The 136099-nt window shown below is 42.0% G+C and overlaps 3 protein-coding genes across 9 annotated transcripts; 2 read left to right on the plus strand and 1 right to left on the minus strand.

Annotated features, from left to right (window-relative positions):
* Positions 1-28542: 28542 nt before the first annotated feature.
* PDIA6 (protein disulfide isomerase family A member 6) lies at positions 28543-41688 on the plus strand. Its single transcript, XM_048937600.1, has 13 exons — positions 28543-28639; positions 30753-30894; positions 32012-32069; positions 32764-32890; positions 33362-33468; positions 35310-35443; positions 35831-35945; positions 36784-36924; positions 38064-38148; positions 38237-38309; positions 39309-39467; positions 40315-40411; positions 41200-41688. The coding sequence occupies exons 1-13, from the start codon at positions 28606-28608 to the stop codon at positions 41269-41271; spliced, it is 1344 nt and encodes a 447-aa protein (XP_048793557.1). The 5' UTR covers positions 28543-28605; the 3' UTR covers positions 41272-41688.
* On the minus strand, positions 41520-64065 carry ATP6V1C2 (ATPase H+ transporting V1 subunit C2). Of its 6 annotated transcripts, none has more exons than XM_048937606.1 (13): positions 63976-64065; positions 56785-56943; positions 55196-55263; positions 51812-51897; positions 48741-48835; positions 47950-48041; positions 47084-47182; positions 46085-46153; positions 45051-45143; positions 44730-44823; positions 44324-44421; positions 43820-43949; positions 41520-43122 (listed from the first exon to the last, which is right to left on the minus strand). In XM_048937606.1, the coding sequence occupies exons 2-13, from the start codon at positions 56911-56913 to the stop codon at positions 43027-43029; spliced, it is 1149 nt and encodes a 382-aa protein (XP_048793563.1). In that variant the 5' UTR covers positions 56914-56943; positions 63976-64065; the 3' UTR covers positions 41520-43026. The 6 variants fall into 6 exon arrangements, with proteins under 6 accessions (XP_048793563.1, XP_048793564.1, XP_048793559.1 ...); XM_048937607.1 differs by lacking the exon at positions 63976-64065 and adding an exon at positions 63779-63951; XM_048937602.1 differs by lacking the exon at positions 63976-64065 and adding an exon at positions 57383-57724.
* A 29-nt stretch (positions 64066-64094) lies between these two features.
* On the plus strand, positions 64095-115946 carry NOL10 (nucleolar protein 10). Of its 2 annotated transcripts, XR_007375441.1 has the most exons (22): positions 64095-64225; positions 64536-64581; positions 65741-65839; positions 66440-66517; positions 68269-68306; positions 72048-72184; positions 72908-72973; positions 74440-74500; positions 75009-75094; positions 75359-75437; positions 76754-76903; positions 79203-79269; positions 82788-82840; positions 99851-99977; positions 100762-100841; positions 100961-101059; positions 101441-101530; positions 103300-103473; positions 103836-104083; positions 108074-108176; positions 110734-114144; positions 114244-115946. XR_007375441.1 is itself a non-coding variant. In XM_048937590.1 (21 exons), exons 1-21 carry the CDS (start codon positions 64160-64162, stop codon positions 110851-110853), a joined length of 2067 nt encoding a protein of 688 aa, XP_048793547.1. In that variant the 5' UTR covers positions 64095-64159; the 3' UTR covers positions 110854-115946. The 2 variants fall into 2 exon arrangements, 1 of the variants encoding a protein (XP_048793547.1); XM_048937590.1 differs by having other exon boundaries at positions 110734-115946.
* Positions 115947-136099: the final 20153 nt, after the last annotated feature.

Consider the following 136099-nt stretch of genomic DNA (forward strand, 5'->3'; position numbering starts at 1 on the left):
TGTCAGAGTGAAAAAGAGTCCCAGAGAGTGAAAACTAGGGCTGAAAATGTCAGGCTTAAAATAAATCTAGCCAGGCAAGTTGAATTTCAAATTGTTCCATAATGCTACAATGACATTCTGAGCAATAATTAAGTTCTCTATTGTTTGCATTCAGAGAAGAATCTTTTAATATCCTGCAATTTATCATTCTAAAACTGAATTGCAACATATTTCTCTCCATTTTAGATAGAGCTGTAATTGTTAAAGAAATGATAAAATGCATTAGTAATTCACTCCAAACTGCCAGCATCATTATTCTTGGGACAGGGTTTGGTGATTTGTTGATGGAATTATGAGATTACCACATTAGGAGGCAAAAACTGAAGGACTCCAAAACAAACTCTTCCTTGTGAGCAGAGCAGAGACTTTCAAGACTCTCGATGAGCAGGTTTGAGATGCAGGAAAGGAACAGAGCCTGCACACCTTTCTGAGATCACAAGCACAAGAAATCAAAAAGAGCAGGCAGGAAACCAGCATAGCAGGGCCTATGCAAGTCCTTTGACATTGTGCCACATCTTTATCTCTAAACAAGAGAAATGTGGATTTGAAGGCTGGACTATTTGGTGGATAAGGGATTGGTTGGACAGTTGCATCCAGAGCAATGTTGTTGATGGCTCTGTGTCCAGGTGAAGGCCGGCCACAAGCGGTGCTCCCCAGGGGTCAGTCTTAGGAGTAGTGCTCTTGAACATCTTTATCAATGACACAGACAGAGTGATCAAGTGATCTTCAGCAAGTTTGCTGATGACACCAAGCTGAATGGTGCAGTTGATAGGAAGGAAAGAAGGGATGCAAATCAGAGGGAACCAAACAGGCTTGAAAAGATCCATGAAAACTGAATGAAGTTCAACAAGGCTAAGAGCAAGTTGCTGCACTTGGATCAGGGCAATCCCAGGTGTGTGTACAGACTGGAAGAAGAACTCCTTGAGAGCAAAGAAGGGTCAAGTTGATGGGTGCAGACATTTTTGGTGGCATACAGCAATAGAACAAGGGGCAACAGGCAGAAACTGGAACACAGGAAGTTCCACACTAACACAAGGAAGGACTTCTTTTCTGTGAGAGCAACAGAGCACTGGAACAGAGTGCCCAGGGAGGTGATGGAATCTCCTTCACTGGATATATTCAAGACCCATCTGAAGGTGTGCCTGTGTAACCTGCTGTAGGGAAATCACACAGTGCTCTCTTGAGCATGAAAAAGGCTGTGAGCAGACAGACACAGCCTCCAGAAAGATCCTGTGGGTGGACAGGTGGTGGAAGAGAGAAACCATGGAGCAGTGCACAGTAAAAAACCAAATCAGGCTGCTGTCTGCTGAGATACACAAATACGTGGACTATGAAGAAATGGTTAAGACCAACCACAATTTTCAGCACAGCTCAGTGAGCTGGAGACAAGAACCTCTGCTTTCCTCAAGCGGGAAGAGGAGCATAAAAGAACTGAACTTCTAACAATAAAGCAACAAGGAATTATTTTGTCTTACCGCTCTGTCAGCCTTTATGGATCGTCACTCATCCCAGTTCCAGTGTCACAGATCTGCTATGGAAATCACATTTTGCTGTTAGGACAAGTACAGGGTGGTGGTCCTCAGTGGACTTAACAGAAATTCTAATTAATGATACCAGATACCAGAGACTGATCATTATTACTATCCTTTCTCATTATTGTGTCTTAAAATTTGAAATACATTCCTATTTTTCATAAATCTTCAGCTGCTTCTGATTAATCACAGTTTAAGGATGCAAGCAGTATAGGTGGATGAGGAAGCACTTCCCCCCTACAGGTTTCTGCATCCCACATCCCAGTGCTATCAGAAACATGGCTTCGAAAGCTGATTTACAACTTGCTGAGAAAGGAAAGCAGTCTCATTAATAATGCAGAGTAATTTTCTGCTCTTACGATCCATCAACCACAGCAGCACTGGCTGTTATATTGACAGGATAGTAACACAACACTGCCACCCTTCCAGACCCAGGGCTGCTTGCTGCAATCCCATCAGCTGGGACTTGGGCAGGAACATTGCCAGCTGACATCTCCATGTTGCTCCCAAGGAGCAAAGAGTACCTTTAACTCAAGCTGCAAACAAAGAAGTACTCAAAGCTATCTTAGAATCATCATAGAATCATAGAATGGCCTGGGTTGAAAAGGACTAGCACTCAATCTTTTTTCATAGGAGAGGCACTCCAGCCCTCTCTGATCGATTTAGTGGTCACAGCTGAGAGGTGATGGTGAGAAAGGAACTGCCTTTACAGGGACTAAAGGAAGGATTTTTTTTTAATGATTGACCTACAGAAATCCCTGGGAAGACTGCCTTTTGTAACGTTCCTCCATTCCAAGAGGACATCTGAAACAGATGCTATCATCACCTTTGTCATGGTTTCTGCACACTAAGAAACTGAGTTGTGATACCATGGACTATTATTTGGTATCTAACATAGATTGCAAGTGTGGTTATCCTTGTGGCAAGCTAAGTGAGATGCCCTTGGATGATTGGCTCAAACCACAAATATATTTTTAACCAGGACACTTTCTACCAGCTGACACACAATACTCAACACTGTTTCCTGGTCTTTCCTCTTAATCTTCATTCCAAGAGAAGTGTTGTAAAGATCCTTGCAAAATGGGATCTGATTTCTTAGACTTCGTCTATATTCTTCATATATATATATGATGAACTAAACAGTTCTAGAGCCATATTTACTATTTCAGAATGCTTCGAACAATTTCAAATATGGATTATGAAACTCCTTGTGCTTCGTGTTTTCAGTGTGAGTCTCATCAAATCTGTAGCAGTTCTCCTATCCCTCATTCTTAAATGAGCTTAGTGTGAAATAATGGTACTGGAGTCAACCTTCTGTGTGATGGGAAGCAGTTGAACACAGGGGTCACTTCTTTTCACAAAACCAGGTAATCAGGTGTCTCTGCAGAATGGGTGCAATAGTCAGATGGCAGCATGACTTCTCTTTCTCTTACCTTTGGATTTTAAATATTATCATGAATTCTAAGGTTGTTTTCTGTAGTTGTTTTCAATGGAAAAATCAGGGGAGATATCCTGTAGATTTTTCTTGTCTTAGTCTCTTGCTGGATTTATGATATCCACTGGTTAATGCGTAATATTCTCTGAATAGGTACGAAGGCACTACAGTGACAGCTTTGACATGGGACCCTAGATAAGGAAAATGAATTTGAGGCTATGACAGATTGAAAGCTCTGTTCATCCACAGGAAGACGATATCCTTGCAAAAATATTGCAAGTACAACAGCCCTGCTGCAACATCATCCATACGTGATCCTGCTGGATAGTTAAAAACCTTCAGAGCAGACATCCTTCTCAGTTCAGTTTTTAGATTATATGTGTATAATAATGCAATAGTAACAAGTGAATTCTTATTTTAATACCTTGGTATTATCTCTGAACAATCTCCCCAGACGCAGACATCCTCACTTACACATACAGAAGACCTTTCTCTGAGCTGCAGCAGATTGAATGCATCATTTCATTCATCCCTGTATTTCTGATGAATTAAGTCTAGACTATCATTCAGGGGGTGAGGAGGATCTTCCTCAAGCAATTAATGGTATTTAAAATGTGATTGTAGACACTGGGACTAAATGGCAGGGAAAGGCTCTTACTCAGACTAGGCAATAAAAAGCAATGACATTTCTGGAACATTTGAGTTTCTTGTCTCCAACTTCACAAATCAGCTTTTCATTGCTATTACCAGGCAGGCCAATAGAAAATTGCTATTTTGAGTACTTCATTTTTACACTTGGTGCTAAATTAGACCTCCACAAACGATGTTTGTGATTTGATTAGATGCTAGACGAGATTCCAGCTTTTGCCCACACAAACGGCATGAAAGCCAGCTGATTTTAACCAGAGTTTAAAAGGGGCTCATCTTTTAGCTCTGTCACATCAGTACCAGCTAGCAGTAGATGTGGTTTTGCTTGCAGCATCATTTCCACATGATCTTTGCTTCAGATACAGATGGGCTCATTTTACAGATTCTGTTTGTCCATATGAGGCCACTGAAGTGCTATGCAGCAAAGGTTGGATGCTGCTCTCAGCCTTATTTCAGAGCATTAGAGCGCTAAGACTTCCGTGGCTCACGTCTTGATTTCTGTGGTGATCTTCCCAACTTCATGCAGCAGCCCCAGTCCCTTAATAGACTTAACAGGAATGTTTCCACTAATGTTAATGGAGCCATTATAGAGAGCAATGTGATAAGCAAAAGTGAGGCTTCAAAGTCTGTATTTAATTTAGTGTCTTAATAACTTTGCTTTGCTGTGGAAACCAAAGACAAAGATTCCAATATATTACATGAAATCTTTCCTTAGCACTTCTACGTTAAATCAAAATCAATCAGGCCTAGACCTTAGAGCTAGAAGTTTTCTACTGCGAAAACGCAATCTAACTTCCACATCATCAATCAAGGAGCCTGGTGTTAGCTCATGGAGCGTTACAGGAGCTCGCTGCATGTTGGCTTAAATAAGGGATCTGAAATAAAACATAGTAGACTGGTGCCTGTGTCACCAAAACCAAAACATGCAGTCTTCCAAGATGAGAAAGTCATCTTTTGTCTTCCTTGGGATGGAGACATTTGATTCAAGTGACCAGAGGGACGTGTTCTGAATCACAGAACAGAATCACAGAATCGGGACACAGCTAATATTATGATATGCATTTTGGAAACACTCCATTCATGAAACAATGAGATAAAACTCAGCAATATGCTGTGAAACCTTTTGCAGAAATCTTCACTCAAGCTCCCATGTCTCAAAGGAGCATTTGTCCTTAGCCCTGCCTCAGCCTTCTTGCTGCAGTAATCAGCTGGGTGTGATTGTAAGGACAGCCACCAGGAGACCTTGCAACCATGGGTACTGCCATAAGGATTACACTCAGCTCTCACACAAAGATGGAGGAGAAGCATTTCCACTTCTCTGCTTTGCACAGCTGTTCAGGGATTTGCACATTTGGCCTCACATTTTTGGAGCCCTTGTATCTGCACGGAAACATTTGGCTCAAATCATAGGGTCACGGGATGGTTGCTTTGGAAGGGAACCCTCAGCCCACCCACCCAACCCCTGCCATGGGCTGTCTGCCCCCCACCAGCCCCCCACCAGGCTGCCCAGTGCCCACCCAACCGGGCCTTGAGCAGCAGTGGGGATGGAGCACCCACAGCTCTCTGGGCAGCTGTGCCAGGGCCTCACCACCATCTGTGAGATACAACAAAACACACATACCATACAGTTTATCCATTTCATATGTCTTTCTACCATGTGATTGGCTCAAAGACTTGATAGGAAATAGAAGTGGAAAAAACACAGGTACAAGACAAATCTAAATAAGTCGTGGTGAGGCAGAGAACAGCAACTAGATCATTGGCTAGAGAGAGACTATTTCAGCTGCCAGCTATAATTAAACAACTCACTTTCCTAAGGCAGAACACCCTCTACTGTGAAAGGTTTTTGTTTTTAATTAAGTTGCCAAGGAACTGCTCTCACAGACGAGTCTGAGAGATCTTCAGCTCATGGGATTGGTGTGAGGCAGTTAAATACACCCATGTTCTGTGAGAAAAGCTATTAACTATAACAAAGAATTTAATGGGAAGCCTTTCAGACATTTCATAGGGTCAAAGCATCTCTGAGGTGGACAGGTGTCTCTGGATCCATACAGCCCAAACCCTGCTCCAGCAGGGCAAGGTGTTACAGTGCTGTCATACCTTACACAAGGAACAGGAGTGTCTGGACACCCCTGGACAATGCATACCATAAAGCATGGCCAGTCATGGTCTCTGTTAGTGACAGGACAAGGGGGAATGGTTTTAAACTAAAAGAGCAAGATTTAGGTTAGACATTAGGAGGAAATTCTGTGCTCAGAGGACTGTGAGGCCCTGGCATACCCAGAGAGCTGAGGGTGCCCATCGCTGAGGGTTCTCAAAGCTGGGTTGGATAGGCTCTAGGCAGTCTGAGCTGCTGGGAGCAGCCAGCCCACGGCAGGGGTTGGGTGGGTGGACTGTGAGGTCCCTTCCAACCCAACTATTCTGTGATTCTGTTCTTTTATTCTACAGCCTCCAGTGTTGTATTTGAACATGATATCAGATGTAAATAGGGTAAAAAGGAAGATGCAGAGACAAATATGGCTACATAAATCCATTGTCACGGGTGGCTGCCAGTGTAATGTTATTTTTGCTCCCTCTCCCCACTCTCACCCTTCATTACTTACTCTGATTATATTGTTTAGATCTCTAATTGCGCTGTTCTCCAAAGCATTTTTCTAATAGTCATTAAGCCAAACAAAGCAGCGTTATCGCATTGTAGCACCGTTGCCTTGAGCAGAGCTCTGCAACAACTTTGGAGAAGATGGGTTCTTGTATGCCCCAGCAATTCTTCCTTATCCAGTAATGTTTAAAGTATATAATTATGTGCCAGATAACGAGTTACCTCAGCTGACATTTGAGAAATACCAGTGTTGTGCTCCTTTGTGCACTCCAAGTCAGGCAACATTTCTGAAACAGAAATAGGCTGAGGGGAGCTCAGTGCTGGGTACTGTGGATGCCTATGGGGGCTGCCCTTGGCCCTCCCACACTGTGGGCATGAGGGGAGCTGGAAATGTGACGTAGAGCTGTGCGTGGGCTTTGGTAAAAGAGGGATAGGTGGAGAGATATGCTGAGAGGAAAGGTGAGCATGAAGGGTGTAGAGAACACACCTCAATGAAACCAGGGCATTTCTGTTGGGAATTATCAACATTTCTTCTTTCTTTTTTATTTTCCCCTAAGGACAGACAACAAAGTGCAGTTCCTACAAGGACAGAAACACTTCCCCAAAGTACTTCTAAGAACTCCCTTGTTTTTTCAAGGAAGCATACAATGTTCCCTAAAAATATGCTGTCCTGTAAATGCCAAACAAGCCATTACCTTTCATTATAATTCCACTGGTCCTTCTGCTTCACTTTTCCCTCTCAACTCTTTCCATGTCTCTTCCATTTTCAACCATTTTATAGGTTTTTTTTTTTTCCCAACAGTGGTGGCAATTGAAGTTGCCAGAAGTGATGGCAGCAGTCACTGCAACCCACAGTCATAGATTTATAAAATCACAGAATCATAGGTGTTGGGAGGGACCTCTAGAGATCACTGAGTCCAACCCTCTGCTAAAGCAGGTTCTCTACAATAGATGGCAGGTCTTGAATATCACCAGAGAGGAAGTCTCCACCGCCTCTCTGGTAGCCTGTTCCAGTGCTCCATCACTCTTACAGTAAAGGAGTTCTTTCACATATCCTGTGTTCCAGTTTGTGATGCTGCTCCTTATTCTGTCACTGCACACTACGGAAAAAAGCCTGCCCACACTGACTTCACTGCCTGTAGATATTTATAAGCATTTACAAGATCCCAACACAATCTTTTCTTCCTCAGGCTGAACAGCTCATTTCTCTCTACCTTTCCTCATCCAGGAGGTGCTCCAGGCCATCATCTTTGTGTTCCTCTGTTGGGCTCTCTCTAGAAGTTTTCTGTCTGCCCAGAACTGGATGCAGCATTCCAGATGTGACCTCATCAGGGCAGAGGATGGGGAGGGGAGGGGTCACCTCTCTTGACCTGTTGGTCACACTCTTTTTAATTTGACCCAAGATACCGTTGGAAAGGGGAAAGAAGTGGGACAGTTGGAGTTATCTCATTGCCTGTGTGTTCCTTTCTGCTTGTGCATTTGTAATACTTTCTATCTCTAAATAAAACTCCAAAGAAACAAAGGGTGTAGCGTGCAAGCAGTCACCATGTGATGTTTAGTGCTCTATTTCTGCAGACTCTTCTGTGATTTTTAAACACACATTGCTATTGAGTGTCTGGAAAAAAAAAAAAAAAAACAGCTTCAGCCTACTGACTATAAAAAGTCAGAGAATTCTGAGACATTCTCTGATCTAGAGCTCATTTATTGAGAGGGAAAACCAGCCACATTTAAATCCCTAAAATTAGAAGTGGAGCTCTCCTTCATGAACCTGCATCACCTTCTAGAGTCCACCTGTTGCTGCTGCCACAACATCCCACAGCAAGGAGTTCCACAGCTGTGTTGCAGGGAGGGGTCTCTGGGCATGCTGCCTGCAGGGATGTCCTGCCAAGGGATCGCTGCAGGAGTTCTGAGAGCTGAGTGCAGCTCTGTGCCTTCCAGGGAGTGAAAGCAACAGAGAGGCAGCCGCACTGCTGTGCCACAGTAGGATGAATAACAGCCAGGTGATTTCTGGCCTGCACGTAACTTAAATTATTTTAAAAAATAAAATGGTACTGGGAGATATAATGCTATGGGTAGCAGAACAAGCAGGAAGAAAGAAAAACATTTCTGTGAGTGATATAAATTCTCAGAACCGCGGTGCTGGCAGCTGTAATGACAGTGAATTTTTCAGATGGCTTCAGGAGGTCGATTCTCTACGTGTGAAAGAAGGATTCTATTTAATTATTAAGTTCTCCATGGAATAATGAGAAAATGGAGAGATCAATGAGATACTTAACTGTGCATGGGCACTGGGACATAAAATACTTCCAGTAAAAGAAATGTAACTCTCTGTGTGCATATACATTTACATGCATGCTCACATGCATTAGGAGAGCTACAGGCAGTGTGAACTCATATCCTATAAACAAAGCATTTCACTTTGCAGCTTATGCTGGCAATGTGCTTTCCTTTTGTTATTGCTCAGCACCGAGGTCCTGCTGGGCAAGGAATTAATGGTGGAACAGACAGCAGACTGTGCCTGGACAGATGCCTGAGTAAACTTTATACCTTTCTTATGTAAGGAAACACATCACAGCAAAATGTACTCAGTACAAGAAACCAGAATTGATATTGATGACCGCAAGTAAATATTTTTTATATGTGTGTTGCATAAAAATATGAGGAATATTAATTCTGAATAATGTTTAGTAATTGATCATAGAATCATAGAACCATAGAATCATTCAGGTTGGAACGACTGATTCAATCATCTAATCCAACTATCAACCCATGCCTGTGGCCACTCGAGACCACAGCACTCAGTACCACATCTACCTTTCTCTTGAACACCCCCAGGGATGGTAAGACCACCATTCTGATCTATGTTACGCTCCAACTCTGGTCTATGTTACAGGATCAGAAGGCAGTTATGCGAATGTACGTGAATATAAAAAGACTAATGCCATAATTTACTTATTATATAGGGCTCCATTTACAAAAGCATTTGTACTATTTGAGTTTGTGTTTTAGTTCTGAGGTTGACACTGAGGCAGTAGGTTTCATTTCGGTTGTAAGTAAAATGCTGTAGTGCACTTCTTTATCTTTTTCACAGTAATGCTCTATTCCATGAAAGTAAGTGCTCTAACATTTTAATCTAATTATAACTGATCGCATTATTGAGATCCTCCACTAAATGCTTCACTAGACATATATGCTTTAGATGCAATTTGAATGCCCAAATTACACGGCGCACTCAAAGCCCACATTAACCAGTAGTTCCAGTCTTAATGACTGGAAAGTAATTGGGCAGTAGTCATTCCAGATACCTGTACAGAAATGCCTCAGAACATTCTGATAAATAATACTCACCAGTATTTCCTCTCGTTCATACCCAGAACTGGTTGCATAATGGCAGCAAGCCCTTGCTAATTACTTTTGTCTTCTCCTTGCTGTTATGCAAAAAGGATCACTGTGGTCTCTGAATTAATGGGTTTCAGCCATATCTTAGTATGGTGTGGGATTTAAACCCAGAATATGATTTAATTTGCCTTTAGTATAAGAGTTAATTTTCATATTTTAAGAGTATGAGCTGTGTACACCCAAAGGTATTTAGATGTTAATGGGAATTTTCAGAAGCATCTCAGTGTCTGAAACTGTTAGGAGTTCACTCTTAGTACACAATGGCTCCTACACAACCTTCAGAGCATCACAACCATCTGCCTTGTTAGGCACTTACACGCCTGTTAAAATCAGGCTGTAAAATTTTGCTAAAGACAAATTTGGCCCAGAACTTTTTCAGTCATCCAGTTTCACATGATTTGTGTTGAGCTGACTATAAAGCTTCTAACTACTACTGAAACAGACCCTTTCCCTTTGAGTACATGGGGAAGGTTTGGGTCAGCAGTCAGGATGGACAAACCAGGAGGCTGTGACTCATACCTGCAGGTGGACGTAGCAGGATAGCTGAAAAGTCACTGCTCTGCAGGTGATGGACGTGGTGGTGATGGATTGATGGTTGGACTAGATGATCTTAATGGTGTTTTCCAGTCTCAATGATTCTGCTATTCTGTGACAGATGACTGTGTCACACCATGTAGACCCATGCCATGGCTCGTTTTTGTTTTTTTTCTAATCTAATCTTACAGTTTTTCCTGAAGGGGAGCTTGTTCACAGGACAGCTGAGCTTCAGAATCAATTTTGCTCTTGGTATGGAAACAGCCACCACTGTTTTCAGTAGTCATGCTTCCCTGGATTTCCATGGAGTCATGCATAAATTTAAACACTGGGTGCTTAGTTGGCATCCTGAGCTTGACAGCTGGGTGAATAGATAGATAGATAGACAGATAGATAGACAGACAGATAGATAGATAGATAGGTAGATAGATAAAATAAAAACTCCGTGCATCAGATCCTGTTGTTACCATGCTAATCAAAGCCAGCACTGTCACAGGATCTGCTGAAAGAAGACCTGTGCATACATCAGGCTTGCGCCAATTAAAAAATTGCTCATTGCCCAATTCATCAAACAGTGGGAAGTAGAAATGAAGCTTTAAATTTAGCAGAGATATTACTGCTAATTATTAACCACAGTCTCTCATTAAGCGGTTGTCTGTCATTCTGATGAACGGTACGAACAAAGAGGATGAAACATAATCTACTAATCAAATTGTAATGTAACCATATCCAATCAAACAAGCATGTGGTCATTTTCTCAGAAGATCAACTGGTGGCTTTATCTCACAACTGCTAATTAAGTGGGGATTTATTGCTCAAAAATAACACGAATTATTTCCGTATCACATTCCTTACTGTCACAAACAAGGCAGGGTGTGCAGCACTTGAACAAAAAGCACAGCAGTGAGATGTAGCTCAGTTTCCTATCTTTGTGCTCTTTTCTACAATAAAGGGCCTTTATCTTCACCAAAGCAAATCTTACCACATGGCTCTTGCTGACTGGGAGTGACTCTGTGTAGATTTTAAGCAATTCACTGCTCCATGTGCTGGCTTCAAGAGCAAATTGGAACCACTTTATCTGCCATAGTCATCAAATATAAGAACAGATCAATACCCAATTGCCTGTAGGCGGCTAGCGAGTTGTTTCAAATCACCTATCACATTTACACTGAGATTTGTGGTCTCTGTGAATGATGAAATTGTAGAGGCAAGTGCTGCCCTTGTGAACTTCAGGACAGCAACTGAAAGGAAAGCCCGCAGCTGGCACTAAAACGAACTCTTGTCCAAGAAACTGTATAATGACTTCTTTTTTTCTCCGTAGGACTTGAATTGAAACTGGATTCAATGCATCAGTCCTCTCTGTGGCTATTTTAGGTTTTCTACTTGGCTTTGCAAATCCTGAGTGAGTACTGGGGAAAAGTTGCAGTTTTGAAGTCTGGAATTCTGCCTTGGCTCAGCTAAGATCAAGGGATTCCTAACAGAGGATATTTAAGTTTTGGCTTCTATCTGAAAATTTGTTGATGAGTGCTGCCTTCCCCTCAAATCCACAACCATTTTGGAAATGAAATACAGAGAGTCCCAGTGCAACAAAGCATGCAAAAGGAAAATAGTAAGATATACCTGTGGGTGTTTGAGCAAAAGGTGCCTATGCGTGAACTGCTCATCCACACTCACATCACAGTGAGAGAGGCAATTGCAGAGAGCAATTCATGGGACTCACATATGCAGATACCTTTCACTGAAAGAACTTGTTTTCTAGAAGAGCCTGTTTGTGTCCACTGGCTGTAAACAGGGTACCAGTTAATTAGTTTTCACTTGGGTAGCCATCTTTCAGACAGGTAAGTAAGCAAAGATTAATGCTGACCTGCTTCTATGATTCATGGCAGAAAGAAATTCTCAGCTATTCATATAATCTACAGGACATAAGAAATCACGGGTCTGGTTTTCAAGTCTGCAGGATTATTTTCCAGGATTTCTCTGATCAGGATCTCAGCATTCTACAGGAATGGGCTTCACTCAATTGTATGTTGTACTGCAGTACCAGAGGGGTGTAGCAGCACTGGAATCTGGGTTTCACAATATTATAGGATTTTAACAAAGTGTTCTAAAAGAAGAGAAAAGAAAAAAAAAAAAAACCAACAAACCACAAAACCTATCATGCGCTGCTTTATTTTGCAGTTCTGAGCATGTTACAGCCCAACATTTCCTGAAATTAATTAGAGGTTATCCTTTTTCTTTGCTCCAGAGGTTTTAAGACAGATTTAGAAAAAAAAAAAAAAAAGGCTAAAATAGTTGGGTTTTTTTTCTAAGTAGAATGTTAATTAATCTTCACTTTTTCTATACTGGTTTGAAACTGCACTGCTCTTTACAATAATTATACATTTATTAACCTGCGCCTTCAGCTAAACCTTCATCTTCCCTTGACCTCCAGATCAAAGTCTTTCAGCCCCCTATCCCCCTCCTAGACCTGGCTGCAAGGAGAATCCTAAAAGTTTCCAGGAGTTGTCAGCATTTTCCCTTATTACTGCCCTTCTCCTTTATTATTGAGGAACTTCAAAGATTTGTTATTAGTGCATCACCGTAATTTGTATTAGATTTTTGACTGTCTAACTGCCATAACAACTTAGTACAAAGCTACCCAAAAGGTATTCACCTTGTCAGGAAAGTATCATTCAGCTAAAGGACTTACAATGAATGGATTTTTCTTCAATTACCTGTTACAGAAAGATTAATCGTGGCTGTTGAATTCCCAAATTAAGATATTTCTGCTGTAAGTAGTTAGGAATCTGAAAGGCCTTCTGGTCTGTTTCAATAAAAAGGAAAAATCAATTCTAGAACACAAATAAACATGATTCTGATAAATCTCAAAGGGTATGGACAAACTCCAGTTTCTTGGAGCATGTTTCAAACAGCACAACACAGCACCCAGCACCTACAAGAGCCCTTCTGTAAAGGTAACCCTCCGTGTCCCCCTGTCAAGCACTCACAGTTGATCTCTTTGCTGCATGCTGTCTCCATCTGACATGGCTGAGTCACACCTTCAAACCGTCTGTTTCTCACCACAGAGATGAGAGAGGCAATGATTTAAATGTATATTGTAGGCATCTACACTTGGCCAAATGAATGCCTTGTAAAGTAACATCTACACTGATGACATAAGAAGTAGCAGGGCCCCTTCATGGAGTCTGCAGCCGACTGGCAGGAGTGGACTAAATAAATGCTCTCATAGCCTCCAGGAAAAGCTGGTGATATGCAAACTGCTTAGAGAAAAAAGTCCCCAGCTTGGGATGAGTGGTTTCAGGGATTGCTAGCTGGATGTGACCAAAATCCTGTTAGGGATATGCATGATGGGTGCACTTTACTTACAGGAGATGTCGGTTTGAAGTTCCTCAGGCAAAGCAAATCACAGAATCATAGATGCATAGAATCATTTGTGCTGGAAGGAACCCTTACAGATCATCTGGTCCAACTCCCCTGCAATGAACAGGGACACCCACAGCTCCATCAGATGCTTAGAGCCCTGTCCAGCCTGACCTTAAGTATCTCCAGGAATTGGACATCCACCATCCTGCTGGGCAACCTGTGCCAGTGCTTCGCTGCCCTTATGGTAAAATTTTTTTTCTTTATATCTGAGACAACAGTATGAATAAATTTCCCGTTTCCTATTTTGTTGCAGCTTGTGACCTACCCTGCTGGCTGGACTGAACTCTGTAGGGCATCTATTAAATCTGCCGAACTACTGGATCTTGACAGGCCATGAGTATGAGATGAACACTGCACTGCTCCTTAAAATCAAGGTTATTCTGTAGGGCACAGAAGGAGGAGGACTCCAGGCAGTTGGTTGCATCACTTAGACAGCTGAGCTACATGTGGAGCTCAGGCACCAGCATCTCTGGTAGCAACCGCATCAGAGTTTGAAGGATTTAGGTCATTGATTCTGATCCACTGTTTTTATACAGAAGGGTCTGAGTCATTTGCCCACTACAGAAAGTTTGATGTAGCTATGAACTGAACACTTTTCACTTAATTTTTTGAAGGAAACTGAGGCAGCCCGGAAGCACGAGGAAGGAATGGGAAAACAACACAGCCTGCTGGATATGCTGGATGTGATTTTTTTTTAATGTATGACTTTTACTATGATTGTTAGTAACTGCAAGTAGCATGCTACATGCTTATTGGTTAGACAAAAAGGCTGCATTTTAACAAAAAAAATTCTACCTGTCTTATATGTGTGCCATGTGCAAACTTACCGTCCCCTCACATGATGGCAAGTGCTGAGCTCAGAGATAGGCAATCACTGAACTTCTCTATCATCAGGAAAATTCACTCTTACACACGTGCTCCAGAGTGACACTGATGCAACCAAAACATTCCCTACAACCAATGATGTAACCATGTATAACTGGTGCTGCAGTTGAAAAAACTAAGAGCTATCTCTCATGCTTTAAAAAAAAAAAGATAGGTTCTTTTGACAGGAAGCCAGCTGTACTCTTATCTTAATGGGGATGCTCTGACCATGCAGTGAAATGTGGGAATGAAGCCAGGGACAGGACTTTGCATCCAATCCATTGCTATCTTTGCACACAGTTTTTACAGCTTTGCTCTGAGTTGAAGAGCAGAACCAATTGACCCAAAAGGCTTACCCTGCAGAACGGTCAGGATGTGAAGTAGGGCTGGAAGAAGCTATACTTCTGTTTGGCTTTACTGTCTTTCTTTGTCTGCAAATGAAGAACTTGATTAAATATTTTAAAAGACATTTATTTCCTACCTGGAGTGGGTAAATTCTACTTTTGTTAAAGAGCTGAGTTACTCAGCTTTTGTTCTGGTACAGTTAGGCCGTATCACAGCTGTTCCATCTTGCAGATAAAGTAGATAGAGTGTTATGAAACTGTGGCTTCAAAATAGCAAATGTCAAAGCCATCAGCCCTGCAACAGGCACTGACACTGATAGCAGGATGCTCAGTCCATCCATCCACACATCTGATCACTGGCCAGGAGAGCATCCCTCCCATCTCCCTCACACATGTGGAACACAGCCAGAAAATGGTGTATGATCCTGCACCTGAAGCAGTCAGTGATCAAGTACTGGGCTACCCAAAAAGCACCACCAGACAACTTTGCTCACAAGATCTGTGTACCTTGTCATTCCTTTTCCTGTATGTTAGCACACCTTTCCACCATTCTTGTACCTCACTCTCTCTACCTCAATTTTCTCCCAATAAACCCATCCCTAATTGTTTTTTTTTCTCACTGTACCTAAATTTGATATTTTGATGCCATTATCTAGGTCACTTTGGACTTCCATAGCACTACTAATGTGCTTCCCTTGGTACTGCCAATTTGTTCTCCACAGGGTCCCCAGTATTCCCCAATACATCCATCCAACCATCTGTGACGTTGGACTATTTCTTGCCCAACCACCTGTGAAATCCAGCTCTCCGCACAATGCAATCCATAACTTCTGGCAACTTCACACTGCTGACTGTGTTATCACACCATGTCTTGCTCAGGGAGCCTCAGTTCTGGTCCCATCTGGTCCTAGCAGGAACTCACAGAAAGGTGAGTTCCTCTTGGGACAGAAGCAACAGATAGTTATGTCTTGTGTTATTTGTTATTAATTGATGCTAATGTGAAATATCAAAGCCATCTCTTCTAGGAAATAGAAATAGACACCTTCAAATCATGTGAAGGCCTTTCCTAATTCATAGGTGTCCTTCATCCCTGGATGGACAAGCAGTGTAATGGCCAAGGACAAAGGAGCTGGTAGCAATGTCATAAAAGATGCTTCATTGAAATTCGTACTTGGAGCAGAATTAAAATCCCTTCAGTTCACACTTCTAAGATTACATTTTCTCTCCATATCTCTGTCAGTAACTCTTCAGGGGACTATTAAATTGTCTGTATCATATTTTTAGAAAAATATTCCCCCACTTATTGCTAGGGAACAATTAATTTCTCCAGCCTGGATTTTAGTCCCAGCTATAAGACTTCCATCTAATCACTTGCAACCCAGCCTCATGTGTCCTTAGGCCACTTCTTCAAAATGAGATTAGCTTAAAACTCACACATGGAAGTGGGGCTTCCTTATATTAACCTGATGTAAATCCTAAACAGTTTTTTCTCCAATGGGAAAAGTTCAGATCTGGGAATCTGGCAGAGCAGAGCAGCAGGTTCACAACCTCTCTTTGAAACATCTCCTTTTGCAGCAAGTTCTCCTGTGCTGCCTCCTGCCTGGCATCAGAGATATAAAGAGGGGATAGATGGGATTCATCCCCTGCCTCTCTAAATACAACTCATTTGCCCAGTTCTGTGGGTTACCGCAGGTGCAGCCCAACACTTGCATTTAGCAGGCATGAATAAGGAAAGGAAAATAGGGCAGAGGCAGGAGGATGGAGGCAATGGCTGCAGCCATGGTGCTGCTCCCAGGCTTATCTGTCCCCCTGCATAGCTCTTCCTGTCTCCTCACAGCATGAACAGGATGAAGTGGGACTGAGGGACAGCTCTTTATTTTCTCATATTTAGAGTATGCATTAACAAGATATGCAAAGTAAATAAAAGTTAATTATTATTTGACACAAACCATGGAAGATGAATCACTGTTGATTAAAGCAAGTTTAAAGTCTCTCTTTGCAGGGTTAAGTAAACCAAAGAGGAAAGTAGCAGTCCCACAGCTCTGGTGCCTGCGACACCTCTGGGGAAGAAGAGGGAGATGTTTCCATCAACAGGAACCCATTTGCTCAAGCTTCATCTATAGAAAGGCTAGATATTGCACTCATCCAGGTTTTGGTGTGGTCAATGACAGAAATATGTACCTCATCTGACCTACCTAGATACTGTTTTGACATGAAAGCAGCCATTTTCTCTCTTTCTTAGTGTCTTACTGTGACCAGCAGTCTGGACTTAACAGTCAGTGAAGCCAAGCAGCTGGGTTCTCTTTCTAGGGAGAATGGCATTGACAAAGCAATTAGAAAAGGGACACAGCCTTTCACCCTATGGCAGTGACTTTTGTCAGCTGTAAGGAAGAGATACCCCTCCAAGGAAGATCTGGTATTCCAATTTCTGCAACAAGTCCTGCAGTTGCTCTAATCCCTGCCACGGGTCCTGTGGCTCCTCCAAGTATTGCAACAAGAAGAAAAATATTCCTCTCAAGGCAGGTATCCAGAAGTACCTGTAATTGCTCCAGCTCCTGCAATCAGCCCTGTAGCTGCTCCAACTCCTGTGACAGTCCTGTAGTTACTCCAGCTCCTGTGATGAGCCCTGAGGTTGCTCCAGTTCCTGCAACCAAAGCTCAGCTGAAAAGGCAGCCTGCATTACGTATGTAACTTGGTTGTGGAAGTCAGGCAAGTGACTCCCATACTAAATGTTTATTTTTCTGCATTTGTCCCATGATTTTTTCTAATCAGAATGAAACACAAATAAATGGCTTAGAAAACAAACAAAACAAAACAAAAAACTGGATTTGGATGGCTTCTAGTAAATAAAGTTACAGGGTTCTGTGGAAGAGACAGTGTAACATGAAAATCTGGCTTTGCATCTCATCTTCTGGCTCTCAAAGTCATGCAAGAACTGTACCTACAGAGAGAACACAAGCTGTGTTATGCTGTAAGACTATGTTTACTTTAACAAGTTAGGCTAGGGGAACTGATTTTCTACTTTATTAGAAGAATCCACGATACAATTTTCTCTCAGGTCAAGTAGTAGTTTCCTAAACAATCCCTGGGTATGCTTTTGGAGTAAATGCGGGCCAGGCTTCAATCCACATGCAAACAACATTTTTCAGAATCTAAAGGGCTCTATAGTGTGGTAATGGCCAGAGCAGGCCAACTGGCCTGAAGGCCAAAAGTAGATCCAGATTCCGCTCAATCAACAGAAGTGTAACAGCAGCACACCAGCAGCCCAGTGCCTAGAATTTTATTCTTCCCTCGGCAGTTCTGCCATAGTTACATTGAACTCAGTCAGCTTGGTGGTGAAATGAGGAAGCATTGCCTTATATGTTTAAGAATAAAAATATAATATGAAATTGACTGTAAATTATTCCCTTCCTTTTCTGCCTTGTGAAATCTAATTTTCACATGCAGCAGTGTAAGGAAAACAACCTGATTTCTTTCTGAGAGATTTAACTGTAGTACCTCAGTTGGTTTACTGAGAGAGCAGAGCCAGGTGGTATCCCTAGAGCTGCCCAGAATCAAGGGTTCATGTATGAGTTTTAGCAACAGTGATACTTGTACAAGTTATACATTGCCTCCTAATCATGAACACTGGTATGTAGACCTTTTATCAGTCTCACTGATAGTGAGTTCACAAAGCTCTTTAAACCAAGGGGCTGCTGAGCTGTAATTAGTCAGGTTTTCTTCTCTGCTCTCTTGAAAGGCAATGTATTGGTGGCTGCCGACCTAAGAACTAGCTGTGAAGCTCTGCCAACTCAAAAGCAAACACAGGCCAATAAACACAAAATAATTTATTTTTATCAGCTGTGGCACTCAGGTCCCAAGCAGTGAGACGTTCTGTAAGTTTCTTTCAAGGTTGTGCTCCCATCAGTATCAGGAATCACACAAATATTCTCTCTACATCTCACTCAAGAAGCTCACATACACAATGAAGAATGCTGTGTTCCAAAAAACTTCACATTTCACAATAGGAATACATATCAGTTCTAGTAATTACGTGTCCATGGACCTTCCTACACGGGTAGTATTTCCTCTGAATAATGCAGAGGTGTTCTGATGCAGTAGCTCACAATTACACCCAATTTCATGAGCCTTCTTTCCAAATGTCTCAGCATCTATACTGGGCCCTGCTCATAAAACAAATGTTCTTCCATATTCAAGAAACCACTTGTTACCAGTTTCAGCAATGTTGCAAGGACGTGTTCTAACATTCATTTTCATCATCACATTGTCAACCTCTTAAATTAACACTCAAGATTTTACTGCTTTTTCCTAAGATTGAGCTGAGAGAACTTGTGGCTTTAAATTTGGAATATTACCCTTAACTCTGCAATTAAGTTAATTCTCTAAGTTAGGTGAAAAGGAATGTGTCAGCATTCACTCTTACTCTGCTACCTCCATTTCCCTGGTGATACAACGCTAACATTCGCCTGTTAGTCGAGAGTCTCTGTGTACTGCTGACTGTGTGTGACACTGATGACATTAAGACTTAAAACAGAAATGTTAGGATGGGTCCCAGGGGACAAAAAAAAAAAGGAAGTGTCTGGATACAGGTGCACTAGAACACATGGAAGAAGTGGGATGGCGTGTGTTGATGTCATCTCAATTAGAACATCGTCACTGCCATAGCATGTCTACCAACAGACATCTTCCACATACTTCACAGACAGTCCGAGGAAGAGAAAAAGGAGATTCTAAAACAAATTGCAGCCTACTTCAAGAACTAAAACAAGGACTTGAGCCATTAAAAGACAATAGTGAGAAGCTGAGGAATGGGAAATTTCATTTACACATAAGAAAAAAGTTTTTCACTGAAACATTGGTCAAACACAGTGGTTATGGAGTCTCCACTCAAAACCAAACTAGATAAGGTTTCAAGCAATACGTTTTGATTAACTCTGCTTTGAGCAGGAGTAAGGAACTGGACTGACTCCCCTTTTAACCCCAAGCATGCTGCAATTTTAATGGGGCTGGATCCTTAACATCCCCCCACAGGAAGACAAGGGATTGTTACTAAATTCTAATCACTGAAATGCAGCACAGATGTGTGGCAAAAATCAAAATCATTGTCAGATCCTTTGTGTGCAGAAAAGCTTATCCAAAGTCATCAAATGCTTATCAGCCTAAGGAGAACTCTACATTTTTTCACAAGAAGGAATCTTGTCCACCTGATGCATGAGATGTCCTTCCAGATGCATAAATGCTGGACAGGTTGCTTGAACACCTGTGTCCTGATACTTCAGATCACACAGGTGTGATGATCATAGAATCATAGAATGGCCTGGGTTGAAAAGGACCACAATGACCATCTAGTTTCAACCCCCTGCTATGTGCAGGGTCACCAATCACCAGACCAGGCTGCCCAGAGCCACATCCAGCCTGGCCTTGAATGCCTCCAGGGATGGGGCATCCATAACCTCCTTGGGCAACCTGTTCCAGTGCGTCACCGCCCTCTATGTGAAAAACTTCCTCCTAATATCTAACCTGAACCTCCTCCATCTCAGTTTAAAACCATTCCCCCTTGTCCTATCACTATCCACCCTCACAAACAGCTGTTCCCCCTCCTTTTTATACACTCCCTTCAAGTACTGGAAGGCCACAATGAGGTCTCCCCAGAGCCTTCTCTTCTCCAAGCTAAACAAGCCCAGTTCCCTCAACCTTTCCTCATAGCAGAGGTGCTCCAGCCCTCTGATCATCTTAGTGGCCCTCCTCTGGACCCACTCCAAGAGCTCCACATCCTTCCTGTACTTGGGGCCCCAGGCCTGGACGCAGTACTGCAGATGGGGCCTCACAAAAGCCAAGTAGAGGGGGACAATCACCTCCCTCTCCCTGCTGGCCACCCCTTTTTTAATGCAATCCAGAACACAGTTGGCCTTCTGGGCTGCAAGCGCACACTGCTGGCTCATGATGGGAAACACCGGTTTATTTTGTAAATGAATCCATATAACATCTGACCTTGAGCTTTACTGTAGTGTTTCTACAGTGCTGCAGGATTGTTTCCTATGTAACGTAGTATAAGAAAGTGTGATCTTTTTGTTCTAGAGCAATGCAAAATTCAGCACACAAAACATAAGGTTCCACTTACTCAGATATGATAAATTAGAACTATTCTAATATTTGGCCTTTATTCATTTTTAAATGGTGTTTGTCAGCTGGTCTAGCAGATACAGGCTAGTTCTGAATTGAACTAATTAGAATTCCTTGGTTTTAACCTAAGTCAATCTGGACCAACAGAATGAACCCTTCTTGCCCTAAAGTTGGTATCTACATCTACTTATGACTACTCAGTGAAAATAGAGCTTACAAGGCTTAATCTTGCATAATATGGCTTTCCAGTTTAACACTAGCAAACACCGTAACTTGTCACATTAGCACAGAAGTTCAACTATTCTTGCTTTTGTTTTCTGTAATCAAGATGATAAGGACTGTGAGGCTCATTCCTTTCTATCTTTCCCCATACCATTCCCCAGCATTACCTTCCCTGTACGAACAAACAAGCCCTGCTTTGCAGATCCCGCTGTCCCATGACAAGATGTGCTGCACTGCAAAGGCAGACAGTGCCATTGCAAAGGCAGCCAGCACCACCTCATGCTGCTCTGCGGCACTGCAAGGAGCTGCGATCCTGCGGCAGCAGTGGGTGAGAAATGGTCATTCCCCCCAGCACTCCTCACTTTCCTATAATGCCTGTACTAAATACACCTGCTTCTCCTTCCCTGTCACTGAATCATTTTGTGATTCAAAGCAATCAGGAAGTTTTGGATGAGATGCACCAAACTACAGTATATTTTTCAGATTGTTTTCATTTGTTGCAATAAAAAAGCATCCTAAATCATATGCTAGTTTAATGTAAAGACTTCTGGGGAAGTTTTCACAGATCCAAGCCAGATTTCTGGTAAAAGACTCAGCCCCCACTTAACCTCAGGCATTCATAGACAATTCATGTTCTGCTATGCACCAGTATCTTCTCATAGTACACAAGCAGGTTGGTTAGGAGAACAACCCAGGATTCCTCTGGACTCTGGGGTTTTGTTTCTAAAGGAGAAAAAGGGACAGCCCTCCAGACCTCTGCCAAAGAATATACACATACTATAGCTGTGATCTGCTAGCAATACCCTTCCGTCAGCCTGCTCCCCTGGATAGTTAGGATAATTAGATTTCTCATGGATGACATGCTTTAATAAGTGACAGTGGCTGGACAAGCCACTCAGGTAAAGAAAAACAGGTACAGAAAACAAGTGCCAGACTCCAGCAGGACCAAAACTGCAACACAAAGAAAACACATTCCTTATAAAGATGCTTAATATAGATTTCACATACTTCTCCATACCCTTAGTGCCATCAGTTAAGTCCAGACAGAACAGCAGCTGTTGTTGGGAGATAAGGCTTTTTGATTTCTTACACGTCATTCGTTTGTCACTCAAATGAGAAACTGCCGAATCTAAAACACAACTGAATAAATAGCTGAAAAAATAAAGGGCATTGCTCCATTGAAAGCATGGATGTCCACCTGTTGAACCAGCAGATAGAGGCAGAGGAGCGAGGACCCTAGGGCTCCTATCATATAAGATGTGTTCATGAATATGGAATAAAACAGTAGCAAAAGATGCCTACAGACATCAGGGATGGTTAGCTGATGGCTCATCAGACCCACAGCCTGGCCAGCTGCAAGGCCACAGGAACTGCTGCATTCAGGAGGGCTCTGCATTCTTTGCTCCTCCTCAGTCACCCCTCGCATGGCTCTTTTTGTACTGTAGGCATTCAAGTGAAACTGGTTGCCTTTTCATTTCAGCATCTTTCCTGCAAATTCTGTATCTGTATGCCTTGTCTTTGCTGCAGTGTAAAACACACGGCTGTTTTGCACCGTATTGCACTGATTCTTTGTACTGCTACGTTCACCTTATCAAGGATCTGCATTTATGTTTCCTTTTATTGTCATGACTGGTGTAATAAAGACAGATTGCAGAATGTGAGCTTTTCATTAAGGAAAATAGAGTCCCTGTGCTTGAAATGCTATTGCTTTATCTATTTTGAGGCCCAAGGAAATTGCCTTTGCTACACGCTGATCAGCATAGTTATTTATTGCCTGATTCTTGGACAGATTTCTGAATCTGTTCCATATGCAGACTGGCTGCTGGTGAGATACTGAAAAGATGTTTGATAGCACACAGCCATCCAATGCAATGGAAGCTAAATGCAACTTGCTTTTAAAAGCCTCCTGCTTAGTAAGGGCCCAAGCAGCCTGTCACTGTCAGTGCATATATATCACTGCTGCTGGATTGTTTTTCAGAGCAGCTGAATATTGAGCAAAGAGCAAGCCTGACTTGCAATAACTATAGCAAACTGACACTGGCAGGAGAAGTACAAACCAAGCCAGCCTTATAGTGACCACGTAATGCCAACCTGAGAGGAGGATGTCATTCAGAAAAAGCAACTGAAGTGTTGGGAAGTGGTCTTTTTGGAGTATCCTGCTGCTGTCCTTGTCTGTACAAGTAAGGACTGGAGGGACACTGGCCCCTTCTGAGGGGTGAAAAGATCCACTTTTTGGTGTCTCCTGAAACAGAAGGAATATTTTTTTGTGTCACAGGAAGGTAACAGTGCACTAAACCTCACTAAAATTTTTATCACTGACTAAATAATAACTAAAGATGTTTAGATCTTTAAAAGAGATCTTTTTCCATGCCATAATGGTCAGACGAAACAACCTATCCGTTAAACTGAAAATGACAAGAAACCTACTGAGCTATCAGAACATTACATCCCTGTTACACTTGTGTTTCTTGACAATCCCAAAGTGGCTTACAAAGCCACCCAGTCCCAGCTCCAACACAACTGTGTATGTTTTAGGCAGCCCTGAGCTTCATGAAGAGATTAAAACTGCCTGCTTGGAACTACAACGAGGATCACCTGCAGCAATGCCAATAACCTGGAAGTACTCCTAAAGAATCCGACGGCCTGGGACATGGTCCTCTCCTCAGCGTGGTACTTTCTGAAAAGTGTATTGATCTACTTGAATTGTTTCCCTCTGACTTTTGCTTTTGTTGATCCTTAATTTTGGATCCTTAATGTGCTTAATTTTGGATCCTTAATGTGCTTAATGCTTTTGTGGATCCTTAATTTTGGATTTGTGGCCCTGCTAGGCAGGGGGGTTGGAACTACATGATCCTTGGGGTCCCTTCCAACCCGGGTGATTCTGTGATTCTGTGATTCTGTGATTAATTTTCTGGTATATCCACCAGGAGGATACTAAGTATCTTCCCATGGTTGCTGAAAGTGCCACTTCTAGCTTCAAGCTAGAAAGCTTGAGACTTTATAAGAAGCTTTGTTTCTGTGAAGCTTTCTGGATAAATTTTGGAAAGTCTCTTACGTATTAGCTAACTGGATTTCAAAAGCTTTCATGTTTCTAATCCAAACTGGATGCTCATCTTCTACATCCACTGGCCTGAGAGGTCTCCTGCATTATCTGCTTCCTTGCTTCATCAAGCTTCCAGTGAGCACAGAGGCATTGTTGAGGATCTGAACCATTATTACCATTTTATTTTTCCTTTTGCTTCTGAAACCTGAAGGCTCATTCTACGGCAGTTTAAGTCAGTAGAACCCAGGATAATTGGGGCCTTGGCAGACTCTGCCTCTGAGCTTGCACATTCCCTTGCACACTGACCCAGGGATCTAAGATCAATGAAAGTGAACACTGCCAGAAACAAAGTCTCTACCTTTCAGCTGGGTGTCCCCACATGCTGCTGGCACTGCTTCCAGAGGAAACAGAAGGAAGCAGGACCAGACAAGTAACTGCTTCTAGCAGCACTGGTAAGAAATTAAACACCTGGTGCTGAAAAAGATGATCCCTTCTGCCGTTATACATAAGGAGTAAGCCTCATGTTTGTGTACCATGTGAGATGGGGACAGGAAGCTAGCACAAGCAGGTCAGGCCAGGTGCATTAAAACTATTAGGTTTTACAATGTCATTTTCAGAGTCCAGAAGTGGTTACAAAATGGCTGTGTACCAGGCTAATCCCAAATACATTACAATATAGAGAAGGGGAGTGATGGGTCCTGTTCAGGGAATATGGCTAAAATAATATTTATTTTGGGATAATGTTGAAGCCTGGTAACTAAACTCAGGAAAGTACCTGTGACATGCTGGCCCAACCCATACAGCTCACAGCACTGTTGTTGATGTGAAACTAGCCAGAGTTTGAGCTAGGAGTGAGGCCTGAGAGTAGGTTGTGTGGGGTCATTGCTTCCTTCAGGGATCTCAGGTCAAAAGCCTGGGCAGGTGGGGGAGCTGGGAGCAGCAGGATGTTCATGTTAGGCTTTTATTACCACATGTGCAGGGTTTGGTGCTTGTTCCAAAATTGGAAAGAGGACAGGAGTCCAGCAGTCATGCTGGCTTCATCTTGCTCCTGGTGAGGAGAACAGGCCTGCATTGGGCCAGCTTGCACAGTGAGCTGAGAGTCCTAAAGATCTAATCCCTGGAACTGAGAAAAGAAGACTGGGGATGAATCTCCTATGTAGTATCTTTCATAACATGATAGTGGAGTTTCAGTGAGTAGAGAAACATATTCTTAGATGTTAATTATGTTAGCTGACAGTAAAGCTGTTAGTAAAAGTTATTGAATGTGTCATTTTTGCCCTATGGCACCCCTGAACAGCAGGCACTTAAGCCTGCAAGATCTGTAGGGCTACACTTGCCAGTTAGTGAAGGCCTTTCAGCATGTTTCCTTCCTACACGTTTTCCTTTCCTGTAAGTATAGTTAGTCCTGGTCATGTATATCAAATTAGACAGCAAAAGGCTTTAAGCCTACAAACCTTCATCTCAGATTCATCCTAAAGAGGAAATAAACCTCAGTAAGTAGACAGCAGCTTGTTTTAATCTCCATCCGCTGTTCCTGCGGAGGCCAAATGGCACCTGTCCCACCTCTGCTGCAAGCAAAGCCAGTTGTTCCAGGGAGCAATCCTTACCCTTTTCCTTTTACTCTCTCTTTTCTGGCTTTAAAGTTTCCTTTAGATTAGAAGTTCTTAGGTTTGAAGTTAGGAGGCAGTCCCCTGTACACTATGCTCCTCTTGTGTACTTGTCAGTGTAGAAACCTGGCAAGATTCATGAAATACAAGAATACTGCTCATATTCTTATCATATTCTTCTTGCTATCTGTTTGTACAAGTGTTATGGGGACACTTCAAGGAGGAGAAACAAAATACCCACTCATGTAACTAGGGCATAGCTTATAAAGTTCTGTGGAAAGGATCTACACTAAACAATCTCTGTAGTACTGGCTTAGCTACAACAGGGCTAGGCAAAACAGGGAAATGACAAGTTAATGGAATGCAGGGATGCATAGCAGCCAGGCTTGTATGATGCAGGCTCTTGCTCCAATGATCTCTAGATAGAATTGTGCATAAGTCAAAGCAAGATAGAAAGGTAGAACTGCTAATAAAACCTGCCTTTCTGTGGCAGGTTCAGGTTCTCAGCATTGTTCAGGTTCTCTCCTATAATCAAGAGTGGTCAGATTGCAGCACAATAATATGTCATGGTTTTACACACAGACCTATAAAAGTTATTCACAGCTCAAAATCACAGGGCTTTTAGTTTCATTCCTCTTCTAGCATACTAATACCTGGGAGAAACAGAAATCATTTTAGAATCACAGAGACTGGAAGAGACCTCTGGAAATTGAGTCCAAAACCCTGCTAAAGCAAGCTTCGTAGGAAAATGAACAGGTGAATCTTGAACATCCCTAGAGAAGGTAACTTGTGGGAATACAAGAAAGACTATTCAGAGCTGTGGAGCTGTGGACTATTCTTGCTGTGAAGCAAGATAAACAGTATGAGAATGCAAGGCTGAGAACCAAGAACAACTCCAGAAGAGAAAAACAAAGTCAAGTAAGCTGCATGATGGCCGTGTTGATGATGATCCTAACTGGAGGAAGAGTGGACAGGTAGGAATGACTCACGATTCTGATTGAATAAGCACCTGCGTGCACAGTTAAGGAGTGTTTGTGGAATGTTTTGTTGACATGTAAAGGCAGGTGGGAAAGTTAAGAGAAAACTTGTGAATGTACATATGGGATGTTAGAACCTGTAAAACAATTTGGATCGTTCTCATCTGAGTCCATGCCTCAGGTACTGCAGCAACTCCACCACTTCTCCGGGCAGCCTGCCCCAGTGCTCTCTCACTCTGACAGTGAAATTCTTCCTCATGTTTGTGTGGAAATTCCTGTGTTCCTTTGCACATTGTTCTCTTGCTGCACACTGCTGAAAAGAGCCTGACCTCATCCATTGATTCCCACCCTTCAGATATTTGTAAACACTGATAAGATCCCCTCTGAGTCATCCCCAGGCTAAACATCCCCAGGTCTGTCAGCCTTTCCTCATCCAGGAGATGCTGCAGGCTCTCATCATTTTTTGTCCCTCTGCCCGGCTCACTCCAGCAGTTCCCTGTCTGCCCAGAACGGGACTCAGTATTCCAGATGTGGCCTCATCAGTGCAGAGGAAAGGAGGAGGATAACCTCCCTTGACCTTCATGTATTTTTAAATACAGGCCCCATAGCTTGTCTCATGAACTTCTGCATACAAAGTACCTTTCCATTATTCCCCTTTTCATGCACCCACCAATCACATGAGCATTCTTTCCAGTGGTATCACAGCAGATGGTCATGCCGCAATAGAGAGGAGACAGTTCCAAAATTTCTTTCAGAAACTTCCTTCAGGGGCTGGAGAGTGTTCTTGAACATCCCATCCTCATGCAAATCCTCATGCAAACCCACCAAAATCCTTAATGCATTGCGTTTGCATGCAGCTCATTCACCAAATAGCCTGCATCCTTGTAGTGTTTTCACTGTTACCTACAAAACTAGAACATTTTATTATTCTAGTGGTTGGCAACCCTGCGCACAATAGGGGGGTTGAAACGAGATGATCTTTGAGGACCTTTTCAACCCAGGCCTTTCTGTGACTCTGTGATTTATCGCTCTACTAATATTTGTGTTAGTGTAGGCCCTTTCAGTGCTATCTTATGTGCAATTCCAGATAAAAACACTTAATCGCTGGGTGTAGAAATGCTTCCCATAGAAACTCACCAGGAATTAACCAAATACATAAACGTGTTACAAGTTTCTTATTTTGAATATCTTGAGTAGCTCAAGATATTCCCCTTAATGCTATGGAAATGTTTGTCATTCAGCTGACTGCTGAAACACCAAGCACTGCCTTTCAAATTACTGCTGCAAAACATAGACGGAAAATAAAGCGTACCATCTCTATGCAGTTCCTTTCCTTATGCCAGATCAGAACGAGTCAGCAATTTTCTCTAGCAATAATTACGTGCTGTAAAGCCTGTCACTGAATAATTTCTCGCTGTGAGGATTTTGCCTCACTGCTCAACAGAGTCCCGATGTCATACATAGGGACAAGATAAGCGGGTGTGGTAGTGATGGGTTGAGGGCTGGACTAGATGACCTTGGTGGCTTTTTTCAACATTCACAATTCTGTGATTCCACGATTTTATACCTACTTTTCCAAACCGCACTGGTGGAACGCAACAGACGGCACAGAACAAACTCCCACCCCACCTCCTCCCGCCCGCCGCCCCACAGCGCCTCTCCCCTCCGCCTAGCGACCCTCACGCGGCCGCTTCCCATTGGTCCATTCCAATGCGCCTGCGCTTCATCCACCAATGGGCGGCGGACACGGCGGGGAACGTGGGGGCAGGGCCGGGCGGGCAGTGAGGAGCGGCGGTGGCGGCGGGCGGCTGTAGCCATGGGGGTGCGCGGAGCTGGCGGCGTGTGGTGGGGTAAGGGCGGCGCTGGGGCTCCTGAGGGCTTGGTGGTGGGGCCGGGGAGCGAGCCGCGGTGCGGTAGTCGGGAAGGGAGGAGTTCCGCGGGGTCTCAGAGTATGAGGGGGCGGCAGGCCGCGCCTAGAGATGAGCCGTGGCCGCTGTGCTGGCGGAGGAAGCGCGAAGGGCCCGGCGGGGAGCAGCAGGAGGAGGAGGGGTGAATTAACGGTAGACAAAGGGCTGGGAGCGGCGCTGCTCCGATACGGAGGGGCACGAAGTGACGTCCCGCGGCGGCAGCTTTCCTTGCCGGCCCTTCGGGCGTAACGTGGCTCTTTGAAGGCCAGGCTGGTGGCACTGCTGGCTGCCTGCTTTGCTTACGTGAGGAATCTGCTTCGGATGGCCGCTGATCTGACTGGTTCCGCCCGCTGTGGATTTCATACAGTTGCAGATGTGCGTTCTCCTGGCTTAAATGCCCGTAGAAAACGATCTTGTTATTTGCTGTGGATGGTTTAAGTCTTGCGTGTTTCGTGTGTGAGAGTTAGAATAAAACCCAAAGCACAGCGGTGCTGACCTTAGTAAACTGCACTGTATGCTTTCTTCTCTGGGTTCTCTTTGGCAGATCTTCTTCATGACCTTGAACTTTTCTATTTGAAGTTACTGAAGTAGTTGAGTGAGCTCTGTTCAGTTGCTGAATGTGTTTGCCACAAATCTCTTGAATGATTATAAAACATGCTGGTTTCAATTCAGTCATCTCATTCCGTTTTGGGAAGGGTTCTCAGTTGAGATTGAGCCCTGAAAGTGTACTGGTCTGCACTGAGGCAATAATGAAGGGGCAGACTCAACCTAACATGGAAGTCTGGTGGTGGAAACCAGTGACGATCACCCCGAGAGAAGGGGCTGGGAGATGCTGGTAAGGGTGTTACACAGTGGATAAGGTACTGGTTTGCAGTGGCAGTTCAGCCCTGACCTCTGAGCATCCAAAACATGTTACTTTTTGTTTCCCTCACCTGCAGAATATGTATAACGTAACTGGACTTGCTGAGCAGGGCTGCTAATGCATAGGTTGTGCTGCACAGTCTGTACCACATAGGTGCTGTAGAATTTTTGCATCTCTGAGCTGTATCTTTCTCTCATATTTGATCTTGAAGGAAGTAAATATGCAGTTTGCTATGCAAATTGTAGCCACTTGCAGAAGAGCCAACTATTTTTGCCTAGTTCTGACTTCAGTGTCTGAGCTTTTACTTCTGAGTCAGTGATTAAAAAAAAAAGTCTTCCATTGCATGAATTGCGTTACAAAGATGCTCGTTGTTATCATCATATCATCTCTTAATTCTGACAAGATAGAGGAAAGGGCTGTGAGATTGTATGTGGAAAGTCTCAAATAGTAATAAGATATAGAAGTGACCAGAAACATGAAATGCATTTGAACGGCTTGCTGCATCTTTGTGTCGTTTCACTGGGGAGTTCTGTTGTTACAGCTCTAAGGGTGCTCAAGTTGCTAACTAGAGATTTAGTAGCTGTTCTCCAGTCTGTTGCTAGATGAACAAATCAATGCTGGATTAGCATCCTCAGAAAGAATGAAGGTAGTTAAGCTACTGATGCATCAGATGCTGGTCCTAAAATTAGTATAGCTGTGCTAACACTGCTTGGGGCAGTTCTGCATTATGTGATGCTATGAAAGGTGTGTGTGCTAAGTGCAGTCAACTGAGAATATGTTGTGCTGGAGAGATGGTTGGATGGTTTTGGAGGTTCCATGAAAGTGAACTGAAGAAGAAAAATTGTAGCTGATCTTGGGGATCCACATGGAAGTCTGTGTGGTGCCAGCTGTAGTTAGAGTTGTAGCTTTGACAAAATGTTCTTTGGAGATCCTCAGCGTAGCAGAGGTCCAGCTAGCTGTAGGCACAGGAAATGTAGTATATGATCCAGTGGGATCATGGTGTAAGTGGTGAGTAGCATACATGTTGTCTTCTGTTTTACAAGCTGGAATCCTTTTCTTTTTTTTTTTTTTTTTTTTTTTTCCTTTCTGCTGATGTGAAGACTTGCTAGAGGAGGGGAGACAATTTAATCATGTGGGCAGGAGAGCTGAAAATGGTTTCTGGGAATGCTGATTGTTTTGATTCTTTCCTTCTAGGCACAGTGAGCTGCACGTTATTCCTGGCAGTGAACGGTTTATATTCAGCCAGTGATGATGTGATAGAGCTGACACCAACCAACTTCAACAAGGAGGTCATTCAGAGTGAGAGCCTGTGGCTCGTGGAGTTCTACGCCCCATGGTGAGCATTACAACTGTGTACTTGGTGCTTCTGCAAGAGCAAACATAGGAATCTGTTGCTGATAAGTCCAGAGTTCACTGATGGTACATGTGTCAGCTTGGTGGTGTCATAAACAGAAAATAGTTGTCGTTGAGATTTCTTTTTAAGTATCTTCATCAGAGAGAAAAGGGAAAAATGGGCAAATGCTGTAACAACAAAGCCTTATATGCTATTTTACTGCTGCAGTGTTTTAACTGAAATGAAAATTGAAAATGACTTATCAAGTGCAGTAGATAAGTTGGAAGGCACTTCAGCTCTGTCTTAACTTCAGTCAGATGTGAAGCACAGATCTGAATGGACGCTTACCATTTATAAATACTGGCTTTGTGGATCTTAATTTGCTGCCCTTTTCTCCCATGCAGCTTGTATTCAGAGCAGACTTCTGTAACAACCTGCCTGCAAAGTCTGATCATGCATATTCCATCTTTGCACAAATCTTCTGCCCACAGCTTCCACATCCTAATGAAGGGCCCTTCACTGCAACAGGCTGAAGGTGTTTGAACTGGGTGGTTCAGAAGACTTGACCTACTGTCTCTTCTAGTGCTGTTGCAGCTTTCCTGGCTAAACAGTGGGAATCAAGTGTAGTTTCAGTAAATGGCCAGCTTCTCTTTCCCTTCAGACTTATTGTGCCATGATTGTATGCTGGTTGCCAGTTAGTTGTGGGTCTTCTGGAGATGTCTGTGGGAGCTGGTGTGCCAAAAACTCCTGCTAATTAAGGAGTTACCTCTAGAATCAACTTTTCAGTCCTCATCACAGAGCCATTTTATCTTTCAGCATTTTAGAAACAGAAGGGGCTGTGTGCAAATCTGGATTTTGATGCTCACTTTTACCTACGTGAATATATATGTATGTATATGTATCTCTATAAAACACAGGGGCATTTCTCTTCAGGTGGCTGAGGGATGATCTGAGGTAGCATAGTCTGTTCCCCTCTTCTTGGGTAGAACTCCTGTGGTTTGCAGTGTGCAGGTGTTCTGTAATTTCAAACCCCGCCAGGCCCTGTACTTCATGAGCTACTGATGCAGATCGGAATGAATGTTACTGTTACTTTTTGCTGTTTCTTTTTTTCATTCAAAAGGTGTGGTCATTGTCAAAGGCTAACCCCTGAGTGGAAGAAAGCTGCAACAGCATTAAAAGTAAGTTTGACTTCTCACAAGTGTGCTTTTGTGGCAGTGGAGTAAAGCCTAGCTGTCATTTGGCTTAGAAACATGAAAGCAGAATGGAAATCCCCCAAATTGTACCAGTTTAATTATACTTCTCCTGCTGCAGAAGCAGCCTGTCCCAGGTGATTAAAAGACCATCTAAAAATATTAAATAATAATAAAAAAAAGTAAAAGAAGCAAGTCAGTGTTGTCCCAGTAAGTTTCCATTGCTGTTTTCCAAGACTGCTTTTAACAGGACCACAAGACTGTAGAATCCAGCTATCCCCAAAATAGCATGTTTCTCTTTTCTTCTTCTCACCCTCTTCTCCCCTCCTTTTGAGGTACAGGAACAGCATGAACTGAGTATTTGAGCACAGCTTTGTAAGCTGTTGGTGATGAGTGCTGCTTTTATTGTAGAAAACTTGATTGTGCAGTGATCTGCTGAGCTCTTTCCCAAAAAAGGAGAATGTAAAATATATATTCCTTTTTGGGGAGAAAAACTATGTAAAGCTTTCAGATTGAAGAAAGAAATGAGCATGTGAGGCGTTCCCTAGTTCAGTGCTTTTTGAGGAGCTGCACCTTTCATTTGGTGGCTGTTTTCTTACCTTACTAATAACTTCCCACCATGCACAGTCCGTGTTACATCACTGTAGAAGGTTTGTCTGAGTTTTAGTTCTTATTTCCACAGGGTGTAGTGAAAGTAGGTGCAGTAGATGCGGATAAGCATCAGTCCTTGGGTGGACAGTATGGAGTCAGAGGTTTTCCAACTATCAAGATATTTGGAGCCAACAAAAACAAAGCAGAAGATTATCAGGGTAAGTGTGATACTCTTTCATGTGCTGCATGCCTATTAGCATTCCTGAATATAGTAATGATGCTAGCTGTTAGTGCTGGCTCGTGTGGCATTTCTTCCATGTGTGGTGGTATGGTAATGGAGAGAGACGGGTGGGTGAGATTTGTTTGACCAGCTGTGAGTGTCCTGTCAGCGGTTTTTATTTGATGGAGGTTGGTAAGCAGTTCCTGAAGAATACTCATTTCCTGCTGTTTACTGGGAGCTTGCCACAGTCATCTCTCCATCAGATAAAGTGCATATATGAAAAGCAGAAAGTAAATCTTGTTGCTTTTGTTTTAAGTCAGCGTCCCACTGCTGTATCGCTCTCAGCCCAGCCCTGCTTTTCCTGAAGGATCCCAAGGGAGAGAATTTGTTCCTTACTCTTGTGATTAACTCAGTAGCCTGCCTGAGAAGCAATTTGGTGCTTTAGTGATTCGTTTTTGTTGCTTTGCAGGTGGCAGGACAAGTGAAGCCATTGTTGATGCTGCACTAAGCGCTCTTCGGTCCCTGGTGAAAGACCGTCTCAGTGGCAGAAGTGGAGGATACAGTTCTGGGAGACAGGTATTGGAGGAAATGTGGTGGTGGTTTGTTTTAGCTGGAGGGTGGCCTGTGCAGAAGGAGACAGGCTTGTGCTCCCTATTCTCTAAGTTGGAAGAGGCTTCCTAATTTTATCTAGTCCAGTCTCCTGCTCAGCAGAGTGTCAGTTAGAGCACTTTGCTTTGGGCTACGTCAGGGACATAGGGGCTACAGGGACTGAAGTCTCTGGGCAGCCTTTACTGGTGTTTGATCACCCTTACAGGAGGAACATTTTCTTAGATGCTTAAATTGAATTCTTGTGCTTCAACTTGGACCCTTATTTTTTGCTCGGTCCTTGGACATTAGAGAAGAGTCTGGCTTTTCTTTATTCCCTTACACCCAGGAATTTATATACACAAAAAGGATTCTCACTGGGCCTTCTTTCTTGCAGACTTAGCGATCTCAGCTCTCTCAACCTCTCCTACTATGTCAGATGCACAAAGCCCTTAATTAGCTTTTCCCCCGGCTAGACTTACTCCAGAGTGTGCATGCCTCTGTTACACTGGGAAGCCCAGAACTGGACCCAGCACTGCATATGTTTGTCACCAATGCTGAGCAGAAAAAAAGATTACCTACCTCAACCTTCTGGTAGCTCCTGCCTAATGCTACGCAGGAGGTTGCTGGCTTCTTTGCCACAGGAGTGCCTTAGTAGATCAAGTGCAACCTGTTCTCTACCAGGACCATGTGCATGGAGTTATTCATCTCCAGGTGCACTGCTTTACCTCTCACTGTGTTGAACTTGGAGATAGTCTGCTTCTCCACCTGACTGAGGTAGCTCTGGATGGCAGCACGTCCATCTGGTGCTTCACACATTTACTGAGAGAAGTTTGCTGAGGGTGTGCACTCGGTCCCACTGTCAAGGTGGGGAAGATGTAGAAGCAGTGTTGTGCTGGTGTTGGCCCTTGGCAAATACCAGTAGTGACTTAGTGGTACTTAGCATTGAAGATTGCAATCCTTTGAACACAGCAGTACAGCAGTCCAACTCCCTGCTTATCTAACCTATGCTTTTATCAGTTCCTGAATGAGGATTTTAGGGAAAACAGTGTCACAAATATCATGAAGTCAGGATAGGTAACATCCACTGCTGTCTCCTTACCCACCAAGCTGGTTATCCATCACAGAGAGCTATCAGGTCAGCATGTTTTCTCCTCAGTAAATCTTTGCTGACTACTCCGAATGACCTTTGTGTCCTTCATTTGGTTGGAAATGCCTTCTGGAAGGATTTGCTCTGTGACCTTTCCAGAGATTAAGGGTCTTGAAGCCTGCTTGGCATTGGGATGAGTTTCTTAGGTTTTCTTTAAATTTGGTGGTATTTGCTCTAGTTGGTTTACTGCATTTCTCCCTGAAGATAAATGGAAAAGCTTCTGACTCATACTACCATTTCAAAATCATTTTTCATGCATCCACGTTCTCAGGTTGGTAAGAATAGAAGCCCTTGTTAGACTGTGCCATGTGGTTTATATCCCACTGGCATGTTTTGTATCGAAAGCAGGGCACAGAGATGGGTGTGATGGGAAGTAGAAGCACTTCGTTCTCAGATTGATCTGAGCATGAAGAACTGGGGAAGTGTTCCTGCATCCTCCTGGTAGTTAGTTTGACCTGAATGCTGTTTATGAGAAAAGGTTCACTTGCTGTTTTTTGAAAGTGCTGTGGGAATAGGCTGCATGCATTTGTTGTCAGTTCTAAAATGGGAAAGCTGTATGACCTAACTCTCCCTGTTTTGTATATTCAAATAAAGACCATTTGGTGCAACACAACACTGAATACCTCGTGTGGGAAACCCATTTTGGTTGCCTGACACGTGAGGGTCTATTTGTTTCTTACAGAGCCGAGAGAGTGGAGGTGGAGATAAGAAGGACGTGGTTGAACTGACTGATGACAGCTTCGATAAGAATGTCATAAACAGTGACGATGTGTGGATGGTGGAGTTCTATGCCCCATGGTGTGGGCACTGCAAAAAGTGAGTTCCTTTGTTTTTGTTGCTTTGTTGTTGTTTGTGTGCAGTACCCTTCATCCCCTGAAAGGGGCTTTGGTTATATCAGAAGTTGTTCATTGGTTGGTTGGTTTTTTAATGTAATGTGCTTTTAGAGTACCTTGTTTTTGCTTTGGCTGCACTCCTCTCTGGCAGTAAAATTGCTGATTATCAGTAGAAATAAGATTCAGAGGTGGATTAACTTTCTCACCCCTTTAGATCCAGGATGTCATTGGAATAATCCAGCTAGCTGTTATATTCTGCAGATTCTTTTTCTTTTCCCCCTGAGTGGAGCATGCTGTGTGGTGTTGGAATGTGGTATGCTTCTGCTATAGATCTGGGGGAGCTCGGAACACCAATCATCTTGTTTTTCAGTCTGGAGCCAGAATGGGCAGCTGCTGCCACTGAGGTGAAGGAACAAACCAAGGGAAAAGTCAAGCTGGCTGCAGTAGATGCAACAGTCAATCAGATGCTGGCAAGCCGATATGGGGTGAGTGTGCTTTGCAGTGATGGCATTTTCTTTCCTGTCCCTGGTAAGCCAGATTTTCCTTCAATCTTACTGATCTTAACCTGGCACTACTTGTGTTGTATTAAGTGGCACATACAATTTGTATGCAGTTAATTCTTGAATGTCAGTAGCAACATGAAAGGAGTTAGAGGGAAGGGGTAAATTTGAATGTTGCTGATGAGTAAAGCAGTTTATCGTTGTAACGTCTTGAATGGCTCTGTCAACTGAAGTGAGAGATCATCCTTCAGATGTGTATGTTGGAGAATGCTTGGAGAACATACGCAGCTCTGAGCCGTGTGTCAGGAGTTGCAGTGCCAGCATTAACTGCCTTGAGCAGCTGTGCTGTGTGCTCAAAGCAAACTGCCTTTTTTTAAAATATATGGGAGGGTTTACGCTGTGCTGCTTGTTTTCCCTGTGAGTGCAGGTAGCTGGCAATCAGGAGCACTAAGAGTGTTGCATTTGAAGTGTAGCAGAGGAAGCCTGTGGCACATCTGTTGCCCTGTGGGCACTGCACTCTCTCTCCTGAGACAAATTAGGAAACCAGTGCCTAGGAAGTGGAAAGTGCACAATGCTCAGTCACTGTGATCTGAGGCTGAAGCCTTTGCTGCTTGTCTGTCCTAAAACTTGAAACATTGTTGCAGTGTGTTAGCGCTGTTTTGAATTGTTACAAGGGAACAATGTCATTGCTGCTGCAGTGTGTTTTAAGGTTCACCTAGATGTTAAATCTCTTCCTCTTAATGTAGGGTACAGCAGAGTAGTGGATGCCATCCACCATAAACGTTCAGCTTTATTTAGCTGGTTATTTTAACTTGTCTTGCAGATTCGTGGTTTTCCCACAATTAAAATATTCCAGAAAGGAGAAGACCCTGTTGATTATGATGGAGGAAGAACCAGGTCTGACATCATTGCTCGTGCTCTGGATCTGTTTTCTGATAACGCACCACCGCCTGAGCTCCTGGAGGTCTCTCTACTTCATTTATTACTTTCCAAATTTCTTCTCCATTATATCCTTTGTAGCTTTTACAGGACTGTATTGATTGTACATGAAACTACCAAGTTGTGCTGCTTGTGGCAGAAATAGGCAAGAATAGCAAGTAGTTTTCTGTTATTCTTACTGTGAATGTCCTGTTCGTTGGAGGGCTGAGAATCGGTACAGTGAAGGCACCAACAGCACTGGTGTCAGTACATCTGAATTCTCTGAGAGAGAAATGAGTGAAAGGTTGAGTGAAGAACAAGACAGTGGGACTTTATCTGTGCTGTCCAGTAGGAGTTGTATGAAGGCTGACACAACCTGTTGTCCAAAAATTTCTGCCTTTAGTATGGTGACTTCTGGTTCTGGCTTGATGAAAGTAGGATTGGAGTCTGAATCAGTTGTCTACAAAGTGGGGTATGTGCACCCTCAGTGCACAAGACAGCCCTACAACTGCGCTGTAGGAAGAAAAAACATCTTCACTGTTAATAAAATGATCATTTAATGAGATGATTATCTTCACCTGATGTTTTTAATGTCTTTGTATGTGCTTTATAAAATACTAACAGCAGATGGACACAGTTTGTTTAAATATATTTGAGGCTGCAAACTGTGTGGTGCACAAAGTTTGTTGATCACTGGTCTGAGTAAATGGATTGATTCCCTTTTTGAGGACGGGATGTAATTGGGGTTGCTTCATCAAATAGCAATTACATTTCCTTGTCTTCAGCAAATGCTGCACCCTGCTGGCTCCCCTTATGGTAGCAACAGCACTACAGGCACATGTGTAGGTCTGGGTGTGCTGTTTGCAGTGATCAGTAATTAGACCAGTGGTTTGTTTTGCACCAGCCCTGGTCCAGTTATCTTGAGCAGGAGCAACAGTTTGCTGTGTTCCCTGTAAGCCTTGGGTGGTACTGCTTGTTTTCCTGTTGCTGCAGCTCTTAACAGAAGGTTTTATGAATTTCTCGTAGTTAGGGATGCATGAAGCAGGCAGTGCCTTTAAGGTTTGTATTGCTTCAGATGCTTATTACCTTGTCAGATGGAGCTGATGAGCTGTTGGAGGGAAGTGCAGTCACAGCAGGATAACAGAAGTCTTATTTTTAACTTATTTTTCTTTGTCTTTCTTTTAGATTATTAGTGAAGATGTTCTGAAGACCACCTGCGATGCTCATCAGCTCTGCATCATTTCTGTCCTGCCTCATATTCTTGACACAGGTAGGCATACAAGCAAGCAGTCTCCTCTGGGAATTTGTCCCTTTAAGCCTGTGGTTGTGTTAAACTTGTTTAATTGTCTGACAAACAGGAGCCTCGGGGAGGAATTCTTACCTGGATGTCATGTTAAAAATGGCTGAGAAATACAAAAAGAAAATGTGGGGGTAAGTGGCACAGTGGCCTGGTGTTCTTGGATAAGATGTGCACATCTTTAGAGGTGATGGGAAGGAATCTTGTATGACAGTGATGTACCCGTAGACAGAGTTGTTCCTTGTTCTGGATTCTCTATCTTGGTTGTTCACTGTCTGGGCTGAGAGTTGCTTGCAGCTGTAGAATAAACTGTTGTTTTGTTTTTTTTTTTTCTCAAATCCTGCCTGTGCAAGCTGTCAAGGCATTAATGTGATCAAGTACTCTTGTAATGAATGCTACAGTATTTTAGGGTGATATTTTAGACTCTGAGTCTTTTACTGGTGAGTAATGCTGCCAGTGTGACTGTTGCATTTCCCCCCCCTCCAAAAAAAAAAAAATAGCAGTTTATTAACAAATCTCATGCTTCTAAAGGAGCAAACCAGCAAGTTTCCTCTCTTTCTCTAGAATGCATGTTGGTCTCTATGGAAAGTGAGACTTGTTCAGACGCTGACTGCTGAGAAAGAGCAGACCAGCATAAAAGTGTGAGGAAGAAATGTGGAAGTTGGCTGGTTCTAAAGGATCCTTGTGGACTTGCTAAGTATTAGAGAAACTGAGACCTGACCAGTGAGAAAACAGTACTGGGTGAAACGTTGGCCTTTTAGTGTTTGTCCAGAAAATCCTCTACAGTGGGATGTGGTCAGTACTTGGACATAAACCTTGCTTAATGTAGCTAGAGGTGCAGAAAAAATTTGTTCAGGCAGGTAGCATAGCTCTTTCCTTAGAATACTTTGCATGGTTGTGATTCAGCTGAAAAGCAGCTGTGGCAGTGGGGATGGCCTGAAGTGTTGCTCAGGAGCGACTTTCTTCTTCTACTTGGTAGAAGACCTTGCTGTTCCCTGCTGATGTGAATAGCTGGCTCTGTTGAGGGCAGCTCAGAGTGCGGTGCTGACTACGGGGCTGCAAGATGTGTGTGACTAAAATGACTGTAGCGCCTTTCCTGATTTCCATTTCCTATTTTTTTTTCTTACCCTAAGGTGGCTGTGGACTGAAGCTGGTGCTCAGTCAGATCTTGAGAGCTCTTTGGGAATAGGAGGCTTTGGGTATCCAGCAATGGCAGCTGTTAATGCCCGGAAGATGAAATTTGCCCTCCTGAAAGGATCCTTCAGTGAGCAAGGGATCAATGAGTTTCTAAGGTAAGGAATCCTTAAAACGGAAGCTGTGGCTCAAAATAAAGATGGAGAAAGGGATAGAACTACGATGGTTAAGCAGTACCTTTTTTGTAGTGAACAGTTACAGTCAGGAAGTCAGCCTGATTTGATTGTGGTGTTGCTAAGACTTTTGAAAATAGTTAGAAAACCAAGAAGTAAATTTTGATCTTGAAAAACTTCTGTTTCTGCAGTAACCAAAGGAGTTCTTAGAATTTGGTAATCAGTGCTGTTCTACTACAAGTCACCTTTCTGGTCGTGTTCTGTGTCTTATTTGCCCCTGAAAGTATTTAAAAGGATTAGCACTTCAGCTTGTAGTGTTAGCTTTCTTCAGCCAGCATAAGCAGCAGGTGCAGGATGGGATGCCTCCAAGCAGGAGCTGGTTATCCTGGACCCCTTGGAGACAGCAGGGCCTTAGGGTCTGCTTAAAAGAAACGTTTCCAGCTTTTCAAAGTCAGACTTGCATAAAATAGGTCACTCCCAGAACTGGAATTAGAGACTCTTCTTTGAGTTGTATTAACAGTATATTGTGCATCTCTTTAAGGTCCCGCTTTTGTCCATGAGTATTACAGAGGGCACTGCTGAAATATGAAACAGTGTAACTTAAAGTGTTTGTCTCTCTCCGTCTTTGGAATCTTAATTGTGAATTGTCAGTGCTGCTTTAAAGGCTGTTTATCACTTTCTGCTTTGCAAATTGAAAAGCTACTTCAAGATAATTTAGATCTGAGATCTTATTTCTGAAGAAAGGTAGTCAGGCATCTTCCTTTAATCTGAGGCAAGCCCTGTTCCAGGTGGATGGAAACTGAAGAAAATTGTTTAATTCCTTTCCTCTCAGGGAACTGTCTGTTGGTCGAGGTTCTACAGCACCAGTAGGAGGTGGAGCTTTCCCTAAAATTCATGCAGTTGAACCTTGGGATGGCAAAGATGGTGAGGTAAGAAGTGCTCTGTGTCTCCAAGTGCTGCTGTTCTGCGCAGTTCAGAAGCAAAGGGACAGCAACTAAGAACTGGCAGTGTGGCTAGTGGGGGAAACTGCAGCAAGTCATCCTGGTGGTCCAGTGGCAGGAATTAGTTAACAGCAAGGTAGGCACCAGGTTCATCGTCTCCCGTTATGGACAGGCACTCCTGCCTGTCAGAATGTCATAGGAAAGTTCAGTTCCTTGAGGCTGAAATAATGCTTTATTAACCACTGCTGAGTAAGGAAGATTGTAGCGTGTGCACCTAAGGCCCAAAAGTTGTGGAAACTTCTTGATGTACTGATTTTACTGAGTTCATAAGTTAAAGCCCACAGAGTGATCTCAGCATGTTCTTGCTTAAAGTTCAACACTGCTGTAAAAGGCAGTTATCACAGTCTTTGGTCTACTTCAGATGGAATGAAAATACAGCGACCCTGCACATAGCAGGGGGGTTGAGACTAGCTGATCACTGTGGTCCTTTTCAACTCAGGCCATTCTATGATTCTATAATTCTGTGAATATGGTACTAGTTCTGTTACCTTGTCTGATTGCAATTAACTCTATATGGGGTATATTTAATGAATAAGTAGCAAACATTCTTTGTCCAGTCTAAACTCCGATCAGTTGTCCCATGTTCCAAGTGCTGTCAGTTCTTATGAGCCAGAAATGATAGGAGGAAACTTTGCTTTTTCTATGAAGGATCCAACTCAGTGATGCTCCAGTGCTGCTTGCTGACAAACATTTGCTCAAAACTTGCTTTCTCACAGCTTCCAGTTGAAGATGATATCGATCTCAGCGATGTGGATCTGGATGATATCTGGGATAAAGATGAGCTGTGAGATCTTCAGGAATCTTCTTTTCTTGGGAGAGTTTGCGCAGCAGTTTGCAACCTGGTTCACGTTCAGATGGATTTTCCAGTGGCCTTTTTATGGAGAAATAGCACGAGACAGCTGTGCTGTTTGATGCACTGCAGCAGTGAACTGTACGCAACTCAAGAAAACATTGCAGAAATTCTATGAATTGTCATAACCAGTGAACTTGATTGTATTCTGTGTAACGAGTATTTTGAGGACAACATTGATTTTGGTTTTTTTTTTTCTTTGAAACATCTTGGGTTTTATTCTGTTGACAGTGTGCTGTTTGAGTGTTACAGAAGGCTGTTAGTGTAACCAATTTTAAATGTGTTTTTTTTCTTTTCTGTGGAGGTGGAACCTGGTCAGCTTCTGTTTCAATTAAATAAAACAGAATATTTTTGACACAGTGTTAGTCTTGTACAGAGAAATGGAGGTGCACGTGCTAAAAGTTATCCTGGTTTGGATGACTTTTCAGAAGCAAATGGCAGAAGAGAGAGGCTGGTGATGAGAGCTATCCTGAATGCTTTAACTGTGAAAGGTATTGATGGTTTGTGCTAAAGCTTGGTTAGAGAGGCAATCTTAGCTTAAATGTTCTTCAGGCTTCCCTTTCCTATTCTTTCTCAGGGGTTTTCTCTTTCTTTGTGCCAGCCTTGTATGATCATTAAAACAATGGGAGTTGAGTTGCTGCTGCAATGGGAGATGCCATCCAGTAGAAGACACTGCTGAGCTGGGAGCTGCTGGTTTTTTCCCCAGGAGTGGCAGTGAAACTAATCCCCATTTTTAGGGCACGAGTATTTCTAGGTGCTAATAGTAAAAAGCCAAAGTGCTGTCTCTGGCAGATTGGGTCTGGTATTTCTCTTCCTGTCTGACATTATTTTGATATGAAATTGCAGTTTCCTTTGAAGAGGAAGCAGAGTTGGGAGTGAAGACAGCGCTCCTTGTTTTTGTTGTTGTTCATAAGAAAACACCACAGCCTTTTGTTGCTCTCCATGTCTTGTCTACCAGTGTCTAGCAGACTGACCCTGATGGGATCAGTTTGTTTCTAAGTAAGGAATGAAGGAACTGGAAGTTCCCATCTTTTCAAGGAGATAACTTAAAATGGAAATGCATCATCTGGCGTTGTGTGTAAGAGCTTGCCTTGCATAGGGATGAGCTAGGAGCAGTATAATAACTGTTGGCAGCCTGACCACTGATGTGGGGCGGGAAACCTACTTCATTTGTGTTGTCCCAGCTCTTCTAATAAACGTGTTCTAGGATGTGTCTTGGCAAAAACTGAACTTGTGAGCACGTGGAACCACAAGTCATCCTCCAGTCAAGCTTTGAAACTCTTTCTTCTTAAACCAAAGCCTTGGGGCTTTGCTCTGATGCTCTGTCCTTTATTTTATTTTTTTTCCTGGTTGAAGTTCACTTTGTTCCAAAACCAGTACTGTACAATTAGTAGAAACATTAGCCACCACACCAAAAATCAGCCACAAAACTGTTTAATTTTAAATCCAATAGAGATTCCATCTTTGTAACTTACCAAAAAGTAATAAATACTACCATAGTACCACCTGCCTCGGAAATACGTTTTTTTATAATGCTATGAACTGAAGATGTTTGAAGTCACTTAAAAAATTACTGACAGTGTTAGGAATCTTATTCATCAGCATTTCAATTTGAATTTCAACAGCTGAGGATTCTTACAGGATAATATTTGGATCTTGAAAATTAATAGATGAAATAGTTGGTTTGTTCTTCTTAACTGCCATCAAGAAGACTGAGGTCAATCTTGAAATAGACGTAAGGATAGTATTCTTGATTACTCAGTTGTAAACCAGGGATGTCCATGCCAGGCTGCAAAAGGAAACAACATGACTTCAGTATCAATAAAAGCGTTGTGCTGTTCCAAGCTAAAGCAAATTGCTTGCTTCACTTAGGTGGAATGGAGTCTTGTACTTGCTATGCTTAACAAAGAATTTTCAGAGAATCTGGTGTTTGCTCGGTGGTTTTGGTAGGCTGTCTGACACAGTGTTGATATTTCCTTTTTTTCTCCTTGGCTTATGCACTGGGAACTTACTGCTTGCCTGATTTCAGGCAATTGTAAACTCCTTTCGGTTTATCTTCAAATGTGCCCTCGGGGTCTGGGGAAACAAGTATTGCTGCCTGGTGCAGTCCTAGGCTGAGATGTTCAGTGAGTGATGGCCTTCTACAGAGCAAGGAGATCTCAGAGTCCTAGCATTTGTTTTACAGCAGTTCTGTTGCTGGCACTGAGCTGAACGCTTGAAGCTTACCTGGAGGAACTGCCATAAGGGAGCAGACCTATTTCAGGCCAGCAGCTGTAAGCAGCAGATGCTTACAGAAACTGTAATTGCACGCTGCAGCTCTCCGTGATGACCTGACCCTACCTGCCACTAATCCTTTCCATAAGCACCAGGGATTAGAGCTGTTTGCAGGGATCCTCGCGCTGTGAGGTGCGATGAGGCGTTTGCTCCAACCCCTGGACTAAACTGGGACAAGCTCCAGTTCGTGCAGTTGTAGTCCAAATACATACATCCATTATACTTGCTGCTGCAACTTCATCTAGATGTTTGAAGGCCACATTTAGGACATCTCTCAAGCGTTTCACTGACTTCCTATTTGGTTGCAGCAACATCGCTTGGAAGTTCACTGGCAGGCCGTACCTGCGAACACAGCAAAATACCCCACTGTTTTCCATAGGTCACCCCATTCCATTCCTGCTCTTTTCCCTCCTCAACCTCCTGGTGTATTTCCTATTTATGTATTGCAAGGTCCCAGTTGTGCTGTGCTGCCTCCTTCTCTGAAAGCACTTCTATTTTGAAGCCATAGGGGAACTAAGCACCGTTCTTTTTCTGGTAAGTGACCCCAAAGAAGCATCTCATCAGCTTTACGTGTCACTTGTTCTGTAGTCATCTGTACCATCTCCTGTGAGCTCCCAGAACTCTCTGTAAGGGATATTCCCCCCCCATGAAGAAAGTGAGCTGGTACTTTTTATCTTTGATAGGAATCTGCCAGCACCGCATGTGTACCCACCTACCTCAGGACTGATTCAACAAAAACCCTCAAGGCTTTCACGTGAATCCAAGCCACAAACGCTTCACTGAAGTTCACTTTCAGCCAGCGCAGTAACGGTCCCTATGAGAACAGAAATAGCAGCACTGTGATTCCTCCTTTACTGCATGACACAGCTCCATTGCTAATACCATGGAAGGCATCAAGGGCTGCTGAGTTAATTCTCGGGCAGGCCATTATTGTCCCCTAGTAGATCAGAAAATTGTGTGACCTTGGGCAAATGGTGTTATCTATCCCACGCCTCGGTTTTTAGTGCTCGTTGGAGCTCACAGGCATCTATTGGGATCAGAAAGCCTCTTCTAAGTGAGATCCTTACACACAGGTACCAAAGGCTGTCAATACAGAGGCCAGCAACTTGCTGTACTACTTACATACTGCTGTTTCTTATCAGAAGCTAGCTTCATCAGCTCTTCCTTTTCACATTTCAGTTCCTTCTCATCAAAATAAAACTCCCGAACCATGAACCTGCAATTGAATGACATTTGCTCTCACAAGCCATAATCCAAGCAGTATGTACAATCATTTCTTTTGCTTCTGATGAAGCAAGATGGGGACGTTTTGAAGCTGCTGGTCCTTTAAAGGATTTGCAGGGTGGAAGTTGAAGTCACCTCCAGAAAGCAAACATCCTGTTGTCTATTGCATGAGAGCAGGAAGAACAGTTGCTGGATTCCTTGCAAAGCATGACTGCTTACCTGTTCTCTCTAGCTTTAGCCTTGAAGTCATCCATCACTTTTCTAAATAGGGTGACTGTAAAGAGTCCTCCCTCGGCATCCTCAGCGATCATTCTGTGAGAGGGAAAAATCCCTGCTGTGATTTGACACGGCCGATCTCACACTGGCTTCACCTTTCCCTTTTGCAGTTCTTTCTTTCGTTTATGAAACTGAACAGTACCTCACTTCTCAAGACAGATGTGATTGTAACAGGGAACAAAGGCTTTAATAGCACCAACCACAGTATCTCTGATGCAGACAGCTAGCTTACACACATACTTTTTTTTCTGTTTCCTAATATGTTCCTCTGCTTGTTCCATGCATGTGTTTTTAAGACAGGCAGTTGCACAAAGCTTTCCTCTCCCTGTGCTTTCTGCTTCCTCCATTTCAGATAATGTGACAGTCAGGCTCGGTCACCTCTCACACCCTGGGTTGGACAATTTGTCTGCCTTGAGTTGAGCAGAGGAATATTTAATTCCTAGTAAGGAATTTTTTTCACTCTAGGTGTTAATATGGAATATGCTAATGCAAATGGCAGGATAATTCAGTGATTATTACTAGATTAATTATTACATTATTAGAATTATCAGATAATTCTATTTTTCAAAACAAAGATGCAGAAGCAGTGATTTTTTAAAAGGAGCTTTCATAAAGTTGCACATGGTTATGTGTCTGAATTAGGCCTGGATTACTGTAACAAGCTTTTATCTTTCTAAAACAAGCAAAAGCCCTGTTTTGTTGTTCATATGATCACAGCAAGGGGAAAGAACTAGCTTACTGGAAAAGGGAGCAACAAGAAGCTAATTGTAGGGAAAAAAAAACAGAGACTGAGGCTTTCATCTGTACTTTCCTTCAACAGAATAATTTCCAGTTTCAAGTGAGAATGATACTAGGCAAATCCATATGTTAACATACAGAGCTTATGTATTAGTCAACTGATTCTTGAGCAACTTGAGTGACAGATATGGCAGAGGTATCTGCAGCCAGCAGGGACTGGAATTTGGGATGTCACTTACTTGGTGGAGCGAGGCACGACCATATCAGACAGGGATTCATAGGTCTTCTGCCACTGTACGTAGCTTGATCTTTGAGCAACACAAAGGAAAACAGAGTAAATAAATGCAATATACCAAAAAGAGAATGTGTTGATAAAAATAATGAAGCTAATTGCTTAGAGTAGGAGCTCTTTGTGCTGGGTTTTGTGACAGCAAAGCTTCTTCTTTCCTTTAAGTCACTAGCTACAGGGAGGTTTCCCATTATATCATCCTCAGTCCTCCCTCACTCTGGGTCTTGGGATGAGGAAGTAGGAAGCTGGGGGTTGAAAAATTGAGGCTTCCATGTGTAGGCTGCCATGTGTCCTGCATTCCAGGAGCCCCACATAACTGTCTCATGGTCCAGTGCTGACGTGGTGCAACACTGGGAGAATGGGGCCAAGGGAAGGGAAAGTTTGCAAAGTGAGTTGTGTTTATAGCAGGAACCCAAAGAAGATGCTGGTATTAAATTCAATAAACTTACCTCAAATAGCTTTTTGAAATGTGTTTTTCAGACAGAAAAGTGATGGTACCGTGTGTGCATGTTAGAATAGTGTTGTACTAAGAGGACAAGTTTTGTGTAGGCTTTCAGAAGGAAGGATACCTTGTACCTTCACAACTGATGACGATAGCAGTTATCCTATGTGCAGGCACTTACAAATACATGACCAGCAGAGCCCTTGTGAGTTTGACAGGTCTGATTCCTTTTATAAACTGTATCAGCTCCATTACAAATATGTTCTGCCACGTTGGTTTTTCTTAACTCCTACCAGGAAGCTGTTTGAGAACCCATTCTGTAACATTTACACACCTACATCCCACTTCTGTGCTGCTCTGAGCTGGGAGCAGTCTGTTCCTTTTGCTAATGGATCCACCTGCTCCCCAGACACAGCACAGATCAGCTGCCCAACTGCAGTGCCTGCATCCAACACTTAGGTCTGAAACTCAACATCACATCTGAGCGTGCGCACACCATCGCCTTACTTTGGCACCACGACCAGCAGTGTGATAAGGTACTCAGAATTCAGAACAAAGTCTTCCTTATGCACGATGTCTGCGAGGGTCCGAGTCAGCAAGTTTCCCCTAAAGAAAACGAGACAAAGAAAAAATGACATTAGCAGGAACCCAGCAGCAGCACACCGTAGATATGGTTGACAGTAGTGCATCCTAGAGTTGAAAAACACTAGAGAATGAGGTGGCTAAAGGACATGGCTACGCTTCTAGGAAGGCCATTTATGTTTATTGCAACTCCAGGTAGCAGCACATAGGTAAAGATCATAAGCAATTGAAGATGGTAGAGAAAATCTTTTGGAAACTCTGAGAAAGCATTGCCCTGACCAGCAGAACAGAACAAAAGTGAAATGAAAGTGGGATGCTGGTGAGATAGGCTCAGCAGAGAAGGAAAATAAATGCTTTTGCCTGGAATATTGTAAAACTGGCTTTCTGAAAAGAAAAGCATTTGCACTGCTTCCAAAGGAGACAGCACTGTGTTGCAAAGGAATCTACTGGCTGACGCAGCTGATCTAATTTTTTACTCCCTAAAATCCCATCAGAGCAATATATTGGCATTTGGTTTTGACTCTTTACCACTGCTTTGTCCTCCCACTGCTAATGGAGTCACATAAGGAACTGCAGTCTCCCCTGAGCTGATTTTAAGACATGCTGCTCACACCAGTTTCCACCTTGGCTTCCCCTTCATCTCTGGATGCTCAGTGTGCCCCAAAGTCAGGCACTACGTTTGCACCCATCACAGCACACACAGTTCACTGCACAGCAGTAGATATGGCACACACTGCTCTCACGTCATCCATGCAGCATTCCAGAGCTCAACAGGAACACGCTGTACTTACACAGTTTTTTTCTCCAAGCTTTGCAAATTTCCTTTAATGTTGTTGTATGCAGCTGATCGGGTCTTTAGATCTGCTTCTATCTGAGTGACTTGCTAAAACAAAAAAAAAGTGAAGTGAGAAATTGCTTGAGGCATCATCCTCACCTGCCTCCTCCTACCTCTGCACTGCAGAGAGATAACACAGCTGCCAGCCCCTCCTAAAACCATCTGAGCAGAGCCAGGAGGGAGCCCACTTCAGTTCTGGGTTCCACTGAACTGCTCAGTCATGGGTGATGGTCTCTGCAGCAAGAAGGACTTGGTTAGCTGTTACTGTGTATTTCATTTGCTATCTACACTGAACAACGGTTCATTCCTTCCTGAACAGGCTGCCAGTGTAAATAATTCATCCAAACTGCAATGTGTTGGATTTAATGTAGGCCAATGATTTCACAAGAAAACCCCAACATGGAGAATGATTATACAGTAAGTAAAAACAATAAAATATTACAGTGAAGGGAACTAAAATGTAGAATGTATCAGTGTAGTCTAATAAATCTGATAAAAGTCCATATATTTATGGAATGAATAGGTTTGTATATCTCTATATAGATACAGACATATAGATATTTATTGGTGTTATTATGGTAGAAATTAAAATAAATCAACTGCTGCAGTACAGCGAGATTCTGAACGTGCTCCTGCCCAAACCACAGGCAGAACTCTCATTGACTGCTGTAACAAAAGAGACCAAAAACTGCCAAAAGACATGATTCACCATTCTGAGGTCTTCTGACAACCTGGAGCACAGTTTACCTTTGCTAATGCTTCTGATATATTCTTCAGTGGCTGCTTTATGGGATATTTGGCCATGTCCCACTCAAACCGGGTCAAGTAGCTAATCAGGTCAACTGGAAATACAAAGAAATGCATTAAAGCAGACAGCTGACACGATGGAAACTCAAGGCTGGGGTGGCAGCCCCCAGCTGTATCCTGTGTAGAGCTTTGGTTGGCCCACCTCTGAATTCTCATAGAAATTTGATCTAGATCATATCTACACAAATCAAATGCTCAATCTAACCATCCCCAAAGTAAAAAATAGTTGAAACAGAGACACTAGTGTTTGCTGCACTGAGCTTCTTCCCAGACAGGTAGGATGGAGAACATTTGGGAAGTTGCCATGGGGAAACGGGGCAGAACAAGCTCAGGAAGCTAAGGAAAGGAGGGATGAGTGGGGCTGCTCAGTGCTCCTCACTGCCTGGTGCAGAGTTAACCATTCCCAAGGCAAGGGCTGAACGCAGCTCCTCGTGGGTTGCACACAGTGTGAGGAGCACTGTATGAACAGAGATGCATGAGGAGGAATGTGAAAAGTTGTTTAGTTGCTACAGCACCAAGCTAAGGGTACCACCCTGCCTCGTGTGACATCAAACACCCTGCCAGGGGAGCACTATCCTTTCCGTGGGCTTCTCTCACCCCACATCCGAGTCAGTTTACCCTATTAGATTTCCGAAGCACGGAAAGTCTTATGAAAGGACGAAGACAACTTCTTATCTAAGGATATATTGAACAGAAGGCAGAAAACACTGGCATGACCATGTTCTCCCTCTCTTTCAATACACAGATTCAGCCCTTCCTGCCAATGCATGACCAGGAAGCACAGGAAGCATGTGGAAAGGGGGCACAGCAGAGATACAGAAGTTCCCTGTGCCCCTTTTATTCTCATATTCCCCAGTCTCAGCAGAACTCAGCTGTTCAGCAGTTAAGCACAGGGTGAGCCTTCAGCCCATTCCACAGGTGTACTCCTTGGCCATGCTCCCAATTCCCTTCCCTTCTACACTGCTTCTCCTTACTGTTGCCCAAGAGAGATGCCTCCTCCTCAGCAGCCCAGGAATCCCACAGGCTGAACACTTCCTAGCTCTGCTGCACTCAGCCAGCTCTAAGCAGCAATGTAAACTACCTTCCCTACAAAATACTTAATTCTTCTTTGCTGATGCTTGCAGTTCCCCTTCAGTTCTAATCAGACAATTGCTAGACACAGCCAACAATTGAGTTGGCTGGTAGACCAAACTGCTGTCAGGAATTCATACATCTGAGCTAAAACCAGAACATTTGTAATCAAAAAGCTGAGTGTGCACGGTCCAATAGCCTGAAAATGGACTCTGCAGCAAGAAGCCATGTCTTACAATTTTGATTCTCACTTCATAACGTTCAGTTTTAGGGCCTTTTTTCCATCCAAAAAGGGACAGAGGAAGAATTCAGTGTTGCTGCTGCTTGTGAGGAATGATACTAGATTGTAACAGGGGAATCCTAAATTTATGTATCTATATATTAAAATCAATTAATTTTTTTTAAAGACGGCATCAATAATCTTAAAAAAGTCTTAGTTACATATGGCTCCTTTGGATGACAAAGGACTGAAATTAGTAGCATATACAAGAAACTTCCACATCCTTCTATTACAAGACATGCAGAGCTGACAGGAAGGGAAAAGAGTGTAAAAAGAGGAAACAAAAGAAATAAGTTCAACCTGTTGTTTCTCAAGTCATAGGGATATCGTGATCAAGCTACGAGGTCGTTACTTGAGAAATCCATCGTAACGTGATCACTGTATCTCTACAACCAGACCAAGACTTGTTTCTAGCACTACTACACCCAAATGCATGCTTGTAGCAACACTGCAATCAGCAATCCTCAACATACTTTTCAGACATTTCATTTTATCCTTTTGCCCTGTAACATAAATAAGTGAGATTATTGTACTTGGCCAGTAGTTGCACACATAAAAAGTCAGTCTTATTTCATGCACAAAGGACATTTCTAAAAGGACTTTTTCCCCAACTTATGAAGATGGGGAAAAGTCTGGAGGTTGAGGTGCACAAGGAGTGGCTGAGGTCCCTCAGTGCGCTCAGCCCAGAGCAGAGGAGCTGAGGGGAGGCCTCAGGGTGGCTGCAGCTCCTCACAGGGAGTGGAGGGCAGTGCTGAGCTCTGCTCTCAGTCATGGAGCTGTGTTAAGGTGGGGGGGGGTTAGGGACAGGGTCTGCACCTGAGGGCGGTGGGCGTGGGACAGGCTGCCCAGGGCTGTGGGCATGGCCCTGAGTGCCAGAGTTCAAGGAGCATTTGGACCCTCAGATACAGGGGTTGATTTTGGGTGGTCATGTGTGAAGCCAGGATTTGGACTTCATGACTTTTGTGAGTCTCTCCCAAATTGGAGAGCAGAGCAGGGCCTCACAAGGGAAACCAAAGAGAAGTTATTTGTAATGGAAACAACAGTTCATGTCCCAGCAGCTCTGGCATCACCCTGTGAGTGCAGCCTGGCTCCTCTAAGGAAGCAGCATAGGGGCAGGGCAGTGACAAGGCCCTCCTCTGGCAATGGAGATCTCACATCAGCGACTGCGCAGGCCTGCAAGACCTCACCACCTATCTGCTGTAGAACAGCACCACAGCTCCACTAACAAAGTACATACATAAGCCAAGCTAGCAGAGCAGGAAACTCCTCAGGCTTTCACTGTTACTGCAATACTGTTTATAACAGTATTTCTGGTCTTGCTGCTCCCAACCAACTCATAACTCCCTAGTAGTTGAATTGTTGCCCCCAGCATCCACCTGTGATGTTAGAAATCCACAGCTGACAGAGCACAGGCTCTGCAGCAAGTGCTCCTCCAGAAAACAGTGCCAGACACCGAATGTTGTCCTGGAAGCAAAGCTGGAACTGTATAGAGTTTCCATTACCTCTGGAAAAAAATGTAACGTGGCTAGATGTGCTCTTAGAAAATATTCCTGAGGGTTGTTTTGTCTAATGGGTGAGTGTTTCAATTCTGAATGCCCATATTCTGAAGCAAACACAGGCAGCATCAGTGCATTAACATACCCACGTTCACGGCACCTACCTCCATTGGCCAGAAGATTTTCCTGGACTTTATCTTTGGAGTCCTCCATAACTTCTCCTATATACTGGACTATTTTCTTAATTACGCTTGGGTGTAATTAACAAGAGAAGCTTCATTAGTAAAGAAACAACAGAAATATAAAACAGATACTACAATGATCTGACAAACAAGGAGATACCCACACAAAACACTTTTGAAGCAAGGCAGGTAAACTAAAATGGCAATAAACAACCTATGGCATACAGCAGAACTAAAATACACTGATTTCTGCAAACACATAGGTAATACCATCTCCCCAGTGCTCAAGACTCCCAAAAGATACAGATTCCATTTTCTGCACACTGTATTTCATGGCTCTCATTGCAGAAACTAGAAGACAAGAAACTTGTGTGCACATTCTGAAGGTGATGGAGGGACACGAGGCTACAGACAGAACAGTCCAGTCTCACCCTGGTTGAAGATTTGCTCCATGGGATGCTAAATAAACTTTTGCAGTTGTTCTTTATGACACCAGACAGGAACAGTTCAGAGCCTAGGCTTGATGCACAAAATACAGCTGTACCATACCCTGGGAGGAATCTACACCATTTCACCCCAATTCACAGCCCTCTAAGGGCTGTTCTTGTTTTCATTGTCAGGCTGCAGATGCTTAAGGACCTCAGGCCAGCTGAGTCCTGGTGGAGAACTGCATTTTCATAGACTAATACTGAGTTGGAAAGCTCCCTTAAAGGCTAGCTGGTCCAAACTCCCCTACAATGAATAGGGACACCTACAGCTCCATCAGGTTCTCAAAGCCCCATCCAGCCTGCCCTTGGGTGCCTCCAGGGATGGGTGATGGGGTATCCATCACCACTCTGGGCAGTGTGTGCCAGTGCCTCACTACCCTTGCTGTGAACAGCTTTCTCCATATATCCAGTCCAAATCCCCTGTTTCAGTTTGAAACCATTTCCCCTTTTCCTGCCACAACAAACCTTACTGAAAAGTCTTTCCACATTTTGCCCACACTCAAGCTGAGGAGAGAATGCAGGTGTAACCGGGATGTACTCTTGTGCTCTTTCAGATTTTGCTTGTGAAAGTGTTACAATGCCATTACTCTATTAAAAATTTAATAAAATATAGTAAAATAAAATAAAATAAAATAAAAGTCAAACACTCTTTAGGTCATACTGTATATTAACCATCACTCCCACTGAGTGCACAGAAAGCTGCAGGCAGCAGAACCTTGCAATCTCCAGCCTCTGCACAACGCCCTGCAGACATGGGATCCAGAGAATGCTCAAGTAGGAGTGACGGATGGGAACGTCAGCTTTAGAGAGCACCACATTACCCTACACTGACATGGAAAAACACTCCACCTCCCTGTGTAAATAAATAATAAAAGTACATGGAAACAATAGATCCTGCAAACTCCTGCCCCTTCTCTGCTGTCCTGGCAGGAGGCAGCGCTGACAGGTTTGCACTGCCTTTATTGGCAGTCCTGTCCTTATTTAGCAACAGGTTGCAGAGGAGCAGGAATGTAAATGTTCAGGTCATTTGAACAGGCTTGAACTCTCCAGATGCTGTTTTCTTTGGCTAAGTACAAGAGCTTGGTATTTTAACCCTTGAATCTCAATTACATACTCAAATCTTGGGCATTTATTTAACACAAAATGATATTGTAATTCCAATCCATTTATCCTGATAATTCTTTGCTATTACTCTCCTCTTGTCTATTTTTCTTATTTTTAAGCAGATTTTCCTTAGTTTTAAATCTCATTGATCCTTTTTGATCAGTTAGTTTTACAAACAAAGAAGACAAATAGGAGGAGTCCATACCCAACAGCTCACTGTGTAAAAGCCTCACTGACTCTTTTGCTCAGTGCATACATCATGTCACATGGTAAGCGCCACTGCAGTCACTGACAGGACAATTAATGAGTGAAGTGGCATTCAGCTTGAACAAGGAACTGTGTACCACTTTGGCGAGTTAAGACAAAGGTAACAGTGGGAATACGTCACCTAAAACTCCCCTCAGTGCTCTTACATGGATGCCACAGCAGGTTTTGAAGAAGTGGGAATTAGCCAAGCCCTCCCAAAAATCACTGCATGATTCCTGTATCCTTCAAACTCAGATCTCTCAGTTGCTTGGGTAGCTGCTGCCCTAAGCAGCTTTCTGACTCTGCATTGGAATAGATAGATGGCATTGGCACTATCTCATCCCAGATTGACTCCCATTTCCTTTTCACTCCAGCAGGAACAGTCCGCTGTATGAACACGTTTGCAAAGACTGTGGGGCAGGTTTCCCTACCAGATGGGGAGAGTCACGATAGAGACAATCTTACTGATTAAGTATTAAGCTGCTCTGTGCTGCTAAATATTCTGAAAAAGCAATTCTGAAAAGATCAACATTGTGTGCAACCCAGTGATCAAATGTTATCATCCTATTTCAGCCCCACTGTGGTACCAGTAAAGTCAGAAAACTATGCTAGGGAGAAACGTATTCTGGCAGACCTACTTTTATGCAAACTGCCTAACATAGGTTTGAACAGCTTATATCAGGATCTCTGTATGTGTTTGCACCCACTAAACAACCTATGAAAGCACAAAGCATGTTCAGACAGGCAGCTTCTCACTAGGCCTGGCTAGGGGAAAAAAGGCAAATAGCCCCAGAGCTGACGTGGCCACAGCTGTATGTGAGGTTTGCTTCCAAAGCAAAAAAAAAGAGTTTCATCAATAAAGACCACTTTGTGCCATAAAGTATCCTAAAACCTGGCATTTCCTTAGCATCCTGTACTCTATTACTCTTTGGCCACCCAGGTCATCTTGGCCTAAAAGGCAAACTTGGCAGAGATCAGCAGTCTCCCTGCATAAATGGGTTTGACAAAATGGCCAGTCAATATTGTGGCTTTCCAGGAGTAGGACAGAGGAAGAGTAGCCAATTTCATTCAGAAAAATTTATTCCTTGTATCTCCTTACAACTCCTATATCTGGTTAAAAAATCTCAAGAGAAATATTCTGGGAAAAAGAAAAGCGAAGAGAGCTTCATATTCTCTAAAAACTTCTTTATTAATTTGAGTTTCTGGATGGAGGGGGAGGCTGCTCTTCAAAAATACAAGAAGAATCACATCCCCTTTGAGAACAGCTTTCCTTGAAAACAGCCACTCAGGCATCACTGTTCAGACAGAACTGACACTGTCTCCATTCAGCCAGGTTTTAAGGAATGGCCTCTTCCTTGTGATGATTCTGTGGCAACTGACACAAGGATTAAACCACAACACAAACCCATCCACTTCAGTCCAGTTGTAGCCTTGGTTAAACTAACTCTGAGGTGAATACAAGGACACACCATCCCATAAAAACAATGTCTGTTCCTCATTTGTAGGTAGTAAATAAGACCTATTTTACCTTTCAGCAAAGGTATCAAGTTTTCCCAACTCATCTGACAGACCAACAAGAGCATCCAGTGTCCCCACCTGTACAAAAGATGAGAAGCAGGTGAGAGATGCACATGTCCAAGGCTTCTGTCAGCAGTCTTAGGGACTTTGATTTGTGAATTCAACAGTTCTGCAGAACATTATTCAGTCAGTGGATAATATAGCAACTCCTTTTCTCAAGACCCTGGCACAAAAAGCCTTTTCCAGTAAGGGAAAAAGTGTATATGATATCTCAAGATCAAGCATCAATGTCTTCCTTCCCGTTTTCATTCCTGAATCATTGAGTAGCACAGACTTTTACCTAACAAAATAATGAGTAGAAATGCATGCAGCATACATACAAAACAAATCTAATGTACTAAGAGAACCAAGGGAAGCAGAGTGTACTCAAAAGAGGGTCTCTGCATTCTTTCCTATTGCCAAGGACTAAGCCTCTCAGGACACCATTTTCCCAAGACCAACATCTGCTTTTTGCATGACTCTGTCACAGTCATAGTTCTATGTTTATGGTATTGCAATACATTACCAAACCTCTTCTTGTGACGTTGCCAGCTCAACATTACAAAGGGTCAGGCTGAAGGAGTACAGGAGAAGAAACAAGTCTTGCATAGAACAATTAGCAGAACGCAGAGAACTGCCGTATGGTCAGATGATGTCAATACTTTGTTTCCCCCAACGTTAATGGACTCACACCAGTGCTGGTGGCACACAGATGCTAAAATCACAGCAATCTCAGGTGCATGTGTAAAAAGCAGCATGTGCAGTCTGCAGCATCCATGTGCTACTTCAGCATGTTATCACTTCAGAAAAGGCCATGCTCCCCTTTCACTTGCATTCTTAAGTAACTGGAACAGCTCAAGCCATAACTTAACAAACTTCATGGACTGAAGCCAGACCCTGGCTGCACCATGTGTAGCTTTGAGATGGGTGATGGCAGCTCCCCAAGGAACCAAGTACTGCATCTGTTGCAGCTCCACTGACTTCAGTGAAGCATATTTAGACTTCTGACAGATGCAAATGAAATAAAAATTAAGTGCAGATCTTATGAAAGGATTGAAGAAGGCAAAGATATATTAAAAAAAAAAAAAGTCACGAATAAATGTTCTTACTGATATGAGGCTATACAGCCAGTAATACAGCTGAATATACGCATATCCATTTCCCACAGAGTAATGTGCATTATATAGAACTGTCTGCTCTGTCAGTGGTCTCACTGGAATACTTCTAGATACTGAGCTGCTCCCCATGCATTAGCAATTTGAGATGTACAATGCCATGTGACTTTTGTGACTGGAAGCAAACTGTACAGCAGATGCAATACATTGTATTTAACCGGTCACCTTCACTCCTTACACATGTATCCTTCCCACATGAAAGTCATCTTCAAGCAAAATGACTCTTGTCTCTCCCCAATCAGTTTTCAGTAGACTGAACACAGCTCACCCCCCGTCGCAATCTTTTTCAGCTCTCTGAAATGACAAATCTCATGTTTATCCCAGAAATCCTTAGTCCTGGCTGGGGATGTTTTGTCACCCATACCCAAACCCTCTCCTCACTTACCTTTAAGTCCGGAATATGGAATTTGCTGTTGCTGGACAGGTTGGATTTGGATGTCACCGTATTCATTCTCTCCCATGCCTGCAGGTTTGTTTTATCTCCTGGGGCAGAAATCAGCCAGAACTCCGACATGATCCAGTACTTTCCCTTCACTCCTGATCACTGTAGAAACACAGAGCAGGTAAGAGGCTAAAAAAAGTACTGTGTAGAATGTGTTCTTCCCTAAGAACCAAAAAAGTTGGAGTGGATTACTGATCTTTTGGTGGCATAATTACAGTGAGTCACTCCTGTCTCAGCCTGAAATGGAACATGACCTTCTCCACAATGTCACACACACAGCGCAGCAGTTCCTCCTTTCTCAGGGTTGTTCCATCCAGTTTCCGAATGAAGAACCAAAGTTCTCTCCTCCCCCTTTCCTCTCCTCCCTCCCCTCCCCGTCCTTTAGCACCCAGTTCCGTCCCCATCACCACGCTCCATCGTGATCCCCATTGCCAGGCAGACTCCAGTCACAAGGATGTAATTAAGGACTTCTGTTTGACCAATACCAACACTCAAATATTTGGGCAAAAGTGCAAGCAAGACGTAGGTCTTCTGAACTTACAGGCTGCAGGAGATGCCTGACGGAATATCACTTTCCCCGTGTTTTAATTTCCAGGTTGGGTAGCAAGGACCGGAGGAGAGATGCTCTCAGCAGGACAATATACACAAAGCAAACGATGGCGCAAATCCACGTGTGACAGCTGCGCTGGTGCTAAGCAAACAGATGAGGGCAGGACAGCAAGCAGCGGAACCACGCTCCAGCTCTTCCACCCAAAGGCTCTCCCGGACCCGTCCCGTCCCGCCTCGCACGCCTTACTCCCAGCCGCACGGAACGGGAAACCCGGGGAGCGAGCGCTCGCCCCGCAGCGGCCGCCGTCCCGCACAGCGGTGGCTCCCTGCGGCGGGGCGGGGACGGCCGGGCTCGGGGAGGCGCTCGGGGCGGGGCGGCGCTCGGGGCGGGGCGGGCGCGGAGCAGCGGAGTGTGGAGTGCGGCCCGGGACGGCGGGAGTATCGTGCTCTGTGGGAGAGGGCCGCGGAAAGCTGGTTCGGCTCGTGCAGCTGCTCGCTATGCTACCTGGTGGGCAATGCTCCAATCACCCCCCCCACACACACACACAGGTGTCCTAAACTGAGAGGATGGATGGTGTCTTTCCCTTCTGTACTCTCAACTGCACCGCTCAGCTTGGTGTTGTCTGCAAACTGGCTGAGGGTGCACTTGATCCCATCTACACAACTGACAGATATTGAAGAATACCAGTCCCAAGACAGATCCCTGAGTGACACTGCTTATGACCGGCCTCCAGCTGGACTTAGAGCCGTTGACAGCAACCCTTTGGCTATGACCCTCCAACCAATTCTTTATTCACTTAATGATCCAGCCTTCAAATCCATATCGCTTTAACTTAGAGACAAGGACGTGGTGCGGGACCACATCAAAAGCCTTGCACAAGTCTGGGCAGATGGTATCAGTTGCCCTTCCTTTGCCAACTACTGCCATCACTCTGTTTTAGAAGGCCACCAGGTTGGTCAGGTGTGGTCTGCCTTCAGTGAAGCCATGCTGGCTGTCTCAAGTCTCTTGCTCTCCCTCCTGTCCCTTAACATGTGAAGCCATGCTGGCAACCACATCAGCCAGTTCCTTCAGGATCCTGGGATGCATGTCATGAGACCCCAAAGGAGTAATGCTAGAGTGACTCCAGCATAAGGCTGAAGCAGCTGATGGAAGATGTCCTCAATCACAGCCTTGGACTTGGATAGACCTGTTCCTGCATCACATAACTAATAGAAAGGTTAATTCTTGCACTCTAAGTTCAGGCAAGATATATTGTACATCTATCTTCCTTTGCTTCTCTTTAACATTTTTACTGAGACTTAAAATACTTATATAGAGGAGGAAAGTCCCCTACTCAAAGCTTCCCATGAAGAGACACAAAGAAGACTTCTGGTTGAAATAATCACTGTTTCAGTTTATCCGCTTGCTTATTTTGGTTTATTATGACTGTGAAGAGGAAAGGGACCTGGGGGTGTTGGTTGATGCTCAGCTGAACATGAGCCGGCAGTGTGCCCTGGTAGCCAAGGGGGCCAACGGCATCCTGGCCTGCATTAGAAATGGTGTGGCCAGCAGGAGCAGGGAGGCGATCATCCCCTGTACTCAGCACTGGTGAGGCCGCACCTCGAGTGCTGTGTTCAGTTTTGGGCCCCTCACTGCAAGAAAGACATTGAGGCCCTGGAACGTGTCCAGAGAAGGGCAACGAAACTGGTGAGGGGTCTGGAGCACAGGGCTTATGAGGAGCGGCTGAAGGAGCTGGGATTGTTCAGTCTGGAGAAGAGGAGGCTCAGGGGAGACCTCATTGCACTCTACAACTTCCTGAAGGGAGACTGTGGTGAGGAGGGGTTTGGCCTCTTCTCCCAGGCAATGAACAGAACCCAGGGAAATGGCTGCAAGTTGTACCAGAGGAGGTTTAGGTTGGACATGAGGAAGAACTTTTTCTCTCAGAGTGAGAATGGCTCTGGAATGGCTCTCTCAGGCACTGGAATGGCTGCCCAGGGAGGTGGTGGAGTCGCCATCCCTGGCAGTGTTCAAGAGGCGTCTGGATGAGGAGCTGCGAGAGATGGTTTAGTGCTTGTGGTAGCAGTGGTAGTGGGAGGACGGTTGGACTAGATGATCTTGTAGGTCCTTTCCAACCTTGTGATTCTATGATTCTGTGATTCTATGATTCTATGATTCTATGATTACTGAGGTGGGTGTCAGCCTCTTCTCCCAGGTAACAGCTATAGGATGAGAGGTAATGGTCTTAAGTTGTATTAGGGGAGGTTTGGGTTGGGTTTAGGAAATATTTCTTGTCAGAAAGAGTGGTGAGGCACTACCCAGGTGTCTGGTGACATTCATAGTAATGGGGATCACTGTTTAATCTTCTTTCCCTCTTTCCCCCCACCCCACCCCACTTTTTTTTTTTTTTTTTAAGGCTACATTTTAATAATGAAAATAAAAGTTTATTTACATGATGTAATTCAAATTTACAGCCTTGTGATCTGAAAGGTGCAGTAAGCCTCATAGCCTCATCAGCAAGGTAAAGCAGAGCTTGCCCATCTCAGACCACATACAGAGCTGCCATGGATCCTTGCTGCAGTCTAAAGATGTGGAAATGCTTCACATGATTATTTCTACAAAAATTATGTTCCCAGAAGCTTCTTAAATTTAGAATTGTGTCATCTGATAGCACTTGTAGTGAAGAATGTAAAATCCAAGCTGAAGGGTTGTCAGATTGCTGGATTCTGCAATATACGCCATTTTCTTTCTAAACATTTTTGTTGTACCAACGTCACTTTTGATTCTCATTTTTTCAATAGGAGTAATTTGCCATGTTTACTTTTATTATAGTGACAACTATTATACTACTTAATTTGTTATTTTAATTGAAAATTATCGAGGAAGCATGATAATTTATATTATAAATATGATAAATGATAATAATAAAGTCCTATCATTTTCTATTATCAAGTTTTCTGGATTTATTCTGTCTTTTTAATCCTTTTTCCCCCACTACACATTTTTAGGCCTGGATGAAAAGAGGTTGGAGGAGGCCTGGATGAAGAGAGGTTGGCAGGATCATTGAGCCCCTTTGATAGAATATGTCTGTGTGCTGCTCACTGGTGGTAACTCAGCTGTGGCAGCTCCTGTGCCCCTGCTACTTCCTCAGCTGCACTGAGTGCTGTACCGTGTGATCACCAAGCTGCTTAATTCCCTTGTGATCACCACGTGCTTCCCTGCTCCCTTTGATGTGTCATCGCAAGGAAGCTTTCTGTGGCTTTGCCTCTCTCTGTGTTTATGAGTACTCCTTCCTCTGTCACAGTAATGTGCAAAGCACAGCCTCCAAGCAGCCATTAAAAGCATTAATACCCTATCTGAAGTATCTCTGGAGGCAAATTTCTCTAACAAATAATCAGACTTAATTACCCATACAATTATGACATTGACATTAATGGGAAAGCATATGTTAGCTTACAAAACAGCAACCTCAGAGCTGCAGTTCTCAATAAAACGATTTGTACAACTACTATGTTACAAGCATTATCCATTAATGCCTATTTTTTCCGCTGTGCTTCAGAAGAATCTTTTAAAATCCCATTTCCTATTCATGCAAGTGTATTACTGCAGTAACATATGCAGAAGTCTAAAACAGCTCAGTGAAGGAACTCCTAACATGACTTGATCATGGCTAATAATGATGATCTTTATGGTCCCTTCCAATCTGACCACTCTGTGGTTCTATAAAATATTGTTATTTCATTGAAAACAGTTTTGGTGTACTTTTAAGCATGTAAGTTTAGCATGCATAGAATCATAGAATCATAGAATCATAGAATCACTAAGGTTGGAAAAGACCTAAAAGATCACCCAGTCCAACCGTTCACCTATTCCCAGTAGCTCCCACTAAACCATGTCCCTCAACGCAACATCCAGTCTTTCCTTGAACACCCCCAGGCTCGGTGATTCCACCACCTCCCTGGGCAGTCCATTCCAGTGCCTGACCACCCTTTCTGAAAAGTAGTACTTCCTCATGTCCAGCCTGAATTTCCCCTGGCGTAGCTTGAAACCATTCCCCCTGGTCCTATCACTAATGACACAAGAGAAGAGGCCGACCCCCAGCTCACTACAACCTCCCTTCAGGAAGTTATAGAGAGCAATGAGGTCTCCCCTGAGCTCCTCTTCTCCAGGCTGAACATTCCCAGCTCCTTCAGCCTCTCCTCATATGGCCTGTGTTCCAGACCCCTCACCAGCTTTGTTGCCCTCCTTTGAAATGCAAATAATTTCTCTGTTAAGAATTCCTTAGCTGCATGCATGTGTGTATATGAATGGATGTTGTCTAGTTACCATTAAAGCCAGTAAAGATTTCTTCTACTTTGCTTACCATGATGTTGTTTCAAAACACTGTATCATGCATGTCACAAGGGAACATGCATAGCAAATCCTCATACTATAAAAAAAGGAAAAGCAGGCAAAACTATGTTCTGTATCACACTTATTTGAAGTCCATACACCTAGCTGCTCAACTCTATTTACTTGAATTGGAAATCTAAAGGTGTTATTTTTGCATGCAACAGATATTTTGGGCATGTTTGAAGCAAAAAGCTTCATCAAAGCTTCAATTGCATCATTCCGATCCAGATTTTTTTTAACTTACCTGTGTGAGTGTAACAAGGAAATCTGGCTGCTCTAAAGTTATCTGCACTAGAACTTCAATAGTCCAGGTCCTAGCTGATATTTTCCCTATAAATTTTCTTTAAAAAACAAAATGTTTTAAATGTATGCTGTGCCAGGCTTGGATTTATCCACTTTGCCTGAGAGCTAAATATGTCTAAATAAATAAATAAATAAATAAATAAAAAGAATCTTGAAATACAATTTTACTTTCTGCAGTGCAGAGGTATTTTATTCCTCTTTTTCTGTTCTATGGTCATTGAAATACACCTAGAGTACTGAAGAAGGGATCAGAATCTTTGGGCGTTCTCACCTAAAGTCACGTATCTCCTTAGCATGTCAGAACCTCATGGGTTTTAAACCTCTGGGAATTCTTCATCGTTTCAGTCCTCCTGATCTTGTCTTACATTTTTCGAGGCATCCTTGTGTCATACCAAACAACGTGGGGAGGATGTCTGGGATTCCTTGAGGTGTCCTGAACTGAAAGGGGCATCTATATGGGGGTAAACGAATTCAGCATTAAATATCTGTTAACAGTTAGTGACAGTCTAAGGAATGAGATGGTAGAACTTAGAAACAGATTGAATTCACCCTGAAGGAGACACTAGGTGCCACATTGCTCCTCAGGCTTCATTACTGGGATTAACTAGGTATGCAATTCAGCTGCCTCAGCTTCTAGTGCCATTTGAGATGTCCTCCAGCTCACGCCGCATAGCACATGGGTTTTCCACAGGTCTTGTGTCACCCCATCTAGGTGTCCTGGATACCATGGCAGCTCAAATGCCACCAGACAATCTACATTTAGGTGAGTGAAGCCTTAGCTCCCTGAAATGGGAGCTATGACATCTAGTACCCATGTAGACACCTACATTAGGTGTCTGGGTCTCAGCTATGGCACCCTTTAATGCAAAGCAGAAAGTGGCGATATTGGTATTATCACTGCTGAAATACATAATGAAAAACATCAAGAAAGACATGAAGGCCCTGGAGCGTGTTCAGAGAAGGGCAGCAAAGCTGTAAAGAGTCTGGAGCACAAGTCTTATGGGGAGCGGATGAGGGAACTGGGATTGTTTAGTCTGCACAAGAGGAGGCTCGGGGGAAACATTGCTCTCTACAGTCAACTGAAAGGAGGTTGCTGTGAGGTGGGGTTGGCCTCTTCTATCAAGTAACAGAAATAGGATGAGAGGCAATGGACTAAAGTTGTATCAGGGGAGGTTCAGGTTGGATATTAGGAAACATCTCAGAAAGAGCAGCGAGGCACTGGCACAGACTGCCCAGGGAGGTGGTGGAGTCACCAACCCTGGAGGTGCTCAGAATGGTAGACATGGCACAGAGGGATGTGGTCAGTGGGCATGGTGGGCCTGGGCTGACGATTGCACCAGACAATCTTAGCGATCTTTTCCAACCTTAATGATTCAATGATTCAGTGCAAGGAATTCTGTATTAAGACTTGATATGGTTTTGGTTAGCTCTTACACCAGCTGTGTACTATCATGGGGGAGAAGCTGTGACATTTAGTGGTATGCAAAAACATTCACAGAGTGGAAAAATATCGTATTTTATTTGTTGCTGCTCTTCTAAGTCAGAATAGGCATGGCCTGACGACCTTCTAACCCCAGGTGTCCCTGTCGCAGCCTGTGGTGGGGAACCTGCTTCAGCACGGCTGGGCTGGGTGATCGCCAGAGGTCCCCTCCAACCGCTATAATTCTGTGATCCGTGTTTAAAGAGATTCTACATAGGATTTAAACGGCGTCCCACCTTTTATGTTTGCGAAGGATGCCGCCCAACCCGATTCTGCAGTGATTCCCAGGATTTGCGTGAGGCAAGAAAACGAACCCCCTCAGCCACGTCTGTCCAAGCAGCTCCTTCCTACTCTGTGATTTCAGCCCGAGCCCCGCCTGAAATAGCATCATGCAGCCGCCTTTAAGCTTTAACGTTGCAGAACGCGATTTTACCTAACAGCTCCCTCCCAACCCCCGGCTCGCTGCCCGCCGACGCTCGGCGCCGTCCAGGAACGGGAAGCTGACGGAGCCGGAGCCGGAGCCGGAGCCCCGCCCGTACAGCGCACACTGCTGCCGGGTCGGAGCCGAGCCTGCCTTCCGCTTCCCGTGCGGCCCGGAAGAGGTGTGTGGGCTCGCCATGCAAGTCTCCAGCCTGAACGAAGTGAAGATCTACAGCCTGAGCGCCGGCAGGAGCCTCCCGGAGGTGAGGGGCAGCTCGGGTGGGACGGAGCCGTGAGGGGACGGCGGGACGCGTGGGCGCCCCCGCAGCTGGCGGGCGTTTGAGCCGAGCTGCTCTGCGGACTTCTTTTTCGTAGGGTCACAGGGTGGTTGGGTTGGAAGGGACCTCAGAGCGTACTACTGGAATTTTGAATGCAATTAAGAAGAGAGAAGTGATGTTTCAGGCAGAAAAAAAAAAAAACAAACACCTCTTTTTTTTCAGATTTGTTAGGTTGTAACAGTTCTGTGATAATGCAGATGTGCTGTAATGTGAATACTGATATGTTTCCTTACAGTGGCTCTCAGACAGGAAGAAAAGAGCATTACAGAAGAAAGATGTGGGTGAGTTTTCCCATCGCAGCCCTCAGCAGAATGAGGCTGTACACATCTGATCTGCCACTCCAGGAGTAGGCAGTTTGCTAACACGAGGAAATTGTGCACAACTTGTTTTCATAAATGCAAATTTAAAGCTATACGTAATGCTAGAAGGCCATACTTTAGTTTCCTATATAGTGCTGTGTGGATAGAACATTGTCAGCATCATTTTTAGGCATTAAATACTGGGAGATGGTAGATTGTACACAAGTGTGGTGGATGCATCCAACATATATTTATGATCAAATCTAGCTATAGACCCCTGTATATTTATTAAGCTTAGCTTAGAGTCCAGCTTTGTGATTTATCATATCATCATCATAGAACGGCCTAGGTTGAAAAGGACCACAATGATCATCCAGTTTCAACCCCTCTGCTGTGGGCAGGTCACCAGCCACCAGACCAGGCTGCCCAGAGCCACATCCAGCCTGGCCTTGAATGCCTCCAGGGATGGGGCATCCACAACCTCCTTGAGCAACCTGTTCCAGTGCATCACCACCCTCTGTGTGAAAAACTTCCTCCTAATATCTAATCTAAATCTCCTCTGTTTCAGTTTAAAACCATTCCCCCTTGTCCTATCAGTGTCAACCCATGTAAACAGTTGTTCCCCCCCCGTTTATATGTCTACTTCAAGTACAGGAAGGCCATGATGAGGTTTCCCCTGGAGCCTTCTCTTCTCCACCCTAAACAAGCCCAGTTCCCTCAACCTTTCAATTTTACTCTAAATTTGTAATATCAAAGGAAATATTTACATACCATCATGAGCATTGTGTAAAGCAGCCAACTGAAAAATAGGCATGGAGGTAACAGTGTGATGGAATGTGTTATGCATCTTTGCTGTGTAGAATATGTCACCTTTTTGTGAATGCCTGTTATAATGATCTCATGGTTAGCGCCTCGTGAGAGATCTATTTGGTGTGGTGATGATAGCTGGCTTCTCAGCGTTAGAGTACTGCATTGCTCTCCTGGCCTGTGTTAAAGACAAAGATATACCTTTAAAAATATTCAGTTTTATTCAGTGAACTTTACATACTTTCATAAGAAGTCATTACAGTATTGGACTGATAATAATAGTACTAGCTTTACAAATAATTTTTCTTTATGAGTATTTATTTTTTCTTTGTAGATATCCGTAGAAGAATTGAACTTATTCAAGACTTTGAAATGCCCACAGTTAGCACCAAGATTAAGGTATCAAGAGATGGACAGTATATTATGGCAGTTGGTGAGTTAACTAAGGATCCCTTGGTAGCAGAGGCCAAAAGTGCTAGTAACGTTTTATCACAGAATATGACAGGTAGAAGATAGAGGGTGTTTTTGTTTTATTTCTTTAATGCAGCATTGAACATTATCGTGGAAGCCTAGTTTTAAGATGTGATGCAATGATTGTCTTGGAACTTAAGTTGAGAAACATTTAATTTTCAGCTGTATTAGAAGAATACCTGTGTTATGAAAACAACAACTTATTTGTTTTTACAGTGTGTTCATAAATTAAACACACTATAGTGTGTTCATAAAGTTGTTTAAATAATTTCTGAGTATCACTGAGTGTTTTTTTAAAGCATAGAGGATAATGCTGCATTTCATAACTGCCAAAGTGAGATCCTAACATGAATACTTCAGTTAGCCTTAATGCCACAGGGAGGCTTGGTCTTTCACGCTCGCTGGAAGGTGTTGTTAAGTTCTGTTACTAAGAAGCCTCTTTCTCCATTCACAGAAATGTAGTAGTAAAGAATGTATACATAAAACATGGTATTTTTAAAAAAACGTGTTAGTGTTATCTTTTTGTTCAACTGTTTTGTTAAAAATCAAATTCTTCTTTCAGGAACTTACAAACCGAGGATCCGCTGCTATGATACTTACCAGTTATCCCAGAAGTTTGAAAGGTGCTTAGATTCTGAAGGTTAGTATAAGCTGTGGCTGTTAGTAGGAGAAATCTTTTGTCTACAGTTCAGGTTGGACTCAAACAGAAATTTATCTCCCTGTTCTAAGGAGACAGATTATATGTTGGGGGAACAGGGGAATCTAGAATAAAATTCACCAGTCTTCACCTCTGTATTTTTCCTTCTTTTTTCTGTAAAGTTGTTTCCTCTCTTGGAGCTGTATGAAGACAGTAAGATCTGCTCTGAGCCAGTAAGTGTGGAGCTCAGAGAGAGACATGGCTGAAGGCTGCTGCTCTCACGGGGGGAGTGCTGTGTGTGTGAGAGGGAGAGAGGGGAAAGGGGAGAGAGAGAGAAAAAGAGAGAGAGAGCTACAGCAGGCAATTCTCCCTTCTGTTGTCTTCCCACTCTGAAGCAGTAAGGTAGAAGAGTGCTCTGGGGTTGCTCCGTTCTTACTGAAATGAGTTCTTTTGTTTTCTCACTGCAGCCCAGTCAGTTAAAGAGAACTCCTTGATTTGTTTTGTATATTTCTTTATTATTGTTATTATTTTTAGACATAGGAAAGGCCCCAATTTCACATTGTTTGCTAGTATTTTGGAGGGAGAACTTTTGTGGTGATGAGAGCAAGGAGCCATCCAGGCTCTGAGAAAGAGAGAATGTGCTGGAAATTAGACTGAGGGAGGAGGTTTTGGGATCTATAGAGTTGGGGGTTTATTTCGGTTTTGTTCTTTGGAGACTAATGGCAGAAGACAGGTGAATGAAACTGAGGGGCTGAGCACAGAAAGCACAGAATAGTGCAAGATTGAATCATTAGTGAGAAATGGAACTGGTCTATTTTTGATATGCTGTGTAAAAAAAAGCAAAAAAGAATGAAGCTATTGAATTAGGTCAGGAAAAGAAAAATAGAGCTTAGTGGTGTTTTGTTATTTGATTCCTTAGTACTGCAAGGAATCTTGTATGGTGTAGAGACAGTGCTACCAAGTAGTATGAGGAGGGAGAGTCAGGAAGGCTGGGGAAAGAAAGGCGTGCCATGAGAGACCCACTTTGAAACAGAATATGAGTCATTGTAATGGTAAATGCTTGCTGTTAATTAGAGCTCAAAGTTAATTTTTTTGAACTGGCTTCTTGTTGCAAGGTTTTTAAATGTGTTTAACTTGCACTGTATCATAGAGTCACCTTAAATAACCTACCTTATTTAATTGGAAACAGTTCAGGCGAAGCAGCTTCTCCCTGATGTTCTGGACTCGCCTTATTTAGAGCTAATTGGAGTCTCTGTTGAACACCTCAGCATACTGATCAGTAGCCTTTGTGTTTGTGATTATGGGCCCCTCAAAGCTCAATCTCTGGAAGCTGAACCTTAGAAAGGCTGTGTCTGAAGATGTGTGTGTAGTACATTAGATCCCCTGGTATTCTTATCATCATTGATGGTTCACCGTGGACCACCCACTCACTGAGAAGCATTTGATCAGACCTTCCTAAATACACGTTTGAGCACTGCATTGAGGAGCATATCCAGTATACAAGAATGATAAAAAGATTATAAGATGCTTCATAAATTTCTAAGGTTCTCTTAAGTGACTTATTATTTTGCAAATAATGTTGTCTAATTAAAGATTTTATCACGATGTCTGCGTTATGCATTGACACCTGTGGGGAATACTTATATGGCTAAAGGTTAGCATCAGAGTAAATATTATTTTCAGGGTTTGTGCCAATGTTTGCAAATAAATTTGCTTACTTAGTTAACTTAAACTTCTCTTGTTCTCTCCTCTAGTGGTTACATTTGAGATTTTATCAGATGATTACTCAAAGGTATGTTTAATGTTTTCAATGTATAAATGAGAAAATTGTGTAATATGTATATTAAAATACATTTTCATATATAGTAAAGTTTTTTATTTAAAAACAAACAGGATAAATATTTTTTTGTACCTTTAAAGCATTGTTTTCTTTGCCTCTTTGTACTGTAATTTGCCTTACCACTTGTAAAGTCTTTTGTCTGCTGTAGAGAAAAGCTCTAATGCAAATGGGATCCTGGGCTCCATCAGGAGAGGGGTGGCCAGCAGGGACAGGGAGGTGATTGTCCCTCTCTACTCGGCTCTTGTGAGGCCCCATCTGGAGTACTGTGTCCAGGTGTGGAGCCCTCAGTACAAGAAAGACATAGAGATTTTGGAAAGGGTCCAGAGGAGGGCGACTAAGATGATCAGGGGGCTGGAGCACCTCCCCTATGAGGACAGGCTGAGGGAGTTGGGCTTGTTCAGCCTGGAGAAGAGAAGGCTGCGGGGTGACCTCATTGCAGCCTATCAGTACCTGAAGGGAACCTACACCCAGGAGGGGAGTAAACTCTTCAAAAGGGCTGACAACAGCAGGACTAGGGGAAATGGTTTTAAGTTGAAGGAGGGAAGATTTAGGTTAGATGTTAGGGGGAAGTTCTTTACTAGGAGAGTGGTTAGGCCCTGGAACGGGCTGCCCAGGGAGGTTGTGGATGCCCCGTCCTTGGACGTGTTTAAGGCCAGGTTGGACGGGGTCCTGGGCAACCTGATCTGAATGTGTATGTTTGGTGGCCCTGCTAGGCAGGGGGGTTGGAAATACATGATCCTTGGGGTCCCTTCCAACCCGGGTGATTCTGTGATTCTGTGATTCTGTGAAAGCTCCAAATAGTCAGCTATCCTGTGATCAAACTAACGTGAAAAACATAATTAGTTGTTCTTGCTAGTGTAACATTTGGTTATAATTGCTGACAGTAGCCAACATGCACCTTTTTTGAGAAATGGGGTACCTACAGCTGAATTAGGCTGATTTGCTACAGCAGTGACAACTAAGTGTATCAATGAGGCAGAAATTGTGGAGAGAAGGAACATGTTTTGTTTATGAGTTGCTGTATCTGGAGGAAACAGTTGAGTTATTATAACTGTGTGCCTTTTTCAGGCTCAGTACAATTATTACTCCTAATTCTGTTGAGGGCCCTCAGAAACAGGCTCAAAATCTTGTGCTGCAGCACTTGGTGTGATAAAAGACATTACCTGTTCCTATAAACTTTGCTGATTCATCAGAGTATTCAGTCTAAAATGAAATATGGAAATCTAAGCACATAATTTTGCTGGTTTCATTAGAACACAGCATGTTAATAGTTGAATTTTTATTGTATTTTTTTTTCCTCAGAGACTTTAGCATTACTGATACAGGTTCGTCTTATACTTTCAGACACATTATCTCACCTTCTGGCTCTAGGCTTTTCAAAGTTTTCCCTTGTAAGTTTTCCAGGAATGTGGAACTCAATAGAAGAAGGAAGTGACTGATATAGTAGGGTAGCCTCTTCTGGTTGTAAAGACCAAGCAATTATTTGCAAGGCTGAGGAGTGTATTCTCATTGTTCACCCATCTCTGACTGGTCAAGCAAACAGTAAGGCTTATGTGTGTTTTGAACTGGAATTGGTACTGCATTTCAAACTGAACCTTGACAACGTTATCTTCAATTGTATTTTCCAAAAACATCCTAAGTTGTTAGAAAGAAAACTGATTTTAGAAAGTTATAATATTTTAAATATGACACAGAGGGAACAGTATTTGAGAAATTGCACTTGAAATGATTAGAATCATAAAAATATTCCTTACAAGGAGACATCGAGGGTTCATTTCCTGCACGAAATAAGACCAATGCTCTGTGATCACCTCCTAAAGAATTCTTCCTTCTTATCCAGCCTGCCCAAACCTGAAATTTTTGCTACTGCAGTGAGTTTGACTGTCATTTTTGTAACTGCGTTTCAGTTGTAGGCTGCCTCTAGATTGTTGCATAGTGTTCTCTTTGCCTCACTAACAACCTCAGATTCATCCAGATTTTTCATCTGTCCCTTATCTGGCTTGGCTTTGTTGATGTTCTCAACATTCCTCTTGAATTGAGAGCCCCTGCTCTAGATACATTGCTTCATGGGCACTGTGCAGAAAAATGAAAATATGTCCTTCCTGGTCTGCTCCCACTAACCTTGTCAGGAATCATTTTGAGGCTCATTTGTGTTTCCACAGAACATACTGTTCACTTTTGCTCATGTCTGTAGCTGTGAAGTCAGTTATGTTTCTGCACTCTCTCAAGATTTAGACGTGGACTAAGTTTTAGACTTAGGGGAGAGTGGTGTGTCTTCTACTGTAGCCTTTTCCAAAATGGCAAGTGTTTCCTCAGCCTTTTTTTTACCACACACCAGTGGCTATGCTTTTGCTACCCCAAGCTTGTGGTTTTCAGAGTTACGTAGGAAAAACAAGCATGATTTCTAGTTGAGTTGTATCCTTTTCTAATAAAAGAGAACATAATTGTCTTCAAGTAGCTTAAGACATAAAATTACTAGAGGTAACATAGTTGTTAGCAGAATATCTGCTTTTGTTTGTCTTTAGTTGTTTTTGTCAACTACTAGAAAATAAAGTCTTTTTGGAGGTAGTAAAAGAGAACTCAGCAAACTGTATCTTCCTTACTCCAGGTAGAAAGTTTCTTGATAGCTTACTGATAGTGAACTAGCAAGGTGATACTCATAATTTCAGTTAAATGTGGTTTAATTTTGTGTTCTCATGATTTCTTCTAAACTACATGAAGACACAGAAATTTCAATATTGTCACTGCAAAATCACAAAATACTTGATGTTGTTATTGTTTGAAACAATGAAGTAAAAAGCTTTGCTTGTTGTAAACCTCCTGTTAAAAACATAAAGAAGTTAAGCACACAAAGGGCAGATTGGGCTGTGTATGAAAAACATCATTGTATAACATCAGCTGTGCAGCTGCATCTGTAATCTTGTATGAAATAGTAATTATTACTTGTGAAAAGTGATGCCTGACTTTCATCCTGGATCTCAAGAGAGTGAGCCCTTGAATAAAAGTTGAAACACTGGAGTTTCTGAAATTAGAAAAATGGGAAGTACAGAGAGGACTTGAATAGGCATAAAGTAGTCACCCAGGTCAGTGCTTTGTACTTACCTCATGGAAAGGGAGAAAGTGTAAATAAACATGACTTCAAAACAACCACTGTACTTTGTCTTTCCTGAGCTGCTCACTGTTCACGTAGATAGCAGCATAGTACAATAGGGGGAGATTTAGAATCTCAGTGATTTACTGTTGTGTAGCTACACACATTCTAAACTGGTGCCTCTCTAGTCTAAAGAGAGTTGAGCGTTAGAGTGAGTTATTGACCTGTAATTATCCATGTCATTGTTTACCTTCATCATAGAGTGATTTTGGGCCAGAGTGATGCTTAATGCATCCCATAGTATCTGGGCAAGGCTTAAGGTACTGTATGAATGTGATGGGAGTGGGAAGAATTCATTTATATGTATATGAGTTTTGCTATGTTATTTACTATGTCGATCTAGCTTTCTAGTGCCTTCAATTCATTTTATCTTTAATGAAGAGATTGCTGTGGCTAATGAGAATAAAGAATGAATTCTGTCATTTTAGTAGAAAGTATTTAAGTGGACTGTGATAGACTGATGCAAGCCTGGAAAAATCACTGCTTGTTTTCTGAGGCAAGTTCTATCTTCTGTATTTCAGTTCTATCTATTTTATTTTCAGATTGTCTTCTTGCAGTGTGACAGATATGTGGAGTTTCATTCACAACACGGACATTACTACAGGACAAGAATACCAAAATTTGGTAGAGACTTCTCTTATCACTACCCATCATGTGACCTGTATTTTGTTGGATCAAGGTAGTGTTTGAATGGATTATTTTGTTTTACTTCTGTCAGGAATTTTTTCCAAGAACTAAAGTCCAAAATTAATTCAGTTTCCTGCATTAAGACTTTTATTTTTTGATTGAGGCACTTGTAAATTTGTTGTCAGCAGTGCAATTCAGTGTACTGTGTTTTAAAAGTGATGAATAGTAAGGAAAATAAAATAGCTTTTTGTGGAGACTTTCAGGGTGAAGCTGGAGAAGGCCCTCCCTTGACAACCTGAGCTAGCTGTGGTGTCCCTCTTCGTTGCAAGGGAGTAGGACTAGATGGCCTTGGGTGGTCCCTTTCAACACTAAGGATTCTATGAAGCTATTCTGTGATGTTTGATGAACATACACATTATCACAGAATCACAAAACGGCCAGGGTTGGATGGGACCTCAAGCATCATGAAGCTCTAACTCCCCTTCCACATGCAGGGCCACCAGCCTTCCCATTTAATACCAGACCAGGCTGCCCAGGGCCCCATCCAACCTGGCCTTGAACACCTCCAGGGACGGGGCAGCCACAACCTCTCTGGGCAGCCTGTTCCAGCACCTCACCACTCTCTCTGTAAAGAACTTCCCCCTGACATCCAACCTGAATCTTCCCTCCCTCAACTTCAAACCATTTCCCCTTGTCCTGCTGCTATCTACCCTTTCAAAGAATTATCTTTTCTCCAGTATATAGGAAAGAAGTAATTGTGGTTTTTTCTTTGTAGTTCTGAAGTATACAGGCTAAATCTGGAACAAGGAAGGTTTCTGAACTCCCTGCCAACTGATGCTTCGTAAGTAACTGTAATGTATGATGTCTGTCTTCCATCCACCAGGTGGAACCAAACTACTAATATGCTCACCATCAGTACTGTATCTGAATACTGCCCAAATACACAGTGAAGTAGAATTGAAAAGTAACGTATGCCTAGTTTGAACCTCATTTTATTTAATTTTATGTCCTGTCATTCTTTATGACAATTTTTATGCTTTAAAATATCCACAAAGAAAACTCAATTACAACTGCTTAATATAGACTTATGTTACATATATAATAAATACAAACTTTGCCATTGCAACTCAATTTAGCCATCACATAGAAACCTGCCCACGGGGTATGTACTTTCCCTGACATGTCTTTGTCCTTCTACTCTTGGAGTAGCCCAAAGAGTGCTGGGTTTTTTCATTTGTTTGATTGATTTTTTTTTTTTAAATATCAGCAGCATGTGTTTGATTCTTTTGAAAACCATAGCAGTAGCAGGAGCTGGGCTTCTTTTGTGTGGGGAGAGGCAGAGGAGAAGAACAGGCTTCTTCTCATCAAAGTCACTGGTTGGTGAACCACAGGTGGGGCTCAGTGGGTCGGATAGCTTAAGGAGCATAGCAGTATTTAGGTGGGCACAACTATAGACACCTAGTAGCATTGGGGAGGGAAGGGAAGGAAAATCCTGGAGCAGCAGAGCTGAGTCATGAGTGAAAATCTGAATCAGAGAAATGAGAATTGAAGATTTGGAAAGCCTGTAAGGCAGGGGAATTGGATGAATTATAGAATTATAGGTAGCATTCTTAGAATAGAAGAAGTCGAGATAAGGGGTCTAAGGAGAAATATTTCTATTTTGGAAGAGTTGTTAGAGAAGTGCAGGGTTCTGGCTTGAGCAGTTGAGAATTAGGGTACTTGGAGCAGGAAAGAGTAGACAGGCTGTTCATCAGAATATGCTGGAGATGTAAGCTTCCAAAGGTGTAATCAGGAAGACCTTTTGATGTAACTGAGTTAAGAATACAGAGGAGCAGAGCAATATGGCAAGACTTGGTGGTAAGTGGTGGGCTTGGGAAGAAGACTGTAGGATCACTGAGGTTGGAGAGACCCTGAGCCCAGTCTGATGCTCAAAGCTTGGCCAGTCCTGAATTCAGATGAGTTTTCCCAGGGGTTTTTGTAGACTGAGGATAGAAATTCCAAAGCTTCTTTTGGCAACTGGTTCCAAAGATGAGGTGCCCTCAAGGCATAAAAATATCCTTACATCCAGTTGGAACCTCACCCATCTCAAGATATCAGCACTGTCTCTGATTTTCTCTGATAGCTCCAAATTCTTGGTAAGCTCCCCTTAAGTATGGGAAGCTGCTATTAATTTGCCATCCACTTATACACCCTCCCCCCACTCACCACTTTTGCTTTTCCAGACTGAACAACAGTATATGTGATTACAGAAACCTTTTTAGTTACATTATTCTGAAGTCGTTAAACTTGTTCTTTTTTCTGTTTTAGAGAGAATAATGTTTGTGACATCAATCCTGTACACTACTTATTTGCTACAGGGACAGCTGAGGTAAATGTTTGCATTCCTTCTATGAAAAGGGCAGCAGTGTTTGTATCTCTTTTGTATTAGTTTGCGTGAGGATAAGAAGGAATCATGACAGGAACTTAAGTAATTAATTTGATCTTGTTTGCTGTATTAAGTATAGATCTGTTAAACAGGAAGACTTAGAGTGGTGTGCAGGTATAATTTCTGAAATAGCTTGCTTGCTGAGATATGTGAGATTTTGCAGATGAGAGAAAACAGTGTTATCTTGCTTGAGAATGTAACTATCAGTTGAAATTAGCAGGCCTGTGTGCCCACTTGGGAAATCTAGTATTAACCATTTGGATTCAGAGAACATTTGTTTTAAATACACATGAAATGTGTGGAGTTTGTATGCCTTTATTAGTACAACTCTTGTTGTAGGAAATTTGATTTATTACTCGCAGATAAAAAGAATTCATAATTTTATTTAAAGACTTTCACTGTATCTTATATTTATTGCATAAACTTAAAATATATTTTCTAAACTCTTTAGGGTAAAGTGGAATGCTGGGATCCTAGAACTCGAAATCGAGTTGGGCTACTGGATTGTGCTTTAAGCAGTGTGACAGCAGATACAGAGTGAGTAAAGGCTCCCTTTGCGAAGGCCATTCTTCTGGTGGTTTTTGTTTGTTTGTCTTGAAAAGTTTTTCTAAAAACAGTTCCCACTTGGCCTTACAGTGCCCACTGCCATCTCATTTCTAGTGTAAGGTTTCCTTAGTTATCAAGTAACTCTTCATGTGTGGTATGTCTGAATAATTTACACTATTATTCTAGCTATTTTTAACATCATTTTTTGCATTGTTTAGAGAGAGAACATCTAACTTTAAGAATTGTGCTTTGCAGGGTGGATTGTCTGCCATCTATTTCAGCGCTGAAATTTGATGGAGCTTTGAATATGGCTGTTGGAACATCTACTGGGCAGGTAGTCTTAACTCCTTCTATAACACTTCTTAGAAGATCCTCTTGCAGTTGTCAGTCCAGGTCTATTGTACACTGAGTGCACTTAATGCAATACACAATAGTACAAGTATTTCTAAGACTGTAAGTGACATGTATGGAGCAGTAACAGTCATTCTTAAGCTGCAAATTGATTTGTTAAACGATCCTGTTCTTCAGAGTACTGAAGGGTTGACTTAATATCATCGCAACTTCCGATCTGCATACTATAAAATTTCAATCTTTGTGGTTTTCTTAAGACTTAAGAATCAGTTTTGTGAGGAAGTTACCTCTTTTTGAGACTCTCAGTACTGTCTCAGTGCAATACATATGCTCTTACCTTATTTTGATTGCAGCTAAACAAGCAGAATTATTGCTTTTCAAATAATGTGTTGGAATTTTTTTGTCCTATCCTATGAAGCATCACTTTGATTCATTTATTCGTTGTTTCCATGCTAGTTGTCAAGTAGAGTGTGAGGAAATTTTGGTCTGCCTTTAGTGATCCTTTAATGGGTTAGGAAAACTACTTTTTGGAGACAGTCATACATGTAAGAATTGTGCTTGTAATAATGCTATTATATGTGACATACAACCTTTACTGGAGATATATTTATAATCTGAGCTAAACAAATTGGTAACGTTTTTCCCTCAAATTATTAGTATTCATACATGTGAGAAATTGAAGGTTTTTTCAGAGATTCCATTGGAGATTTTTTAGATAAAAAAATGCATATTTCTGTAAGACAGCCTGTGCTCACCACTTCTCTAAAAAAATAATTGCGCTCCCTGTTGTTTTTCTGAGTGAAAGGGATACTGAATCTGAAGGTTTCTGGGAAGGAATCTGAAGATTTAAACCTTCTGAGTAAGAATTGAGAACTACTGGTGATTGGTGGATGGTTGGACTGGGTGATCCTGTGGGTCTTTTCCAACCTTGGTGATTCTTTGATTCTATGAATAGTACAAGAATGTGAAAGTGCAGTATTAATGATTTAAAACTACTGAGAGTGCCTTGAAAACATTTCATTTTTTTCAATTTTAATTTCAATAGAAATGAAAAAAGACTTTAGAAAGATAGTAAACTCTTGAATGCAAATTTAATTTTTCCAATTAAACTAAAAGATTTTGTGGTTAAAATACATTGTCAGAGTAAAATGGGCTTACTTAATCATTTTCAGAACTTGAGAGGATTTATTTATGGAAAACAAACAAAAAAGTCTCGAGTTAAATCATTAATGAAGACCTAGTTTGACTACCTCTTAACCTTAAAATATTGAAAAATTGATCTGTCTTTTATTCCTCAAGGTTTTATTGTATGACCTTCGGTCTAGTAACCCACTGATAGTCAAAGATCACCAGTATGGCCTGCCTATTAAGTCAATTCAGTTTCAGCATCAGTTGGATTTAATAATCTCTGCAGATTCTAGAATCATAAAGATGTGGAACAAAGATACCGTAAGTGCTTTTCTGTTGCTGCGTTTGTATCATTCCCTTTTTTTTTCTTTTTTCTTTTTATCTATTGTGCAATTTGAGTAATAAAGTAGGAAGTTGGGTTTCTAATGTGTCGTAATTTACATAACATTTTTCCTTGTGTGGCTAAGCAACCCTGCATCTGGGAAGGTATTCAATAGCCTGTCAGGTATAAAAGTACAGTCTTGGTGTTTTTTTGTTTGTTTGTTTAATCTGTTTGTGTATGTCTGCTGATGATGCTTTTTTCAGTAGAAGGATTTGAACACAAAAAGTGGAATCTCAGCCATTGCCTTGGTGTGTGTATTTCTCTAAGTGGACCGTGAACATCCACTACAGAGAAAAATTAGTCATTCCAGTTCTCTGCTCAAAGGAGAGCTAGCTTCAAATGTAGATCAGTTAGTTTATGAAGTATTAAAATCAAGTGCTTCTTACTTTTACAGGAACTTACAGGGATTTTGAGGCAGATATTATGCCAAGATCCAAGTAACAGTGTGCATTATGGTGTATTAATGGATTATGTTGTAAGAGACAGCATCTTTATCCCTGTCTTTTGCACCTATAGGCAAAGTTGCAATCTAATTACTGTAAGACTTTCTTTTCTTACATTATGCAGTTTTTTTTCTTGTCTTTCTGTCGACGCAGCTTGTACAAAATACATTATCCTGTAGATTGGCTCCAATTGTACTGCAACTTGATTTGGTCAAAGAGGCTATCTTTAGTCATTGTATTCCTTCTAAAAAACTTGCTCCGTTCTGTATCTATGATTTTTTTGGCTTCGTAATGAAACATATCAAGAGCAGTTACAGTAGTTTAGAGGCACTTATTTTCTAACTATTTCAGGCAGCCATTTTTCTATTGTATTTCTTCATGAACTTTCAACAGCCCTTTTTTTTTTTTTTCTGTGATTGCAAGCAATTTTTTTAAGCCCTTCAGTTAGTTTTTATTGCTTAAAAAGGCAAATAATTTATTGTCTATTATTTAAAACATCTGCAATGGCCCTTCTCCATTTTTCCTAGGTATAGAGATTTTCCTCACTGACAATTTAACAGTGCAAGGTTTGTCAGGTGGCCTCTGCAGTGGGAAAAGGGAGGGTTTCTTAGCGCTGGAAGGCAAAGATAGCTTTGGACTCTTTCCTAGAGTGTGTTCCAGCTGGCTCCACCTCTCCCAGATGTTGGTTCCTGACTATCTCTGGCTGGGAACCAACTGCAGAGGCAGACTGCGGGGTGGAGAGCATATGGCTTTGATACCAGAATAGCCCCATGCTGAGACGTGCCTTGGGGTGGGGAGCGTGAGGCTTTTGTCTGCTAAGACTGGGGTGGGGGAGGACTCTTATTAATCATCGGGGAGAGACCAGGGATGGGTGGGGTACCAGCATATAACTGGGTGGGAAAGGAAGGGCCCAGAAAGGTAGGTGGGATTGCTGCAGGGAAAGAGAAAAGAGGAATAGGATGAAAATTTGCTCTGTTCCTGTCGCTCATTTAGAACCGTGTAGGCATGTACTCTCATGCTTCGTATTCTGTGGCCCAGTTCTTAGACACACTTCTTCAACTGGCTGTCTTGTGTCTTGGCTTACAAGAGCACCTGTATTTTGTCTGGATTTTTCAGACTCTGTTCCAATTCTTTTTGAATTTTTGAAAATCTTGTTTCCTGCTTTTACCGTTTTCTTAAATAACTTCATTACTGTGCTGAACTGCATACCAGTGGATGCTTTTATTATTTTTATCTTGTGCTTAGACCTCTTTAATACTGAGTTTGTACGTTACAAATAAAGTGCCAAGCCATATTTCATTCTAAGTAGACGTGGGCAGGCTGGAGGTACCAAACTGCACAATCAAATTCCACTCCCAATCCATCATTTCGGATAATACACTTAGCAAAATGAGAAGGTTTAAGATTACCACGTTCAGACTTGAATGAAATGAGGCAATGTGCCAGGAACTTGTGGCCTTCATCCTCTTTTCGCTTTAAGTAAAATGAAGTGAAACTGATGTATCTTTTCAGCACAGAATTATGAACCAAGAAATAAGAAGTGCCACTGTACATTGCAGTGTCCTCAGTAACCTGTGGGCTACGCTTAAAAGGTCTGATCAGAGACAGAATGCAATACTGAGTTTCTATGTTATGTTCAGATACTTTTCTAACATTATACTATTCTGCAAACTCTGTGCTATCTTTACTCCATCATCCTTAGCTTCTATAATAGCTAGTAATGATCTTTAGATTTACTATATTTAACTGTACTGTTTGGAATTCTTTATAATGCATTATCTTCCTTCAATTACAGGGGAAGATATTTACTTCAATGGAGCCAGAATATGATATCAATGATGTCTGTCTTTATCCAAATTCTGGTATGTTAGCTGTATTTATGTCTTATGTAATTCAAAAAGGAAAGTGTGTTAGTCCATAACGTTGCCTTTTTTTAATTTAAGTGATACAAATTAGGTCTACTTTACTTCTTATTATGCAGCTAGGAAAAATAGTTACTTGCTAGTTAATGTCATTGTTTGCTCTGCATCTGCATTAAATCAAATTAAGGCTCTCAGCAGTTAGAATCTGCTGTGCTTTCGACTGAGTGACTGACTTCTTTTGCCTTTTCAAGTATCTTAAATATCTCATAAGAAAAAGAACTTTGTCCTTTTGTGTAAGATGAGCGTACTTTCTAGAGCTGGGAAAAAAAAAACCTCTTTCAACAAATTTACAAATTTTTACAAATGTTTACGACCATTTGATCTTTCCTGTTTTTAAGTACGGTACTCGCTGTGTCCTTCTTAAGAAAGAATACTTTTGTTTTTAAGCACAGGGGAGTCCACAGGTTTGCATGCTTTTTGTGACTTCTCAGATTTGGTGCGTCTCATAACATTGTGTTTCAAGGTCAAAAAAGGGCCACTTTTAACCTGTTTCCAGATCCTAATTCATGGGAGAAAAAAATATTTTACAGAATGGTGGTTGAATGTGCACGTGTGCTTTAGATAGGCTGCAGCTTACCTTAGTTTTTCCCATAGTTGCTTAGTTCTTAACTAGTGCATGATAAATGCTTTCTCTTCAGAAGCAGCACTGGAAAAGGTGAAAGAAACATCATGGCCTGTAGGATGGCAGAGGACAAAGTTCTTGATCGGAAAATGCCTGTGTTGCAAACTGTGCTATTATCTTAATTTTAGAGAGGTAGCAGTGAACACAGAGCAACTTGGATTTTGAATCATACTAACTGCTCGACTCAAGATTGTAGATAAGGGAGTTTGAGATTTCTAACGAGTTAAAACTTATCTTGTCTTTTCTGCCAACTTCAGTTAAGAATCTTTTTTTTTTTAAAGATGAACACTTGCATATTGAGCTCTGCTGAGACAGCAGGCATTTTTGACTGTATGTAGCAACAACATTATAAGATCTGCAGGATCCTGCTAATACAAATGTCAGCTCACTGTCTTAACGCACAGGATTCTGCCCCTCTGAAACAGAGTGGTCTTCCAGTACAAGCAATTGGGCTGGGTTTTCCTGAGCGCTGAAGAGGATAGCAAAATTTAAGATGCCTGACACTAATTCACTGATAGAGTTTAAAGTATGAACGTTTGAAGGAAGTACTTCCAGTCATACCAGTACTGCAGTTGTGGAAAGCCAGGAGAGGCAGTGACACGTAAATGCCAGTATGGCTGTAGCTCGGTGTTGTCATGGGGTCCCAGCACTCCCAGGGCACACCTGGACGTTTAGGAGCTGGCAAGGCACAGGAAATCCCACGACCTTTGCCCAATCTGTGCTCTTGTACTTAATTTGAAGTGAATGCTGAGAAAATCCATACTGTAATCTAACTCTTGTCCTCTCTTATTCACTTAAAAAAGCTTTACTGTTTGCTGTCATGTGAAACAAAACACTTTTTCCTTATTCTATCTCACTCACATGGGCAAAAACTCAGAATTTCTCTCATGAGAAACTTGCAGGTTTTGTTTCAAACTGGAAGAGAATAGTATCAGAAATGTCATGAATGAGAAATTATTGAACCTACATTTAGAAGGCTCTTCTTTCAAGAAAATTGATGCCTAGTATTTCTAGAGGTTTTACTTCTACCTTTTCTGTTTGTAATCTTATTGTACTACTGGCAGTATTCAGGCTGTGTTTTAGACCGTGGAAGGTAGCAACAATTTCAGTCATTCCAAATTATTATTTTTTTCTTCACAAGTAGAAACTGTAGGAACTTCAGTTTTTCTAAAACTGCTTCTCCCATTTACGACTGCTTCATATTCACATTTTCATTCCTTTAAATCAGTGATACCATATAGTTGATCACTAAGGACAGTCGGTGTCCTTTCTAAGGACAGTCTTAAAAAACTACTTCCATGAAAGAGCAATTCTCATTTACTTCCCTTTCAAAGTGATCAAAGCAGACTGCTGTGTAGCTCGATTGGGTGTGGTCCTTCTTGTAAAAATTGTTTAGAACTAACAGGCTGAAATGATGAAAGTGCACACAGACATCTTTCATGGAGTTGTTCCCTTTTTTTTTAATTTTATTTCTGTATTTCCCCCTTAGTACACGCCCTTGTACTCTTCTGAAGGCAGCTTCCCGCCTTTAATTAGTAGTGGAAGACTCTCAAAGAGGAGTCTTTCCCTTTGCTGTCATCTTTGAAGCACCTGCAGAATTAATTTCTGTCGTTTTATCTGTAGTGATTCATACTCAGGCAGTGGAGAAATGCTTTGCCTCCTGTAGTAGCAGCGAGCATGCTGATATACCAAGGGAGCACATCATCTGTGAAAAATACACCGGGAATTCTTGCTTTTTCCTTCAGTTGCCTGCAACTCCTTCCAGATTTGGTGTTAAGCCTCAGTTTGCTGACTGAGCTTTCACAAATGTCTTCCTCTGCCAGGAAAGCAAGCCCCCTTTTTTTCTGATATTAAGAGTCCAGCTGCATTGTGTGTTTTTAATAAAAGGATTAGGTAGGAAGGATTACTCCACCCATGTTAATTGTGTTCCTGTAGTTGGGTGTAAATTATATTTCTGCCCTCCAGGTGTGTGGTAACTGCCCCATTTATTCATAGTCTCAGTGGCATGTGTTACTTCAAGATCAGAATGTTATCTAACTTGATTGCTCTTTTGTTCTTCATGCTCTGTCTTCATGTATTACATAGTGATCAGCTACGTTGGAAAGTCAGAACTGAAATAAGTATACACCAGATGTCCTTACTAACTCCTATCTAGAGCAAACTTGGGGCTATTTCTCATTTTGAATGTATCCATATTCCTGTGACAGTTGCAAATTTTTCATGGATTTTACAGTAGTTTTTTTTTCTATTCAAAGTATTTGCAACCCTTATTCGCAGCATTCCTTAGGAAAATTCATTGAGATTTCAGATTTTGCTCTCCCTACCAGACTAACACCACTTTGATTTGAAACCACAGTATCCTGTCTCTCCTGCTGACAATCTCCTGTTGATTTCCCAAGATGAAATATGAGTAAAGCAGCAGACCTTATTATGATTTATGACTAGACTATAAATATGTGCTTGAAAATAGTAAAACAAAACCCATCCCCTCGCTTGTGTTAGTTTGTGCCCAAAGTAGATTTTAAATGTAAGGCAAACTGAATTTGTTCTGGACGGTGTCACAAGATGAACTATTTCAATTTGTTAAGAAAATTGATAGTCTGATAGCTGTTAGAACTTAGTGTTGCTTAGTGATGCCGAGCTAAGATAGAGGACAAAGGGCATGAATATATAGGAAATTACACTTGATTAATTGCACTGCTATCAGGCTTTTCTTTCCTTAGTCCTGTGTACAATCCACTTCTTGTGAATTAAATACTTCAAGTATATGTGTATTTAAAAGTAAGAGCTGTCCTCTTGTGACTGATATTTTTTTATTGTGGAAATCTCTTTTTAGGAATGCTAATGACTGCCAATGAAGCCCCCAGAATGAATATCTATTATATGCCAGTAAGTAACACAAGTTTTTACTGATACTACTCCTGTAAATCTGTCAGTAGTTTGGTGCCATTCATGTTGTCATGTCAGAAAATGATTTCTGCAAATTCATGTCTACATTCTCTGATTTCTCATGATAAAGTGCATTTAATCTAACCCTAATCTATTCATGTACTATGTTGAATTAATTAAAACCCACAACAAACAAACAAGCAAACAAAACAGCTTGTAATTTGTCTTTTCCTACTGATTCCAAACCTGGCAAGTGGTGGTAGTAAATGCAGGTAGAGCTTTGATGTGGAAAAAAGAAGCCAAATGTTTTTGATAGCCGGTCAGAAGAGAATTCCTAAGTAGGGACTGTATAGCTTACTTTTGAGGTGATGGTTTTGCTCTGTTGGGAAATATTTCATAAGTGTCTTCAGTTTGTAGTACATAGTGACGTAGTCATGGCAGTAAATATTATTCTCTTCTGACAAGGCTGTGTTACTGCGTGGTTTTGTGTATGGTTGTTAGCAGTAGCTTCTGTTCAGTGCCCAGTGTGGAGCTCTTCTCTCAAAAGGCTCACCTGATAACTGGGCATTTTCCTGCAGGTTTCAGGGAGACTCAACAGCAGCTCTTTGGGTGTCTGCAAACTGCACCACATTTCTCTCTAGTTTTACTGTTGATTCTACAGTACTGTCACTAGGTGTTCTTGGCCTGGTAGGAGTTGAATACTGGGGTGTATGTATGGATGTTCCAGGCAGAAGGGCATACTGAGCTTAAAAATTACATACGCCCCCCCCTAAATCACTTTCTTCACATTTTGGACAAACTATTGATCTTTAGAGATCAATTTTAATTTTCTTTTATTTTTCTGCCCTTTAGAGCAGATTCATAGATTCATTAGGTTGCTTTTTCCATTGTGGAACATACACTGTATGTATACATGTTATGTATACATGTGTAACTGCAGTAGTAACTCCCCTGAATTATTCTGTATACCGCTTGCACCAGGCTGTGTTGTCAGATTTTTGCATCTGAAGAAATGTAGAATTTTATACATAAGGTTTCTGTGTGTTGTTTGTGTGAGATTGTTTCAGGGGTGGTAAATTGTCTATTTTTTGAATTCTAATCACTTAATTGTCTTATTTGTTGAATTCTAACCACTTTCTGGAGCTGTTCCATGCTTTAGGTAACAAGGGGCAGAGGGAGAAGAGGTATTTTCTGTTTTAGACCACATATTATCAGTAGGTAGAGGTTTCAGGAGTAGGTCTCCAAGCCTTTTTTCCCTATCTGCTTTTTAATTAGTGGGTTGGAGAAGGCAAACTCTCACATTTTCAGAGTCTCTTTAGTTTTTAAAACTTAAATTGACTGGTTGCTGCATCTAAATAATTCAAATGGAAAACAAAAAAAGCACATTCTTTCTGTTGCTAAGGCTAGGGTTCAGCTTCTCACTGAAAAATTGTTCATTGAGATTTTTGTTTTGTCCTCAGGTGTGCATGATTAAACACTACCACTATAGCATGTTAGTGGTTCATATTCAGTCTTGCTACTGAGCAAAGAAAATGTTTCATTTACCCAACAGACATTGACTGCAAACATAAATACTGCCTAATACTGTCTAGTACTTTTTCAAGATAGAGGCTGTTCCAATGAAAGTCAGCATTAAACCATATTCCTTTTTCCGCATTCCCTGATTAAGTCCACCTGAACTTGTTTGAATCATAAATCATAACTTTTTACAGGTTTTAGGTTCACAGCGACACATGAGCATACAAAGGGATCCAAGATTTGTTCCCAAATGATGAATCTAAAGCATAAATACAAATAAGAGGGGTTTTGTGTGTTCTTTTGGGTTTTTTTTGTGTTGTTGTTTTTTTTGTTTGTTTGTTTTTTGTTTTTTTGTATGTGCATGAGAACACTTAAAACTTGTTTTGAAGGCTACCACCCAGGCTATATTTGCTTTTTGAATAGGATAAACTTGTCCAGTTCATGTCTTCACATCTGAAGGCTGATGAAGGTGCCTTAAGTGTTGGCATGGTTGTTTTATTCAGCAGTCTCTAGTTCACTACAAGTGAATATTTTCAGATAGCATAAAGCATGTAATATTCATTTTAGAGAACAGAAGAGTTAAAGGTAGAATAAATCACTTCGATGTAAAGGCACAAGTTTCACATTCTGCTAACTTACTGTCTGCCTTTTCACTGGCAGGAATGAAAGGATGAAAGGACTGGCACAAATCACAAATAGCATGCTGTAATTGAAGGGTTACTTGCCATATTTCCTAAAAATCGAGTAGGTAGCTCACAAAAGCTGCTTTTGTTGGCCGTTTTTGTTATTATTTGTTTAGTCTTTTTAAATGAAGAGAATGAAGAAAATATAAAACGGAGAAGTCATGTCAGCTTTAGGGCTGCAGGCCATTTGTTATTAAGAAAAACTCGATGTTAGTAATGTGTTCATGTTCTGCTTTTATTCCTTGATCTTTGGGGCTCATTATTTGAGCTCAGCAATGCACACCTGTCCTTTGGTTTGTATGTCAGTAGGTTATTAAGGCATGTCTTCTACCTGTGCTTGGAACACTGAGTAATCTCCTTTGTACAGACAAAGATGAGTTTGGCTCTTTGCATCTTTGAAGCAAAGCTTGAGAGACCAAGTGATTTTCTGTTTTACCTGATCTTCTTTCATAGGAAAATTTTCTGCCTTTTCATAACAGCTAAGATTCAATATTTTGGTTTTTTGTTTATTTGTTTTCATAGAATAGCTTAATTTTCTGTTTGCTTTGAGATAGTCATGAATAGAACTTAAGATGCATCCTCTCTTTTTTGAGATGATGACAAGAACAAAATTTTAATTCTTCAGTGTCACAACAGAATAAACGCCTGAGGGAGAAACTACTGCTATGGAGGACAGTTGTGTTTCGGAGCTCTTGGAAGTACTTATTCTTTGTTTGCCCCAGCCCTCATTGCCCTGTAGTGCTTGTAATTATTACTCCTTTTTGAGGGTTGGATTTTTTTTGGAGTTCTTTATTGGAGTAACTACAAGGGAGTACTGTAGATATTTAAAATCTTGAATTTTATGGTGCTGGGCTCTAGTTTACAAAATATGAAAAAAATCACAGAATCATAGAATCACAAGGTTGGAAAGGACCTACAAGATCATCTAGTCCAACCGTCCTCCCACTACCACTGCTACCACAAGCACTAAACCATCTCTCGCAGCTCCTCATCCAGGCACCTCTTGAACACTGCCAGGAATGGCGACTCCACCACCTCCCTGGGCAGCCATTCCAGTGCCTGACCACTCTCTGAGAGAAAAAGTTCTTCCTCATGTCCAACCTAAACCTCCTCTGGTACAACTTGCAGCCATTTCCCCGCGTTCTGTTTGTTGCCTGGAAGAAGAGGCCAAACCCCTCTTCACCACAGCCTCCCTTCAGGAAGTTGTAGAGTGCAATGCGGTCTCCCCTGAGCCTCCTCTTCTCCAGACTGAACATTCCCAGCTCCCTCAGCTGCTCCTCATAAGCCCTGTGCTCCAGACCCCTCACCAGTTTTGTTGCCTGTCTCTGGACACGTTCCAGGACCTCAACATCTCTCCTGTAGTGAGGGGCCCAAAACTGAACACAGCACTCGAGGTGCGGCCTCACCAGTGCTGAGTACAGGGGATGATCACCTCCCTGCTCCTGCTGGCCACACCATTTCTAATGCAGGCCAGGATGCCGTTGGCCCTCTTGGCCACCTGGGCACACTGTCAGCTCATGTTCAGCTGAGCATCAACCAACACCTCCAGGTCCTTCTCTTCTCCACACTCATCCAGCCACTCATCCCCAAGCCTATAATGCTGCATGGGGTTGTTGTGGCCAAAATGCATGACCCAACACTTGACCTTGTTGAACCTCATTGCATTCATCTCAACCCAGTGATCCAGCTTATCTGGATCCCTCTGAAGGGCCTCCCTGCCCTCAGGCAGATCAACACCACCTCCCAGCTTGGTGTCATCTGCAAACTTATTGAGTGTGCACTCAATCCCCTCATCTAGGTCATCAATAAAGATATTAAACAGGATGGGCCCCAGTACCGAGCCCTGGGGGACAGCACTTGTAATGGGTTGCCAGCTGGACTCCATTCACCACTACCTGCTGGGCACGGCCCTGTGGCCAGTTCTTCACTGAGAGAAGAGTATACCTGTCCAGGACACAGGCAGCCAGTTTCCCCAGAAGAATACTGTGAGAGACCATGTCAGAGGCTTTGCTGAAGTCTAGGTAGGCTACATCAGCAGCCTTTCCCTCATCTACCAGTCTGGTCACCCAGTCATAGAAGGAGATGAGGTTGGTCAAGCATGACCTGCCTTTCATCAACCTGTGCTGGCTGGGCCTAATCTCCCCACACACACCATGTGATCTCACCCAAGATGATTTGCTCCATAACTTTCCCTGGTACCAAGGTCAGGCTGACAGGCCTGTTGTTCCCTGGATCCTGCTTACGGCCCTTCTTGTAGCTGGGAGTCTCATCAGCAAGCCTCCAATCCTCTGGGACCTCTCCAGATAACCAGGAATGCTGGTAGATGGCCAAGAGTGGCTCATCAGTCACCCCCGCCAGCTCCCTGAGCACCCATCATTCCCACCAGTCATTTCAGAAGAGTTGTGCAGAGGTCTTGCAGCACAGGGGCATGTCTCCATGGATGAATGCAGAAAGACCCAGAATCCTCTGTCCTTGATTGGAGCTGGCCAGACAGCATACGACTGTGCCCAGCCTAATATGCCCAGCCTCTCAGCAGGTTTTATTGGTGTGGGCACAGTGCTATGTGAACATAGCTGTATGACTTCTGAACTGGAGCTGGTTTGTGTGTCTGGCTAGCCTGGAATACGGTCTGACTGAGCTCATGTCTGAATGAATTATCTGTCTACATATGCCCGTTCTCTCCATTGTTAATGCCAAAGCTCAATTTCCACTGCAAAAAAATGACTTGTCTCTTGAACTTCAGGGTTATGAAGGAGTTGACAACAGCTATCATAATATTGTCTGTAAGTGAAATGACATGCTTCAGCTTTTACTGCAGGATTTTCAGCATGATAGGTATGATATTTGAGACTTGGAATGTCTGAGAGAACTGTATTTTCCTTAAAAAAAAAAAAAAATCAGAGCAATTGTTTCTTTTGTCTGCAAACTGTTAGTAAAGGCAGGGAGCGATTTGGGTTTACTAGAAAGGACAGATTTGGTTTTAAATGGAGGGAAGATGCCCTGTGCAGGTACGTGGTGCAGGAAGTGAGTTAAATCCCAGCTGAATCTGACCGTTAAAATGAAACGTTTGTTTTATATAGGTAACATCTTGAGCACCTTTGCTTAGAGACTTTGTTTTTGTTTTATTTTGTTGGGCTTTAATGAAGGCAAGTGCCTCTGACTGGAATCGGGCTGTTTGCCAACAGTTTAATAGTTAACTTGCAGTTTATGCAAACACTTGGAACCTGCTTCTTGCCAGCTGGCTTCCTGGTACCTCGCTTTGATGTGTGCCTCGGGAAGACTGAAATGAGAGCTGTGTGCGCCTTGGGATACTTTTCAGACTACTGACTCAGAAACGTAAGTTGAGTCAATAGTGCAACCTGGTTCTGTCCAAAGAAGTGAAGGGAGGAGAAAGCTCATCTGGCATCTGTTGGTCCACTGGACTGAGATCTAAAATGAGCTGTATTCTCTTAAATGTAAGCTAAGCTGTCAGCTTCCATAACAAGTAATGTTCTCTTTTCAGAGCCTACATATTAGCTTCTGGATGCTTTGGTTGGAAAGAAAGGAGCACATATGTTACTCATTCTGAATGATTATTACTGGTTACATGAACACATCTCATCTTAGTGCAGATATTTCAAACCAGTCTTGTCTCCTTCGCTGGGCTTGAAAATTTGGGTTACATATGCATACTGAAACTAAACTTGCTGTATTCATTAGGCTGCTAAAAGAAGAGAGCAATTAAGAGTTTAATTAATTGAGTGTAATATTCTATGTTCTGGATATATATTTTTTTCTTTTGTTTTGTTTTTGTTTTACTTGCCTGCAGTCTTGGCAGAAAACTCCCTGTTGAGGCTAGAAGCAATGTACTTTTGGTGTAGGGAAGATATTAAGCTCTTTAAGAAGAAATAAATCCTGGAGCATCTCTGGCTTTTCTTCAGGTGGTTTTGGAGAATCATTTGATATCCCGGTGCTCTCCTAGTTCAGGGCTGTTGGAGTTATAAAGTGGAAGTGTTTCAAGGGCAGCTATTTCTTGCCTATTCAGTGATTCGGTTTCTCCAAGAATATCTTCATTTTGGGTCTAATACAATACCCTCTTTGGATGTACGTATCTTGTTATTGCTAGAAATATTTATTGACTTTGTCCTCATCAAACGAAGTGGCTTTTCAAACTTTTCAAACTAGATACTCTTGGTGCTTCTTTCCTTTCATACATGTTATTTTAAATAATTTTGTGTCTTTGTTTTTTAGATTCTCTGCTTGCTTGTATTAATCGTTATCACGGTTTTTTTTTCCTTTTTTTTTTTTTTTTTTTTGTACTACTCACAAATGTACAGTCTTTAAAGAAAAAAAAAAGTCTTAGGAGAACGTGTTTTGGTTAGACTGTAAGTTTTCAAGTTAGCTGCCACTTCTGACTGAACTGAATGAAGAGATGAAGCGTTGTCAGTGTGGTGACAGGGCCATTGACTAGCTCTATACAAGGGTTACAATAATCAGAGATTTACTCTAAAGTTTTGTTGTTTCTCACTTAAAGACGTCAGAGATTCTTTGTGTATGGCATGCTCCACACGTAACTCTGTGTTACAGCCTTTCAAAACCGTCCCATCAATTTTTTTCAGTCTAACGTTTTCTTCCTTTTTTTTTTTTTTTTTTTAAGGTCTACTAACTGTTGTCCTTTCTCTCTTGGATCTTCATATAGTGGAATATGGTTAGAGGGTAACACCTCTCCACCGGTTGTGCTAAGTCCAGTGTTGTGTATCATCAGCCAGCATTCAAGTGGTTGTGGGTGCCATTTGGTGTTATGAGTCTCATCTTCTAATCTGATGTTTGGCTTCTGCATGGCAAAAGCTATAAATTAAACAGTACAACTCTTCATATTTCACAGAATCATAGAATCATTAAGGTTGGAAAGACCGCTAAGATCATCTTAGTCCAGTCATCAACCCATCACCACCATACCACTAAACCATGTCGCTCAGTTTGGCATCTGCCCTTTTCTTGAACACCTCCAGGGATGGTGACTTCATCACTTCCCTTGGCAGACTGTTTCAATGCCTTACCACTCTTTCTGAGAAGAATTTTTTCCTGATATTCAACCTGGACTTCCCCTGGCAAGCTTGAAGCCATTAGCTCTTGTTCCTTCACTAGTTACACACGAAAAAAAGGCCAACTCCTACCATGCTACAACCTCCTTTCATGTAGTTGTAGTGACTGGCACTTTGATAGTAGTAGAAAAGATTAGGAGTAGCCTGTAAGATTATGATTTCTTTTAGGATATCTTCATGTCTTCTGACTGGTATTATTAGGTCATCCTGAAATGCTTAAACTGTCTTCTTGAAGATGGTATGTTGAGTCTGAATTGTTTCCAAGAAGACAGTTGTTCATCTACGTCAATGCAGCTATTACCTGAAGACCTTTTTGGTAAGGTGGAAAGCAACCCTGGAACTGAATTGAGCCAAGAGATTTTTTTTGTCACTGTCCAGAAAACATTTCATTCCCTGGGAATAAAACATTGTAAAACAAAAATGCCGTAGTTATGACATAGAATGGGAAATATTGGTCTCAACTGTAGTTCAGCTTATTTCAGAATCTGAAATAACTATAAAGCAGGGATGTTATGGAGTAGCATATTACAATCATGCTTTGGGATGGTGCTGAAAGAAAGAAACTTTCCATTAATAAAGAGACAGTTAAGTGCATCTTTGGCCTTTAAGCTAACTGAGTTTTTGTGTATCATTCTAGAACAATTTTCCATTCAGAACATTCTAATCCTTTATACATAAAATTGTGCAAACAATATAAGAACGCTTGCTGAATGATATATTACCCATCTCACACTATTAACAAGCTTAGGAAAAAAATTGTTTATCTTGATAAACAGAAATGTGAACTTCCTCTTTTTAACCTAAACACTATCAAACTGAAAAATAACACGCTAGGCTTATTCCCAACAAAGGATATCCTCTCTTTCCCATGCACTGAGTGAAAGAAGGTAACTGCTTTTCACACATACGCAGAAGAAAAGCACTGATCTGTGATAAGTGGGAAGCAATTTCTGATCTTCCTTTAAAATTTGTTGTAGATGGTGATGCTGCTACTGATGTAGTAGTTTAACATCATGAATGGATTATGAAGCATGAGTCCTGCTTACTGGTGCTATGAGTAACAGTATGATAGACATTTGTCCTCCTTTTCCTTTAATGAGCAGCACCATCACAAGTAATTAAAAGGTGTAATCACTGAGAAGGAAGTTTTATGCTGTACTATGTTCTGTCAACATGTGGGTTTTTAAGCTTTTTTTATCAGAAAAGACAAAGGATATGATAATTCTCTGTGTAACTTCAACTGAAGATTACACTGTATTTTTGAAAGTGGAGGATCTCGTAGCTTGTCTGTATTGTCATCTGGCTGCATTACCAGCGAATCAGATGTGCTGAGTTATTACTTATGTACAGAAATAGTTTCAAAGTTGTAAGGATTTAAGATTTCTATCATGCAAACCCGATAGATGAATAGAGCTAATCAAATGTATGGAAGCTAGCATTCAGAAACGTTTTGAAAGATATTTCCTACTCAGAGAAAATCATTTCCAAAGTTCCATAAAACTTATTACTGAAATTGTTCTCTGGAAAGAGTAGGTTGGTTTGTGTGAAGGTATCCTCATCTGTCTGGAGGAGCTGCACATTCCTAACAGGTAGCTGCTTTTCCTTTCCTGTATATTGTCTGGCAGACGCGGTATAAACACCCAGACCAGTTTGCTGCCAGATTTGCAAAGAGCCATTAAACTGCCATGATAGGGAATTATCAGAAACTCACATGCTCCTGGATTTCCTGTGGCTTGTCTGTTACATAAAGTAGTACAGCTGCACTTGCTACTATTTCTTTACCTGTAGCTTTCCTTGAATGTCTGTAAAATGCAGATCATGCTCTGAAATGCAATAGAGTCAGTTTGGTTTTCGTGAGCTTAAAGATAATTATGTTGTCAAATTACTTGCTATCTGGCTTGTATTGCATGACTCCAGTTTTCCAGTCACAGAAGAGAGGCAAGTCACCATGCAGGGTGACAGCTGGAAAGCTTCCCGTTCCATCAGAGATCTTGCATTTCTAGCTTATTCTTAGTTCCTGCTTGGTTGTAATGTAGGTTGCAGTCAGCAGCATAAAATCAATCTAAGTGATAGTTTTCAAGCTTTATCCATTGTTGGCCCATGGCCTTAGTACTAGTGACTGATGCTGTTACATTTTGTGATGCACATTTTTGATAATGTCGAAACAAGCAGAACTTGTGTGGAAGTTCTTTCCTGATACAGCTGACATATCCAGGGCAATTAAGAATTCTCTCACCTTCCTTATCTGTTTCCCTACCATCACACCTGAAAATAAAGGGTGAGAGTGGTGGTGCTCGTGGAAAGTTTGGAGAACTGTTAATTTGTTTTCTGTGGTGGGAAAGTGCTTAAAGAAAGTCATGTTTTCTAATGGCTTAGGGAAGCCATTCTCTTACCTTGAGCTTTGATTAATTGACTTAAAATGAAAGTAGTGGGTTCTTGTGCTTCAAGTTTTTACTTATTTTCTGTCATCTAATCTTCACAGCTCTGTATGTCTAGAGAGCTGAAAAAATGAATAAGGAATTTGGAAAATAGAAAAGACCATAGCAATACTGTCTAGGATTTATCTTTTCTGTATGTCAGCATGTCAGAACATGATAGGGATACTGATGAAAGCATTAGACTCTTTAATTCTTAATGCCACTGGTGGTGATTGATTTAAGAAGTATCCCTTTTTCTTCCTGTCTTGTGAGAAAGGGAATTAATCTACTGATTTTCTTTAGTTGTGACAGTAATGTTCTGTCTTTGCTGAAAAATTATTTGCTATCCCTATTTTGGCACTTTGTTCTCAACATTACAAGGAACAGGACCATTGCCTTCTTCAGAATGTGGTAGCTTCTATGAGAAGACAGTTTAATGAGAGCAGGCCTGTGACTGGTAAGCAACTGATATCTGCCAGCTGAGAGGATCTGAGATTAATAAAAACAAATAAACCATCTACAAAGCCAAACTATGTAGGATTAGAAAAAGAAGTCGTTGCTATCTATTAGAAGAGGTGTGCAAGTTCCTGTAGCAGTTCTTGCTTAACACTAGAAAGATCTTAGAAGAGCAACATTTTCTTTAACGTGCTCTGCTAAGGAGCAAAACCTCCAAGTGCTCATTTGGCAGCTCCCATAGCATAGTGAAAGGTAGAAAAAGCAACCTCCCTCAGATTAATGAATCTGCCAAAAATGTCTGGATGTGCTGGAGTTATAGTGAGAGAAAAAGCCAATTCATTGTATAGTTCATTGACATTTATGAGTGTATGGGCTTAAAACCAAATGCAATGCTGTTGTCAGGAGCAAAGAGAGGAAAAAGAAAAGAGCTTTTCAATTTCTTGGTCATAGCTGTGCTCCAGTGAGCTACTTGTTGGCCCTGGAAGTTAGTTGCTATAAAAGAATCAAATCCATATAATAATGTAAAGTGAAAGAAGACATGAAATGAAAAATGAAAGCATGTGGGTAATTCATTTGGAATCTATTGTCAAAATCCATTTAATTTAGAGAATGAAAGAATTTTACTCATAAATTAAATGGGATTACTTCAGAGATTGAAAGGGCACAGCTGGAGCTGGTTGTAGAGCGTTTATAGGGGAAAAGCAGAATAGAAAGGAATGGCAGGATTGAAAATTGTGAATTGTTTGGAGGACGTTGGTTGCTGTGGGACAGGTACTGTATATGGAAATGTAGACAGAAACATAACAAGGTAACGTCACCCCAGGGCTCTTCTCTAACACAGGCTCATCTCATGGCTTCCCCAAAGTATGTGGCCTCTGCACACCGAAACCCTAAGTGAGAAATAAGAATGGAGAGATGGTGGCTATCGCGTGTACAAGCCAGAAATAGTACAGCTGGGTTTTGGGAGTTACCGGTGTGGTTGATGTAACCATGAGGGGTAACAGGGTATAGCAAGGTATTGTTTTTCCTCTTCCCTTTTCGATGCCTATAATGGAAACTTTTCAAAATTATTACATATTGAGATCTGTCTAATGCTTAAAATTAGAGAACAAAACATTAAAAACAGTACTCTTAAAATGAATAGTAATTAATTACTCATGTAATTGCATTAATTAAACCTGGCTATGCAATTAGGGAGCTAATTACGTTGAAAACACAATTGCACATTTCAATCACTGCCCACACCCTGGAGATCGCCCAGTTCCTTCTCCTCCCTCATGAGACCTTCTCTAATCTCCCTCTCCTGTTGACTAGCATAATTGAAGCAATGTGTGCACACGTAGATGTGCATTTGCTTTCTCCAGCAAATAGTTACAAATTTAAAATGGTTGTGGTGCTTTATGAAATGTGTGTGTGTGCATACGTGTGTATGTAGATCAAAAATGTATGTATGTGTCCGACAGGTAAGATATGCGTGTGAAAGCATTGAGTCATGTGTATAAAGTATATTTAATTTAGAAAAGAATTTTCTGTGTTCAACTGCTTGAAGGCATTTTTTTTATTTTAATGAGAACAGTGCAGTTGGAAGTCTTCTTTGGGTCACGGTGTCCCAGGCTGTTTTATCACAGGCAGTCAGATTGTATCATCTTGTCCATAAATATGTCACATTTCATCTTAAAATCAGTTGTGATTCTTCCTATTATCTCCACGCATTTTCTGATGTTTAGCTAAGTTGGCAGTGTTACTGTGATAGCTTTGCATGTATTTGTTCTTACTGCTTCACAAATCATCCTGGTGGCTTTTCACTGTCTGTGTTATGCTTTGCATTCGTGTGTGCTGAGCATGGTTACCTGAAGCTTTACAAGATGTCTCTGCTGTATTAGTATCCCTGTCCTATCCTAATGCAGTGACTTTATGATTGTGCTATTGATTTGTGGTCAGATAGTATCATTTTTGCCTATTCTGTTCTTTACATCTGGTAGTGACTGGCTGTAAATGTCATTCAATTTGCAGCTTTGTAGTTTTCAGGGAGTTTGTCATTAGTACATTTCTCAGGCATTTTCCCACTCCATGTCCAGTCACTGGTGAAAATATTCAATAGCTTCACTTGTAACCTCCTTTCTGTGCAGTAATTAGCATAAACTGTTTCTCATTAGCCAGTCCGTATCCTGCCTTATAGCTATTAAAATTATCATCTAACTGGTAATCCTGCACAATACACTGTGCCCGGTTACAGATCTGCTATTTCTGTTGTAACTGACATTATTCAAATAGAATGGCAATGAATGCTGTCACTACAGTGGAATATTTTTGCTGCTTCATAAAGGTCGTACAGTCTGAACTTCAACATCCATAAAGGATGGATGAACAATTTGAAGATTTTTGAAAGGAGGTTTTACTTCTGCATTATGTCATGAAAAATAGTGATTTATTTTCATACTTAACTTGTAACTTTGTAATTTTATGTGTTCCTGTGGGTATGGCATGGTGCAGCATCACAGTGCTAGTGTCTGTGAAGCTGTATGGTGCTGTCCTGTAGAGCTAAGGCGGAGACTCTGGAAGCACTTAAGCGTTTTGTTGAATGATGTCCACGTGCACACTGTTAGTTTTCCAGAGGGAATTTAGGCAGTTTAGACTTGACAAATTCAATTTAATTATTTAAAATCTGATCTCTGCTTCTTATAAACACCTTTGCATGTTTTTAATTGTTAAAATACATAAATAAAGTTTGGGAGGAGTCTCTGATATTTGACTCAACGCATTTCTGATATATCTGATAGCTGAAGAGATAGCTGTCTTGTATGAATTATTCCTGGAATTCACTGTTTAATGTCTTAAAAAATAGATTTTGGAACCTGTTCTGACCATCTGAGGAAAGTCCAACTGCTGAGTTCACTTCTGTGGATTTGGTACCTTAAATCGTAGCGTCGTTTGAGTTGGATGGGACCCTCAAAGGCCATCTGGTCCAACTCCCCTGCCATGAACAGGGACACCCACAGCTCCATCAGCTGCTCAGAGCCCCGAGCTTGGGTGTCTCCATCAATGGGGCATCCACCACCTCTCTGGGCAGCCTGTGCTAGTGCCTCACCACCCTTATTGTAAAAAACTTATTTCTTATATCCAGTGTAAATTTCCCCTGCTTTAGTTTGAAACCATTTCCCCTTCTCCTATCACAACAGATCCTTATAAAGAATCTGTCCCCTTCTCACAGCTTTTCTATAGAAACTGAAAGGCCGCTCTCAGGTGTCCCTGGACCCTTCCCTTCTCCAGGCTGAACAGCCCCACCTCTCTCAGCCTGTCTTCGAAGGAGAGGTGTTCCATCCCTTGAATCATTTTTGTGGCTATCCTCTGGATGCACTTCAACAGGTCTACATCTCTCCTGTATTCCACATCTGGATATAGTACTCCAGGTGAGGCCTCACCAGCTCAGAGCAGAGGGGCAGGATCACCTCCCTCAATCTGTTGGCAGGTCTTCAAGCAGATTCTTGTGTGCACGTATGTTGGTTTGTGCATTTGAAGTTGATTAATATAAATCTCATGACATCTGACCGTAGAAGCTGCTGAGCATCTTGGGCTGCTTATAGGTTGAGTGAATTGCACATCTAAAATTGTTAGGATTAGACCCGTTCTTTTGGTGTCATGTTGTCACGTGGCATTTAAAAGTGTGCAAGTGCTGTCTGGTGCTCCAAACTGAAGATAAGGAGCATCTGTTGTGGGCTAAGAGTAGCACCTACTGTATCCTCATGTTCATTAATTGCAGGGAAGGTACAGAATGGTGCTCAAGGAATAGGCATGGCCTTGAGTACAGTACAGTGCTATGCAGAGCTGCACCATGCAAGGCACATGGTGGTACGAGATGGTTGAATTGTCTTGTAAAATAGAACTGTGTTCTCTGAAGCTATTTTATAGTATTTTTAAAATGTTTGTCAACTTGTTTTTATCTTCCTGTTCTTGGGCAGTTTGGCCTTGCCCTGGGAACAGCTTGTAAACTCAGATGAGTTGAATGCTACGTTATTGGTCATATTTTGTTTTCCGTGTTTACACAGGGGAAAAAAAAGACATTTTAATGTATACTAATAAAAATTTGGCGTTAGATGGCCTGGTGCTAATAATATTAGTTAAAAGCTTGTATCTTTGCTTCATGTGGTTTTGTAAAGCACATCAAAGGCAAGTCACCTGTAGCATCCATGTTGAATGAGGGCTGCAGCGAGAAATCTCTGTGGTCAGTGTGCCCTGCTCTGTGTCTCCTGCTCAGGAGAAGGGGTGCCTTGTGGCCTTGCCCAGCAACAGAGGATTCCCAGGCCTTGATCACATCTTGTTTGGAATCCTTTCAGGAGGAAGGAGGGAAAGCAGGAAGCAGTCTGCCTGTGTCGCTGCCAGCTGGCTCAGCCTACAGCCTGGGCTGCTGTGTTAATAGGCAAAAATAGTTTCAAAGATGGTCTTTTTCACTTTCACTGGAAATCAGTGGAGGTTGTTTCAAGAAGTGGTAATTCTGCTGAAAATGGAGTAATAGTGAACATAGAAAAAATATTGTTTTGCTCACATCATTGGTGATGATGTCTGGTTTTCCTAGCCTAAGAAATATTTGAGCAAAAGCCAGGTTTAGACGTGCACTCGTTTAATAAGAATTTTCCCATTAGCTGTATGTAACTTTTCTGATACTCACAGAGAAACCTATCTGATAGTTCATAAAACTGTAAAGTTGAGGCTGTGGAGCCCAGCTTTTCCACGTGTGCTGCTGCATAGACAGAAACCAGTGACCTGGTACAGGGGAAAAGTTGCATTCTTGAATCTTGTCTTAACGTAACCTGGTTCCCATAATGCGCACAGTTACACTGCTGTGGTTTTATTTTATTTATTTACTGTTTTCCCCTAAATCTTATACTCCTGCAAAATACTGTACTGCAGGCTTTTAAGTTCCAGCTTTGACTGCTGCTGTTCCAATACGGAGTGGAGCTATAGCTGAAGAGCAGATAAACTTTTTTCCGTGATTTCTGAAACTTGTGCTTTAGTTCTTCTTTTAAAGATTTACAGCAGTCAAGATCACATGTGGGGATTACCCTAATTGGTTACAGTTGTCTAAATTCTAATGAGTAATATGTGGTGTGTAATGCTTGAACAGATAAGTGCCATGCAAATGGCAGTGATGAAAAAAGTTTATTGAAGTGATAGTGATCTTTACATAGTGTGTCAGCAAGATGGAATGAAGGGAAACTATTTAATTGGAGAGTCGAGGAGTCTCAACTCTCACTGCTAAAAATCATGAGCACAGAAACTTAGATTTGATTACAGAAGTTATGTTTAGTTAGTATAGTTTAAAGGAGATTTCCCTATTCTAGTCATGTTTTGTTGATATGGTAATGAAGAAATGACTACTGATTTATTCAATGGCATGAAAAATAGTGGGACATTTTATATTTCTAGACTTCTAATTGATATAAAAAATTGGCATTTATATTTAGAAGTGAATTTGAGAGGAAATAACAGAAACCTACATGGAAAATCTGCAGTGTTGACACAAAACTGATCTGAAAATTGTATGATGTTTAAGCTGTTACAAGATCAAAAGTGGGAGTTTGGCTAATACTTTAAGGAGTGGAAACTTTCTTGTCAGTGACATCTCAGGGCTTTCCCTGTAAGCTCTTACTAATTGGACTAAAATATACAGCCAATAAATAAACGAATGAATGAATGATTAAAATTGGGTGTTACAGTTCTCATCTAAAGACAAATCATGCGAGATACAAATGCAATGGTATTGCAGAGTATTATTGTCCAGAGCTTTAGTCTAGAATATCAGTAGATTGTTATGGTCTAGAATACAAGCTTACAATTTTTGCCTATAGTTGTCTTCAAAGATCTGTATAGACTTGTAGTAGTCTATTTCTAGTAGAAGACTACTACAGTACATGTAGTACATGCCTACTGACTGCCTTCTCTTGTTAGGGAAACCATGTTGTATATACGTGTGTGTGTGTGTGTGTGGAGTTTTTCATGTGAATTTTTAGTAAACAAAATGGAAGTCTCATTCAGAGTCCTTCTCTAGGAGATAACTGATTTCTTTATGTTCTAAAATACCATCTGATTTGCTCTAGAGAAAAAAATGTAGTGTTGGATTTTTCCATTCAGCTAGCTTAGCTACTAAAGTAACAATATTGGAACAGCTGAATATGCCTGTGTGTATCAAGATAGAGTGGAATTTCAATCAGAACAGCAGGAGGGAAAAGTGAAGGGAGATAATGATTAACTTGGGAAGTTGGGGAAGCATATATGGAAAAGTAAGTTGATGGTGCCACATAATATTGTTCAAATAATTCCTTTGCCTCATGGCGGAAATATGCAAGTTTTGTTTTTCAGTATTCCCCATTATTTTTCACACAGTCTGAATTTTCCTTGAATAAAAGTACATTAAATATACCTGTGGTGTTCTGTTTTAATTAAAGTAAATAAGGCAGAATAGAATTTGACATGATTATGTAGTGAAGTAATGGGTTTACGATCCAGCTGTGCTTTACAGATTAGCTGATACCTACTGCCCTTAGTTACCTTCTCAATTGTATTTGAAACGTTGAGCTCTGAGCTTTTAATAAATTACTTGGTCAGACTAGGATCACATGGAACACTTTAGGTCTCTATATTGTTGATCTCAAATAAATGACCTCTGTTAAATTAACACATAATCAGTTGTACTCCTTATTGATAATGCAGGGAGTAGGTTTAACTGCTGTTGTTCTTAAGGTTTATTTGACTTCAGAGGGATTCATTTATTACAGCAACGTAGTTGAGAATGCAACTGTAGGCTTTTTTTTTTTTCTGTAAGAATATGCAATTTTGTAACTATAATATCCACAGGTTTTGGGACCTGCCCCTAAATGGTGTTCTTTCTTGGACAACTTGACTGAAGAGCTGGAAGAGAACCCAGAGAGCACAGTTTATGATGACTACAAATTTGTAACCAGAAAAGACCTTGAAAATTTAGGTAAAACATTTGAATCTCCTTGTTAGTTGACATCTTTGCTCAGGTTTTTTTGTTTGCCTTGTTTGTTTGTTTGTTTATCATTTACACATTTATAAGTTTTGTAGTTCGTATGTGACCTATCAGTGAGAAATGTTGGGGAACCATTCAAAATTCATTGGCAGTAGTTTCTTCCAGTCATCTTGGTTATTAATATAGCAGACTGATGACCTTTTGTTCTTTGGTTTGTTATAAAAGATTTCTTTTTTCTCGGTTTTGAATTTCTAAGAAGATACGTGGAAGGAAAATTTGAAAACTCTTGAAGTATTTTGGTTCTTACTCTCAGGTTAGGGCCTGGGGTGATAGTTTTATGATCTGTTATGGTACTGTATTTCTTTCACCCTGTTGATTCTTCAAAGATAGTGACCTAAGGCAAAATTCTCTGAATCAAAACGTCTCTATGCCACAGCAAAAAAAGTGATTGTCAAACATGTATAGACTTTCTGTTAAAAAATCTCTTAGTTTTTCTTTATAAAGTGGCTATGGTTTGCAGTGCTTGTAGGCATCTTTAAAAAGCGTAACATGTAAGAAATACTGATTCTGTTGCTCTGAAGTAGCTTAGATTTCTTGCTGTCTGATTTTTTTGTTGTTGTTTAACTTAGTCTTGATGTACTGGGTGTGACTGTTAGAGATTGATGCATCGCGTCAGCAGTTCTTGTTTGTCTTGAACTGAGTAAGTGAAGTGGCTAGCTTGGAATAGTTCTTTATCCATGAAAGCTCTTTGAAATTCTCTGTAATTTTTTCCCAGGCCTTGCTCATCTCATTGGATCATCATTGCTCAGAGCATATATGCATGGTTTTTTCATGGACATAAGGCTTTACCATAAGGTAAAAGAGGATGATGCTTGTAAACTTTCACTATTAACAATAAAATATGTTTCTCCCCACAAACAGGACTGTATCCTGTATTAATGATGTTCTTTTTACTTTCTTCTGCTTAATCAAAGGCAAAAATGATGGCCAACCCTTTTGCTTATGAAGAATACAGAAGAGAGAAAATAAGACAGAAAATAGAAGAAACACGTGCACAGAGAGTTCAGCTGAAGGTAAATGAATATGCTTCTGAAAACATATTCATAGAGTGATGTATTCCTAAGTGTATCTTAGAGGTGTAATTACTTAGGACCTTACAGGTGTAATTACATAGGACTTGATTTTGTTTATCATCAGAGACAAAAAGTAAACTTAGCTTTAATTTATCAAACTTTTGATTGGAGCCATAAAATTCTTATGCATATCAATCCCACAGATGAGTGATTCTGCTGCTTGAGCAGATAACCTGGTGATAAAACTTGTTGTTTCTGCTTGTCTTTAACATAAAAGCCTTATTTCATTAAAATGTGTACTCTGAAAGGAGATATATAAACGCAGTACTGTTTTCTATATCAGTATTCTATTTATACCAGCATTCCATGTATATTCTTTAGAAACTTCCCAAGGTCAATAAAGAGCTTGCCCTCAAACTGATTGAAGAAGAAGGAGAGGAACAACAGGCTACTAGAAAAAGGAAACAAAAGGTGAGCGTCTGTTTTAGGTGCTTCTCTGACCTGGAATGCAGAAATGGTAATGCTTACAGTTACTGACTTGCTCTTTTCTGCCCAAAAGATTCAAAAATCCATTCTTTCTTGTCTCATAAATAACTTACTCTAATGGGTGACTGTAAGATTGGCTTCTATAACTAAAGAGCTAGAAAGGCCCTTCAGTAACATTGTCATCTATATTGCAAATTTTGAAATACCTGCCGTTGAAGATGATAATGAGCTTTGTAGGGGTCCAGAAGCTAGTTGAATACAAAATCAATACCACAGTTTTTCAATTAAAAAGAAAAAAAAAAAAAACATTTGTTTTCATTTGTTAGTATTTTGGTGGTAACCATGACAAGATAGATGTAATGGGTATAAACGAGGAGCAGGAGGCTGCCTGAAGTTGTATTTCAATATAATTGCCTTTCTTTCTTTATAAAATGTAGTCAACTGTATATAAAGTAGCTAAAATAGCTCATTCTTATGCAACAGAAAATTTTACTGATGTTGAAGTAATCCATTTTTATCTTGGAATTAGCATAAAGGAAAAAAGTCATTAATGTTTAGTTTCTTATGGGAGCAGATGGCACAGCAGAAGTTTGTCTTATCAGCCTCTTTATATTAGCAGAATTCAGGTTCTTTATATAGGTAGCATTTTCTAGGTGCTCATTCTCACAGGTGTGCTGCATTCACAGCAGGCAGGTATTAGCTTTGTGTGGCATGTAATGAAACCAGTTGATACAGTGGAAGTATGAACTACTGAAAAAGTGGGTGGTATTAAAACCTTAAATTTCAGCTTTCTAAGCCTGTGTTGAAATGAGTACCTTATGTGGGGGGTGATTTGCCCAGGAACACATTGCATCTTTACATAGATTAAAGAGTACATAAAGATGCATGTTCTGATTATTTGTGACTGTGGGACTGATTGAATTTTCAGCTTCCAAATGAAACTGCAGGTCATACTTTCACAACAACTTCCACATTTGAAATTTACACTTGTTTTCTCTATCCTTTTTCCCCACTTGATAGATAAAAATGAAAATCTAGTGCTAGTGTGGGTTGAATGGGATATAAGTTTGGTGATATTAAAAGATAAGCTTTTATTGTAAAATGTGTGTATTTAATGATTTGAAACAATGATAGCCAGTATTTGTATGAGCTGAAGTTGTAGTTTGATCTCTTCTTAATACACCTCATTTATACTGGGTTCATATTTTTTTTTCTTCAGCATGAATGAAACTGCTTTTTCCTTTTCGTATGTGAGGACAGTGAAGAAACTGTCATAAGATGTATAGAAACACTTTTATGTGTTTACAGTAAAACAGCAGTAGCATTGCATAAAGAAGTGTTTACCCTGATAATTTTTTTTTTGTGTTGTAAAGTCATTCTCATCCAGGCAGAATGTTTGTACTCAGCGCTACTGCTGATTAGTCAATAGATACCAGCATGTCTCCAGACTATCTGGCTGAATGTATGAGAAACACTAATTCAGAAATACCAGTAATTGTGTATTCAAGGTGTCTGTAGTGTGCATAAAAGCCTGTCCTGCCTACAGGAAGCTTAGAATGATATTTATTTGATGTTTGTGAAAGTAATAGAATACATAACGATATAACGAAAAATTTCAATTTATATGACCTGGAAGGACAAAATAACTGACACATACTGCTTTTGAACTTTGCTTAATTGAAAAGGTGTGACATATTTTTACCAATGTCTGTTTTGGAATTTGATAACTAACTGATGCTTCGTTTCTTTTCCAGAATCTGCCTAGCCTTCTCAAAGATGATCGTTTTAAGGTCATGTTTGAGAATCCTGATTTCCAGGTAGATGAGCAGAGTGAAGAATTTAGGCTACTTAACCCACTTGTTTCTAAGATAAGTGAGAAAAGAAAGAAGAAACTTAAGCTCTTACAGGAGCAGGAAGCAAGAGAACAGGTATAATATTCTCTTTTTGGACTGGGAAAAGCAGTATTTTTCTTTGTTTCAGATTTTCAGATTTTTCATCCTGAAAGAAGGAAGCAATGCAAGTCTCTCTTATCAGCTGCACTACTTAGATGTGATTTATAATATCCTAATTTTCAGATGTATGCCTACATCAATGTAGGTTTGAAGGACATACGATGTGTAGGCGGAGATAATTTTATTATTTTTCATTGCTGCATTAGCTGATAGTGCTTTCATTCAAACTGTGTATCTCTTCAACTGTATCTGTGTAAAATCTGTCAGTCTAATTGCTGGAATGGTTCGAAAAGAAAATTAGTTGGTGATTTCTTATTTTATACTATTTTTGTCTGCAGGAAGAGGAGGAAGAACCAGAAGGAAAACCAAGTGATGCAGAAAGTTCTGAGAGTTCAGATGATGAAAAAGGTTGGGTTGAAGAGGTCAGGAAACAGCGCAAGCTTCTGCGCCAAGAGGAAAAAGTAAAGCGGCAGGAAAGGTTCAAGGAGGATCAGCAAACATTACTAAAACCTCAGTTTTTTGAGATTAAAGAAGGAGAGGAATTCAGAAGCTTCAAAGACTCTGCCAAAAAACAAAAGTTAATGAAGTAAGACAAATGTTCCTACTTTAACAGCGGAGGGTGAAAGATTCTCAAATATTTCTCTATGACACAAGCCAGTGGCATTTTCATTAGTTAGCATGATAGCCTTGGAAGCACTAATAAAGCCACATCTGGTGATTCAGGGATATGACTTAGGGGGACACAGTCGTTGAAAGCTCTGTTTTGTTCTTAAACAAATACAACATTTCAAGTATGCCAGAGAGACAATGTGAATGAGATGAGTAAGAGGTTAATATTCTCAGCCAGATTTGAGGATCCATTACTCATTGTTGGCAAACTGCTGCTCACACAAATAATAGCAGTGATGTCTCTGAGACTGGTTATATTTCTCCACTGGTGTCAGTATGAGGTTGACAGTCTGAATGTAAAATACTGCCTATAGATTCCTCTGAAAGGCTTGGGAATGCTGCATGATTAGTCCCTATCTGAAGTAGGTTCCAGATGGTAAAAGAAAAAATTGTGCTGTGTGAAGGGCACACTTATCTTTTAGATTCACGAAGATTTGGCTTTGAGGTGCTTAATAATGCCTGTAAATCTCACTGATATTTTTTCTCAGAAGTGAGTTTAGGCCTTTGGAAGATGAGGTTTAGTGGCCTTTTATTATTTGGAGAGCAGACTCTACTATTAAAACACTGAGGGACAATAGTTTCAAAGTTCTCGCAGTGCATTGGATGCAGGGCAGAATTTTAAGTAGTGTTGGAAACATGCTGTTGGTGTAGATGGATCTTGTAATTGCCATTACTTTTTTTTACTTCGAATGGAATAATACATTCAAAGAAAAAAAGAAAGAATAATATAGGGATGGTTTTTTTATGTCATGAATAACTGCCAATGCAGCTTAGATGCGTCATGATAGCCATGGAGATACGTAAAGAAACACGTGATAAAAATACAGCCTTTCCCTTAACCAAACAAATTTTTAACTGGAATTGTCCTATAAAAAGTGTGATGTGAAAGGAGCCCGAAACAAATGGTCGAAGTGGTCAAGTGGCCTTGTGTTCTCTTTGTCACTGAAATAGTTCCTTTTTAAGGCAGGATGGCTGCAGCCTGCTTGCCTGCTGTTCTTTCACACAAATTTAGTTATGACCTCTAAGTGAAATTTTCAAGGACTCTCAAATTGAAATATTAAGAGTTCGTTTTGCTCAAAATATGGGACACTTGAACGTGAAAAAGCATACTGAAATTTAGGCAGGTAAGCCAAGACAGCTTTAGAGAAGAGAAATGTTTAGAAAAAAGTGTTTTTAAAGAGTGACACAGAATGAGGTGAAATCTTTAATCTGTAGTTTAGGGGAAGAAAAATTCTTGCTTCAGCTAGGAAAAAATGAAATCAAATACCAGAGTCCTGTCCAGGAGATGGAGGAATATCAGTGATGTCATAAACCATGGAAAGACTTATGAAAGACTGCTTGAGGGATGAGAGAATCTGCCTTAAGTCTCACTGTTAGTTCCATGCAGAATATTTTTTGAGGGGTGACGTGTCATTAGGGCTGCTCAGGTTGCATGCACTCTCTGCACTAGATTCACAGATGAGACTTGACTTCTTTGGGTTTTTAGCCTAAGAAGTGATCCCATTTGTGTTCATCCAGGCATTGTTCTGACAGTGTAAGCTCAGTGTTCCTCAAATTCAGGGAGCAAACTTTAAAATTACAGCCGGTTATACTGATATGATTACAGAATCCTAATGATTTAGTCTGTGTTGTGACCTAACTTGTTTGGTAAGCATTTTTACACAGCTGAATTTTATGAAAAATACTTAAATGTGTTTTCTGCTGGCCTTCCTCAGTGATAATAGTCAGCATAAAAATAATTAATTCAGCTAGTGTGCTGAAAATTGGAAGGACTGTAGTGGCATGTACAGTCTGGTGGGGCTGGCATGTTTGTCTTTGATTTGATTTATTCAAGCTATGGAATGATGGTCTGTGACCAATATAATTAAGCGCCTTAATACCTTCGCTACGCACTTAATGGCTAGGTGTTCTTTTTTCTCTAATCATATAATGTTCTACCTGAGGAAACAGTTTATGACTTACATAAAACTGGGTGTTTCTTTTGACATGCTCCTGACTCAGCAGGGCTCCAAGCCCAACTTCTGAAGTGGTGGTGCATACTATAAATTTCTTAGCAGACCAGCAGTCTATGCAGCGCTCTGTGCAGGAAAGCTGCCAAACTTATTTGCGATCATAACAAATACCTTGTCTCAAATCTGTCTACATTTCTCTTCCCCCTTTTGTGTTCTTGTGCTTAGATACGAAAACCTGCTGAACATATTAGTAAAGATGCAGAATTTTTCTTTGTTTACTTAACATATAATTTCCTTGCACAGCAACTTAAAAGGAATACATAAAAGGAGAGAGGGTTGTTTTTAATCAGGGTCTGCAAAGCTTTTTTGATTTTCTTGATATCCCTTCAGAATGGTTGTCATTGAAGTTGTAGCCCACAAAAATGACAAACTGAAGTAATCCTACTCAGTCAAGTATAGATCAATGCAGTACAGTCAACAGAAGCCAACAAACATAGCTGGCTTTCCTAAGCATTGCTTAAGTGCAATAGCAGGAACAGTCGTGAGAGACTCTTCTCTGTTGTTTTGTAAAGAGGAAAAGCAGCACTTGGTCAGTTTTCATTTAACCACAAGGCAGGAGAGATTGCTTTTGATAACACTCTTAATGTATCAATGGAATCTATTTGTTGAGAATGATTTTAAAGTGCTCCTAGCAGTGCTAAGCTTGCGTGTATCGGTGTGTGTGATTCACTGTCACTTGGGATCCGTGCATTTTCAGATAAATATGGCCATATCTGTGCTTACTCAGTAAAATCCCGAACTTAAAGCCTTTTCCTCCTTTCAGTTTTTGTCCTGACTGAAGCAGTGTCTGGGCAGTCATGCCAGATAATTGCTGGGTAGAAGCCATATTTCTCCAACTCGCTTTCAAAGGGGAAAAAAGTGGAACTTCGCTTGGATGTAGAAATCCCACCACAATGTCAGTGACTGATCTTCTGCCATAGTTAGCTCTAAGGCTTAGCTTGTCTTCCTGATTTGCACAGATGGAACAAGTTTTTACATGTAGGCAATGAAAAATATACTACAGAAAAAGACATACAATCAAAGTACCTAGTCATGAGAAATAAAGTAATTCTCAACAGTAATTTTTCACTGTTAATCTGAAGAGACTGTTGCATAAATGGCTTATTAACCAAAATTCTGCAGACTTCAGAGGCTCTGTGTGTAGAGCACACTGTGTGAGTCTTTCATCCATAGAAAATGCATTGACTTTGGTGGCTGCTACTCGTGTGTATTTTTATGATGATTTATTTTCCACCTTCTACTTCAGGGAAGTGTGTGGCACTGCTGTGGGGTCAGGTTCTCTCTTCAGTTCTCAGACCCACTTGTCTGTGTGTCTCCTACTTGCAAAACTACTTCAGTTATACTGTTGTGAGACACAGTGTCTGAATAATCATTTCTAATTGGATTATTTAGCTGTTGATGGTGAAGTGATGATTCTTTCTCTGATTAATTCTAAGATATAGTCAAGATTAATTCCTTCCTTCAGAAGTGTTTCTTAAGCTAGGAATTCTAAGATACCAGCTAAACTGGATCGATCTTGCCTTAAGTATTTTTGTGTGCGTGCTTTTATCTGTTACTGCAGCTGAATATACCTGACTTCTTCTAAAATGTCTTGGAAGGGTATAGCAATAGTGGGGTGTGGTCTCCTTCTCAGCTGGAGGCCTGATGCTTTTTTAGAAGAAAAGACAATGAGCTTTTCAGTAGAAACATTGTTTAAATTTATGTAAGCAGTATCTGGAGGGAGTAATTGGAACTTGTATTTCTTCTCTGTTCATTGGTGATTTAATTTTTAGACATATGGCATTGAAGGGTTGAAGGGCTTCAGGGAGACTAAGATTCATTTTGACTGCATTACTGGAAGTTCTCATGGTAAGAAGATGGCAAGAGTAGAGACTAATGTTAATTGTTCTCTGCAGGAAAACTCTCGGAGATCGTTTAAAGCTTGAAGAAAAACTTGGCACACTCAATGTATCTGATACGACAGTGGGCAGCAAACAGGCTACGTTCAAATTAAAGAAGGTGAGATATACATAGATACGTATGTATACATTTAAGAGATGCAGAAGGTATCTTTAGGTTTAGCATGAAGGAACAGGAACTTTAAAGCGGTCAAACACATGTCCCTCTTCATCCCTTCATGTGCTGCCAGTGCTTCTGCTTCTCACCAAGAGAACGAAAGCCTCCGGTAGTACTCTGTGTGTTTATACCCTTATAGGCCAGGAAGCACTCGTAAAATCTTACGTTCCAGTGGAAAATACTGGCTTCCATATTTTAGTAGTTTATTTGCAGAGGTATGTCATCAAAAGCTTGTGACCTTAGCTGACATCAGTGCCAGCACTAGTCAGAGTTTGGTTTGCAGGTCCTGGCACAATTGGGATGCTGTAAGTGACAGGCTTTCTCCTGACTGATAATGCTGCTGGGTCTCAGCATGATTAAAACAGGGCTCCCATCCACTTTTATCATTGAACTTGTGTGACGCAGATCATGAGAATGAGCTCTGATCTTGTGTTTGCCAAATTCCATTTGAAGTGTGTGGTTGACTGCTGCCCATCTGCCTTTCCTAAAGGGTTTTTCTTTCCTATCTTGAGGAATTTTGTAGGTCACAGACAGCTGATTATTAAATAGTATAGTTATAATGGAATGTGTGTGCATCTGCTACTCCTGCTGCTTAGGTTTGGGGGTCTTTTTTGCTAGAACCAAAGACACATTTGGAAAGCTGAAGATTGGCATTCCATATTAATTGATAATTTTTCAGCTGATAAAATGTACTTCAGTTAAAAATGAAAAAAAAAAATTCTTCAAGTAAGGTTTTTTTCTTTCCAAATATATTTCTTAGCAGCTGTCAGATATTCTTCTCATCAGTAAAACTACCATCACAAAAAAAAAAAAAAGATCGAACTGATCACTTTGTCTGTGCCTGAATAAATTTTTAAAAAGCCAAATTTATTGAGGTATTTCTACATTACTTCCTTTACTTGTTCATTTACTGCTTCATCTGCTTTCAATTCTTGTATTTCTGGAATTTAAAGTCTGCTGATGTCTAAATCGGCCACAGATTCCTCTGCAGAATAACCATTTTACCAACTGCTGTAACTGATACGTCAGTGTCTTGCAGCTGTATAAAAAGCCTTTCCGGGGCTTCTAAAGCACAGTTTTTTTCATAGCCACTTTAAATTAGAAAAGGCTGAGTCACATCGTTTCTTGCAATTGTTGGTAAACAATAAACTTTGTGAAGATTTGGATTCCATCAGATATGCAGTAGCTTTGAGTTTTTTAATTCATTGCTGATCATGTGCATCAACTGTTAACTGATGTGGCTTTAGTGAAATACAGAAGTTGTGCTCATTTGTATTTAAAAGATTTTAAAAGTCTAATTAAAAGAAAAAAATTGTCTACATTAAGTGTTGGGAGAGCTAGGAAGAAGTCCTTGCAGTGTGCTTTGTTTTGATGCTCCTTTTTAGGCCTGAGTAATTCTATGATTCTGTGATAAAGAGAAGCCAGAAGAGAATTCTGTATTGCTCTGATCATCAGCTTCTGGTTTGTGATGTCCCAACCTTAACTTGCAGGAGTATATAGGAGTAAGTAGAAAGGTTTAGCAGGAAAGAGTTGTGCTTCCATGAGACTGATATCATTTGACCTTGTAAGTCAGTGGGATTGGGGCTGTTGTGCTGTAGTCAAGCCCGCAGATGTTCAGCTGCCCCTGGCAGATTCAGCAATGAAATTTTGCCATTGATATTTTGCAGTTTAGTTTTCAGGGGATTTTAATTGGTTCCTACAATGTGAAGTTCTGTTCTGTTTTGTTTTTTCAATTTCAGTGTGCTATATCACTGCAAATTAATATTAAAAACACATTCTAAATTGCTCAAGTATTTACAGTAGTATTGGACATACTTTTTTTTCTTTTTTTTAATGGGGGGCTCAGGGAAAAATGGGCTGATGTGTTGTTAATTACAGAATTACAGGTGTTGTTAATTACAGAATTATTGATGCCGTGGGGATGCAGCTGTTTGAGTTACCGTAACTCTAGCACTGTTAATGCAGCTAACCTGTGCTGCTGTTGAAATCACTCTAATTGCTGAAGAATTTTATAACATGGACACTTGCCTGAGCATGGGTAGTTCAAGTCTGCTAGTTCCAGTTCATGCTTATTTTCAAGACAAGCACTCAGGCTTCCCAATAAAATAGACATTTATGGCCATAACAGCATTTCCCTCTGTGTATTATGCAAGTTAACTCCTTTTGGTACAATTTTGATGCAGAGGAAAAACATTCACAGGTGCAGAGATTTTTGTTTATTGTCATGTTTGAAATGATTCTAGAATTGTCTACAGCATAGCAAACACTTCCATGAAATTCTAAGACCGCATTTTATAAAACCTGTTTGTTTCGGTAAAATGAAGTAAATTAGGATAAGATAATGTGGGACCATTTCTGGGAACGTTTCCAGATTTCCCTAGGGGATTTCTGACTTGATATGTAAGTATTTGAACAATGATGTGGTTCATAATTTTACAAGAACTTGAGGGTTTGTTGTTTGTTTATTATTACTATTTTTTTTTACCTTTTAACATTCTAGACCGAGCACCAGAAGAAACAGCAGGAAGCTGAGAAGCAGCATCGTCAAGAGAGGAAAGCTCTCAGGCGCTCTGCTAGTCATCTCAAGAGCAAACATGGAAGAGGACAACGGTTTCATTGATTTATGTTATCTTTTTAAGAAACTTTTTATTTTTAATTTGAAAGAGGGGCTTTGCAGTACCAGTGCATTTGTATTTTGTTTCATTGATGAACAGAAACCAGAACTTGTAAACTCTGTCTTAGTTATTGAAAAGTTAATGAAAGTGTAAGTATTGTCCAAGGGACGCGGTGCATATGGTATGTTATAAACTCCAGAGCGAACTGTATTTGTGCAGAAATCACCAGCAAGTGGTTATTGTGTAACCCTGTATGTTTTCTATATAAGAGTTTATGTATACAATGAGGCTGACTGTCTTTAATTTAAGAAAACTGGTTTTGCTTTCTGAAGTCTTTCTTTATGACTTTTTAGATACACGATCGGGAGAAAATTATTTTGTCTAAAAACTTTGCTCTACAAGAGCACAACAATTTTTTTTTCTTTTATGCTGCTTCTTGTATGACATAACAACTATGTTTTTCAGAAATTGGCTTTGTCTCTTATGTTCTGGGTTGCCTGTATGTCCAAGAGGAGGTAAAAATGATTGCTGTGAGAGCAACTGAGAATGGCAAATTGAGATTTCATTGAGTCATCCTATAAGCAGGATTCTCTTTCCACACTCATGTACAAAAGAGAATTGGAGAAGAATAGTCAAGTTAAATTTTGTGAACATTGCATTTAATCAGAAACGGTTTGATATGTTTTGGTAAGCAAGCCATTATTCAAAGTAGGTTAAATAGTGTGTATTTGCATACAAGGCATATTAAGGCCACACAAGTAACCTCCATTCCTCCGAAGTTGGTTTAGGTAACTAAGTTAAGAAACTAGGACATATGTTAAGAATATATTTATTTTGTGTCTGTTATTTTTGATTACCAACAGAATGCTTGTTGCTAAGCGGGGTAGAGCATTTCTTCTTGATACATTTTTAATTTTTTTTTAATCTAAAAAACCCTTAATTCATGTATGTCATAGAATCATAGAATTGCTCTGGTTGGAAAAGACCTTAAAGATCATCGAGTTCAACCACGACCAAACCATGCTACCCTAACAGCCCTCCACTAAATTGTGTCCCTGAGCAAACTAGTGTAATTCACTAGTTCAGTGAATAATTTCTTTTTACCTTTGATCTTAGGGGAGCTTTGTTATTGCTTTTTAAATGATTTTTTAAATTGTCTTTTCACTCTATCCAAGAACTTTGGATCAATGAATCTAAATCAAAAATCAATGAATCTACCCATGACTATAAATCACTTTGAGACTTGGAAGTCGTTAAGAGTTTTGCTTTATAAACCAGAAAGATTATTAATCCATTCAGATCTTCTGGACGGTATTTATCGTACTATTGAACCAAAAAGTTATGGGGAAATCTTGCTTTCTTCAAGCCTGATGCTTTTCTAAATCAAGATTTATTGTCTTTTAGATGTAGGATAATTGATCACACATTTGGATTTTTTTTTCTCTCTGTTTTAATTGTACCTGCTTTCATTTCTTGCTGCTGGTTTCAATTATATTGTTTCCTTTCATTTAAAAATGTGATTTGCACAGTATAGGTACGGTGAGGCAAACTAGAGATAGGAGTCTGAGTAATGGATGCCAGCCATTCTGGAAAATAATCCTAGAAAATTGGTGGCCTCAGATAGCATTTGTAAATGAGAATCTTAGAGTTGACTCAAGAGTCTGAATGTTCATGAGTGGCCTGTGTAGCTTCATCAGTTGTGATGTGCCTCTTCAGAAGGAAGACCACTGCATTGTAGATTCTTCTGCTTTCTTTGCCCAGGAGCACCTGCCTTGTTGATGGTTCTTTGTTCATTAATTTCTTTGTTGTGCACTTGATTGCTCAGTTCTTACATGAGATCATAATGGAATAGGCAGTCATGTAATATGCAGAAAATGCAAAGCTCTGCGCAGTCTTCATCTTAGCTACAATTCATACTCACCAATGGTTGATGCAGATTTTGAAAGACCAGTGAGAATTAATCAGAAACAGGTCTGTAGTTCTAAAGGGGGTGCAGTCCTGCAATAATCAGGAGCAAAGTTCATGAGCTCATGGTAATGAAGTTCCACCAGCAGACCAAATTGACAAGTCTGTAATGAAAAGGCAAATCCAAGGGCAAGCTAGCAGGTACGGATCAGGGAGGTACTTGGGTGGGCCTGGGCATACTTGCAGCATAGCTTAGAGGAGGATCAAGGGTGATGCAGTCCCAGTCAAAGCCTTTGGCAAAGCTTTCCAGTGCTTTTTCACACAACTCTTCTCGTAGCAGTCCGGTACCCAATTACTTGGCTGTACTCTGCTAGAGCTGGCTTTAAGTACAGGCAATGAAACCCTTGGCAAAGGAAGAGGTAGCAGAGCCTGTTAGTGTACTTAGAGATTTGGCATGAAGCATGTTCAGATTCTTGGGATTGATAAAAAGCATTGATAAAAGACTAGATAGGAGGGGAAGATTTGAGAGCTTCAACAGAAGCTGACATATTGATGCAGCATCATTGCAACTAATTAACTTCATAATGCAGCCAAAAAAGGCATTTATTAGGGTATCGTTTTCGTTACATCAACTTTTATTTAGCTAACCATACCACTTTCTGTACTACAGGAATCATTGTTGATTCAGTATGGCCATTCCTAGAAGCTCAGCAGCTGCTGAGGTGTTTTTTTGTATTTAAGATTCCTGCTCTGAGGTCAGTGACTGTATGCTGTGGCCTTCTGGAAACCCTGACTTTTTGTATGTATGAAATTTAGTGGTGATAATCAGTTAGGAAAAAAAGAAAAAAGAAAAAGCTCACTGTGAGTAACTTCCCTTTTAGAGGTTAAATGTGAGTGGAATTGTGGAATACTAGCAAGAGCCTGAATCTGATGTATTTGAGTACTTGAGCTTATACTTGAGTACTTCTTTATTCCACAAGCACTGTTGTTTACATCAGGCCTTCAGTCATTCAGCTAACAATGAACCAGAATTTCTTGTGTAATTTTCTTTTAAAAATGCTATTAACAGACCAAGAAGCAGTTCCTGTGGCTGCATAATTGTTTGAAATGGAGGGCATTCTCCAGTTTACACACAACAGGAGTGCTATGCTCCTCAACTGTGGCAAAGAGGTTCTGCTGGCCAGCAAAACTCCATGCTTCACTCTCTAACCATCTCCTCACTTAGCAGATGATGGGTGATGTGAAGCACTCAGTCTCTATTTTGTCTCTTGGCCCAGGAGGTTATGAGGATATTTCAGAAGTGATTCGATTCTCTCAGGGATACCGTGACATCACAGAACTTGCCTTCCCAGGCCCAAGATGGTGCGTTGGGCAGTGGCATGATTTACCAGGTATGTTTCTGGCCACCTGGTTAGAAACCTTCTACCGTTGTGAGTATGTAGTGCATGGTCATTTCACTAGGCCTCGCCTTATTGGAATCCTTTCCACAGGTTACTGTTCTGGAAGCACTTCAATCACACAGCTAGCTTGATTGCAGCACGTTCCACACTGCTGGGTGAGCTGTGTGGTAGCCTCGATGGACAGGTCCATCCCTCAATCCAGAGCCCATCTGTGTGTGGCATCTCTCCACAGACACCCTGATATTTCATGGACTCATGAAGCCACAGACAGCTCCTAGTCGAAGGAGGGCCACTTCAGTTTTTGAAACCCAGTCTACTTGCTTATTTTTCTGGTATTCTTCAGAGGTTTGTTTCTTGAGTATGTGAGCATCTGTGTGCTGTACTTCTACAACAATGTTTTCTGCTTGGACAGCAATGTCTTGTATGTCTTGTCACAGTGCAACAGCCCAGATGAGTTCATCTCTGCACCACTACTGTTCTGCTTCCATTGCTGTAGCCACTCCCACAGGGTATTTGGCACAATCCATGACCCATTGTAGATTACTGTCTGCTTTCTTCTTTGGGCAGTTTTTAGGGCCAGTTGGATGTCTTTTACCTCTGCAAATAGGTTAAACTTGCCTTCTCCTTCAGTACCTTCCTCATCTCATCACGTTGGACTCTATACAGCAGCTTTCTACTTCTGATGGGTTCCTGCAACATGGACAGGATCCAGCAGAGACTGAAACATGCAATTTCTATCCTGTTCTTGAGCTCAGGGTGTATTTTCATTCAAGTATTCCACTGGGGTTTTTTTATGATTCTGCACTTCAGAGATGAAATTCAAAACCATCACAACCATGACAGGTACCTGTCCACGTTCTCTCACATACCTTGCCACCCATCACCACATTGCCTTGGGGCGGATACCTGGTGATATTCTTAACTAATTGTTTAATCCTAGGAAGAAATAGAAGCACATGGAGACTTAGTAATAAGAGTGTGTTGGTTTCATCAACAAAAAGAACTCTCTACCAAAATCAACCTATCAATGTGGACAATTTGCACATACTCCACCCCTCATCCTATTACCACATTACTACCTCACATATTCTTCACAGCTGTTACGTCATAAATTCTTCTGTTACATTCTTAGTCAATGTCCAGTCTGTGTTTTGCCCATTACTTCTCTGTGTTATCATTCTCAAGTTTAATTCCTTGAGCCCAAAGGGGATGCCACAAACAACTGAGGTGGTTTCACACTGATGGGCAGCCTCTCTCATCCAGCTCCTCATCTTGTACAAGATGTAACACCTTTTCTGTGTGCATGTGTTTGCATTAGGTGGGAAAATGAGTAATAGACCTGAGTTCAAGGAAGAAAGACTCAAAGGGCAAACTTCCAATTTTGTCTGCAAGTAGCAGAACAGCTTGCCTGGGGAGTCTGTGTGGTGCCCACTGGAAGATTTGCAATGTCAGATGAAACATCTGCAGGAACCCCAGAGGTACAGATGAGCGTGTCTGAGGAGGGGGAGTGGATATGTAAACCTGGGAGGACCCCTCAAGTGTGGTGATTGTGGAGTTGGTTGTAGCAGGGAACAGGCATGCGGCACTAATGACTGGAGTCATTTTTCCCTTTTGCCCCATCCTTCAGCTGAATTGCTCACTAGTTTTATCTTTGTATCTCTTTCATGAAGATTAAGTACTTTTTTGGTGTGAATCCATAGTTAATATATTTTGTCTGATCTTGGGAAGCATGGGTTTTATAAGATGAATGAAAGTGCATATATCTATTAATAAACTTCAGCTCTTGATCATTATCTCCATGTTTCAAAGCCCATTTTGCTCAATAACTGTCTCTTTGCTATCTTGAAGAAGCAGTCCAATTGTATCACCAAAATGAACAATTATAGTGCAGCCTGCAGACAATAATCAGATTCAGCCAAGCTTGTAGTTTACACAACTGGAACAAAAAGAATCCTCATACTTTCAAGACTTTGCAGATGGATAAAGGTGAACTTTGTGATGCTGTTCTTAAGTCATTCTGTCTAAAACTGGCTATTCCTAATTCCCATACCCATTCCCCAGTATAATCTTGGCTTTCTCCCTTTTCCCCCTTCCTCTCTTTGGTGACTGCGCTCACGTTAGCTGTGTTCTGCTGTCAGTTCCTTCCCCTTTGTTCAGAGATCTATATGGAGCCTAGTGCAAATTTTTACTGATAAAGCAGCACATGTTGTCCTGTTTGCACTGTAAGTGCCATTTCCATATGAAAAACTTGCAAGCAACCCGTGGTACAGATGAGTTTGCACCCTGCATAAGCAGAGGTAAAGTAAGCAAATTTCCTTCAATGTAAGTGAAGGAAAATTGCAGCGGCTGTGAATCGTCTGTGCAACCCTTAGTGTAAATTCAAAGCCTTATCTGTCTGTTGCTGACCTTGGTTTTTCAGGTTCTCCTCTTCTGTTCTTTGCTTACTTTGTGTTTTCAGACTGCAGTGCATTTTCAAGGAGTGAAAATTGACCCTGAACGCTGTTGCTGCTCAGAAAAGAATAATTCCTTTTTCACTGTTGGAAAGAAACATTTGCAGAAATAAGTGCTGTGTTTTCATTGACTGTTACATTCAATTACAGTTTAAATATAATTGCTTTGCAGCGAGTTCATGTATTTCTATAAAATGTCACTGTTCTTGGTGTTGGCATACGTAAGTGACATTTGGATTGGCTTACCTGTGAAAGCAAGTCCTTGTTTCCATTTAATCACTCATTGAGTGGGGCAAAAGTGAAAATCCTATTTCCTCATTAAAGAGAAAGGGAGGCAGTTGAAGTGGGAAATACCAGCCCAGCCCTAATCAAAATTTATACTCACAGTTCCTGGAACCACCCTTCCCTTCCCTACAGCAGTTTCTGCCAAAGCCATTCTCTCCTACTTATTATCTCCTGTTTTAACATCTGGCTATTTCTTGTGAGGTGCCTGTATCTACACTGCAGATTTTCTTTTGATATCAGGATCTATAGTAAAAATGTGTACAGTGTTGAGAATGACCGCTAGCATGGCAATAGCAGATGGATGTCTGTAGATGCATGTAGGCTAATGTTGAACAGGACGGATTTGGGCAATCTCAGATGCAGAGTTCTGGGCCATCCGAGTGCATGGTGGGGGCTCAGAGCTGGCACATGCTTTGTGCAGACTTTTTTAACAAAAGAAATCCCGTTTCTTCCCAGTGTGCTCAGTGTGTTCCTGTACCACTATTGCAGCCTTACTTTAGGAAGGATCTGGTTGCTTAGGGTGGAGTTGGGTTTTTGTTACAATTTTTCAGTAGTTTCACTATTACATTACTAGAAATGATCCCAGCTCTTGAAGCATTGTGTGCAATTATAGATGAAGTTCAACATTCAGAAGAATTAGAATTCATATTTCAGTAATGGATATTATGTCCATACCATTTCCCTGTTTCTCCTATAAATGTATTTTCTTATATGTTGTAACCTTTGAAACGCTGCAATTGTGTATCTCCAGGGAAGTGTATACTGTAGGGGCCGTAATGGACTGCCTGCTTCCCTGTAAGGATTTTATCTTCTTATGTAAACGACAATGTAGTGAAAAGTAATTATCTTGTCTGTTGGGGCTCCACAGATATTCTTTTACATGGAATCAAGAGTGAAGGCTGTGACATTCCTGTCATAGCTACTCAGTTTTCCTCCTTTCCCGTGCAGATATGGGGTTTCCCTACAGGACTGTTGTACTGAAAATAAGAGGTGATATTTTTAAACAGATCACCACAGCAAATAAATATCCTCTATCTGAGGTATTTTAGACAAGTTACAACTCATCTCTTTTGCACGATGCCATGGTAACTACATGACAGCAATTAAAAAATTAATAGAGTCTGGGCTGTGCTTCGTCCTGGGCCTGGCACTGTTGTTTACAAGCATAGGTGTGGGTAGAGAACACCGTGTCTGACATCCCAACATGCATGTAGCTGGGCACCAGCATCACTAAACTGAGTTTAGCCAGTTAGAGATGAAATCAGAAGTGCTGATTGGCTTAGAGGAGAGTATTTCAAGAGGGCTGAAAGAAGAGAGCTCTTTAGTTCCTTGGGCAATCTCTCAAACCCATGAGAGGCTTCTGTAAAAGCTAAACAAGCTTGGAAACTTCTCTGGAGCAGAGCATGGCTGTTTTGGTTCTTCAGGAAGCGCTTGATCTCCCTGGGGTGGTGGGAAGGAAAGCGGATTTCAGTGGCAACATTTGGGACTGCCAGTACTGAAGCAAACAAGGGCAGTTTTGCTTTCAAAGAGTCACACCTCAGTGTAACCGAGGGTGAAATCACCAATGGGCCAGGCAGGCAGCTTGTTGGCTCCAGTGGTTTTACAGAGGAGTTTTTGGGTCCTCATTCTGAGAGTGCATGCGATGACTACTGAAGTGATTTCTGGAGAGTAATGCCTACAAATGGGCTGATGTCTGGGTCTCTGATGATACTTATGTTTCCTCTTAATCATGGAGAAGCAATAGACATATCGTGTCAGTTAAGAAATTGAATTTCCACTTGCCTCTGAAGATCCTGGGAAGTAGAACAAAGAAGCCACCACTCCCCATGAAATTAGATGAATTAGAAATAGATAATATGGAAAAAGAGTAGCATAAGTAAAACAGCCAGTACAACAGCTGGGAACGAAGAGAAAGAGGAGAGCTGGAAAATCCTTTGGGATCTGGCCAGATGTTTTTTCTTGAAACGCTTTCCAACGGAGAAGAGCTTATCAATGCAACTGTCTAAGTTCCAAAAGCTGAAATTAATCTGTTCTGGTTTGGGGTTTTCACTGAAAACTTTCTAGCTTTTAATTTTACCACCCTTTTCTCCTAGAGGATGGAATCCTGTCCTGACCTGCTTTGTTTTGGGGGTTGTTTTTTGCATTTCAATTTCTTTTAAAGTACAAAAACAACGACAAAGTCCCACTGGATTCCTCCAGCCAACGTGACAATGCTGTTAAAGCTGATCAGACAGAAAGAATCAAGTGACCTCTTTCAAACTTTTCCACTAATTTTTTCCCAATTTCCACTAATTTTTATATTGTTTTGTTTTCCCACCTCGACTCGTGGAGTTACCAGGATGGGATAGCTAAGCAGTGTCTAATCACAGGGTCTGAGTCAGTGGATGCCTGTGTGGAGCAGCAGTCTGAAGTGCCTGCAGTGTGACCGCTGAAGTGCTGAGCTGTCTGAACCCTTTCTATCTTTCTATCTTTTTTTCTGGTTAGGCATATTTATGACAGCATCAAGAAAGTGACCAGCAGCAGGTTCCCTAACCTCTTTTCAGCTGACCGAAAATGGTTCCAGTGAGTACTGTTCAGAGGGCAGAATCATTGCAGGAAGTTTGATAGACAACCTCTTTGTTTCTTCAAGGTGCTGTTAGTTATGAAGTCCTAACAGCAAACCAGTTTCTGCACTAAATAGAAATACTAAGAAGGAAAATGATCATTGCTGATGTTTCATTCTAGTGTAGGTAGGCTTTGGTGACAGTTGGTAGGAACTAAGTGGAAATAATGTCTTGATCTCAGCATGTTTTGGAGCTTTGGACTTTGAGACAACCCTACTTCTGGCGTTCCATGTGTTACTTCATGTCTACACTGACTAATACATTTCAGGACATCCAGATGAATAAACCAGGATAAAGAAACAGATGGGCTTAAGAATCTGTCATTATGTAAGGTACTCATCTGGCCAACTAACTTCTTTTGTTAGACAGTAATTCCCATAGGCCAAAACTTGTCTCCTGGCTAAGGCATCTTCCCAGAACTTAGTCTGTCCTCCAAACTTGCTCAGAGTTCAAAGGTGTTTGAATCTAAAAGTGCAGGCATACCCCTGCTTTGACCACAGCTCTGAAGTCCTAGGTGAAGGCTGTCTGAAGAGCCTGACAACACCGGTACTTTTGGCCTTCCCTCTGCAGCAGTTCTGTGAGCAGTTATCCTACTCTTTCTTGAAAGTCTTCAATACATCTGTGAGACCAATCTGTCCAGACGTATCATCAGTGCTTCAGACATGTACCTCATGCTTCCTGAAGCAGTATTCTCTACACTGTGCTGAACAGCATTAAATCACATCTGTCTGTAGTAGATTTTATTGTCCTCACATAAGTATTGAGGGTTTCTGAGTGTAAGGAAAAGCTGATCACGGGTTTCAGGGAAGAAGAGAAGCATGATACCATGAGAGCCTGCTACAGTGACTGTGCTCCATATCTGTACCGTACTGAACTACAGGTCTGTAACCTGGGCTGACTAGCTTGTGGCTGTTGAGAAAGATGGACTTACTCTTCTCTCTGTTAAGTTTTTACTTGGTTGTGTAACTAAAGGTGCCCAAAGGCAAAGAATTAATTTGAACGACCAGTACCTAATTTGTATTGGCTCTAATGGATGCTACTTACATTAATTATAGGGATCCCATGGCAGGGGATGAACTATTACTGAATAATTTCTTAGATTCATTAAATTCATAAGCCGGCTTTCATCCCACATGCAGCGCCTTGAACTGTTCCTGCATAATTTCTCAATTGATTCTCTTCAGGCTCTGACTCCAGCTGCAGGTCTTGTCTTTTCCACCTCCACAGCCCCAGTCAACAGGATCAGCCCTGCTGCTTTGACACAAGCTGTATTGTCACTGACTCTGGAGGAGTTCTGCCAGTGGTGGAATGGTGTTGGCTGCATGTTGTCTGTGACAGCTGCAAGGCTGCTTAGTTTGCCAGTCAGTCTGGATGGTTATGGTAGATAGCACTGGGGGCAAGGAGTATACTGCAAAAAGATAAGGGAAAATGGCTCCATTGGTGTGGAGAGCCTTAATGGCCACTGCCCTGTCCCCTAATGATGCTGGACTGTATGTAGAGAGTGCAGTCCATACTGTAGTTGCATCCAGCCTTAATCAAGCTATGCATAAGGTAATTGCTTCCTTCATGACCAGCAAAACCTTCTCAACATGCTGCAGGGATTATTGCTAATGCAGCAAAGGCATATTTTGGCCCTGAGTTGTTACTCATACTATTCAACTGAAAATTTCTTGAGTTATTTATTAGCAGTTAAATGCAAATGGGTTCTGCCTTAACGCGGAAGGCAGAAAAAGGTACATTCCCTGCTCTCTGAAATTTGTGATCTAATTAGAGACAGTACTTGTCAAAACATCTCTGTGTCCTGGTTTCTGTTACTAAGGACTTAAACCAGAGACACCCTTTTCTCTGAGAAGATACAATCAAGGATGAAAAAAAGAAAGGGAGAAAGAATCTTTAAATATTTATAAACAAATAAAGCAGTTCACTGATTCTTTTTTCATCTGTTTCTATTTCCTAAAAGGAAATCAGCAAAGTCAACTTTTTATACTTTGTGCCCTTGCAACTCTTATGGTTTTGACTTACAAAGGTATCTCCTGCCACATTCAGTAACAGTTTAGGTATGAAATGCCATTGTTGGTTAGGTTTTGTAAGTAGAAGGCTTTGAATTTTATGCTGGAGAATCGGTTCAGCAACTGGAGGTGATTGCATAGGTTTCTTATGTTGTTATAGGATTAGGCAAGGGCAGTAGGATTGCAAACTGCCAGAGTGCCTGGGGAGAGATGAAAATCCTACAAACATTTGCAGATCCAGGTATTGGTATTTCAGGCTTACAGTGATCTTCTAAAGAGCAATTGCAAAACCTTTATTTGAGTGGGATACAGTTATGGTGCAGTTCATGTTTGCTTAGGGATATGACAGTGGTTCCCACCTAACAGGCTCACCATTATCAGTAGTGTTTTTCCTGGGGACAAATTCCACTGGGTATAGAGGCTGTGTCCTTGATGCCTTAGCTTCTGTATGCTTGTCCAGCTTCCCCTTGGAGCCTGCAGACCTTCAGCATCCACATCTGTGACCACTGCATGGTGAGCCCCTTCCTCATGTGCTGAACCTGCTCTCTGCTGCCTTTGATTCAGCTTTGCTCCATGCCCTGAGTTGATGGAAACTGAGGCACCTGTTTCACTGTAGTCCTCTCTGACAACACTCTTGGTCTTTGGATTTCTTTCATAAGTCTTCAAGTCATCTCTTTTCCAGGCTGAGATCCTAAACTATTCAGTCAATCGTGGTACAGAAGCTGCCCCATATTTGAGATTTCTGTAAGCGTGCAGATAATTCCTCACAACTGACCTTCTGGAAAGTTCTTAATAATGCATTCTCCCTTTGCTTAGAAAGTAGATTTGGCTTCTGCCAATTGTTATAGGAGTCAAAGGAAAGATCCTCCCGGGAGTTGTTACAGATAGGAAAGAAAGGGAGGCAATAATAGGCAAATTCCCTGACAGAAAGAGGGGTTTCCATGGGATCTGTGCCCTCCCATATATAAATTATATAAGTTATAAATGATTTTCAAAGGTATCTAATCCCTCGGGAAACTCGTAAGTGAAGAAGGCTGCAAAGAGCTGCAAGAAAATTCAGTAAACATGTATGAAATGAAGTGACAGCTATCACTGTGGCATATCAGCTATGCAGAGTGATAGAGGCAGGCTGGAAAATGCATTGCTGCAGAGATACAGCAGTGAGCTCTGAACTGGTTATTGGTATTCAGCTAAAATCTTGGAGAAAGTTCTCTGAAATCGCTGATTTCAACCATAGACAAATATTATTGGACATGATAGGAGAGGAAAAGAAAAAAACATCCATGCCAGATGCAAGCACCCAGTGCTCCTGTACCTTGGGAGTTAAGTTCAGTTCTGATTGCCTGACTTTAAGAAAAGGTATGGTATGACTGAAGAAGAACAGTGATTTTGTAAGAGACATTAAGAGCCTCCTTGCAAGTAAAGATGACATAAGTGGCACTCAGCAGCCTGGAAATGAAGACTGCTGAGCAGGTGTGCAATGGAAGTCCATAAAGCACATGGAGTGGCGTGTAGAAGATGAAAAAATTATTATGAAAAATGAAGGTGCCACCAAATGAAATTACCAGGTAGCAGGTTCAAGAAAACACCTGGAGCATTTGTATCATAGAATTGCAGGATGGTTGGGCTGGAAAAGACCTCACAGCACACCCAGCCAACCTCTCCCATGGGCTGGCTGCCCCTACCAGCTCAGGCTGCCCAGGGCCCACCCAGCCAGGCCTTCAGCACCTCCAAGGATGGGGCACCCACAGCTTCTCTTGGGAAACACAACTTCTTCTTCCGCAACTTCTCTTGATGTGTCCAATGTAAAGGCACACTGTGGAGTTGGTTATCTTAGGCTATTATGAAGGCCAGACATTATTTACCAGTCCTGGAAAGGCTGAGACATGCTCTCCAGCACTAAGTCCTTTGAGACTTTCTGTACATGAGAATGCCATATCCAGCTCAAGAAATTGGTGATTGCCTGAAGCTGGGAGCATGTACTGAGAAAAAAGATCACTCTGTTTTTTATATGCTTCTGTACGTTACCCGCTGCAGGGCAGGTAAGTGGGCTGTGGGTATTTGTATGTTGCTGGGAGAACGCCGAAGCACTGCAGGAGTGCCAGGGAAGGCTATGAAACTTTGTGCAATCTTCCCACTGCTACCATCACCGTGGGGGCTGAGGGTGCGTTACACATTTGACGTACACCAGAGCAGACATGCCGAGATGTGACTCAAAAGCCAGGCGAAGCCATGAGCTGGGCCGTAGGCGTTGGAGCCGCAGTTGTGTTGGTCTCCTGTGTTACCAGCAGCCTGCCTAACGGTAGAGGCAGCAGAGCCATGTTGCTTCAAGTCCTGGAAGCTGGGAACTGCAATTGATGAGCACGTGGTGTGAGCTGTTGTTACAGGATCACAGCACAAATGGCCCAAATGAAGCACCAATTTTGCAGCTTGTGAGCCCTGATTGTTCCACTGGAAAAAGCAGAACAGGAGTGGGCTTACAAGATAGGTGGCAGCGTCATCTCTGGGATTTTATGTCTCTCTGCTTGGTATGGTTGTATCTTTGGATTGTGGCCAGATGCAGGGCATGGGGAGATGCTCGTGCATGTCAAAGCTCACGTGGGGAAGTTATTGCTGACCAAGTGTCCCTCTCTACCAAAGAAACCAATCGAAAAATAGACAGCGGTAGACAAGAATATGTAATAGATTGTGTTAGGAGAGAAAGATTAAAAAAACATAACACCTAGAGTTAAGTATTTGCAGTTACACAGCAAACTAAGCTCCCAATTTACTCAAACAGCATGGAGAAAACTGGCATTTGGTGGTGGAAGGAAGGGATGTCATTCAGAGAGACTTCAACAGGCTTGAAAGGTGGGCCCGGGTGAACCTAATGAGGTTCAACACAGCAAAGTGCAGAGTTTTGCACTTGGTCCTGATGGATGAAAAGCTTAACATGAGCCAGCAATGTGCTCTTGCGGCTTAGAAGGCAAATGGTATCCTGGGCTCCATCAGAAGAGGGGTGGCCAGCAGGGACAGGGAGATGATTGTCCCCATCTACTCTGCTCTTGTGAGGCCCTGGAGTCCGGAGTACTGCATCCAGATCTGGAGCCCCCAGTACAAAAAAGACAGGAAGCTGTTGGAGAGGGTCCAGAGGAGCCACAAAGATGATCAGGGGACTGGAGCACCTCCCCTATGAGGACAGGTTGAGGGAGCTGGGCTTGTTCAGCCTGGAGAAAAGAAGGCTGCAGGGTGACCTCATTGCAGCCTTTCAGTACCTAAAGGGAGCCTACAAACAGGAGGGGAATCAACTCTTTGAAAGGGTAGATAACTGCAGGACAAGGGGAAATCATTTGAAGTTGAGGGAGGGAAGATTTAGGTTGAATGTCAGAGGAAATTCTTTACAGAAAGAGTGGTGAGGTGCTGGAACAGGCTGCCCAGAGAGGTTGTGGATGCCCCGTGCCTGGAGGTGTTCAAGGCCAGGTTGGATGTGGCCCTGGGCAGCCTGGTTTAGCAATAAATGTGGAGGTTGGTGGCCCTGCATGTGGCAGGGGGGTTGGAGATTCATGATCCTTGAGGTCCCTTCCAACCCTGGCCATTCTGTGACTCTGTGATTTGAAAATCACTACCTGCTAGAAGAGGTACAAGCAAATAGTGAATTGCTGCATATTCCTCCATCTCCTGTATAAATCTAACCACACATGCCAGAGCCTGGAAATCCCTTCTCAGAGGCAAACCAGACTACCAGCCCTGGGTGGCTGTTGTGCAGAGACCTGGAGATGTCCCTGTGGCTGTGTCATGCACGTCATGAGGCTCAGCAAAAGCGCTTGTTGGCTCCTGCCCAAGTTAACCTCACAGTGTCTGCTGTATGTAAAGTATGAGTAACATTCAGCCCTTGAACCACAAACAAATCACTTCAGTGTGGTTCCATTAAGGTATGTTCTACGAATGATAATTGCAAACAGCTCCCTGCAGTCTGTAAATACGTTCCAGTTCCCCAGTCTCTTTTCTTGTTCTATGGGGCAAGATCTTTCCCTTGAAACCAGAGCAACGAAATGAAAATATTTCCATTTAATTTTTAACTGTTGCTGACAACCTCTGGGATGACAAGAGAACAGTTCTGTTTGTTTGTTTGTTTGTTATGTTGTTATTGCATTCATGAAATCCGGGCACAGCACACAGCGCTGAAGCCTAGAGGATGTGTTTGTGGAATAAAACCTGTTTGGCAGACTGCCACTCTGCCTGCTTGTAGTCTTGACGGTGGTGTTTCTGTAATCCTGCTGGAAAACAGGGCATAGCAGAGCATAACACACCTCTGCTGTTCTGAAGGTATATCTGCATTTAGCCCAAATAGACAAATGGAATCATGTCTGGTTTAGCTAGCTGCATCCTGGAGCCATGGCACAATAGGTGAAGGTGAGGGTTGATGTGGTGGTAGCCCATTATTGTTTGCATGTCCTTGTTAGCTATCAGCAGTAGGGAAATCAAAGATTATGTTGCAACATCTAACAGAGATTGTAATGAGTGTTTAAAGGGAGCAAATTGTTTGTTAAGAAGTGTAATCTTGGCCTATCTAAACTCTGATTTGGATTCCCTGTATTTTTTAGGCTGGACTCTTGAAGGACTTAGGGCATCACTCACAAGTGGCAAGAAGGCTGGGTCTCTGACACAGGTGGCTGGACAAGGTACTTTCTATTCACCTCTGACGATCAAGTTAGAATCATAGAATGGCCTGGGTTGAAAAGGACCTTAAAATCATTTAGTTTCAACTCCCCTCCTGTGGGCAGAGTTGCCAACCACTGGGCCAGGCTGCCCAGAGCCACATCCAGCCTTGAGTACTGTATAGCCTGCTGGTTAAAGCATTCCTCTGGGAGGTGCTACTTGTGTTCAAATACTGAAATATTTTGTAGATCTTAGCACACTTGCATCAGGTGATGTTGGGATGACTCCACTCTGGGCAGCATATGGAGGTCATCAGCAGGCACGGCTCAGGGGAAGGTCTCAGTTCCCAAGTTTGCTCTGACATAGCTCCACAGCCAGCTTCCATCAACCTCCTTCACCAGCTCTGCCAAAACTTCTGGATAGGTATCCCCACCACTGGATGCAATCGACAATCTTCACTGCAGATAAACCTGGCCAAAACTGGTTTCCATTTTCTTGAAGTTAATTCAAATGAAGCATTTTCAGTTGGCTCACCTAAAATCATTTGCATTTGTTTTTCTGTTCAGCACTGCAAGCCCATCTCCTCTGCCCTCTCCCCAGTAAAATTTGCATGTCCTTAATCCTAGGGTTTACTTAAGCAACTACAGAGGATCCCGAAATGGCTTTTTTTTCCAACTGCTTTGTCTCCAGCTGGATCCAATTACTGATTTGTCCAGTTCTCACCACATATATTATTAAGATCAAAGGCAGACCTCAAAACACTAACAACTAATTTCAGCATTATAGTCCTAATAAAATGAAAGCGAGCCACTATTGAGCAACATCTCTTTTGTATGTGGTAACTTCTTCATTGAATTCTGGGGCTTTCTTTCTTCCCAGATAGAATTAATCATAGCTGCAAGGATCTATGGAGTATTGCCACTTATAAATCTGCAGTGGGGTGGCAGATGAGGATGATTTCAGAGCATCTCTGGCAGGAGCATGGAGAGAGACAGAATACTGTTAATTTGTTTTTTTCTTATTCTAATAGAATTCTGTATTCAGTGTTAAAGATTTTTGCAAGGGCTTCCTTTCATCACATGGCTTTGTAGCAGATGTCAGTTTGTATCATATCAGCACAGGCAAGAAAAAAGTGCCATGCTTCTTCTGAAGAGAGGGTTTGGATAAGTACAGGGGAGAACTGCCAAGTGTGGTAACAAGGGGTTTCAGAATTAAGGATGGTGAGCACAGAAAGTGGGAAGGAATAAGGCTAGGGAGTAAGGAGCGTCGTTAATAGAAGAGACAGGCAGTCGTAAATCATTTGCCCTCACTGAACTAGAAGATAAGAAAAAGCTACTCTCTTTTGAAGTATTTCTATGTTTAGGCTCTGCTTCCTAGAGCGAACATTTATCGTTTCAGATTTAGCTCTGGTAAAAAAACTCAATGGCCTTCAGATCTGAGTTGAGCAACTCTCTACAAGCCAAAATACTACTGCTGGCTGGCTTGTAAGCTCTGATGATGATGAGGAAGGTCTGAAGCAGAGCTTGCCAGCCCAGCCCTGCTACAGCACAAACTAAGAGCTCACCTGGGGCAGGGGCACAGGGAGCACAGTCATCTTTCTTTTTTGTTTTGTTTTGGTTTGGTTTTTTTGTATGTTTGTGATTCCATTTTCAGCCAACATAAGTACATTATCTTATACATTATGGGAATACAAAAATTCCCATATGTATACATACATATTACGGGAATTTTCAAATGGAGCGTATGGAGTTGCAATCAGACTTTCAAATCAAGAGTCTGACCACGTCTCTTTACTTTTATAAGCCCTATCTTAGCAGAGAGACATATCCCTCCTTCACAATAACACCTTATTCATGTCATGGATTTTTGGCAGTACATGCATTTGTGAACAACTGTTTTCAAGGATGAATTACAGGAGAAGGAAAACCTTAACAAAAATCTCTACTGAACACCCTGAGAGCTCTCTGAGAATTGCAGCCTCTGCCATCAAACCTGCTCTGATGTGTTGGTTTCACAAGAACAGGGTCACGTATCCCACCAGTTCTGTGTTTTTGTTGCTCTCTTTTTGTTTTAATAAAAAATATTAAATACTGAAATAAGTTTTGGTACTTATAGATGTGAACTGTAGCATATATTTTATGAAGGCTGCTCAAAAAGTAAGGCCTGCTATTTTATTATATTGGCTTACAGTATCAGAGGTGGATGTTGGTAGGATGGCAGTCGACAGTGAACCTTCTCACCAGTATCCCATCACACGTTGCTGCTGTGTGACAGATGGCAGCAGAAGGGCAGTCTGACACAATGTCATCTGACATGGAAATGTGTATGAAGCAAAGATGTGTCAGTGAATTCCTCCATGCGGAAACAATGGCACCCATTGACACTGACCAACACTAACTGAATGTTTGTAGAGACTGAACAGTGCATATGAGCACAGTGAGGTGGTGGGTGATGCTCCAGCAGTGGTGACAGCAACAGTGGGTCACCTTTGCAGATTGTTACGAGCATGGCACACAGTCTTTTGTTCATTGCTGATGAAAATGCAGAGTTAGTAATGGAGACTGTTTTGTAGCTGAGATTTTGTTCTATCAAACAGTGCTGTTGTGCTCTTTCTATAGTTATAGAATCATAGGATCATAGAATGGCCTGGGTTGAAAAGGACGACAACAATCATTTAGTTTCAACCTCCCTGCCATGTGTCACCAACCAGCAGACCAGGCTGCCCAGAGCCACATCCAGCCTGGCCTTGGATGCCTCCAGGGATGGGGCATCCACAACCTCCTTGGGCAACCTGTTCCAGTGCGTCACCGCCCTCTATGTGAAAAACTTCCTCCTAATATCGAACCTGAACCTCCTCCATCTCAGTTTAAAACCATTCCCCCTTGTCCTATCACTATCCACCCTCACAAACAGCCCAGTTCCCTCAACCTTTCCTCACAGGAGAGGTGCTCCAGCCCTCTGATCACCTTAGTGGCCCTCCTCTGGACCCGCTCCAAAGAACTCTGTCTTTCTTGTACTGGAGACCCCAGGCCTGAACACAGTACTCCAGATATGGCCTCAAGTTTCCAAGGAAATAAATAGGAGGCATTATTTCAGAGGCCACTGTGCGTGTGACCCAAGACAATTCCTCTTCACTCAGTATGGCCCAGGCAAGCCAAAAGGTTGGACACCTGTGTCTTAGTGGCATCTGATGAGAAGTTTTTTGCTTTTTAAGAGGTTTGTAGTTTCTCATCCCAAATACTTTGCACTTGGATCTGGCATGATCTGACTACAGCTTCACCTCCAGCTACTTACAGCAAGGGATTTGCATGCACACAGTCACAGCGCATAAATCCCTTCTAAAGAGATCACTGCAATCTCTTTAATCAGCACACTGAGGTAAGCCCCCGCAAACAGGCAGGCTGCAGCAAACCTTTGTCTACATCAGCATCACCACTGATGCTGTCCCTCTTTTGCCCCGTGTCAGCCTTGGAGCAGGAAGTGTTTTAAAGCAAACAGAAGGAAATACTCGTGGGTGCCTACAAAAGCTGATGATAGTATATATCTTGCATGCTTGTGCCGTTTGATGATGACAAATGAACAGTGTGCAAAGATGAGTAAGAAGAACAAACACGATTTCCTTGAGATTTAGCACAAGGCAAGTTGCAGTGACTCCCATCTCATCGCATTCCCTCCCAGGCCAGTGCTTACAATGTGCTTTGGTTCACATTTTGTGCCCTCAGTGTTAATGGTACTGCTGGCACTACTGCAGTTACAGATATGCTCCTAACCAGTGAGACCCAGGAAGTACTGTTGGAAAGAATTGTGGTTTGTCTCAATAGGAGGACAGAATAACATTTAGCTTTCATTTTCTTGACTAATTTACAGGTCAGCTTCAGCAGGCCTGCACACACTTGAAGGAACAACAAGCTGCGTCCAGTCCTGTGGGTCTTACTCATGAGACTTGTCCTTACTCATCATGTCAGCCCCCGCAAGGTCGGCAGCCTGCTGTGCGTTCCAGCCTTCAGCAGGAAGGCCTGCTTGCTGCGAAGGGGATCTGCTTGTCCTGCACACTGTGACAACACCACCGTTCCTAAAGGCAGCAGGAATTTTACCAATGCGAACTCAGACGCGCCGAAGGCTGCAGGACTCTGTCTTCTTTGCTGTAGGATTTGTGTTGAGTCTTCTGGGAAGGTGGGAGTAGAAGCAGAGTGTTTCTATTTATGCGATGCATTGCGAAGGACGTTCTTCTGCGTGCCCTTATTTCCCTGCACGAGCACAAGTCACCCAAAACTGTGGAGCAGCCAGGGACAAGGAAATGGGGCATGCTCCGCTGCAAGCAGCTCTGTGTTGGAACAGGTCCAGCTGCAGATGTAGAGACCACCCAGCCCCCAGCCCCGATGGTCACAAACATCCTGGACATCCGTTTCGACGTGGCATCTCCATCAGCAGTGTCCTTGGCTGGGGCTCCTGCCAGCGGCTGTGTTTTCAGAGCAGAGATTGATGTGTGCGGATCGCCTGGCTCGAAATAACAATGGTGCTTCCTGCGGCACCGCGGGCAGGCGGTGCGGGGCCATGCTGGTAGCCTCCTTTTTATCTCCGCTTCCTGTTAGATCTGAGTGGGTGGAAGGAAGGATGGGCTTACAGTTAGAGAGCTGGGCTGGGGGGCTGAACTTCAGATCTCATTCCTACCTGCTTTTTCCCATGAGGTTTTGAGAAAGTCACTGAAACTGTCTAGTTCTGCTGCGTGTTTGGAACAGGAGCGATTCTCTGTCTCAGAGGAGAAATAGCTTTGCAAGTTTGTGAAACATGCTCATGAGAGTAATTAACAAGTGTGAGAGAGGCACAGCTGGTATGTGGGGCACTCAGGCATCCTGTTTGCTAGCGGTGAAGATATCATGGTGTCAGGAATTACAGAATTACAGAACTACAGGATATCCCCAGTTGGAAGAGACCCATCAGGATCTCTGAGGCCAGCTCCTGGCTTCACACAGGATCACCCAAAATTCAGACCATATTTCTGAGGGCATTGTCCAAAAACTTCTTGGACTCTGAAAGGCCTGGAGTTTGTCGAGGTTCCTTTGTCCTCAGGTGTCTCCCATAGACACGTGACATTCATCTTTTTGTAGGTACTGCAGTCTCAAACCAAGGAGAGACATTATTACCCTGTTGTGTGTAGCTTTCAAGTAACTACATGTAGGCAGGAAAGTCCTTCCTGGAAGTAAGCGCAAAGCTGCCATGACAGTGCGCTCCCACAAGGTTGCCATCTCTGACAGGTAGATCAGGAGTTTGTTAGTCTCTTTAAAAACCTCTGTTTCAGATGAAATCACTCAGAGAAGCAGGCCTCCAGAACAGGCGTAGTCAGCATGGAGACTGACTAGTTGATGCCCTCCTCCATTGCCCTCAGCTCCACAGTGAGGGTTCTGTGATGGCACCACGGAGGACTCCCTGGCAGCCTTGGACAGTGCAATGAAGACACAATGATTAATGGCTTTAATTTAATTTTTCCCTTCTTTTTTTTTTTTTTGTCCCATTCAATAAATCAGTGATGACTGGATCAGAGAGGCTAATGGCTTTGCTGCAGAGCCCAGAAGAAGCATCCAGAAGGGAAGGCACATCCATGACTTCAGGGGTGGCAATCCCTTAGGGAGCAGCAGAGGACTGTGATGAAGCCACACTCTTTGCAAACAAGCTGCCCTGCAGAATCACAGAATCACAGAATCACAAGGTTGGAAACAACCTGCAAGATCATCCAGTCCAACCACCCTCCCATTCCTATCAGTGCCACAAGCACTAAACCATCTCTCGTAGCTCCTCATCCAGGCGCCTCTTGAACACTGCCAGGGACGGCGACTCCACCATCTCCCTGGGCAGCCATTCCAGTGCCTGACCACCCTTTGAGAGAAAAAGTTTCTCCTAATGTCCAACCTAAACCTCCTCTGGTATAACTTCTGGCCATTTCCTTGGGTCCTACTATTTGCCTGGGAGAAGAGGCCAGACCCTTTTGCACCACAGCCTCCCTTCAGGAAGTTGTAGAGTGCAATGCGGTCTCCCCTGAGCCTCCTCTTCTCCAGACTGAACATTCCCAGCTCCCTCAGCCGCTCCTCATAAGCCCTGTGCTCCAGACCCCTCACCAGTTTCGTTGCCCTTCTCTGGACACGTTCCAGGGCCTCAATGTCTTTCTTGTAGTGAGGGGCCCAAAACTGAACACAATACTCGAGGTGCGGCCTCACCAGTGCTGAGTACAGGGGATGATCACCTCCCTGCTCCTGCTGGCCACACCATTTCTAATGCAGGCCAGGATGCCGTTGGCCCTCTTGGCCACTTGGGCACACTGTCGGCTCATGTTCAGCTGAGCATCAACCAACACCCCCAGGTCCCTTTCCTCTTCACAATCATCCAACCACTCATCCCCAAGCCTGTAATGCTGCCTGGAGTTGTTGTGGCCAAAGTGCAGAACCCGACACTTGGCCTTGTTAAACCTCATCCCATTCATCTCAGCCCAGAAATCCAGCTTATCTAGATCCCTCTGCAGGGCCTCCCTGCCCTCAGGCAGATCGACACAACCTCCCAACTTGGTGTCATCTGCAAACTTACTCAGGGTGCACTCAATCCCTTCATCTAAGTCGTCAATGAAGACATTAAACAGGATGGGCCCCAGTACCGACCCCTGGGGGACACCACTTGTAACAGGTCTCCAGCTGGACTTCACTCCATTGACCACCAACCGTTGAGCACGGCCCTCCAGCCAGTTCCTTATCCAACGGAGGGTAAAACTGTCCAAGCCATGGGCAGCCAGTTTCCACAGAAGGATACTGTGAAAGACCATGTCAAAGGCTTTGCTGAAGTCTAGGTAGATTACATCAACTGCCTTTCCCTCATCTACCAGTTTGGTCACCCAGTTGTAGAAGGAGATGAGGTTGGTCAAACACGACCTGCCTTTCATGAACCCGTGCTGGCTGGGCCTGATCCCGTGGACAAGCTGTGTGATCTCTCCCAGGAGGATTTGTTCCATGACCTTCCCTGGCACTGATGTCAGGCTGACAGGCCTGTAGTTTCCCGGATCCTCCTTACAGCCCTTCATGTAGATGGGAGTCACATCAGCAAGCCTCCAATCCTCTGGAACCTCTCCAGTCAACCAGGAGCGCTGGTAGATAGACGAGAGCGGCTTAGCGATCACCCCCGCCAACTCCCTCAGCACCCTAGGATGAAGCCCATCCAGTCCCATGGACTTGTGACTGCCCAGATGGAGGAGGAGCTCTCTAACAGTCTCCACCTCGATCTCCGGGGAGATATGCTGCATGTCAGCCCAGATATCCAGATCAAGGCACAAAGTGCCCTGAAGATAGCTGGTCTGACTATTAAAGGCAGATGTAAAGAAGGCGTTGAGGACCTCAGCCTTCTCCTTGTCATCTGTGGTCACATTCCCTGCCGCATCCATTAAAGGACAGAGATTATCCTTGGGTTTTCTCTTGCCATTGATATATTTGTAAAAGGATTTCTTATTCTGCTTTACTGCAGTGGCCAATCTAAGTTCGAGATGGGATTTCGCCTTCCGGACTTCCTCCCTGCATTCCTTTGCAACTTCCTTGTAATCTCCCCTAGTAGCCTGTCCCTTCTTCCAGAGGACGTGGACTCTCTTTTTCTTCCTGAGTCTTGACAGTAATTCCCGGCTCATCCACACCGGTCTTCTCCCCCTACAGCTCGCCTTACGCTATTCAGGGACAGCCTGGTTTTGCGCCTTTAAGATTTCCACCTTGAGGAGCGTCCAGGCTTCCTGGACCCCTTTACCCTTGAGGAGCAACTCCCAAGGGACCTGTGCTACAAGCGTCCTGAGCAGGTCGAAGTCCGCCCTCTTGAAGTTCAAGATAGTAGTTTTGGTAGTCGCCCTTCTGACATCTCCAAGAATAGAGAACTCTACAATTTCATGGTCGCTCTGCCCTAGACAGTCTCCAACCTTCACATCACCTACCAGACCTTCTTTGTTAGCAAAGAGCAGGTCGAGCAGGGCACCACTCTGGTAGGCTCTTGTACCAGCTGTGTAAGGAAGCTATCTTCCACACACTCTAGAAACCTCTTGGACTGTTTTCTTTGCGCCATGTTATATTTCCAACATATATCAGGGAAGTTGAAATCCCCCACAAGAACAAGTGCTGGCGATTACACGACTTCCGCAAGCTGCTTGTAAAACGCTTCGTCCATCTCCTCATCCTGATTTGGTGGTCTATAACAGACTCCAATTATGATGTCTCCCCCACAGGCCTTCCCCCTGATCCTCACCCATAAACACTCCACTTTATCATTTGCAATCTCAAGCTCTTCAACATCAAAACAGTCCTTAATATAAAGGGCCACACCACCGCCCTTCCTTCCTTGTCTATCCCTTCTGAAGAGCTTATAGCCATCTATCTCAACACTCCAGTCATGGGAGCAGTCCCACCATATTTCAGTAACAGCAGCTAGATCATAGTTAGCCTGGCGCACAATCGTTTCCAGTTCCTCCTGCTTATTGCTCATGCTGCGTGCATTGGTATAGATGCACTTGAGCCGAGTCATTTGCCTCACTCCCAGCTCTACAACTGTTCCCCTAGGCTCTTCTCCTGTGAGGCCTGTACTGTCCCCTTCCCCCGTCATAATTAGTTTAAAGCTCTATCGATGAGCCCCGCTAGCTCCTGAGCTAAGATTCGTTGCCCCCTTTGAGATAGGTGAGCTCCATGGTTGGAGAGCAAGCCAGGGGCCGAGTAAACTACCCCATGATCGAAGAATCCAAAGTTTCTGGCTCGGCACCAGCCTCTGAGCCAGTTATTCATTGCTTGGACCTTCCGTGCAAGCTCTGAATCCCAGACCGCCCCTGATAGTACAGAACAAAAGACTACTTGTGCTCCTGCACCTTGAACTAAGCGCCCTAAACCCTTGAAATCTCTTTTCATTGCCCGTAGGCTTGTCTGAGCAATTTCTTCACTGCCCGCCTGAACTGTGCAGACTGTCTCTCTCTTCAAAGAGAGGGAATCATTCTTGGAAACTGATTTTCTTCTAGATCATGTTAGGAATTGAAACCATCTAAATTCTCTCTCTTTGTTTATTTAAACAAATCTCACTATCTAATATTGTCCAGTTCAGGTTGGTCAATTGGTCAATTTGAACATGGTTGTGCTCAAGTGATTTTCTAAATCATGCTTTGAAGCATGTAATTACATTGGTGCAGAAATCAGTACATACACTTTCTCTTGTTTCTTCTCACTTAGACCAATTCAGAAAATAAAATGCATCTTTGATATGATACAAATTAATTTGGTAAAGTCTCAGATCTTGGTTTTATTTAAGGATGTGCTGAAAACATCTGAAGAAGATAAGTTTAAAAAAAGAAGAAAGTATAACCAAAAAAAATCCACCCTTCTTCATAAGCTATAAGCAGCATAAAGAGCTGATGAGTATTAAAATGCCATTAAATCTATTTATCTTTTCAAGGTTCAATGTTTCTTTTTTTGTCACTCCTCCTCAGCTGCTACCATTTAATGCCTCTTTTTTACTTCCAGGCCACAAGCCCAAACTTGCTTTATCTTTTTCACGGTACATTTTTCCCTTCCTGTTTTTCCTCACCCCAGAGATTTGGGATGGTCTGAAGAGAGGACAGAGCTCCTGTTGTGTCTAAAGATAGCTTCTGGGGTGGATGGTAATGGGATATGGGGCTTTTCACCCTCTGATTTGGCCAGAAATCAGATTGGTCATGACTGAAACCGCTCTTTATCATGCAGCTTTCTAGTGGTCTGTTTGATACGGTTTATTCATGTTCACACTGATCCAAATCCCATTTGCCATAAATCGCCACCATGAATGAACTTAATCTGCACTCAGACCAGCTCCACTAAGATGCTGTGAGCCTCTGGATGTGTCTGCCCTGTCTGGGCTTCCTCCTCATCCAGGCCTTGTGAACAGCTTAGGTCCAGTCTCACAAAGAGGTTCAGATATGGCCACTGTGTCC

The sequence above is a fragment of the Lagopus muta genome, chromosome 2 (genome assembly GCF_023343835.1).
Source record: "Lagopus muta isolate bLagMut1 chromosome 2, bLagMut1 primary, whole genome shotgun sequence".
In the NCBI taxonomy this organism is placed as follows: Eukaryota; Metazoa; Chordata; class Aves; order Galliformes; family Phasianidae; genus Lagopus; species Lagopus muta.

What these genes read in the sequence shown, in the direction of transcription:
- PDIA6 (XM_048937600.1), top strand. Translation starts at nt 28,606, where the DNA reads ATGGGGGTGCGCGGAGCTGGCGGCGTGTGGTGGG. An exon ending in TGCTGGCAAGCCGATATGGG is followed by an intron (nt 35,946 to 36,783) that starts GTGAGTGTGCTT and finishes CTTGTCTTGCAG; the next exon opens with ATTCGTGGTTTTCCCACAAT. An exon ending in GCCTCATATTCTTGACACAG is followed by an intron (nt 38,149 to 38,236) that starts GTAGGCATACAA and finishes TCTGACAAACAG; the next exon opens with GAGCCTCGGGGAGGAATTCT.
- ATP6V1C2 (XM_048937606.1), bottom strand. Translation starts at nt 56,913, where the DNA reads ATGTCGGAGTTCTGGCTGATTTCTGCCCCAGGAGATAAAACAAACCTG. An exon ending in CTGCTGGTCGTGGTGCCAAA is followed by an intron (nt 46,154 to 47,083) that starts GTAAGGCGATGG and finishes TGTTGCTCAAAG; the next exon opens with ATCAAGCTACGTACAGTGGC. An exon ending in GCTAAAGCTAGAGAGAACAG is followed by an intron (nt 44,824 to 45,050) that starts GTAAGCAGTCAT and finishes ATTCAATTGCAG; the next exon opens with GTTCATGGTTCGGGAGTTTT.
- NOL10 (XM_048937590.1), top strand. Translation starts at nt 64,160, where the DNA reads ATGCAAGTCTCCAGCCTGAACGAAGTGAAGATCTACAGCCTGAGCGCC. An exon ending in ATTACAGAAGAAAGATGTGG is followed by an intron (nt 64,582 to 65,740) that starts GTGAGTTTTCCC and finishes TTTTCTTTGTAG; the next exon opens with ATATCCGTAGAAGAATTGAA. An exon ending in CACAGAGAGTTCAGCTGAAG is followed by an intron (nt 101,060 to 101,440) that starts GTAAATGAATAT and finishes TATATTCTTTAG; the next exon opens with AAACTTCCCAAGGTCAATAA.